General features: G+C 39.8%; 3 protein-coding genes and 1 pseudogene across 4 annotated transcripts; 2 read left to right on the forward strand and 2 right to left on the reverse strand.

Moving 5' to 3' along the window:
* Nucleotides 1-22,319: 22,319 nt before the first annotated feature.
* LOC132680219 (heterogeneous nuclear ribonucleoprotein A3 pseudogene) lies at nucleotides 22,320-23,376 on the reverse strand (annotated as a pseudogene).
* A 17,440-nt stretch (nucleotides 23,377-40,816) lies between these two features.
* Nucleotides 40,817-95,308, forward strand: NLRP3 (NLR family pyrin domain containing 3). 2 transcript variants are annotated; one of them, XM_060636538.3, is made up of 10 exons: nucleotides 40,818-41,112; nucleotides 41,491-41,819; nucleotides 46,831-46,929; nucleotides 47,651-49,412; nucleotides 52,037-52,207; nucleotides 54,177-54,347; nucleotides 59,519-59,689; nucleotides 87,846-88,016; nucleotides 88,730-88,900; nucleotides 92,364-95,308. In XM_060636538.3, the coding sequence occupies exons 2-10, from the start codon at nucleotides 41,537-41,539 to the stop codon at nucleotides 92,461-92,463; spliced, it is 3,099 nt and encodes a 1,032-aa protein (XP_060492521.1). In that variant the 5' UTR covers nucleotides 40,818-41,112; nucleotides 41,491-41,536; the 3' UTR covers nucleotides 92,464-95,308. The 2 variants fall into 2 exon arrangements, with proteins under 2 accessions (XP_060492523.1, XP_060492521.1); XM_060636540.3 differs by lacking the exon at nucleotides 59,519-59,689 and having other exon boundaries at nucleotides 40,817-41,112.
* A 10,872-nt stretch (nucleotides 95,309-106,180) lies between these two features.
* LOC132680220 (olfactory receptor 2H2-like) lies at nucleotides 106,181-107,089 on the reverse strand. The gene has a single exon (XM_060634010.2). The coding sequence runs from the start codon at nucleotides 107,051-107,053 to the stop codon at nucleotides 106,181-106,183; it is 873 nt and encodes a 290-aa protein (XP_060489993.2). The 5' UTR covers nucleotides 107,054-107,089.
* Nucleotides 107,090-138,245: 31,156 nt separating this feature from the next.
* Nucleotides 138,246-139,213, forward strand: LOC132680477 (olfactory receptor 2B11). Its single transcript, XM_060634158.3, is given in 2 exon segments — nucleotides 138,246-138,690; nucleotides 138,693-139,213. Coding segments are annotated over 2 exon segments (966 nt in total).
* The last annotated feature ends 4,966 nt before the right edge of the window (nucleotides 139,214-144,179 follow it).

Consider the following 144,179-nt stretch of genomic DNA (forward strand, 5'->3'; position numbering starts at 1 on the left):
GAACAAGGCTCCAGGCTCCGAGCTGTCAGCACAGAACCCGATGCGCGGCTCAAACTCGAACTTGTGAACCTTGAGCTCATGACCTGAGCTGAAGTCGGACGCTCAACCGACTGAGCCACCCAGACACCCCTGTTTTTAATCTTTTGAAGAACTTCCCTATCTGTTTTCATAGTAGCAGTACTGATTTACAATTCCACCAACACTGCACAGGGTTAAGCAATTTCTTAACACTGGAAAATCTCCACAGCCCTGGAATCAACTGAGTACCCTTCCCCTGCCTTTTTTTTTTTTCTTTTGATGTGCTAGACCCAGGGGTTTGTGGGTGCCTAGCGATTTTGCATTTGTATTCCTCATATCTGGATTAAAATTGGAAGAAATGAGCACCTTCCTTCAGTCATGGAGCAGAGGGCTTAGGCAGGAGAACATGGAGCAAAACAGAGTTAAGTGGCCCTGAGAAGCAGGAAAATGAAGGGGTAGATGGACAGCACCCAGTTTTGCAGAGCCCACTCTTCGTTCTGTGGGTCCAGGACCCAAGCTCCCCTCCTGCAGGACTTTCTCTTTGTGGGCTTCCTAATAATGGAGCGAAGACAAAAAATCCCCAGGTCACTGGTTGGCCCCAACTGCATGACCTAACTACCATTAAATTAATGGTTTTTCACCCCTGGGGTGTATCACATAGAGTTTCCATGGGAAAAATAGTTCGGTGCCCAAAGCACAGCTCCCATCTGGAGCACCAGGCTCTGTGAATGCACGACCCACAGTCACATATGAACCCGTCTTCTGTAATTCTGGTTCAGTGTCTTTGAGGAGAGCACTGGCCATCTTTTTGAAGTGACTCATCCAACTTCTCTTTTCAGTCTCGTCATCCCTAATACAGTCTCCAGATTTCTCTATGAAGCTCTAACAAAAATTTTGATTTTGTTTGATAGGTCAGAGGTTAACATAATGATGTGCAATAATGACATAGGATGTGAAAGCAGCACGTAGAGTTTGGGAGACACTCACCCCAGATGTACAGCTATAGTTCTTAAAATGTGGTCAGGGAAACCCTGTGGGGCCCTGGCATCCTTTCAGGGCATCTGCAAGGTTAAAACTATTTTCATAATAATTTGAAGACATCAGAGGCACCTGGGTGGCTCAGTCTCTTGAGTCTGGCTCTTGATTTCCACTCAGGTCATGATCTCACAGCTCGTGAGATAAAGCTCTGTGTCAGGCTCTGTGTTGACAGTGTGGAGCCTGCTTAGGATTCTCTCTCTCACTCCCCCTCTGCTCCTACTCCACCCTCTCTCTCTCAAAATAAATAAATAAACTTAACAATAATTAAAGAAAAAACAGAGTGTTATGAAATTGTTAGTAGGCTGCATGATGTATGATATTGCAACAGACTGAATACAGGAGCCAATGTGAGAACTCAGCTATTTTTCACTAAGTTGGACATTCATGAGCTATGCAAAATGTAAGCCAATGGTACTCTTCCTACTAGCAATTTGTTTGAGGAAGCAGTTATTTTTAAGAAAAACATGTTACTTAGGTTCATGTGTTTATTATTATTTTAATTAATTTTTTAACGTTTATGAGCTACTCAGGTGCCCCTAAAATAAAGTAATAATTTAGTTAACATCTTTCCTAGTTTTAATTTACAACACCACAAATATTGACAGATATGATCCCCACACAAAAACCATCTGGAGTTCTCTTGCTTGAGAAAGTGTAGGGGACTTTAGAACAAATATTTTGAGTAGTGGTGGTCTAGACATGCAAGTTTTTTAAACCCTGAGCAAGCCAACCTTTCGGAGTCCCAGTTAAAGGGATAGTTTCTAATGTCTCTTCATTTCTAAACAATTGAAGGTGACTTTTCAGGAGCCTTCTTGTGGATGGGTTTTGATGAGGTATTTGTGGCCCTAAGTGAGGGTGGAGGGAGGGGAGGCCCCCCCTCCAAAGTAAGTGGTCTGCCGTGTGGGGCTGAGTTTCCAGAGAAGGCATTTCTGCTTACCTGGCCCAGAGTTTGGCTGCTTTCCTGTTCAGGTATGAGGAATGAACCGCACAACCAGATTAAAATATTGTGGAGGGGTGGGCATCAGTAGGGTGGGGTACTTTATCTGAATAAAGGATATAACATTACAGGCTGTCACTGGGAGGCTACAGCACATCTTTGAAAGGGTATGAAGTCACAACCTCCACCGGTGTTCCTGGATTCCTAGACAGCCAGTGGTCAGCGCTGAAAAGGGTGTAAAGAGCCTTTGATCCAGCTTCCCAGCAGAGGACGGGCTTGCCTCCCATGGCCTCTGGAAGCAGGAAGAGAATCTAGAGAGGGACCCGTGGGCTGACCAGCTGCAGCACGGAAGAGGAGTCATATCCCTTCCCTTCTGGAAGAGTGAGGCTCTCTGGGGAGAGTGTTGGGTGGAGGACGTGTGATTCAGATTTCGGGACTGATGGCTTTTGCAACCACATGACTTATTTCCCAGGAAGCATCAAAATCATCACTGTATGCACTTGTCCTGCCCCACCCCTGCACCAGCTCTATTGTTCCTCCAGAAAAACAGCATCTTCCACCAGTACTCCTCCCGTGCCACTCTTCTAGCGACGTCAACGCAACATGCACTCTGTCCTCCAGTGAGTGACTTTCTCCTTTTTCCAGCCTCTGCAAGCTCCTCTGCCCTTCCTTTTCTTCCTTTTCTCTCCACTTTGGGAGGACAGTGCAGGACTGACTAACAGCCATGACCAGTGGAGAGCAGCAGACAGCAGGAGGAGTGAAGTCAGGGGCATCCCCATCTCTCCCCAACCCCTAGTAAAAACAGGAAGCTCCTAGTCAGCTGTTAGGGTTGCAGATGCAGGACAGCCAGAGAGAGACAGAGACAGAGAGAGAGAGATAGATAGATACAGAGGGACAGACAGAGTGACAGAGAGACAGAGAGAGATACAGAGGGACAGAGAGAGACAGGGATACAGAGAGAGATACAGAGGGACAGAGAGAGAGAGAGAGAGACAGAGAGAGAGATAGATAGGGAGAGATACAGAAGGACAGAGAGAGACAGAGAGACAGAGAGAGATACAGAGGGACAGAGAGAGACAGAGAGACAGAGAGAGAGAGACAGAGGCAGAGAGAGATACAGAGGGACAGAGACAGAGAGAGATATAGTGACTGAGAGAGAGACACAGAGGGACAGAGAGAGACAGAGAGACAGAGACAGAGAGAGATACAGAGAGACAGAGAGAGAGACAGAGACACAGAGAGAGAGAGAGACAGAAACAGAGAGAGGAAGAGAGAGAGACAGAGAGATACAGAGAGACAGAGATGGAGACAGAGATACTGAGAGACAGAGAGACACAGAGAGACACAGAGAAGGAGATAGAGAGAGACAGAGAGTGATACAGAGAGACACAGAGACAGAGAGAGTGGTCAGGCCAGACTGGGGGTGTTGAGATTCCCCCAGCTTAAGATGTGGCTGCACTCAGGTTCTGGAAAGGAGAAGTGCCCAAAATGTGGGAAAAGTATTGCAACAGCAGTTTGAGGCCACTTCCATTTTTCTCCCCCCACCCCCGCCCCTGTTTTTGATTTGAGAATCCAGTAGTGCATTAAGAAAGAAGAAGGAGGAGTGACAAAGCAGGGTTACAAAACTGGCATGTTTTAAATGGTTACCTGGAAGAAACCCGTGTCTGTATTTAGTGCAATGATATCTTATTTCTATGTGTGCAAAGGAGACAGCAATGGAGCTCTCTGACCAGATGCAAAACTTTAACTTCTGTTTTGTTTCTTAGCACAATAATCTCACCTCCGGGACTCTAGATGAACTGGGGCATTTTTTACGATTAGAAGCTTGAGCAACAGTCATTGATAAAGAGAAAAAATATTCTGACACTTGCTAAAGTGGTTAAGGAAGACCTCAAGGGACAGTTGTAATGGAGGTATTGCAGTAGGGGAGAGACAGCTGGCTCAACTTTAAATACAGTAAAGATAGCTGGGCATTTACAGCCACTGAGAAGAGTGGCGGTCAGTGGCTGAAAAATTCCTAAGAGGATACATCAAGGGGAGGAGGATTCTGGTTAAACCAACCTAACAGGATTCTTGTTAAAGGCCCATTGGATTTAGACTTCAAGGGTGGGGGATGAGAAACCTGATCAGATATCCAAGGTGATCCTATAGCAAGGGTGGAAGGATGATTTAGCAGGAATCCTGCTGAAGCTAGCTAGCTTGGCAGGCAGAACACAGGGTGAGGGCCAGTTTCAGGCTTAAAGGGAGGCGCCTGGGTGAGTCAGCTAAGTGTCAGACTCAGGTCCTGATCTTGCCATTGGTGAATTTTATTGGGCTCTGTGCTGACGATGCGGAGGCTGCTTGGAATTCTCTCTCTCTCTCTCTCTCTCTCTGTCCTGACCCTGCTCGCATTGTCTCTCTCATAATAAATAAACTAAAAAAAAAAAAAAAAAAATGCCTCAAAGGAACCTGAGTGAATTTCCATCCAGGTGAGAATCTTTGTCACTGTTCAACATTACCTGAAAAGTTGATTTTTTTTAAATTTCGATTTTTATTAAAATTTTTAAAAAATGTTTATTCATTTTTGAGAGAGACAGAACACGAGTGGGGAGGGGCAGAGAGAGACTGAGACACAGAATCAGAAGCAGGCTCCAGGCTCCCGGCTGTCAACACAGCCCAATGCAGGGCTCCAAGTTACAAATCATGAGATCATGACCTGAGCTGAAGTTGAATGCTCAAAAGACTGAGCCACCCAGGTGCCCCAGGCTGATTAAAACAAAACAAAACAAAACAAAACAAAACAAAACAAAAACCCTCCTATCATACTTAAAAATATCTTGCAATAATATTGTGCTTTGAACAAAAGAGTTACAGAAATATGAAAAAAATATTAGAAGGCTGTATTACAGGCCAATAAGTCCATCTATCACATAGTTACCGTTTCTTTTACTGCTGAGAATATTCAAGATCTACCGTTTTTGCAACTTTCAAGTGTGTAAAACAGCATTGCTGGCCATAATTCTTGCGTGCTGTCATTGGAAATGAAAATTGTTTCAGCTACTTTGGAGAAGAGAATGGAGATTTCTCAAAAAACTAAAAATGGAACCACATATCCATCCCGCTATTCCACTTCCGAGTTTACATCCAAAGGAAATGAAAACAGGATGTCAGAGGGATGTCTCTATGTTCATGCGGCATTATCCACAGTAGTGAACATGAAACAACCTACATGTCTATCGAAGGAGAGTGAGTGAGCTTTGATCTAGTTTGAGGCCTCTTACATCCTGCATCAGAGAGGTGAAGATGCTGGTGTTCTGCCCTGTACATAGACAAGCATCTTTCTTTTCCTCGGGGTCTCCTCGGTGGTTATTCCCTGCACATCCTCTCCCAGCCCTGAGACCTCTCTTTCTCTCTCATCAAGGCCAACCACTGGCAACATGAACCTCCATCCACCCTGATTCTTCTTCCAAATACAAAATTCTGCCTTTCTTTTTACCAATATCTGTCCTCAGATGTGGCATGGATGGACCTGTTTATGTTATGTGAATTTGAGGCTCTGCATTTTTCACATGGGACAAAAGGATTTGTTATGTGAGAAGGCAGTTCTAGACATGAGCTGAGAAGCTTGGGGAAATGTATTGGTGGGCAGGAGGCCCTCTCTAATACCCCTGTAGTCAGAATGGGGTCAGTTGCCCAAAAGTCAGTTTAATACCAGTTTAATGCCCAATGCTCAATCACATTTGCCCCAAAATTGTACAATTCAGACTTTGCTTTCACATATTTTAGGATAGTTTCAACACGTTTTGTGATTTTGTATGTTAGATGGCATTTCCTATTTGTCTACAACTTATCATTAAAAAAAATGTTCAATACCTATGCTGCTTTATTCTTAGGTTACTAATTGAAGAAAAAAACACTTTTCTTTTTCCTTCTTCCTTTTTTTTTCTTTCTTTCTTTATTTATTTTGAGAGAGAGAGAGAGAGAGAGAGAGAGAGAGAGAGAGAAAGATACAGAACAAGTAGAGGAGGGGCAGAGAGAGTGGGGTCAGAGTATCCTAAACAGGCTCTGTCCTGACAGCTGAGAGCCCAATGGGGTGCTTGAACTCACAAACTCATGAACCATGAGATCATGACCTGAGCTGAAGTTGGATGCTCAATCGACAGAGCCACCCAGGAGCCCAAATCTGAATGCTTTTATTATTTACTTATTTATTTTATTTTATAGAGAGAGAGAGAGAGGGAGAGAGAGAGAAGGAGCAGGGAGAGGGGCAGGGGAAAGAGAGAGAGAGAGAGAAATAGAGAGACAGAGAGACAGAGAGAGAGAGAGAGAGAGAGAGAGAGAGAGAGAGAGAATCTGAAGCAGGCTCCACACTCAGCATGGAGCCAGATTCAGGGCCCAAAATCACAAACCATGAGATCATGACCTGAGCCGAAATCAAGAGTTGGATGCTCAGCCAACTGAGCCACCCAGGCTCCCCTAGCAAAAATAGGTTTATTCAGGAACAGCAGAGAATTGCAACTGGTTCAAGCAAGCTAGGACAGAACCATAGGCAAGTTTGCCAAACAAAGGAGAGAAGCATTCATTTCCAGAGGAAGAGGGAGGTTGGGGAGGCTGTTATAAACAAAAAGTCTGTTGGAATAAACTGGGATTTGGAAGCACAGTGGCTTTTCACTGGCTGGGCAGAGACGGTGTCTCACTGGCTGGGCTGCTGCTGAGGAAGAAGGAAATCTTCCTCCTGCTGTGGAAGAACAGTATCCACCCTGGTTAACCTTGTGACTCCATTTTCCCGAGGTTTCCCTCTATTGATTTTAACAGCTGAGTGCAGGAAATTGGGTAGAATGTAGCAAGGCCTGCTCATCGACTCCTCCCTATGTCCCTTTTCTCTTGAGGGATGAGAATCTCCTTTTCTCTAGAGACAAGGAGTGCACCTGTCACATGAGGGTTTTATGACTGCTTCAGGGGAAGTCAAAAAGTCCTTCTTGCACATGCCATTTCTTAATTCCTTCAGCTTGAAATACTTGGTTCTGCCAAGGTGTTGTATTTTGGGGCAGGGCATCCTGAGCTCCATTGGAGGAATCTCTAATGCTCTACCCAGAGTGTAAGGGAGGCTGTAAAGACATCCAGGGGACTTATTATCATCCTGCAGTTCCTGAATCATGATACCCCTAGGCAGTCTGCTTTCTTCTTGACAACTCCCAGAGACTTCCTACGCTTCTTTGTTGTCTTATGTCCAGTATTCTTTAGTTGTGCAAAGGGGGACTGGGGATAGAACTATTTCATCTTGGTGGAGTCACAGGTCCCCACCTCAGGTTTAAAAATAACCTGCTTATTATAGTACAAACTGCTTCATCCTTTTTAACAGCTGTGGAGCATTCCATGGTGTGGAGTTTTATTTATATGGTCCCAAGTTTTATTTAAACTGTAGAACAGCATTCGTTGAAAATAAACTCTTGTAACCCCCATTGGGATTTTCATGGCTCATTTTCCTTTAGGACCACCAATAGGTGGGCACCCATGAATATTCAAGCTGCCGCCAACCAGCTTGGGGGTAACATTATTAAAAAACTTCTGATTCATATAACTGAATTGCCTTCAAAAATTTTATTTGCCAGGTGTCTGCGTGGCTCAGTTGGTTGAGCGTCCGACTCTTGATTTCGGCTCAGGTCATGATTCCAGGGTCATGGGATCAGGCCCTGCGTCAGGCTTCATGCTGAGCATGGAGCCTGCTTGTGATTTTCTGTCTGTCTCTCTTTAAAGTTAAAAAAAAAAAACAATTATTTGCCTTATACATATATTTTTATGCAGACACTTACAATGTAATTTTTTAAAGCCAATTATTGTTTTCTATGTGTCTTCTATTCTAAACTTATATTGTCCATTTTCCTCTAGTGGTAAAATGACTAATTTTTTTCTTTTTATGTTTCTAATGTTTACTATATTTAAATATTAAAAATTCTGCTTTTATTTGTTCATGTGCATGGTCATATAATTAAAATGTTATAAATGGAGACAGTGGGAAGCAAGTCTGCTTTTCATTTAGATTTCTAGTTTCCAAATTTCTCTAGTCTTTCTTCCCAAAGTCGAATCCTGTTTGCTGAGTTTTTATAACTCTTTCCAGAAGTCTATGTGATTAAATACACCTTTCCTTGTTTTTACATAAACACACCTCAAAACATTAATCTTGTACACATACACACATGCTCACATTTTTTTCATAAATGTAAAATAACTCAATAGTTATTTCTCATTCTTTTTTAAAAAGTTTATTCAATTACCTTGAGAGAGAGAGAGAGAGAGAGAGCAAGCCAAAGTGGAGGACAGGCAGAGGAAGAGAAGGATAGAGAGAGAATACCAAGTGTCAGCAAGGAGCTGAACACTGGGCTGGAACCCATGAACCATGAGATCATGACCTGAGTTGAAGTTGGGAGTCACATGCTTAACTGACTGAGCCACCCAGGCACATCCCATCCCTGCCTTTTTTTTTTTTTTTTAAGTTTATGCTATTTCTCATTCTTTTCCAAAACCGATTTTTTTTGGTTGCACTAAAATTGACTTATACGGTCCCCTAAACCACTGTGACTGAAAAAGCCAGTCCATGAGATAAGGAGGCTCCTCCAAATGGAAAGCAGCATATTATCTTCTTCCCTGAGGCAGCCTTACCATGTGCTAAGCTATGTGGTTAAGATAAATGCTGGCACAAGTTTCTCACTGTGGCACAAAATGGAAACAAAACAGGTCCCAGGCTACACCTCACCTGTGGTAGTGCTATCTTGATATCAGGTTGTTTCTAGCCTTGACATATCACAAGCAATATTTCAACAAACGTTTCTACATACATCACATACCTTTTGTAAACATTACAAGTATAGCTGTAGGATAGTCTTAGAAATAGAAATACTGGTTCATTGGATGTGTTCATTAAAAACACTGATAGCTATTGGTCAAACTGTGAAAATAGTCATAGCAATTGACACTCCCATACATATGGTGGTGGCTATTTTCCCACATTCTTGCCAACACTGTGTTTTACCAAATATTTTAATCTTTTCTGAAATGTAGAAAGATGATTTCTTTTTTCAATTTCTAATTGTTTAAGCATATTTTAAAAATATTTTAAAAGTATTTATATATTTGTCTTTTCTGTGAACTACATGTTTAAATTCTTTATTTTCTATTGGAATGTTACTCTTTTTTAAATTTTGAAAATTTTTAAAGGTTTTTATTTTGTTTATTTATTTTGAGGGAGAGAGAGGAGAGAGAGAGAGGAGAAAGAGAGAGCGCACAAACAGGGGAGAGAGAGCGGGAGAGAGAGAACCCCAAGCAAACTCCACACTGTCAGTGCAGAGTCTGATGAGGGCTCAACCTCAGGAACCATGAGATTATGAGTGGAGTTGAAATCAAGACTTGGACACTCCCTCAGAAACCGTGAGATCATGACCTGAGTTGAAATCAACACTTGGACACTTAGCCGACTGAGCCACCCAGTGCCCCTGCAATGTTACTCTGTATTGAGTCAATCTGTAAGAACATTTTATATATTTAATTTAATTTAATTATTTTATTTTATTTTATTTATTTTTTTCAAATTAAAAAAAAATTAACATTTATTCATTTTTGAGAGACAGAGAGAGACAGAGCATGAGCGGGGAAGGGGAAGAGAGAGGGAGACACAGAACCCGAAGCAGGCTTCAGGCTCTGAGCTGTCAGCACAGAGCCTGACGCGGGGCTTGAACTCACGAGATGTGGGTTCATGACCTGAGCTGAAGTCGGACGCTCAACCTACTGAGCCACCCAGGCACCCCCATTTTATATATTTTAAAAGTGACTCTTGGGGTTCCTGGGTGTCTCAGTTGGTTAAGCGTCTGACTTCAGCTCAGGTCATGATCTCACAGTTGGTGGGTTCGAGCCCCATGTCAGTGTCTGTGCTGACAGCTCGGAGCCTGGAGGCTGCTTTGGATTCTGTCTCCCTCTGTGCTCCTCCCCTGCTCATGCTCTGTCTCTCTCTCTCTCAAAAGTATACGTAGACAAAAAGGTGACTCTTTGTTGCTAATATTATTTTCTAATTTTCTCTTTTTTTATTATCGTAAAAATGCCTAATTTTTACATGGTTACCAGTATTGTATGAAACTTGGTTTTGTATCATAATTTAAAAACCTTTGTCAATCCAAGATTATGAAAAAACTCCTCCTTTGCTTACTCCCACTATTTGTATATACTTAAAATTTCACTCTACATAACAATGTTATGGGGCAGAAGAAACTACTACCCATAGTGTGTGCAGAAGGAGATGGAATTAAGAAGAACAAGCATATATAAGAAGAAGACTTCATGAGTGTTTTGAAGTGAAAGATAAGTTGCTGTAGAATTTTATGATTCACTGGATCCAGAAAGAAGACTTTACCATCATTATTGATCGTCAGTGGTTTGACTGCTGGTATGCTTATGGTCCAGGCTGGAAGGAAACTCTATGCACAAACGTGGGTTTATGGCAGCCCAACTGGCTATTTGTAGGTTAGTATTAAAGCATAAACATGTATAAGTCTCCAGGCAGTGGAATGTGCTATGTGGTTTATTATTGGCAGACACCTGTTATATCAAGTTGTCTCCTGAATTTAATAAGAAGAGTAAATAAAGCCTTGTTGACTGAACATTGGGTAAACTAGAATTTCTTTTTTTATATTAAATATAATTTATTGTCACATTGGTTTCCATAAAACACCCAGTGCTCATCCCAACAGGTGCCCTCCTCAATGCCCATCACCCACTTTCCCCTCTCCCCCGCATCCCCACCAACCCTCAGATAAACTAGAATTTCTGACTGAAGCCAATATGCAGTTGGTCTTGGGCAAACAAACATGGTTCTACAACTTTAGAAAGAAGCTGCTGGAAAGGGAACAGCTAAATAGTTTATGCGATCCTTGGCATTTCCTGTGAACTAATGTCATCTTCAGATTATTAGGACTGTATGCTTTGTTATTGTTGTGTAACTCATACGGGTCCATTCATGAACATTAATCAGTTATTTTCAATGTCTTACAATTTGACTAGTCCAACTCTTATCAGTAAAGTATTTAGTATCTTGCAGCTATGGAATATTTAGCTTTTTGCTTAATTGCCTCAAGTGAGTGAAAGACATTATATTTAAGTATCAAGAGGGATATAAGAAAAAGGGCAAGAAATGTTCATGGGGAAGAAACTCTGACTAGCTCATGTTTTTGTTGTATTGCATCATTAGCTGAGTTTATATTTGCAAAACAATTAAAATTTCTATTATAAATTTTATGTATGTATGTCATCTCTAAATTGAACATGGGGCTAGAACTTATGATCTTGAGATCAAGAATCACATGCTATATCCACTGAGCCAGGCAGATGCCCCTATTTATTTTTTTTTTAATGTTTATTTATTCTTGAGAGAGAGAGTGGGGGGAGCATAAGTGGGAAAGGGCAGAAAGAAAGGGAGACACAGAATCTGAAGCAGGCTCCTGGCTCTGAGCTGCCAGCAGAGCCCAGTGCAGGGCTCAAACCCATGAATGGCAAGATTATGAACTGAGCCAAAGTCAGACGCTTAACTGAGTGAGCCACCTGATGCCCCCAGATGATCCTATTAATATATATTTATAACAGTCCTAAAGTCAGAACCTTTTCTAATTAGATCAACATAAATGTAAATTCTGCAATTACTTTGAATATCTTGGATATACTCTAAGTTTAAATTTTAAGAAGAAATACCATTGGAATTTTGTTGATTGTAGCTGATTTTAAGATGTCACAATGAACTAAGATCATTTTGAACATCATCTTTCTTATGACTATACTTATATTCTCACAAAAGTTCTATAAAATATATTTGTCAATTTAAAATTTTTGTACCAAAATGTTTGGAAAATTAGATGCTTCTTTTTAATGTGTGTTGGTATGACTTGAATTATTATTTTCTAAAATTAAAAGCCTTGTATCTATGTGTAAATCGTTTCACATAATATCATTTAATCCTTTGTGTTATTATTGTTGATTTAAAGCTTAGTTATTATTTACCTTTTCTTTATAAGGATTCCATCAACATGCATGCTTTTATGTTTTCCAGAAAAAGATGCGTTTGGATGAAAGTATAAGAAAAAATAAAATCTTTCACTGTCAAAAAAAAAAAAAAAGAAAAAAAAAAAGAAAAAACTACTACTCATAGTGTGTGCAGAACAATGACATGGGATTAGAAGTCAACCTTACTTGGGGCGCCTGAGTGGCTCAGTTGGTTAGGCATCTGACTTTGGCTCAGGTCATGATCTCGTGGTTTGTGAGTTCAAGCCCCACATCAGGCTCTGTGCTGACAGCTCAGAGCCTGGAGCCTACTTCAGACTCTGTGTGTCTTTCTCTCTCTGCCCCTCCCCTGCTCATGCTCTGTCTCTTTCTGTCTCTCAATAATAAATAAATATTCAAAAAAATAATAAAAAAAAAGAAGTCAACCTTACTTTCTTATGGGACATTAGGAGCCAAGGCCACCTGCTACACCAGATCAGTGGTACCTCCTTGGAGAAAGGGGATACATCAGAGGAAATAACTTGTCCTTAAATTTGGAGTATCATCAACAAAACAGATAGTTTCATACCCAGCTGTATAAGAGAAGCTCCTCACTCCCAGTTGATAAGACTCACCCATGCCCTAAGAGCCTTACTGTATTATTTTAGTGCCTCACTGCTAAATATAGCAGATAATCAAGGATCTAGAGACATTTAAGGAAAATCTGCAAGATGAAAGAAAAAAAAATGTGAGAAAACATAATGCAGACAAAAAAAATCACACTAAGAGAAAAAAGTGTACAAATATACTTGTAGAGATAGATAAACAAGAACAGGATGTTATAAAGTAAGAATAATCTGATAACTAGAACTTTTAGAAGTTGAGATGCTTAGAGTCAAAATTAATAAGAAAATGGAAGGGATAGGGTGCCTGGGGGGCTCAGTCAGTTGAGTGTCTGACTTCAGCTCAGGTCACGATCTCATGGTTCATGAGTTCAAGCCCTGCATCAGGATCTCTGCTGTCAGTACAGAGCCCATTTCAGATCCTCTGTCTCCCTCTCTCTCTCTGCCCCTCTTTCACTTGCATGCTCTCTTTAGAAAATAAATTAAAAAAAAATAAAGAAAATGGAAGGGATGGAAGCTACTGTAAATAGAATCTATTAGAAGATAAATGTAAATGATAAACAGGTGAAAGACCCTGGTAGATCAAACCACAAAGGTTTAAAAAGCCAATTATTGGGGCACCTGTGTGGCTTAGTCAATTAAGTGGTTGGCTCAGGTAGTATCTCCTGGTTTGTGAGTTCAAGCCCTGCATTGGGCTTGCCGCTATGAGCCTGTCAGCATTGTGCCTGCTTCAGATCATATCTCTCTCTCTCTGTCTGTCCCCCATTCACACACTCTCTCTCTCAAAAACTAAATAAAACATTATAAAATTTAAAAAGTCAATTATTAAGAGATTGAGAAAAATAAAACAGAGGAAATGGGTGAGGGGGGCAAAAATCAAAGAAATCATATTAAGAGGTTTTTCCAGTACTGGTTAGCATTCTTTTTCAAATTAAAATGGATCCTTGAGGGGCGCCTGGGTGGCTCGGTTGGGTGTCCAACTTCAGCTCAGGTCATGATCTCACGGTTCTTGAATTCAAGCCTCATGTCGGGCTCTGTGCTGACAGCTCAGGGCCTGGAGCCTGCTTTCAATTCTGTGTCTCCCTCTCTCTCTGACCCTTCCCCGTTCATGCTCTGTCTCCCTCCATCTCTCAAAAGTGAATAAACATTAACAAAAATTTTAAAAAATGGCTCCTTGAGTATCCATGCATAAAATAATCATATTGTTTTGAAATTTTAGGGCCAGGGAAGAAGTGATCTTATAAGCATCCAGAGAAGAGGAGAAAATTAGCAAAGAGAAAGAAATCACATAGAAAGGAACAAGAATATGGATGTCCTTGTGTTTCTCAAAAGCCACATTTGATACTAGAAGGATCACTGACATAAATTTTTCAACCTAGATAAACTATTAATCAAGTGTGAGAACAATTATAAACACTGTCCAGCATGAAAGGCTCAGGAAATTTATCAGATGATGCTTTTCTCAGGGAGCTACTGGAAGAGGTACTTCTGCAAGTCAAGGAAGTAAATCAAGACAGAGAAAAGATATGGGATCCTAGAAATGAGGGCACTGACACAGGTCACTCAAGGAAAAGTTCTGGATAGATGACCTTGTAGACCTAGTGAGAAACCTGTCCAACTTATGTCAGGAGAATTGACAACCTGGAGGACAGTTTTCAGAAGAGACAGAGATAGAGAGAGACAGAGAGAGAGAGAGAGAGAGGCAACTGATGGCTCAGTCGGTTAAGCGTTCAACTTTGGCTCAGGTCATGATCTCACGGTTTGTGAGTTTGAGCTCCACGTCAGGATCTGTGCTGACTGTGTGGGGCCTGCTTGGGATTCTCTTTCTCTCCCTCTATCTTAGCCCCTCCTCCACTTGCATGTACGTATGCGAGTATGTACATGCACATGCACACACTCTCTTTCTCTCAAAATAAAGTTTTTAAAAAAGAGAGAGACTCATAGGATTGATGGTTTGATAGCATATGTAATGGAGTGTTCAGATACACCAAACAATAAACAAACAAAAAATATGAAAAAACATAGGCAATTTTTAAATCATGAAAAGAAAAAGAAACAACATATAAGAAGATAATCTTGGAACAGTCCCTGACTTTGCAGTGAAGAGCGCGAGCAAAGCCATAAATCTGTAAATTGAACGGTTTACATTAAAGTGTGATGAACTATGTTGATAGAAAGGAGGGACAGGAAGTGGAGAAAAGATGTAACATAACTAGATCTGCAACTGTCATAAAAGAAAATGGACAAAGTCTAAAACTGAAAAATCAAGAAATTGCAGTATAAGCAGGTTTAAAGAGATGCAGGAAAGACTGTCCAAATCACTGAAAGTAGGTGCTTCTGAGAGAGGGACGGGATGGAGACAGCAGTTGTTTAGGATTGTTGCTTGGATGCACTGGACAAAAGCCCAAATTGCAGTGACTTAAACAAGAGTCTGCTGTGTGTTTTCTATTCAGAGGAAGGTGACAAGGTCATGGTGTCGCTGAGGCCCCAGATTCTTTCAATTTTTTATATGCAGTCTTCCTTGGCACACAGTTTTTGTTTTCATAGATTCAAGATGGCTTTCTTTTTCCTTATTTTTTAAAAAAATGTTTCTCTATTTATTTGGAGAGAGAGCACAAGTGGGGAAGGAATAGAAAGACAGGGAGACGGACAGAGTCCAGGGCAGGCTCCATGCTGTCAGTGCAGGGCCCCATGCAGAGCTGGGACTCACAAATTCTGACATCATGACCTGAGCTGAAATCAAGAGTCTGATGCTCAACTGACTGAGCCAGCCAGGTGCCCCAAGACATCTTTTGTACCCTCAGGTTCTTGCAGTTGCATTCCTGGCAGGTAGAAGAGAAAGAACAAATTCTAAAAGGCACATGTCAATGATCTTCCTTTTTTAAAAATAAGAGCCTAAAAAAATAATAGTTTTATTGATACAGTGTTAGTCACAGCCTTTACAGTTCAGCTATTTAAAGTATCTCATTCAGTAAAAAAAATATAGTATGCATGCAGTTCAAAAAATTTTAATATATTCGTGGAGTTGTGCAACCATTGCCACAATTAATTTTAGAACATTTTCATGACCACAAACGTTCTAGTGGGGAACATTCTGTGCCCACTAGAAATCACTGTCCGTTTCCTCCCAAATCCTTGGTACTACGTGACCAAGTACATACTTTCTGTCTGCGTAGCTTCTTTCTCTTGACATATGTTTAATAATCATTCCTATAGGGGCACCTGGGTGGCTCAGTCGGTTGAGCATCTGACTTCAGTTCAGGTCATAACTTCGTGGTTTGTGAGTTCTAGCCCTGCATCCAGCTCTTTGCTGACAGCTCAGAGCCTGGAGCCTGTCTGGGATTCTATGTCTCAATCTCTCTCTGCCCCTCCCCCACTCGTGCTCTCTCTCTATTTCAATAAATGAATAAACATTATTTTTTTAAATTGTCCATGTAATTATATATGTCAGTGATTGGTTATGTTTTATTATTGAATAACATTTCATTAGGTTGACATACCACAATTTGTGTATACACTCAGCAGCTGGTGATTTTTGGTTTGCTTCCACTTTTTGGCTCTTATGAACAATGCTGCTGAGAACGTCCATGTAGAAGTTGCAGGCATGGAAGCCTACCTACCCTGAATGAGTGGGGTTACATGCCCTCAGCTTACCATGCCACAGGTAGAGACAGGAATTTGTCCTCTGCAGCTTGGAATTGAGGGGGTGATGAGGAATACTGGCTTCTTGTCCCTTCCCTTTCTTGGGACATACTATATGCCTGGATTGAGAGATGAGGGTAGAGGGGGCCATATTTTCTTGACTTCATTCACCCAGACTGGAGCTTTCCTCCTGCCGGGGAGGAGACAGGGCGGATAGGATGGGTAAGAAGGAAGTGCTTCTGGCTTGAGGGTCACAGATTCTCACTGTTCCTATGAAGATTTAGTGGACTGGGCACCTGGGTGGCTCAGTCAGGTAAGCCTCTGACTTTGACTCAGGTTATGATCTCAGGGCTCATGAGTTTGAATCCTGAATCAGGCAAGCCTGAGCCCCACTTCAGGTGAGCACTGCTTCTCTCCCTCTCTCCCTTTCTCTCTCTCTCTGGTATTCATGGGATTCTCTCTCTCTCTCTCTCTCTCTCCATCTGTCTCAAAAGTAAATAAATAAATAAATAAATAAATAAAGATTTACCGGATTTTCTTGAGTAAACCCTTCTTTGTTTGCTATCTACCTTTAGGACAATTTTCAGAAACTTTTATTTTTGTAATATATTTTTAAAGTGTATTTATTTATTTATTTATTTAATTCATCTCTGCACTCTGGAGAGGGGCAGAGAGAGAAGGAGACACAGAATCTAAAGCAGGCTCCAGGCTCTGAGCTGTCAGCACAGAACACAACATGGGGCTTGAACCCACAAACTGTGAGATCACGACTTGAGCAGAAGTCGAAAGCTTAACCGCCTGAGCCACCCAAGGAAGTGCCCCAAGTGATTGTTGTTTTTACAATTTTTACCAGTTGTGGTTGTTTGTCTTGAGAATGGGTCTTTGGGGCTCCTCGCAGTACCATTCTAGAAGTGAAACACTGTAAATTTTTTTTCCCCTTATAATACTCATGGTATTTATTAGACCATTTAATTTTTAATCATAATCTTGAAACTCCTTGCATGGAAAAGCAAAATCTCAGTGTAAAGCAAAACTTCTGCTTCTGGCTATGATGAATAGCAAATGTCAGACAAAATCTTGCACCAAGAGGGACTCTAAAAGCTTGATTTATAAACACATGGCTGTTTGATGGTCAGCGAACAAGGCAGGCAGGACTTGAAGGGCTGAGATCCTGACCAGAAGGAATCACCAGGAGATGAGCCTAGCATTGTTAGCCACTTTCCTCCTCAGAGACATTTGCTGATTTGCAGATGGTGCAGCTTAGAGCATATCCAGTGTCCTCATGGTCTGGTTCTTTTGCAGCCTCTCAGCTCATAGGGGTGCAAACCGCAGTGCTCTGTCCAGTCCCAACCTTCCATCATCTATCAGTTGGTTTCTTATAAAGGATACAGACGGACAGCCAGATGAGGAGGTCCACAGGGTGAAGTCCAGCAGGTCCCAGTGCAGGAACTTCTCTGCATGTGGAACATACATAAGAGCTTTCTAAAAAGGAACTCAAGAACTTCGGCTACAATGTCCTGGGCCAAGATTGTGACAGACAGATGGCAGCTCCTGTCTGTGAAGGAGGCTGGGAATGAGCACCTTAACCTGATATATAAACACCCCACATAGAGATGGTAGAAAGTGGGTTTAACTAGTATTGTTCCCACATAAGGGTTAGACTACTGCGTGCTTCTTAAAATCATGTGTATAAATGATTACAGTGGAATTTAATTTCAAAAGTATGAAAACAAATTCAGTTGCTGTGTCATTTTACAATATTTTCTCTTTTGTTACAGGTTGGCTCTAAGTTTTTACTTTAACAAGGTTGTGTGTGTGTTGGGGGGGGGGTTTCCCCTCCTTTTCCAAAAAAAAAACAGGCATTGGGATGGTATTTTTAAGGTTCTTATGTATTTAAAAATGTTTTTCTTGACTACTGTTTGCTTAAATGAATTGACTGAATATATACAAGTCTTCTTCATTTTTTTTTTTTTTTTTAAGTAGGCTTTATTCCCAGCACAGAGCCCAGCGCGGGGCTCGAACTCACGACCCTGAGACCAAGACGTGAACTGAGACCAAGACTCAGCCACCTGACTGAGCCACCCAGGTGCCCCTGCATATACAATTCTTAAGCCAAACTTTGCTGTAAGATTTCGGTTAAATGATGCTGAGATTTTGATCAAGTGTGTGGGCAACTTGATTGTTATCCTTTATAAATGCCTTTAGCTGTTTGCTTTTGCCTATTGGATTATTTCTCAGTCTTTGAAAGATATGACCAAATACTGTACATCCTGAATCATTTTTCCATGAGACATATTGTGCCTTTTCAATTGGTAGATTTAAGCATGACTTTATTTTAGGAAAGTTGTCTTTAAGTCTTTGATTTGTTTTGAAGTTTTTTTCTATTGCATTTGCTCTTGTCTTCAGGGACAAAATTTATGTATATATTGGATCTCTTTTTTCTCCACATCCTCTCCAACACTTGTTGTTTCTTGTCCTGTTAATTTTAGCCAATCTTGGGGCGCCTGGGTGGCTCAGTCGGTTGAGTGTCTGACTTCAGCTTAGGTCATGATGTCACAGTTTGTGGGTCTGCGCCCGCATCAGGCTCTGTGCTGACCACTTGCTCACAAAGAGTAATGCAAACTCACAACTTTATTTTCCAAAACTCATTTGTCTTCATGCAGCACCCCCCCACCCCTCCCTGCCACATCACGTTTCTGCCAGGTGTTTTGCTTCAGTCACTTGCAGTTTACAGTGTAGTTTTTCCAGGAAAGCCTAGCAACCTTGGCACTCTGTGACTCCTGTCTCTTCCCTTCTCCCTCATAGAGGGAAGGTGTGCAGCTCCTGGTCTTCCCTCCATCTCAGCTACTGGTCTTCTTCCCAGTTACGTTGGGCACCATGTCCTCATTCCTCTCTGGCCCCTTGGGACTTCTGGTTGTCCTAGAATGTATGCTCTCTCCTTGGGCCTGGCCCACGAAGGGTTTGTGAATATGTCATGGTCTGCCCACCTGGCATCTCCCACACCATTTCCTAGTTTCTGAAAGGGGATTTCTCTGAGGGTTGTGTGCTCTCTCTGGCCTACATTTGGGATAGCGAGGCATGCTTTCTTCTACTTTCAGATCCCTCCACCTACTAGTATCTTCTGTTAATTCCTCATCATGGGAAACAGAGTCAATAAGATATGTGTATATATATATATATATATATATATATATATATGTAAATACATGTGTATATATAAATACTATATACATATATCAATGCTATAAACTGAATGTTTGTGTTCCCCCAAAATACATATGTTGAAACCTGATCCCCAGTGAGATGGTATTTGGAGATGAGGCCTTTGGGAAGTGCTCAGTTGATTAGAATGTATTTAGAGCTCTGGTATAAGATCTCAGAGAGATCCCTCCTTCCTCTTGCCATGTGAGGACAGAGTAAAAAGATGGTTTTCAATAAACCAGAAATAGGTCCTTATCAGACACTGAATCTGCTGACTGCATCTTCGACTATACAGCCTCCAGAACTGTGAAAAATAAATGTTTATTTTTTTCAACCACCCCTTGTATGGTATGATATTTTGTTATATCAATCTATATGTATTTATTTACCTCTCTCTCTCTCTCTCTCTTGATTTTAAGGAATTGGCTCATGCAATTGTAGAATCTGTTAAGTCCAAAATCTGCAAGGCAGGATAGAGACCCAGGGAAGAAGTGATGTTGCAGTTTTCAGTCTGAAGTCAGCTTACAGGAAGAATTCCTTCTTCCTTGCTTTTCTCTTAAGACCTTCAACTTATTACATGTGGCCCACCCACATTATGGAAGTAATCTGCTTTCCTCAAAGTACTGATTTAAATGTTAATTTTGTCTAAAAGATACATTCACAGCAACATCCAGACGGTGCTTCACCAAATATCTGGGTACCATGGCCTTGCCAAGTTGTCACATTAAATTAACCTTTATGGGATTCTCCATTTCTCCATTTCAGTTTCACATTAAAATATTCATGTTCTTTAAAATTGTTCTTACATTACCTCACTGTCTTCCCTGTGTTATAGTATATGGGGCAAAATTTATTTTCTGAATTCATGAATGCTCATGCTTTTGGGAGCTCAACAAAGCTTTTCTCTTTCAGAAAAACCTATTTTCTGTCATAAAAGATCCTTTGTTTAAGGGCCATCATTCTAACTTGAAATTCAGAGTTGGCTGGTAACTCCTTATTTTGTGGCCATGTTGCCACAGGGAAACCTATGAGGATTAAATAGTAAAGGCATGGTAGTGGCTGATAGCAGGAGTGTTATATATAAATAAATATAACATAAATAAATAAATAAATAAATAAATACAAAAATAAATACATATTTATTTATTTTATTTATTTTAGAGAGAGAGTCCGAGTGGAGGAGGGGGAAGAGGGAGAAAGAGAGAGGATCTTAAGCAGGCTCCACACTCAGCACGGAGCCCAATATGGGGTCTGATCCCATGATCCTAGGATCATGACCTAAGCTGAAATCAAGAGTGGGATGCTCACCTGACTGCACTACCCAGCAGGAGTGTTTTTGAGAAATATTTAGCAATCCTTGGGCACATACATCCACCCATTATCACAGCCACAACCTGTCAGCAATGTTGCACCTGTACTAGTGACTCTTAGTTCAGTGTCAACTCCAGGGAAATGGAAACTCACAGAGAAGACTGGTCATGTCTGAAAGATGGCATCTATTATGCCTGTGGCCTTTGGATCTCAGGAACAGAAAAAACATATCAAATTGGCTTAAATATTGAGGCATTTTATTGTTGGGCTGGTTGCTCCAGTGCACACGCTCTTTCCATTTCTGGCTCTGCCATCCTTACTGTTTCATGCTCTCTCATAGCCACAAAATGACCTCGATAGTTCCAGGCATCATACCCCAATGTAAGCTCCTCTACTGGTACAGGACCACACATTACCAAAATTATTTTTTAGGAGCTCAGACTTTGTTTTCTTTTTCCTGTGATCTTGGTCTTCACAGGACCTATTCACTAGCCCACTCCTTAAAAAAATCATACTTAGGAGAACAGGGTCTGATGATTGGAATATATAAACTGGAATACACCCTTGGAGTTGCAGGACAGAGCTAACTTTTCCTGAGTCTTGTGGGGAAAAGGTGGATACTTGTGCAAAACTGGGGTCCTGTTACTAAGGGAGAAGGCAACCAACAGATGCTGGTCTAACCATCTCAAGGATTGCTCCAGTCCTGTGAGTTCTACCCTCATTATAGGGTAGAATACATACTTAGCCTTTTATAGTTCATGCCTCGACATGGATTAAAAAGTGTGGGAGAAAGAATTAGCACCTACTGGGGAAAGAGAAAAAAGGCCATTATTAGATATGGGACTGGAATACTGATGGAGGCTGGAAAAGTGGGGAAGCCCTGCTACCTCTATCATCTTATTGAGGCCACCAAAGTTGCACTAACTTGATACATGGGTTAGGTAACACACTCTATATTGTATTGTATTGTATTATTTAAAAATTTTTACTTTTTAAGTAATCTCTACACCCAACACAGGGCTTGAACTTATAACCCTGAGATCAATTTCACATGCTTCAGTGACTGAGCCAGCCAGGTGCCCTTTTTCTTTTCTTTTCCTTTCTTTTCTTTTCTTTTCTTTTCTTTTCTTTTCTTTTCTTTTCTTTTTTCTTTTCTTTCTTGTTCTTTCTTTCTTTCTTTCTTTCTTGAAAAATTAAAAATTCCTTAACTTTTTTTATTCCTGGTACCACTACAACAAAGCACATGGCAATATACCTGATGTAATGAAAAGAAAAAGAAGACAACATTACAACAGACAAAAGACCTCGAGAATGTACATCTAATTGACACTACATTGCGTTAATCAATACATTGCACTTCTTGCAAACAAAAAGGGTTTCCTGTTTAAGCTGCAGTAACCTTTCTGACTATGGATCATTGCTCCTTGTGTGACAGATTTCTATAGTTCCTCTAATGCATCTGAGATGACTGTCTCAAAGTAACCTGAAGCTTTCCTGACAACTCCCAGCTCCCTTTCCTGATAAGAACTATAGCCCTTCTCTTCTGAAAAATTTTAAAACCTTCTGCTACCATATCCATCACTTCCACCACCAGATCCATAACCACTGCCACAGGGACTGCCCAAGCTTCTTCCACCAAAACTAACCCTCTTCATGGCTCCATGATTGTTGTTGTACACTATAGTTTCCAAAAGCATTATAGTTCCCACCACCACTATGGTTACCATCTCCAAAATTTCCTCCTTCATTGTAACCATCATATCCTTCAACATCACCACCATAACCACCTCTTTGGTTTCCATATCCTGGTCTACCACCACCATAGCCTCCTCTACTACTATAACCCTCCATAGTTGCCACCATTACCTCCAAATACATTATATCCACCATCACCTCCTCCATAACTACCTCTGCTGTCATCACCTCCACCACCATAGACTCTTCTTCCACCAAAGTTTCCTCTATGACCCATAAAGTTGCCAGATCCACCTCCACAACCTCTTTGTGATCCAGCAGACTGCATTTCCTGTTTAGAAAGGGCCTTTTTCACTTCACAATTAGGCCCATTAGTTGTGTGGTATTTCTGAACAATTTTATCAACTGTCTCATGATCATTAAATCCTCTCTTTTTTCCACTCTGCCTGTCCTCCATAACTTTTATGGTTTCAGTCTTGCCATACTTTTCAAAGTAGACTCTCAAGTTATTTTCTTCTATATCTTCTTTAATACCACCAATGAAAAATTTCTTCACAGTTAGATGGGCACCAGGCTTTGCAGAATCCTCTCTAAATCAGCTATCTTTGGTTCTACTACACATCCATCAACCTTGTGCGTTTGAACACACATTGCTGCATTCACTTCTTCCACACAAGAGTAAGTCATAAAACCAAAACCCCTAGAAAGTTTTGTTTGGGGGCCTGTCATCACCACACAGTTTGTAAGTGTATTCCATTTTTCAAAATGTTGTTTTAAACTATCACCTATAATTTCAAAGCTCAAACCACTAATAAACAGTTTTCTCAACTGCTCTGGTTCCTTTGGATCATGGTCCTCCTCCCTCTGAGGGCTGGAGTTGAGCTGGGTCCCACTGGGTGGTGATTTTACTTCCATTCTGAGACCAGACTCACCTTTTACAACTCAAGTTCAATATGGGCTCTTTTTTTCTTTTTAAATTACAAAGTTATATATGCTTGTTGGGAAAAAAAAAACCAATTAATAAAGAAATGTACAAAATAACAGCATTCTCAATTAACATGCAAAATAAATATCCTCTGTATTATTTTACTTCATGTTTGTAGTTTCAAATACAGTTCTTCCCGATTTGTCTACACATGTACTAGTAAGTGCATGTTTATATTAAAAAAAAAATAAGTAGTACCAAATATACTTTCAGCTATTTGCCTAGTGTCTGATAGAATAATAATTCCATCTGTCATGGATCATTGTTCCTTCTGTTGCAGATTTCTACAGTTCTTCTAATGCATCTAATTTTTTAAAAGTTTTTAAAAATTTTATTTATTTTGAGAGAGAGACAAAGTGCAAGTTGGGGAGGGGCAGAAACAGAAAGAGATAGAATCCAAAGCAGACTCCACACTATTAGCACAGAGACTGATGTGGGACTTAAATTCATGAAACATGAGATCATGACCTGAGCCGATGCACCCCTGGATCTAATTTTTTAATGTTCTCAACCAAGAGAAGTTCCAGGCAGCCCTTCCAAGTAATCAGACCAGGGCTAACAAATAAAACTGTGTGGTTGATGCACATGTCCTATTTTGTGCTCTCCTGACATGTGGTTATTGAGTCCTCAAAATGCCACTAGTGCAGCTAGAACTGACGTGATAATTTTAATTAATTTAAAGTTGAATCAACCAATACCACAGGAATACAATTATGAGAGAATATTATGAAAACCTATATGTAACAAATTGCACCACCTAGAAAAAATAAATGAATTCCCAGAACATATAGACTATAAAAACTGAAATAAGAAGAAATAGAAAATTTTGTACAGACCCATAACCAGCAAAGAAATTGAATCAGTAGTCAAAACACTCCCAAGAGGTACCTGGGTGGCTCAGTTGCTTAAGCATCTGACTCTTGACTTTGGCCCAGGTCTTGATCTCATGGTTTGTGAGATCCAGCCATGTGCTGGGCTCTGTGCTGACAGCATGGAGCCTGTGTGGGATTCTCCCTCTTCCCCTCTCTCTATGACACTCCCCTGCTCATGCTCTCTCTCAAAAATAAAGAGTTCCTGAAGATGGTGGCATAGGAGGATGCTGGGCTCACCGCATCCTGCTGATCACTTAGATTCCATCCACATCTGCCTAATTTATCCCGATAATGACCAGAAGACTAACAAAACAGACTGTCCAGAGCCAAGTGTAGACGAGAGTCCCACAGAAGAGGGTAGGAAGGGCAGAGAGGTGGTGCACGCTACACGGACTGGCGGGAGGGAGCCAGAGCAGTTGGAGGGGCAGCCAGCCCACCCAGCAAGGCAGAGCCCCGAGTCTGGCTTGCAAAAATGGAGATGCCAGACAGAGTGTGTTCTGACAGCCAGCGGGACTTAACATCTGGAATGTTGTAAGTCAACAGTCTGCTCAGAGAGTGGGAGGGAGAGTTGTTGAGCCCTGGAGGACAGAGGTCAGCTTGGCGGGAAAAAAAGATGCTGGGAAGCGTCTACTCCCTCGCCCATCCCTTAGCCAAAATCCCAAAGGGAACCAGTTCCAGTCACAGAACTTGCTTGCACAGTGCTAACACCTAATGCTGTGCTTCTGAGGATCCATCCCTCTGATGGGTCTGCCTCCCACCTGGTGCTGCAGGTCCCCTCCCAAAGCAGACACCCAAGGCAAAGAGAGCTGAGCCTACCCCTCCCCCACCCCTGTGCACCTTGTGGATCCACCCCAGCTAATATGCCAGATCCCATTGAAGCAGTACCACAAGACTGACAGTGTGCAAGTAGCCCAGACAGAGGCCACACCAGTCCACAGTGAGTTCTGCCCCTGGGAGAGGGGAAGATAAGGTACACACCAGTGGACTGTGGCCCCAGGGGTGGGCTGGGGGCAGACATCAGGTCTGACTGCAGCCCCGCCCACCAATGTAAGTTACTCAAGACAGCACAGAGGAAGACCCCTGCAATACCCCGCCACTCCAGGGACTATCCAAAATGACAAAACGGAGGAATTCTCTTCAAAAGAAACTCCAGGAAGTAGTGAGCTAACGAACTGATCAAAAATGATTTAAGCAACATAGCAGAAAACGAATTTAAAATAATAGTCATAAAATTAATCTCTGGGCTTGAAAAAAGTATAGAGGACAGCAGAGAATCTATTACTACAGAGATCAAGGGACTAAGAAACAGTAAGGAGGAGCTAAAAAAGGTATAAATGAGCTGCGAAATAAAATGGAGACGACCACAGCTCGGATTGAAGAGGCAGAGGAGAGAATAGGTGAATTAGAAGATAAAACTATGGAAAAAGAAGAAGCTAAGAAAAAGAGAGATAAAAAAATCCAGGAGTATGAGGGGAGACATAGAGAAATAAGTGACATAATTAAACAAAATAATATATGCATAATTGGGATTCCAGAGGAGGAAGAGACAGGGAAAGGTGCTGAAGGTGTACTTGAAGAAATAATAGCTGAGAACTTCCCTGAACTGGGGAAGGAAAAAGGCATTGAAATCCAAGAGGCACAGAGAACTCCCTTCAGACATAACTTGAATTGATCAGCATGACATATCATAGTGAAACTGGCAAAATACAAGGATAAAGAGAGAATTCTGAAAGCAGCTAGGGATAAACATGCTCTAACATATAAAGGGAGACTGATAACACTCGTGACGGATCTGTCTACTGAAACGTGGCAGGCCAGAAAGGAATGGCAGGAAATGTTCAATGTGATGAACAGAAAAATATATGCAGCCAAGAATCCTTTATCCAGCAAGGCTGTCATTCAGAATAGAAGGACAGATAAAGGTCTTCCCAAACAAACAAAAACTGAAGGAATTCATCCCACTAAACCATCCCTACAAGAGATCCTAAGGGGAATCCTGTGAGACAAAGTGCCAGAGACATCACTGCAAGCATGAAACCTGCAGACATCACAATGACTCTAAACCCATATCTTTCAATAATAACACTGAATGTAACTGGACTAAATGTGCCAACCAAAAGACATAGGGTATCAGGATGGATAAAAAAACAAGACCCATCTATTTGCTGTTTACAAGAGACTCATTTTAGACCTGAGGGCACCTTCAGATTCAAAGTGAGGGGATGGAGAACTATCTATCATGCTACTGGAAGTCAAAAGAAAGCTGGAGTGGCCATACTTATATCAGACAAACTAGACTTTAAATTAAAGGTTGTAACAAGAGATGAAGAAGGGCATTATAGAATAATTACAGGGTCTATCCAACAGGAAGAGCGAACAATTATAAATGTCTATGTGCCGAACACGGGAGCCCCCAAATATATCAAAAAATCACAAACATAAGCAACCTTATTGATAAGAATGTGGTAATTGCAGGCAACTTTTTATTTTTTATTTATTTTTTATTTATTTTTAATTTTTTTTTAACGTTTATTTATTTTTGAGACAGAGAGAGACAAAGTATGAACGGGGGAGGGTCAGAGAGAGAGGGAGACACAGAATCTGAAACAGGCTCCAGGCTCTGAGGTGTCAGCACAGAGCCCGACGTGGGGCTTGAACTCCCGGACCGTGAGATCATGACCTGAGCTGAAGTCGGATGCTTAACCGACTGAGCCACCCAGGCGCCCCTGCAGGCAACTTTAATACTCCACTTACAACATTGTATAGATCATCTAGAAACAGGATCAATAAAGAAACAAGGACCTTGAAAGATACATTGGATCAGATGGACATGACAGATATATTTAGAACTCTGCATTCCAAAGCAACAGAGTATATTTTCTTCTCGAGTGCACATGGAACATTCTCCAGGATAGATCACATACTGGGTCACAAAACAGCCTTTCATAAGTATACAAGATTTGAGATCATACCATGCATACTTTCAGACCACAATGTGATGAAGCTTGAAATCAACCACAGGAAAAAGTCTGGAAAACCTCCAAAAGCATGGAGGTTAAAAAACATCCTACTAAAGAATGAATGCATCAACCAGGCAATTAGAGAAGAAATTAAGAAATATATAGAAACAAATAAAAATGAAAATACAACAATTTAAATGCTTTGGGATGCAGCGAAGGCAGTCCTGAGAGGAAATACATTGCAATGCAGGCCTATCTCAAGAAAGAAGAAAAATCCCAAATACAAAATCTAACAGCACACCTAAAAGAAATAGAAGCAGAACAACAAAGACACCGCAAATCCAGGAGAAGAAGAGAAATAATAAAGATCAGACCAGAAACAAACAATATAGAATCTTAAAAAACTGTAGAGCAGATCAACGAAACCAAGAATTGTTTTTTTGAATAAACAAAATTGATAAACTTCTAGCCAGGCTTCTCAGAAAGAAAAGGGAGATGACTGAAATAGATAAAATCATGAATGAAAAGGAAATTATTACAACCAATCCCTCAGAAATACAAGCAATTATCAGGGAATACTATGAAAAATTATATGCCAACAAACTGGACAACCTAGAAGAAATGGACAAATTCCTAAACACCCACACACTTCCAAAACTCAAACAGGAAGAAATAGAAAGCTTGAACAGACACATAACCAGCGAAGAAATTGAATCAGTTGTCAAAAATGTGCCAACAAATAAGAGTCCAGACCCGAAGGCTTCCCAGGGAAATTCTACCAGACATTTAAAGCAGAGATAATACCTATCCTTCTCAAGCTATTCCAAAAAATGGAAAGGGAAGGAAAACTTCCAGACTCATTCTATGAAGCCAGTATTACTTTGATTCCTAAACCAGACAGAGACCCACTAAAAAAAGAGAACTACAGGCCAATATCCCTGATGAATATGGATGCAAAAATTCTCCATAAGATACTAGCAAATCGAATTCAACAGCATATAAAAAGAATTATTCACCATGATCAAGTGGGATTCATTCCTGGGATGCAGGGCTGGTTCAACATTTGCAAATCAATCAATGTGATACATCACATTAATAAAAGAAAAGATGAGAACCATATGATCCTGTCAATCGATGCAGAAAAGGCCTTTGACAAAATTCAACAACATTTCTTAATAAAAACCCTCGAGAAATTCAGGATAGAAGGAACATACTTAAACATCATAAAAGCCATTTATGCAAAGCCCGCAGCTAACATCATCCTCCATGGGGAAAAACTGAGAGCTTTCTCCCTGAGATCAGGAACACGACAGGGATGTCTACTCTCACTGCTGTTGTTTAACATAGTGTTGGAAGTTCTAGCATCAGCAATCAGACAACAAAAGGAAATCAAAGGCATCAAACTTGGCAAAGATGAAGTTAAGCTTTCACTTTTTGCAGATAACAGGATATACATGGAAAATCTGATAGACTCCACCAAAAGTCTGCTAGAACTGATACATGAATTCAGCAAAGTTGCAGGATACAAAATCAATGAACAGAAATCAGTTGCATTGTTATACACTAATAATGAAGCAACAGAAAGACAAATAAAGACACTTATCCCATTCACATTTGCACCAAGAAGCATAAAATACCTAGGAATAAGCTTAACCAAAGATGTTAAAGATCTGTATGCTGAAAAGTATAGAAAGCTTATGAAGGAAATTGAAGAAGATATAAAAGAAATGGAAAAACATTCCGTGTTCATGCATTGGAAGAATAAATATTGTCAAAATGTCAATACTACCCAAAGCTATCTACACATTCAATGCAATCCCAATCAAAATTGCACCAGCATTCTTCTCGAAACTAGAACAAGCAATCCTAAAATTCATATGGAACCACAAAAGGCCCCAAATAGCCAAAGTAATTTTGAAGAAGACCAAAGCAGGAGGCATCACAATCCCAGACTTTAGCCTCTAATACAAAGCTGTCATCATCAAGACAGCATGGTATTGGCACAAAAACATAGACCAATGGAATAGAATAGAAACCCCAGAACTAGACCCACAGAAGGATGGCCAACTAATCTTTGACAAAGCAGGAAAGAACATCCAATGGAAAAAAAGACATTCTCTTTAACAAATGGGGCTGGGAGAACTGGACAGCAACATGTAGAAGGATGAAACTAGACCACTTTCTTACACCATTCACATAAACAAACTCAAAATGGATGAAGGACCTGAATGTGAGACAGGAAACCATCAAAACCCTAGAGGAGAAAGCATGAAAAAACTTCTCTGACCTCAGCCGCAGCAATTTCTTACTTGACACACCCCCAAAGGCAAGGGAATTAAAAGCAAAAGTGAACTATTGGGACCTCATGAAGATAAAAACCTTCTGCATTGCAAAGGAAACAATCAACAAAACTAAAAGGCAACCAATGGAATGGGAAAAGATATTCACAAATGACATATGGGACAAAGGGCTGGTATCCAAAATCTATAAAGAGCTCACCAAACTCCACACCAGAAAAACAAATAATCCAGTGAAGAAATGGGCAGAAGACATGAATAGACACTTCTCTGAAGAAGACACCCAGATGGCCAATAGGCACATGAAAAGATGCTCAATGTCGCTCCTTATCAGGGAACTACAAACCAAAACCACACTCACATACCACCTCATGCCAGTCAGAGTGGTTAAAATGAACAAAACAGGAGATTATAGATGCTGGTGAGGATGTGGAGAATTGGGAACCCTCTTGCACTGTTGGTAGGAATGCAAACTGGTGCAGCTGCTCTGGAAAACAGTGTGGAGGTTCCTCAAAAAATTAAAAATAAACCTACCCTATGACCCAGCAATAGCACTGCTAGGAATTTACCCAAGGGATACAGGAGTACTACTGCATAGGGACACTTGTACTCCAATGTTTATAGCAGCACTCTCAACAATAGCTGAATTATGGAAAGAGCCTAAATGTCCATCAACTGATGAATGGATAAAGAAATTGTGGTTTATATACACAATGGAATACTACGTGGCAATGAGAAAGAATGGAATATGGACTTTTGTAGCAACGTGGATGGAACTGGAGAGTGTGATGCTAAGTGAAATAAGTCATACAGAGAAGGACAGATTCCATATGTTTTCACTCCTATGTGGATCCTGAGAAACTTAACAGAAGACCATCAGTGAGAGGAAGGAAAAAAAAAGTTAGAGAGGCAGGGAGCCAAAACATAAGAGACTCCTAAAAACGGAGAACAAACTGAGGGTTTGTGGGGGGTGGGAGGAAGGGGTGGGTGGGTGATGGGTATTGAGGGCACCTGTTGGGATGAGCACTGGGTGTTGTATGGAAACCAATTTGACAATAAATTCATAAATAAATAAATAAATAAAAACAAAAACACTCCCAAGAAAGAAAAGTCCAGAACCACATGGCTTCACAGGGTACGCTACCAAACATTTAAAGAAGAGTTAATACCAATTCTCAAACTTTTCCAAAAAATAGAAATGGAAGGAGAACTTCCAAATTCATTCTATTATGCCAGCATTACCTTGATACCAAAACCAGACAAAAATTCCACTAAAAAAGACAATTATTGGCCAATATCCTTGATGGACATGGTATTTCTCAACAAAACACTTGCAAATCTAATCCAATAGTATATTAGAAGAATCATTAACCATGATAAAGTTAGATTTATTCTCTGTCTATAGGGCTGGTTCAGTATTTTCAAATCAATCAACTTGAAACACCATATTAATAAAGGAAAAGATATATTCCATATGATTCTTTCAATAGATGCAGAAAAAGCATTTGATGAAATACAACATCCATTCATGATAAAAATCCTCAACAAAGTAGGGTTAGTAGGAACATACCTCAATATATAAAAGCCATATATGAAAGACCCACTGCTAATATCATTCTTAATAGGGAAAAACTGAGAGCTTTCCCCATAAGTTCAAGAACAAGACAGGGATGTCCACTCTCTCCATTGTCATTTACCAGAGTATTGGAAGTCCTAGCCTCATCAATCAGACACAACAACAAATGAAAGGCATCCAAATCGGCAATGAAGAAGTTAAAGTTCCATTATTTGCAGATGCCATAGTACTCTCTGTAGAAAATCCAAGAGACTACACCCCAAAACTGCTAGAATTAATACCTGAATTCAGTAAAGTTGCAGGATACAAAATCAATGCACAGAAACCTGGTGCATTTCTATACACCAATAATGAACCAGCAGAAAGGGAAATTATGAAATCAATCTCATTTACAAAATCACACTCAAAATAATAAGATATTTAGTAATAAACAAAACCCTGAAAACTGTAAAACACTGATGAAAGAAATTAAAGACGACACAAAGGAATGGAAAGACATTCCATGCTCGTGGTTTAGAAGAAAAAAAAACATTGTTAAAATGCCTGTACTACTCAAAGCAATCTACACAATGCAATCCCTATCAAAATACCAACAGCACTTTTCACAGAGCTAAAACAAACAATTCTAAACCTTGTAGGAACCACAAAAGACCCTGAATAGTCAAAGAAATCTTGAAAAAGAAAAGCAAAGCTGGAGGCATCAAAATTCCAGACTTCAAGCTATAAATCTTCAGTATGATCAAGATAGTACGATACTGACACAAAAACAGACAAATAGATCAATGGAACAGAATAGAAATCCAGAAAGAAGCCCATAATGAGATGATCAATTAATCTTTGACAAAACAGGAAAGAATATCCAATGGGAAAAAGTCTTACCAACAAGTGTTGTTGGGAAAACTGGACAGCAATATGCAAAAGAAAGAAAGGGGATCACTTTCCTACAGCATACACAAAAATAAATTCAAAATGGATTAAAGACCTAAATGTGAGACAGGAAACCATCAAAACCCTACAGGAGAAAACAGGCAGCAACCTCTCTGACCTTGGTCACAGCAAATTCTTACTTGACATATCTTCAGAGGTAGGGGAAATAAAAGCAAACATGAACTATTGGGACCTCATCAAGATCAAAACTTCTGCATGGAGAAGTATACATCAACAAAACTAAAAGGCAACTGACGGAATGGGAAAAGATACTTGCAAATGACATATCAGATAAAGGGTTAGTATCCAAAATCTATAAAGAACTTATCAAACTCAACACCCCAAAAAACAAATAATCCAGTGAAGAAATGTGCAAAAGACTTGAATAGACACTTTTGCAAAGAAGACATCCAGATGGTGAACAGACACATGAAATGATGCTAAACATCACTCATCAGGGACATGCAAATCAACACCACAATGAGATACCACCTCACACCTGTCAGAATGTTACCAACTAAGGAAACAACAGATGTTGGTGAGGATGCAGAGAAAGGGGAACCCTCTTGCACTGCTGGTGGGAATGCAAACTGGTGCAGTCAATCTGGAAAATAGTATGGAGGTTTCTCAAAAAATTAAAAATCAAACTATCCTGTGATCCAGCAATTGCACTATTAGGCATTTATCCAAAAGATACAAAAATGCTGATTTGAAGTGGCTATTACACAGTGTTAATAGCAACTCTATCAACAATAGCCAAATTGTGGAAAGAGCCCAAATGACCATCAACTGATGAATGGATAAAGAAGATGGTGTGTGTGTGTGTGTGTGTGTGTGTGTGTGTATATATATATATATATATATATATATATATATATATATGACTACTACTCAGGGATGAAAAAGAATGAAACCTTGCCATTTGCAACAATGTGGATGGAACCCGAGGGTATTATGCTAAGCAAAATCAGTCAGAGAAAGACAGATATGTGATTGCACTCATATGAGCAATCTGAGAAACTCTACAGATGAATATAGGGGAAGGGAGGGGAAAATAAGATAAAAGCAGAGAGGCTAACGGCTAACTATAAGAGACTCTTAAATACAAAAAAGAAACTGATGGTTGCTGGAAGGGAGGTGAGTGGGGGGATAGGCTAAATGGGCAATGGCAGGAAGAAGGGCACGTGTTGGGATGAGCACTGGGTGTTATATGGAAGTCATGATTCACTGGAATCTACTACTGAAGCCAAGGCTACGCTGTACGTTAGCTAACTTGAGAATAAAAAAAGAAGAAAAGAAAAGAAAAGAAAAGAAAAGAAAAGAAAAGAAAAGAAAAGAAAAGAAAAAGTGCTCAACATCATTCATCATTAGGGAAATACAAGTCAAAACTACAATGAGATGCCACCTGACACCTGTCAGAATGGCAAAAATTAACAACAGAGGAGACAATAGGTGTTGGCGAGGGTGTGGAGAAAGGGGAACCTGTTGCACTGTTGATGGGAATGCAAACTGTTGCAGCCACTCTGGGAAACAGTATGGAGGTTCCTCAAAAAGTTAAAAATAAAACTACCCTATGACCTAGCAATAGCACTACTAGGTATTTACCCAAAGGATACAAAAATGCTGATTTGAAGGGGCATCCCGATATTTATAGTAATGCTATCAACAATAGCCAAATTATGGAAACAGCCCAAATATTTATCAACTGATGAATGGATAAAAAAGGTGGTATGTATATACAATGGAATATCATTCAGTCATAAAAAAGAATAAAATCTTGCAATTTGCAAAGACGTGGATGGAGGTAGAATATTATGCTCAGTGAAATAAGTTAGAGAAAAATACCATATGATTTCACTCCTTTGTGGAATCTAAGAATAAAACAAACTAGCAAAGGAAAAAAAAATGAGAGAGAGAGAGACCAAGAAACAGACTCTTAACTGTAGAGAACACACTGATGGTCACCAGAGGGGAGGTGGGTGGGGGATGGGGTAACTAGGTGATGGGTTAAGGAGTGCACTTGTGATGAGCACCGGATGTTGTATGTAGGTGTTGAATCACTGTATTGTACACCTGAAAGTAATAGAACACAGTACATTAACTAACTGTAAATAAAACTTAAAAAAAAAACATGCTCAGGAAAGTGGGGAAACCTTTTGAGTTTCAGTAGACACAGGTGGCTAGTGGCCACTAGAATGATCAGTGGAGAGCTGACAAATGAAAAGTAGCACAGTCGCTGCAGACTAAGACAATATCTCTTCCAGGAAAGCAAAGTGCTCTCTCATCATCCATGTAGAAGTGAAACTGGGGATGAGAATTTTTTTCAGAATGCAGAATAATGCTCAGAGCACAGTGATATTTTTCTTGTCTAGTTTTAATTTATGATTAAAGTATCTTTCCAAAATTCTGGAATGATAGTTGAACAATGTATTTTGCATTTCTCTTTCAGGTGTTGTGTTTTTGAGCCTCACAGCAAAGAGCGTGGGCCAGCTCAGAGGTACAGCGTGAACTGAGAGAGTGGTGAAGTCTGGAAATCATATCTGTTCTTCTTGAGCCTCTTGGTGACTAATGTCCTTAAATCATTGTAAGTGGTTCAACGGCATGGATTTTCAAAATACCTCTTTGTTAATTTCCTTAGTGCATTACACACCTGTTACAATGGCTTAAAGAAGTAAAATGCAACTGATTCTGGCAAGTGCTGGGAGGGAGGCAAAGGAACTGGAACCCTCATGCATTGCTAGTGGCATAACCTCTTTGGAAGACAGTTTTGAAGTTTCTCATGAGGCTGGACACAGTCTTGTCACACAATCCAGCCATTCCACTCCTAGATACTCAAAAGAAATGAAAATATACACAAAAACCTGTATGTGAATGTTTTAGTGGTTTTATTAACAATTGCCCAAACTGGAAACGACCCACATGTGCTTTGTGTGGGAAAAGAACAAACACAGGGTGGTTTGTGCACAGCATGGAATACATCCCATCAGTAAAAGGGAAAGAGGACACAGCAACAGAAGCGAATCTCACATGTGTTCCAGTGCGTGGAAGGACCTGGATACAGAAGGCTGTGTGCCCTGGGGTTCTGTTTATGTGACGCTGTTGAAAAGGCTCAGCTTTAGCTATAGAAAGCAGGCCAGGGGATGCCAGCGTCTGTGGGTGGGGACACAGTTGATTAAGAAGTGGCACAAGAAGGATGGCAGATGTTGGAAGTGTTCTCAGTGACCGCTATGGTGGTGGTGATGGGACCACACATGCCTGTCAGCCCTCATAGCCTTTTACAAGAAGAAAGCATGCGTTTTTACCGTATGTAAATTAACCTGATTCACTCACTCAATTTATGTGAATAAAACAAAGGAAAAAATCCTCAGTCAACAGATCTAAAGAATAAACTACAATTCAATATAGCCTAACCATTTGTTATGTCAGAAAAAATCTTTATATATCTATATCTTTATGTATATATCTATATCTATATCTATATCTATCTATCTATATATATATACCTACATATATACATATACAGATACATAAAACACTGATAGGAAAGCATGAAAAGTACATAATTATTCAAGGAGGGAAATATTCACAATTAGCTGTTTTCATCACCTTAAAATGAAAAATGTTTTTTTTCTTTCTGCGTTATTTTTAAATTTTATTTATTTACTTATTTAATTAATTTATTTTTAAATTTACATACAAGTTAGTTAGCATATAGTGCAATGATGATTTCAGGAGTAGAATCTAGTGATTCAAAACAAAAAAAAATGTTCTTGTCCTAGAAGTCAGAAATCTCAAGTTCAATGTCAATCCCACCTTGGCTGTATCTTTAAAAATGCCTAAATCCACCCTGTTACTATTCCTTTATCTGTAAAACTATATTTAACTTGTCTGCCTCTTTCACAGGCAGGTTCTGATAATCATTTAAATGTGAAGGTTTCCTGGGGCTTCTGGGTGGCTCAGTCCGTTAAGCATCTGACTCTTGATATTGACTCAGGTTGTGATTTCATGGTTGTGGGATTGAGCCCATAATCCAATCCCACATTGAGCCTTGGGTCAAACCCCTGCACTGGGCACAAAGCATGCTTGGGATGCTCTCTCTCCCTCTGCCCCTCTCCCCTGCTGACGCTTTCTCTCTCTCTCTCTCTCTCAAAATAAATAAGTAAATAAACATTAAAATAATAAATGTGAAGGCTTCTTTTAGATGTATTATGAAGTAGTATTTAGCTTATTTATTTCTTACTCATGAGTAATGTTTATGGCAACAAAATATAATTCAAATAGTACAGAAAGAATTAAAGGAAAAAGGAGGGGCACCTGGGTGGCTCAGTCGGTTAAGCATCTAAGACTCAGGACATGATCTCATAGTTCATGAGTTCAAGCCCCACATTGGGCTCTGTGCTGACAGCTCAAAGCCTGCAGCCTGCTTCAGATTCTGTGTCTCCTTCTGTCTCTCTGCTCCTCCCCCACTCATGCTGTCTCTCAAAAAATAAATAAATGTTAAAAAAAATTAAAAAAAAGGAAAAGCTCATTCATACACACACATACGCGCGCGCGCGCGCGCGCACACACACACACACACACACACACACACACACACACACTCCTGTACCTGGTTCAGCCTTATCTGTTTGAGCATGATTGATCTGTGTAGCCTGAGTGTCTGAAGCCCTTGATGCTCCTAATGACAGGCAGAGCTTGAGGCTCAGGTCTGCCATTCTTCCCTTGCAGGATATAGTAATAGGTACCACTCTTTCCTGTCTCAGAGCATTCTGCACACAATTACAACAATGGTAGTAACAGGTGTTAACCACTGACACCAGCTTCTCCAAATCAGGTTCTGTTCAAGAGGCCTCACATTTATTCATTTGTTCAATCCTTACAATCCTTACAAAAACCCTCTACAATCGGTGCCATTGTTTCCCTCATTTTACAGGTGAAGAAACTGAGGCACAGAGAGACAAAGTCATTGGCCAGTGGCTCTCCTCTGGATTTGGACTCTTGTCCTTCTTGCACCAGGGTCCCTGAACTTGCCTGGGGTGCTGAGCACCTCTCATTCTTTACGCTCTGTTAGACCCATGTCATTGTCACTGGTTCTGCAGCCACTGCAAGTACTGGAGAAGGTGGTCTGGGTGTTTATCCTCCAAGGTCCTCTTGGGTAAGGCAAGGTGCTTTTCAACTTTGTGTTATTGCCTGGTATGCACCAGGTGCTCCATAAGTGTTAGGAGAACAAGTGCCTAAGTGAGTCAGGGAGTAGAGTGCCTATCCAGAGGAATTGAGACCAGGATCTCGAAGAGATCACACTGCCCATGGCAGCATCACCCATGATAGTTGAGATATGGAAACACCCTAAGTGACCATAAATGGAAGAATGGATAAAGATATACTCTATCTAGGTGGGTGAGGGGTATTGAGGAGGACACCTGTTGGGATGGGCACTGGGTGTTGTATGGAAACCAATTTGATAATAAATTTCATATTAAAATAAATAAATAAATAAATAATGAGAAAAAAGATATACTCTATCTATCTATCTATCTATCTATCAATCTATCATCTATCATCTATCCATCATCATCTGTTATCTATTATCTATCATCTAGCTATCATCATTTATTATGTATTATCTAGCTATCATCATCATCTATTATCTATCATCATCTATTATCTATCATCTATTATCTTTTATTATCTGTTACCTGTCTATGTATCTATCATCTATCTATCTATCATCTATCTATCTATCTATATCACATGATGGATATTATTCAGCCACAAGAAAATAGGAAATCCTGGGGGCACCTGGGTGGCTCAGTCAGTTAAACATCTGACTCTTGATTTCGGCTCAGGTCATGATCTCACGGCTTGTGAGATTGAGCCCTGCGTCAGGCTCTGTGCTGACATTGTGGAAACTGCTTGGGATTCTCTCTTTCTCTTCCTCTCTCAAAATAAATAAACATTAAAAAAATAATGGAAATCCTGCCATTCATAACATGGATGGACCTCAAAGACATTATGCAAGGTGACATAAGTCAGACAGAGAAAGACAAATACTGTATGACATCACTCATATGTGGAATCTAGAATAGTCAAAATCATAGAAACAGAGAGTGGAATGGTAGTTGCCAGGGGCTGGGGAGAGGGAAAGTGGAGAGGTATTAGTCAAGGGTGTAAAATTTCTGTTATGCAGGATGACTAAGTCCTGGAGATCTGCTGTACAGCACAGTGCCTACAGTTAATCATTCTGTGTTGTGTTTATTAAATATTTATTAAATATTTATTTACCAATTATTATTTATTCATTTAAATATTTATTTAAAGGGTAGATTTTGTATGAAGTCTTCTTCCTATAGACACAAAATATTAACAATAAAATAACAACAACAGCAGCAGCAACAAGAACAATAATAAAGGAGTGGGAGGGAAGTTTGGGGGGTGATAAACAGGTGGATTTGATGGCAATGATAGTTTCACAGGTGTGTTTTTTTTTTTCTTTTTAAATTTTTATTCAAATTCTAGTTAGTTAATATACAGGGCAACATTGGTTTTAGTCCTTTTTTTAATGTTTATTTTTGAGGGAGAGAGAGAATGAGTGGAAGAGGGGCAGAGAAAGAAGGACAGAGGATCTGAAGTGGGCTCTGTTCTGACAGCAGAGAGCCCAATGCAAGGCTCGAACTCAGAACCATGAGATCATGAACTGAGCTGAAGTCGGACACTCAACCGACTGAGCCACCCAGGCACCCCTTCACAGATGTATTCTCACTTCAAGAAAGTGGTTAAAACAGACCAGCTGGTGATGAGCAGACCCTACTCTGCCTGCCGACTGCCTCCACGTAGTGGCTTGAGAGAGCAAGGATCTATAGTGTGATGGGCCAGTCCTGCTCCTGATTCTCCACTTGCCAGCTCCGGTGGATCCTCCATTCTACCCTCCTATTTGTCATCACAACACTCAAACAGCAGCTGTGAGAGCCGGAGGGAACATCCATTGAGCACCAGCTTAGTTTCCCCCAACTCCCCTCCCCAGTGGGACACTCAGAAGAGTGCAGACATCTCTGGCAGCAACCAGAGATAAGAACACTCGTTTGGTTTGGAAAATCCAGCAATATGAGTAAACATTAGTCTCTAACTTTGTCTGTGATGCAAGCTTGTTCACTCCATGCTAGGCCACATCCTTCCTGCCCATGCTGGGCTGTGGCCACTATAAATTCATCAAGTTTCCTCTTGGGCTGTTTCTGAGGCCTGCATCTGGGTGAGTCCAGCTCTGTGACACTGTGTGGATGCAAGGGACTGGGGAGAAATGGGGAGGGGATGTCGAGGGCCAGATTTTTCTTGGTTAATGCACTGGGGATTCTTAGGCCAGCTTGAAAGTTTGTCCTTCAACGAGGATTTGGAATGTACTCTGATGTTTCTCATTATTGGGCTTTATGTGTTTGTGCAAGTGTGTGCCTAGGGGCAGGGGTGAGGGCCAGGACAGCAGACACAGCTTAGACCCACGACTCTGGGGGATTTGCCGAGCAGTCCCCCAGAGGTTGGATGGAGAGGATGTGTATGAGGAAATGAACATCCTAGACAGCAGGGACACAGGAGATAAAGGTTGGGATAGAGTACACTAGGGTTAGGGAAAGGGGGGCACTGAGGACAGGTACAGACAGTCTGGGTGTGGATGAGAAGATTGGTGGAGGGGGACCAGGGATGGATCCATCTGGAGGCGGCCCACCACCCCTCAAATGCATAAGGAATAGACTTGGCAGGTGCGTGGAGCCAGGAGTGAGATACAGAGAGAGGTGAGCATGTCTCTGTGTCTTGCACACTAATCTGTGGTCATTCTAAATTCTAATTTAAAGTGTTCCATAGCTCCACAGGCTCTCTCCCTCCCATCAGCATCATTTATGCCTTTAGGTTGATGCTGTGATTTTCCAAATTCATTGTGAAGGGACCAATCCCAAACACAATGAGCGCGTTCATCTATCCAAAATCTGGGAAAGGTGGAAGAGAAAAAGTTGTAGCAGCTGACCTCTGCTCTTTGTGGAACCCTAAATTTACGTAGGGAAACTGAGCTCAGTGAGCTCTGTAATACACGGCTGTGTGTGGCAAATGCTGGGAAAATGTTTTATGCTTTTTAACCATCTATTTTACAGTCTTTGATCTTTTTTGTTTTGGATCTGACTGACAAACCTAGTTAAGTGATGGAAGAGATAGTTACACACCTTTCCACTCTGTGAACAGTGCAGTGTTAGGGATGTGATAAATCAGTGACCCTGATCTAAATCCTGGCTTTGAACCAATTTTTTTTTCTTTCTGTGAAACCTTGGACAAACCCCCTAGTTTCTAAGACTGAGTTCCTAAAAAAAAAAAAAAAGACTAAGTTCCTCTTCCACAAAACGGGCTTAAAAATATACTCATGTCATACAGCTTTGTGAGAGTTAGATAAGAAAAAGGATTAGTGCAGGACCTTAGCCCACAAGAGACTCTCAATAAATGTCAGTTCTAACAATTATAATTGTGAATTTTGCAAGGAGACCTTAAAGAGATGTTATGTGTTTATTCCACCCACCCCACCCCCGCGGTACCTAAGTTTCATTTCATTTGTTTCTATCAATCAGTGGATCAATAGACGTGCACTAGAAGACCATCCCCTTCTCTGCCTGCTTCTGTGTTCTTTCTCTGTCCAGCCATGTGCTGCTCTGTTACCATCATAGTTACTCATTTCCTGGGTCAAAACAAAAACGGGGAACCAGAGCCTTTCAATTAGAAGGAACTTAAGAGCCATATTTTCCACTCTGTCATTTTATAGATGAGGAAAGTGAAGGTGAGGAGTAATGAAGAGTTTATCGTAGGCCATAGCCCAGTAATTGGTGAGAACAAAATTCTCTCGGTGACATTTGGAGGTGACATCACAGAGCAGTTGGTTTGGGCATGTATAAGGCTGTTAATGCAGTTGCATTTGTGGGTTTAATTACTGTTTCTGTCCACAGGGACACCTTTCTTCCATGGCTCAGGACACACTCCTGAGTCAAGCTAACAGGAGAACATTCTGGTAGGTATTTGGTTCACTTTTTTTCCTTTTGATGTTTATTTATTTATTTTGAGAGAGAAAGAGAATGCGAATGAGCAGGGGAGGGGCAGAGACAGGGAGAGAGAGAAACCCAAGCAGGCTCCAGGCTCAGCATGGAACCCGATGTGGGGCTCAGTCCCATGACCCCTAGATCATGACCTGAGCTGAAATCCAAAATTGGGCACTTAACTGACTGAGCCACCCAGGTGCCCCTGGTTCACTTCTTAAAATTAAAGATGGCAACTCACAGTTGGGTTATAGTTTTTGTTTTGTATTCTGGATTTTTCATAGTTTCATTCTCTCTAAAGAGGGCAGAATTTAAAAATGACTCTCCTTACCTGTCTGTTTCCACTGTTCCAGCTTCCCAGTGTGGACCTATGCCCAAAGACCCTGACCAGAGCCACGGATGAACATGGCAAGTGTCCGCTGCAAGTTGGCCCGTTACCTGGAGGATTTGGGGGACACAGACTTTAAGAAATTCAAGATGCACTTAGAAGACTACCCTTCTCAAAAGGGGTTCAGCCCACTCCCTCGGAGTCAGACAGAGAAGGCAGACCACATGGATCTAGCTACTTTGATGATTGACTTCAATGGTGAGGAGAAAGCATGGGCCATGGCAGTGTGGATTTTTGCTGCAATCAACAGGAGAGACCTTTATGAAAAAGCTAAGAGGGATGAGCCACAGTGGGGTGAGTGGAAGGAAGACAACATTTTTAAAAATTGTGATAAAATACACATAACATAAAATTTACTCTCTTACCATTTCTAAACATATGGTTCAGTAGTGTTAAGCAGAGTCATGTTGTGCAATCAATCTCCAGAACTTTTTTTCATCTTACAAAACTCTGTACCCATTAAATAACAATTCTCCATTCCCTTCCCCTCAGCCTCTTGAGCCACCACTTTCTGTCTCTATGAATCTGACTACTCTTGGTACCTCTTATAAATTGAATCATAAAGTATTTGTTTGTATGTGGCTTATTTTATTTAAGATAAAGTCCTTGAGCTTCATCCATGTTGTCACACATGACATGATTTCATTCCTTTTTAAGGTGTAATAATATCCCCTGGTATATGTATACCACATTTTGTTCACCTATTCATCCATCAGTGGACATCCAGATTGCTTCTAGCTTTTGATTCTTGTGACTAATGCTGGTAGGAACATGTGGGTACAAGTTTCTTTGAGACCCTGCTTTCAGTTCCTTTAGGTGTATGTTCAGAAGTGGAATTATTGGATGATATGGTAATTCTAGGTCCAATTCTTTGAGGAACTCCCATAATGTTTTCCACAGTGGCTGCACCATTTTGCACTCACATCAACAGTGTACAAGGGTTCCAATTTTTCCTCATCCCCAAAACTTATTTTATTTTTGTTTTGATAGTAGCTATTCTAATGGCTGTGAGATGATATCTTATTGCAGTTTTGAGTTGCATTTCCTGATTGGCTACTGATACTGAATGACTTTTCATGTGGTTTTTAGCCATTTGTTTATCTTTGGAGAAATGTCTATTCAACTCCCTTTTCCCATATTTTAATTGGGGTATTTGTTGTTGCTGTTGTTGACTTGTGAGGACTCTTTTTATGTCCTGGATATTAACTATTTATCAAATATATGATTTGCAAATATTTTCTTCCATTCCATGGATTGCCTTTTCACTCTGTTGATGGTCTTTTGATGCAATAAAGTTAACCTTTGTTTTTTAATAATTCCATTTATCATCTTGGCTTTATCCTCTTTCTTCCTCTCATGATACTGCCATGAGACATTGGAAGAAAGCAGTTTGGTTTCCTTCTAGCTCCTTTAAAAATCAAACTCATGGCCCATTTACCCCCTAGGAACTGTGGACATGTTGAGGGTAGAGTTTTTCTTTCTGGCTTGATGTTTTGAACAAGGGAAGGGTACAAGAAAGGGCTCAAAGGAACCTAGAAGATCACAGGATGATGATGTTGAGCTAATAGAAAGGAGGAATAAAAATGAATCAGCAGATCAGGAGAAGTATGGCAAATGGGTCAGTGATATGGACATAATGAGGGAGAGAAACATGATAATGGGGGCATGAGGTGGGGATGCACAGCAGCAGGATGTTATAAAAAATGCATATAATAATATAATTAAAATTGTGTCCTTACTTATATACTAATTAACCAAATTAAGGTGTAATAATCATAGTGGCAGAAGTGGTTGGCTTAAGCAGTTTTTATGGATTTTGGTAATTCCTTGTAAGAACTCCATGAGGCTGGCATTTTTTTAAAATTTTATTTGTAGGCTCTACACCCAACATAGGTCTTGAACTCACAACCCCTAGATCAAGAGTTGCATGCTCTACCAACTGAGCCAGCCAGGTGCCATGAGGCTGGCACTTTCAAATGAACTTTCAGTTTCATTACTAAATAAGACACTCCAGACACAAAAAGACAAACACAGTATGATTCCATTTATAAGACCTACTACAGTGGTTAAATTTATAGAGACAGAAAGTGGTTGCTAGGAGCTGCAGGCAGTGGGGAATGGGGAATTGTTTAATGGTTATAGAGTTTCAGTTTTGCAAATAGAAGATCATTCTGGAGATTGGCCAACAACTTGAAGTGAGTCTGAAAGAGATTCTGGTTGCCTGAGACTCTGTTTCAGTCAGATCCAAGACCTGGATTCAGTGCCAGGTGTGCCTTGGGCTGGATTCTGGCTCTTAACTACTATGCTATCTTGGCTTCTGTAACTGGGCTCTGAGATGGAAGAATTATAACTAGGGTTAGAAGTCTGTTTTTGTTTTTGTTTTTGTTTTTGTTGAGGGGGAGAAGATTGTAGGGTGAGGTTTTAGATTAAGAATTAAGTCATGGTTTTGGTTTGAGTTAATGTTTAGATTTTGTTTTGTGACCGAGTTATCAATAGCATTTGCATTCAGAATAAGTAGACACCTACCTGGAATATTTAAAAAAAATTTTTTAATGGTTATTTATTTTTGAGAGAGAGAGACAGAGTGCAGCATGGGAGGGGCAGAGAGACAGGGAGACACAGAATCGGAAGCAGGCTATAGGCTCTGAGCTGTCAGCACAGAGCCCAACGTGAGGCTTGAATTCATGAACCATGAGATTATGACCTGAGCTGAAGTTGGACAGTAAACCAGCTGAGCCACCCAGATGCCCCCTTACCAGGAATCTTTTATGTTGCTCTTGGGTTCCTGCTCATCTAAAATTATCTCTCAAATATTTCCCCTGGTTGCTTAGCACTTGTTCTATTGTACTTTAATTTCTCTGGTGAAATGCTTATTTGGGATGTGTAATTTAGTGACTGTTTAGATCTATGATTCTCAACTGTAGATGCATGTTGGAGCTTTCGAAATATATTGGTGCTACAAACAGAAGAATGAAACTGGACCATTTTCTTACATCATTCACAAAAATAAACTCAAAATAAATGAAAGACCTAAGTGTGAGACAGGAAAGCATCAAAACCCTAGAGGAGAAATCAGGCAACAACCTCTTTGACCTCAACCACAGCAATTTCTTGCTCAACACATCTCCAAAAGCAAGGGAATTAAAAGCAAAAATGAGCTATTGGGACTTCATCAAGATAAAAAGCTTCTGCACTGCAAAGGAAACAATCAAGAAAACTAAAAGGCAATTGACAGAATAGGAGAAGATATTTGCAAATAACATATCAGATAAAGGGTTTTTATCCAAACTATATAAAGAACTTACCAAACTCAACACCCAAAAAACAAATAATCCAGTGAAGAAATGGGCATAAGACTTGAGTAGACACTTTTCCAAAGAAGACATTCAGATGGCAAACAAACACATGAAAAGACGCTCATCACTCATCATCAGGGAAATACAAATCAAAATCACACTGAGATATCACCCCACACTTGTCACAGTGGCTAAAATTAACAACTTAGAAAACAACAGATGCTGGTGAGGATGTGGAGAAATGGGGACCTTCTTTCACTGTTGGTGGGGAAATGCAAACTGGTGCAGCTGATCTGGAAAACAGTGTAGAGGTTCCTCAAAAAATTAAAACTAGAACTACCCTATAACCTAGCAATAGCACTACTAGGAATTTATCCAAAGGATACAGGAGTGATGATTCAAAGTGGTGCATGTACCCCAATGTTTATAGAAGCACTTTCAACAATAGCCAAATTATGGGAAAAGCCCAAATGTCCATCAACTGATGAATGGATAAAGAAGATGTGGTTTATATATACAATGGAATACTACTTGACAATGAGAAAGAATGAAATCCTGCCATTTATGACAACATGGATGGAACTGGAGGGTATTATCTTGAGTGAAATAAGTCAGAGAAAGACAGATAACATATGTTTTCACTCATATGTGGATCTTGAAAAACTTAACACAAGACCATGGGGGAAGGGAAGGGGAAAAATTAGTTTCAAACAGAGAGGGGGAAAACACATAAAAGACTCTTAAATACAGAGAACAAACTGAGAGTTGATGGGGGTGGATGGGGGAGAGGGGAAAATGGGTGATGGACACTGAGGAGGGCATTTGTTGGGATCAGCACTGGGTGTTGTGTGTAAGTGATGAATCATGGGAATCTAACCCCCAAACCAGGAGCACACTATATACAATGAATGTTAGCTAACTTGACAATAAATTATATATATATATATTATAGAGACTAAGAATGTGGGTATATATATATATATATATATATATATATGTATATATATATATATATAATCTGTTTATTTAGTTTTGAGAGAGAGCGAGAGAGCACATGAGCAGGGGAGGGACAGAGAGAGAAGGAGTCACAGAATTTGAAGCAGGCTTCAGGCTCGGAGCTGTCAAGCACAGAGCTTGAACCCATGAATTGTGAGATCATGACCTGAGCCGAAGTTGGAAGTTTAACCGACTGAGCCACCCAGGCGCCCCACTGACAATAAATTATATTAAAAAAAAGAAATATATATGTATATACACACACACACACACACACACACACACACACATATATATATATATATAACTTTTATTTTATATTTATTTATCTATTATTATACACAATGGTGCTGGACCCTACCTCAGATAAATTGAAAAATAATCACTGCGGGTGGAGTCCAAGAATCAGTATTTTAAAATATGTTCTTATTTATTTTGAGATAGAGAGAGGGAGCAATCAGGGGCAGGGTAGAGAGAGCAGGAGAGAGAGAATCCTAAGCAGCTTCCAGGAGTCAGCACAGAACCTGACATGGGACTGGAACTTCTAAACCATGAGATCATTACCTGAGTCAAAATGAAGAGTCTGACACTCAACCAACTTAGGCTACCAGGTGCACCTCAGAGTCAATATTTTTAAAGCTTCCTAAGTGAATCTCAAGTCAGCTGGGATAGTGAACCACTGAGTTAGACAAACTTGATTGGTAATTCTTACTTTGGGAGACTAAGAATGTGGGTATGACTAATTTCAGACATTTGGGGGCAGGGAAGGATAATCCTGCTGGTCCATAGCCATCTTGGGGATATTTAGACATTTAAAAGTGCATGAATGCCACGAAGTGGATGTCCAGCTGCACACCTGTCATTTGCAGCTCTGAGCTCTGTTTTTGTTTGGGAGAGATCTGGAACAGGGGACTTTGAGCTGTGCCAGCTGTTGGGTACTGGGTCTGAATTATGTCACCTTAGTCAGGAGTCCTGGCTTTTAAATTTGTATTTCTTTTTCCTTTTGTTTTCAGATAATGCACATGTGGTATACCGGGAAGAAAGCCTTGAAGAAGAGTGGATGGGTTTATTCGGGTACCTATCCAGAATCTCTATTTGTAAAAAAAAGAAGGGTAAGCAATGGGAATAGTGCTTCCCATTGGGTTTGGAAATCCTGCTTTGGAGGCTGGGAAGCTTGTTCATCCTATATGTTCCTGCTCCTTGGGGGTACAGAGGCCCATTTCAGGAAATCCACTAGAGCTGAAGAAACAGATCAGTGTTCACATGGCTCCTTGCAGTCCCAAGGGAAGTCACTAAGGGGAGGTGATTGAGTGTTTCAGGTTTTAAAAAGTATGGGATGCCGGCCTAAAGGAATAAGATAGAAGAAAAATAAATGACTTTCTGGGGGCACCTGGGTGGCTCAGTTGGTAAAGTTGATTTTGGGTTAGGTCATGATCTCATGGTTCATAAGTTCCAGCCCTGCAGCAGGCTCTGAGGTGACTGTGAAGAGCCTGCTTGGGAGTCTCTCTCTCTCTCCCTCCCTCTCTCTCTCTCTGCCCCTTCCCTGCACTCTCTCTCTTTCTCTCTCTCAAAAATAAATAAATAAACATTGTAGAAAAGGATTTTCTAGTAGGTGACAGTGCCTGTGGCACCTTGCTGTTCTTCTGCTCAGCTGTGTATAGGAAGATTTTGACATCCTAGATTTTCTGGGACCGTCTGTACCTGTGCAGTGAAGAGAACCTGCACTTTCCATTTCTTAGCTCTGGTCATCACTCCCTATGGACCAGAGACCCTTGTTGAGAGCTCTCGTGTGCTTGGGCTTCTCCCAAAGTCTACCTTTCTGTTTTGCCTCAGATTACTGTAAGAAGTACAAAAAACATGTGAGGAGCAGATTCCAGTGTATCAAAGATAGGAATGCTCGTCTGGGTGAGAGCGTGAACCTCAACAAACGCTATACCAGGCTGCGTCTTGTCAAGGAACACAAGAACCAGCAAGAGAGGGAACATGAGCTCCTGGCCATTGGCAGGACTTCAGCCAAGATGCTGGACAGCCCTGTGAGCTCCCTGAATGTGGAATTACTGTTTGAGCCTGACGACCAACACTCTGAGCCTGTTCACACGGTGGTATTCCAGGGAGCAGCAGGCATTGGGAAAACAATACTGGCAAGGAAGATCATGTTGGACTGGGCATCAGAGAAAATTTACCAGGACAGGTTTGACTATTTGTTTTATATCCACTGTCGGGAAGTGAGTCTCGGGACACGGAGGAGCCTGGGAGACCTGATTGTCAGCTGCTGCCCAGATCCAAACCCACCCATATGCAAGATTGTGAGCAAGCCTTCTCGGATTCTCTTCCTCATGGATGGCTTCGATGAACTTCAGGGTGCCTTTGATGAGCACACAGAGGCGCTCTGTACAAACTGGCAGAAGGTAGAGCGGGGAGACATTCTCCTGAGCAGCCTCATCAGAAAGAGGCTGCTTCCCGAGGCCTCTTTACTTATCACCACGAGACCTGTGGCTCTGGAGAAACTACAGCATTTGCTGGACCGGCCCCGTCATGTGGAGATCCTGGGTTTCTCAGAGGCCAAAAGAAAGGAATACTTTTTCAAGTATTTCTCAGATGAGCAGCAAGCCAGGGAGGCCTTCAGGCTGATTCAGGAGAATGAGATCCTCTTCACCATGTGCTTTATCCCCTTGGTCTGCTGGATTGTGTGCACTGGGTTGAAGCAGCAGATGGACAGTGGCAAGAGTCTTGCCCAGACATCCAAGACCACCACTGCAGTGTACATCTTCTTCCTCTCCACTTTGTTGCAATCCCGCAGAGGGAACCAGAACCACGATGTCTCTACTAACCTCCGGGGTCTCTGTTCCTTGGCCGCAGATGGAATCTGGAACCAGAAAATCCTGTTTGAGGAGTGCGACCTTAGGAATCATGGCCTTCAGAAGGCAGATGTATCTGCTTTCTTGAGGATCAACCTATTCCAGAAGGAAGTGGACTGCGAGAAATTCTACAGCTTCATCCACATGACCTTCCAGGAATTCTTTGCTGCCATGTACTACTTGCTGGAAGAGGAGGGACAGGGAGACACAGGGAGCTTGCTGTTGAGTGGTTCCAAGCTTCCCAACCGAGATGTGACAGTCCTTCTGGAAAACTATGGCAAGTTTGAAAAGGGGTATCTGATTTTCGTTGTCCGTTTCCTCTTTGGCCTTGTCAACCAGGAGAGAACCTCCTACTTGGAGAAAAAACTGAGTTGCAAGATATCTCAGCAAATCAGGCTGGAGCTGCTAAAATGGATTGAAAAGAAAGCCAAGGCCAAGAATCTGCAGATCCAGCCCAGCCAGTTGGAGTTGTTCTACTGTCTATATGAGATGCAAGAGGAGGACTTTGTGCAAAAGGCCATGGGCCATTTCCCCCAAATTGACATCAATCTCTCTACCAGAATGGACCATGTAGTTTCTTCTTTTTGTATTGAGAACTGTCAAGGTGTGGAATCACTTTCCCTGAGGTTGCTTCATAACTCTCCAAAGGAAGAGGAGGAGGAAGAGGAGGAGGAAGTGCAACACTGTGAGGTGGACCACTGTGTCCTCCTAGATCCTCATGCTGCCTATACTCACCGGTAAGACAATTTGGCTTCAGGCAGGTGGTAGAATGGTAGTGTTGCCTTCACTTTCTAGTCACCTTTCTCTGGGCACTTTCTCTCTTCCCACTTCTCAATTGTCTTTAAAATGTGGTTGCAACAGAGGCACCTGGGTGGGTCAGTCAGTTAAGCATCAGCCTCTTGATTTTAGCTCGGGTCATGATGACATAGTTCATGAGATCGAGCCCCACATCGGGCTCTGCACTGACAGCATGGATCCTGGTTGGGATTCTGTCTCTTCCTCTCTCTCTGACCCTCCCCTGCTAGTGTGCGTGCTCTCTCAAAATAAGTAAATAAGCATTTAAAAAATGTGGTTGCAACAGCTACATAATAATGCCACCACCACCCATTTCTACCAGACTCCTTCAGCGGCAGAGATTGACTAGTAGAGGAAAGGTAAGTGGACAAACGGATGAGAAAAAAGCCAACACCACCACCACCAACAACAAAATAAACGTTTGGTGGATGTGAACTCAGTGCAAGGTATTACGTGGGGAAGAGAGTTGAATGCAAGTGTTGTGAACTCAAATTGCTTGTAATCTACTTGGGGCTCTAGTGCATAGTATCCAGTCAATTCCCAAGCAGCAAAACAATCACAGTGACTGTCCCAGGAACAGAGAGGATAGAGGGCCTTCGGTGCTGGAGGGAGAAGTTTCTCAGAGGAGTGAGGTTGGAGCTTGCCATGAATGATCTGTAGGATGTGAGTGAGTGTAGGAGAAGGTAAAGGGATTTTGGCAGTGGTGTCTGTGTAACAAAGTATAAATATGGTCTGAGGAGCAGTGTATGTAGGAGACTATGGGGGACTGACATGACTTCATTGGAACAAATATAATGAGAGAAACTGAAGGAAATAGGGCTGGAAAGGAGAAGGTATTTTTAAGCTTTCACACTGTGTTTATAACAAGGAAGTCACCAAGGTCTTCCTCTTCAAGAGCACCCTCTTCAAGGTCTGTTCACCGACTTTGTAGGGGATTGGAAGCCAGTTTCTGTGTCTGTACAGCAAAGCAGTTCAGTTCCCTGACCTCTGAAATCCCTGCTTGGACAGCGCCACAGCTACGGTGGGAAGGTAGATGCTCTGCATGTGCTTGAGTTTAACCTGCAAAAACAAAACAAAACAAAACAAAAACAAACAAAAAAAACAATCCCCCCCCCAAAAAAAAACACTTGACATGAGACAAAATTAAAGAGATAGGGGGCTTGCCCTTCTACTAGGAGCAATGAATTTTCATCTCCCTCTGTCCCTCTTGGCAGCACTTCCAGGATGATATTTATTTATCATTTGGTCATCAAGGACCACCCACTGGGGCTTCAGTGTCACTGAGACCCAGGCCCTGCTCACAGTGATGTAAGGTTTGGTTGTGGGGACAGTTGGGACACAAGAATGGACTATAGGGAGGAATTAGCTATGGCAAGAACACCTGCAGGATGCACCAGAAGCCCACCGTGGGGAGCCCTTGAGCAGCTGGACTCTGAAGGATGGATCATGAGGAGCCAAGCATGGGCAAAGGCAGCTCAAACAGAGGGGATAGTGGGTTCATAAGGCAGGAGTTGGGGAAGCAGGATATGTCTCTATGGTGGGAAATAGTTCAGAATAGCTGCAGGGGGGTGGGAGGGAGGGAGAAAGAGACAGGAAGTGAGGGAAGGAGGCATACCTGCTCATTAGGGCCCTAAAAACCAGTCTGAGAAGAGACCTGACCATGCTTACACAGCCATGGAGAAGGCTTGCAGAGACTTAGACTAAAAGTCCTGATAAAAAGCCTGACACCCATCTTGCTAGATGACAGTTATGTTCTTCAGAAGGTAGGAGCTTGCTTTGTGAGTTCTGGAACCTTCTGAAGCCAGCAGCATGGGCATCCACCTCATGCTTGTTAGAAGTGCAGAATTGCAGGCCCAGTCCTAGACCCACAAAGTCAGAATCTGCTTTTCAACATGAGCTACACATTGGAAGCACTGGAAGTCTTAAAAACATAGATATGCTTGGTCCCATCTCAGAGATTCTGACTTATTCCTATGGAGAGGCCTGGCCTAGGGGTTTTTGAGAGCATCACAGATGCTGTTATGTAACCAGTGTCAGAACTAGGCTCTGAATCACTTCCAGAGTGTCCATGGCCTTGGGCAGGACAGCTGACCAATGAGAGGGGAGGAGAAGGACATCTGACAGAGGGGATAGGGGGTGCACAAAGGCAGCCAGTCACAGGCTCAAGCCATTTCCATAATAAGGTGTGTAGGACAGTCGTACCAGGGCCCCCTAGCCTTTGTTATTCCTCAGTATGCAATCTTTGTTTCTGTGAGTCATTTCTTTTTTTTTCTCTAAGTTTATTTATTTATTTTGAGAGAGAGAGAGCAGGGGAGGGGCAGAGACAGAAGGAGGGAAAGAGAATCCCAAGTAGGCTCCACACTGTCAACACAGAGCTATATTCAGGGCTCAATCCCATGAACTGTGAGATCATAACTTTAGCTGAAATCAAGAGTCAGATGCTTAACTGACTGAGCCATCCAGGCAACCTCTGTAAGTCATTTTATAATGCTTGGGAAGTCTTGGTCTGGTGCCAAGCCACTCCTGATTTTCCTTTCTCTCTTTCTTCCTTCCTTACAATTTCTAGGTTGGTGAACTGCCATCTCACTGTTAGCCTTTGGCAGGGTCTCTTCTCAGTCCTAAGCACTAGCTGGAACCTCACGGAACTGAACCTCAGTGACAATGCTCTGGGGGACCCAGGGATGATGGTGTTATGTGAGATGCTCCAGCGTCCTGGCTGTAATGTTCAGAGATTGTGGTAAGAACCTGCATGTGTGTGTGTGTGTGTGTGTGTGTGTGTGTGTGTGTGTGTGTGTGTATGAGATTTAGGGAGGACTGGAGGAAGACCTCAGGGTACAGATAAGTGGTTTATTAGTTTTCTAGGGCTGCTATAACAAAGTACCACAAACCCAGAGGCTTAAACAACAGAAATTCATTTTTTCACAGTACCAGAAGTCCAAGATGAAGATGTCAGCAGGGCTGGTTTCTTCTGAGGCTTCCCTCATTGGCTTACAGATGGTGGTCTTCTCCCTGTGTCTTCACACGGTCCCTGTATTCATGTCTGATATCCTCAAAGACACCAGTTGCATTGGATGGGGGTCAATTTAATGACCACTTTTAACTCTTTAGAGCCTGATCGCCAAATAGAGTCACAATTCTGAAATCCTAGGATTAAGACTTCAACGTATAATTTTTGGAAGGAATGGTGGACACAATTCAGCCTATAAGAGGTGGGAAGGCAGAATGAATTGGAGGCCAGTTGTTCAGGAAGTTTCAAATGGGGAAGAATGAAGGAGAAATGAAATTAAGTCATTTGTTGGTGATGTGGCAAAAAGTGCCTGACCTTCAAGGTCTTCCATTTTCTCACCGGCCATCCTCTTAGATGAGAATCAGAGAATTTCATCATGTATAACGGCTACCTAGGCTGGACCCCATCAAAACATTTTGTATACATTGAAATGTCACAGGGACTCTCCTTTAGCTTTCTTAATAAAGAGTGGTTGCTCTGAGCCCAAACTGTGAGTCAGACTTACATGCCTCAAGAGGAGCACACAGGTGTCTGAGCCATCACCCAAACTCTCTTCCATAACACATCTGCATTTTGGATGGGCTACACAGCCAGCGTTAGAGTCTACCACTCCAGGGTGTTTTCATAAATCCCTCTCTTGATCACCATACCCACCCCAACACCAAACTTACCAATTTTACCTCCTATACAAACCACTAGCCCAGGTCCAGCAACCATGATTACTTGCCTGGATTTTGTAATGGCCTCCAAGACCATCAGCTTCATGGGTCAGGATTCATGTTTATCTTTCCATTGTCCCTGAAATGTCAGGATAAGTGTCTCAGCAAACATTAGTGCTCAAAAATACATACTTAATGAATATTGACTGGTCTCCCCACATTCACTTTCACCACCTACAATTCTAGTCTCTATATAGAAGTCAGAGGGTTATTTAGAAAATTCTACTTTGATCATGCCATTCTTTTGCTTCTCTCTGCTATTTTGATAAATTACAAATCCCCTTCTTGCCTTCAAGGTCTGTTTTTGGCTCTTTACCTGTCTCTTTATATCTATCCCACGCCATTCTCCCCACCTCCCTGGTGGGTGTCCCTGTGTGATTCCAGAGAGTGAGACACAAACCAGGAGACATGGGTGATAATGATTTATTTTACCACAGTGATTTAGTCATACATTTACTTCTAGTTGGTGTGGAAATGGGGGCAGAAAGGAAGATTAGCAGGTTCTAGGATGATGAACTACTGTCCTGGAAAGGAGAATGTTATTCTTGCTCCTCTGACAGGGACACATAGTTGTTGTCGGTGGTGATGGTGATAGCGGTGTGTGTGTGTGTGTGTGTGTGTGTGTGTGTGTGTGTGGTTGTAAAACAAGTCAAGAATTAGAGCTTCCTGCTATTTCAGTGTAGGTGGAAGGCTGGGATTTAATCATCAAACAGAACAATGGGGACAAGATTAGCAAAGAGAAGTAGATGGGTAAAGCCCTAGAGTAGTGCCCACGTGAGGGATTTTCACAGTAAGTCTCAGGCTGTGTGCAGGAGTTCTGATAGGATGACACTTTACATAAGTTTGGTTAAGATTTTCCCTTTGTGACATGAGACCACAAGTGCCCCTGTTTGGTGCTGAAAACAAGCTTAGACTGGAAGGCAGTGATGAGATAAGCAGCCTGTGTTCTGATGCTTTCTGCTTCTGTACTTGGCATGAAGGTTGGGGCGGTGTTGCCTTTCCTATCAGTGCTGCTTCAACATCTCCTCGGTCCTGAGCAGCAATCAGAAGCTGGTAGAATTGGATCTGAGCCACAACAGCTTGGGAGATTTTGGAATCAGACTTCTTTGTGTGGGACTGAGGCATGTATTCTGCAATCTGAAGAAGCTCTGGTGAGTCTGAGATATTTTCCTTCGTGAGGAAAGCAGGAGCTGTGGCTTCAATGAGCCAAGATGGGCGATTTTATTTTATTTTATTTTATTTTATTTTATTTTTATTTTATTTATTTTATTTTATTTTATTATTTTTTTAAATATGAAATTTATTGTCAAATTGGTTTCCATACAACACCCAGTGCTCATCCCAACAGGTGCCCTACTCAATATCCATCACCCACCCTCCCCTCCCTCCCACCCCCATCAATCCCTCAGTTTGTTCTCAGATTTTAAAAGTCTCTTATGGTTTGGCTCCCTCCCTCTCTAACCTCTTTTTTTTTTCCTTTGCCTCCCCCATGGTCATCTGTTAAGTTTCTCAGGATCCACATAAGAGTGAAAACATTTGGTATCTATCTTTCTCTGTATGACTTATTTCACTTAGCATAACACTCTCCAGTTCCATCCACGTCGTTACAAAAGGCCATATTTCATTATTTCTCATTGCCACATAGTATTCCATTGTGTATATAAACCACAATTTCTTTATCCATTCATCAGTTGATGGACATTGAGGCTCTTTCCATAATTTGGCTATTGTTGAGAGTGCTGCTATAAACATTGGGGTACAAGTCCCCCTAGGCATCAGCACTCCTGTATCCCTTGGGTGAATTCCTAGCAGTGCTACTGCTGGGTCATAGGGTAGGTCTATTTTTAATTTTTTGAGGAACCTCCACACTGTTTTCCAGAGCAACTGCACCAGTTTGCATTCCCACCAACAGTGCAAGAAGGTTCCCATTTCTCCACATCCTCGCCAGCATCTATAGTCTCCTGTTTTGTTTATTTTAGCCACTATGACTAGCGTCAGGTGATATCTGAGTGTGGTTTTGATTTGTATTTCCCTGATGAGGAGTGACATTGAGCATCTTTTCATGTGCCTGTTGGCCATCTGGATGTCTTCTTCAGAGAAGTGTCTATTCATGTTTTCTGCCCATTTCTTCATTGGATTATTTGTTTTTTGGGTGTGGAGTTCGGTGAGCTCTTTATAGATTTTGGATGCTAGCCCTTTGTCCAATATGTCATTTGCAAATATCTTTTCCCATTCCATTGGTTGCCTTTTAGTTTTTTTGATTGTTTCCTTTGCAGTGCAGAAGGTTTTTACCTTCATGAGGTCCCAATAGTTCATTTTTGCTTTTAATTCCCTTGCCTTTGGAGATGTGTCAAGTAAGAATTGCTGCAGCTGAGGTCAGAGAGGTTTTTTTCCTGCTTACTCCTCTAAGGTTTTGATGGTTTCCTGTCTCACATTCAGGTCCTTCATCCATTTTGAGTTTATTTTTGTGTATGGTGTAAGAAAGTGGTCTAGTTTCATCCTTCTGCATGTTGCTGTCCACTTCTCCCAGCACCATTTGTTAAAGAGACTGTTTTTTTCTGTTGGATATTCTTTCCTGCTTTGTCAAAGATTAGTTGACCATACTTGTGTGGGTCCAATTCTGGGGTCTCTATTCTATTCCATTGGTCTATGTGTCTGTTTTTGTGCCAATACCATGCTGTCTTGATGATTACAGCTTTGTAGTAGAGGCTAAAGTCTGGGATTGTGATGCCTTCTGCTTTGGTCTTCTTCTTCAAAATTACTTTGGCTATTCAGGGCCTTTTGTGGTTCCATGCAAATTGTAGGATTCCTTGTTCTAGCTTCGAGAAAAATGCTGGTGCAATTTTGATTGGGATTGCATTAAATGTGTAGATAGCTTTGGGTAGTATTGACATTTTGACATTATTTATTCTTCCAATCCATGAGCACGGGATGTTTTTCCTTTTCTTTGTATCTTCTTCAATTTCCTTCCTAAGTTTTCTATAGTTTTCAGCATACAGATCTTTTACATCTTTGGTTAGGTTTATTCCTAGGTATTTTATGCTTCTTGGTGCAATTGTGAATGGGATCAGTTTCTTTATTTGTCTTTCTGTTGCTTCATTATTAGTGTATAAGAATGCAACTGATTTCTGTACATTGATTTTGTATCCTGCAACTTTGCTAAATTCATGTATCAGTTCTAGCAGATTTTTGGTGGAGTCTATCGGGTTTTCCATGTATACTATCATGTCATCTGCAAAAAGTGAAAGCTTGACTTCATCTTTGCCAATGTGGATGCCTTTGATTTCCTTTTGTTGTCTGATTGCTGATGCTAGAACTTCCAACACTGTTAAACAACAGCAGTGAGAGTGGGCATCCCTGTCGTGTTCCTGATCTCAGGGAGAAAGCTCTCAGTTTTTCCCCATGGAGGATGATATTAGCTGTGGGCTTTTCATAAATGACTTTTATGATGTTTAAGTACGTTCCTTCTATCCCGACTATCTCAAGGGTTTTGATTAAGAAAGATGCTGAATTTTGTCAAAAGCTTTTTCTGCATCGATTGACAGGATCATATGGTTCTTATCTTTTCTTTTATTAATGTGATGTATCACATTGATTGATTTGCAAATGTTGAACTAGCCCTGCATCCCAGGAATGAATCTCATTTGATCATGGTGTATAATTCTTTTTATATGCTGTTGAATTTGATTTGCTAGTACCTTATTGAGAATTTTTGCATCCATATTCATCAGGGATATTGGGCTGTAGTTGTCTTTTTTTTTCTGGGTCTCTATCTGGTTTAGGAATCAAAGTAATGCTGGCTTCATAGAATGAGTCTGGAAGTTTTCCTTCCCTTTCTATTTTTTTGGAACAGCTTGAGAAGGATAGGTATTATCTCTGCTTTAAATGTGTGGTAGAATTCCCCTGGGAAGCCATCTGGTCCTGGACTCTTATTTGTTGGGACATTTTTGATAACTGATTCCATTTCTTCGCTGGTTATGTGTCTGTTCAAGTTTCTATTTCTTCCTGTTTGAGTTTTGGAAATGTGTGTGTGCTTAGGAATTTGTTCATTTCCTCCAGGTTGTCCAGTTTGTTAGCATATAACTTTTCATAGTATTCCCTGATAATTGCTTGTATTTCTGAGGGATTGGGTGTAATAATTTCCTTTTCATTCATAATTTTATCTATTTGGGTCATATCCCTTTTCTTTCTGAGAAGCCTGGCTAGAGATTTATCAATTTTGTTTATTTTTTCAAAAAAACAACTCTTGCTTTCATTGATCTGCTCAATAGTTTTTTAAGATTCTATATTGTTTATTTCTGTTCTGATATTTATTATTTCTCTTCTTCTGCTGGATATGGGGTGTCTTTGCTGTTCTGCTTCTATTTCCTTTAGGTGTGCTGTTAGATTTTGTATTGGGGATTTTTCTTGTTTCTTGAGATAGGCCTGGATTGCAATGTATTTTCCTCTCAGGACTGCCTTCGCTGCATTCCAAAGCATTTGGATTGTTGTATTTTTATTTTCATTTGTTTCCATGTATTTTTAAATTTCTTCTCTAATTGCCTGGTTGACCCACTCATTCTTTAGTAGGGTGTTCTTCAACCTCCATGCCTTTGGAGGTTTTTGAGACTTTTTCCTGTGGTTGATTTCAAGCTTCATAGCATTGTGGTCTGAAAGTATGCATGGTATGGTCTCAATTCTTTTATACTTATGTATAAAATGTGACCCAGTATGTGATCTATCTTGGAGAAGGTTCCATGTGCACTTGAGAAGAAAGTATATTCTCCTGCTTTGGGATGCAGAATTTAGAACTCTGCAACCCTGAGATGGGAGATTTTAGCATGAGAATGACCTTCACTGCTCAGAAGATTTCCCAGTGTTTATCAATAATTCAGTCAGTTAGTGTTTCCTGTGGGAAGAGCCACATACCAAACCTTAGAAAGGAAGTTAAATAATCAAATATATCATGCTTGCCTTTAAGGTATTTATAGTCTAGCTGAGAAAATAAAACCCCCATAATGCATTGTTCCAGAAGGGTTTTGGGACTTTATGACAAGCCCTTAGTCTCCACACTAAATAGGAAAAGAGGTGCTAACACAAGAGTGGCAGACACTTGATATTTTATGCAGCTCTCACTAAATGATTCTGGGAGACTTGAATTTTGAAGAAGAGAAAACACTTCAAAATGGTAAGGCCAAGTTATACCCATTTTAATGGCAAAAAAAAAAAAAAGTAACGAGCATGAGCCTGGGTGGCTCAGTCCATTGAATGTCCACCTCTTGATTTCAGCTCCATTCAGGATTCCAGGGCCATGGGATGGAGCCCTGGGTCGGTTCCACGCTGAGTATGGAACCTGCTTAAGATTCTCTCTCTCTCTCCCTCTCTTTTCGTCTCCACTCCTGCTTTCTCTCTCTCTCTCTCTAAAATACAATTAAAAAAATAAAACAAAATGAAAAACAGGTGTTGGTGAGGATATGGGGAATTAGGAACCGTCACACATTGCTGATGGGAATGTAAACTGGTACAGCTGGTTTGGAAAACAGTATGTCAGTTCCTCAAAAAATTGGACATAGAATCACTATATGATCCAGCATTTTCACTTCTGGCTATATATAGGAAAGAGCTGAAATCAGGCACCCAAACATGTATCAGTACACATGTGTCTATAGCAGCATTATTCACAATAGCTGGAAGGTGGAAACATCTCAATACCCATGGATGAATGGATTAAAAAATGTGGTATAGGGTGGGGTTGGGGTGGCATTTGGGGTGGAGGAATGTGGTATATGCATGCATACAGCCTTAAAAGGAATTTAAATGAATCTTGAGGACATTATACTCATTAAAATGATCCAGATTAAAAAGTGCAAATATATATGATCTGGCTTATAGGAAGTACCTAAAATAGATTCATAGAGGCAGGAATACAAATAGTGGGTCCCAGGGGCTGGGGGAGGGAGGAACAGGGAATTTGTGTTTAGTGGATACCAAGTTTCAGTTTGGAAAGATGAAAAACTTCTGGAGATGGATGGTGGTCATGGTCACACAACAATGTGCATGTACTTAAATGCTACTGAACTGTGCACTTAAAGAGAGTAAATTTTATGTCGCATGTATATTTTAACACAATAAAAGTAAGTATAGGGAGCTGAAAAGATGTGGAGTTGGCATGGGCTTGGATGGTACTTTCTATTACACCAAATAAAATGAAATAAAAAGTTAGCATAGAGTTTAGCCCACTTTTCCCATGTATGGATGGGAGTAGAGGTAGCATCAGATCACGTGCATTCTTGACTCACAGAGGTAAGAGAAGGTTTATGACATTCTGCCATCTTTATGGAAGGTTGGTCAGTTGCTGTCTCACATCAGCATGTTGTGAGGACCTGGCATCCGTCTTGAGCACCAGCCAGTCCCTGACCAGACTCTACTTGGGGGAAAATGCGCTGGGAGACTCAGGAGTTGGAATTCTATGTGAAAAAGCAAAGCATCCACAATGTAAGCTGCAGAAACTGGGGTAAGTCTTCATGGGTATCTCAGCAGAAAAGCATGTTCTCTCCATGGATGTATGTTTGGAAAATGTGGATGGGGGTTGCGGTATAAAAGACTATACGATGGAGTTGAGGGTAGAGAATGGAGGAGACAGACTAGATACTACCTTCTGCTAGTAAGGTATTTATGACTACAGAATTGGAAATTCTTAGAGTTGAAAGAAACCTTAGGGATTGTGCAGCCCAATTCTCCACCGAGTGAAACACTTTTTTCTAAGACATTCACATGGATAGTAACCGGTTTTGTGTGTGAACACTTCCAAGCACACCAGTCGTTGCTGCACAATGTGGCCACTGCAGAGCAGAGAGTTCTTATTTCTATGCAGCACCTTCTTTGGTTTCTGTGCATTGTTCCCTGTTCTGCACCACCTCTCCCCCCCTCCCCCCCGCAACTCCACTGGGTTCTGCTGAGAGATGCGGATCTCAATTCCCCAGAGACAATACTCACACTCTAGGTCTTCTCATCTCTTGCCTGGATGACTCTAAATGCTCAGGTAGGATGTGGCTTCACATCTTTACCTATGTAGTCATGCTGTCCTAGGTAAGAGCTGTTCTGTTATTGTTTCTATTTGAAGTACATTGCCCAGATCCAAACCTGATACTCTTAATGATGTATGGTGGAATTTTCACCTCCCATGGCAGGGTACTGTACTGTCTCAGGGGGAACTTGTTATTTCCTTGTTTTTGGCAGTCATATCAGATCACAAGTTCACATGTGTAAATAATAATGTGAAATTCTGGTAACCAAATATCTGCAGACACCAACTGGGTGTCTTATAAGTCAATTCCATTTTGACGCCATATACTCAGAGTTAGTGCAGACCCCCACCCCTTCAGGGCTCAGTCATACATGTTCCACACACTGGCAATGCTAGATACCAATTGCAAGCAGTGGGCACAGGTTACTTGCACTTCCTTCTGACTCAGCTATGAATTGGTGGTTTCCATGATCCCCTCCTCAGGTTTGAAAATTTTCTAGAATAGTTCACAGAAGCCAGAGAAACAAAACTTACATTTACATTAATGATGAAAGATATTATGAAAAATACAAATAAACAGCCAGACGAAGAGTCACATATGGTGAGGTCCAGAAGGGTCTGGAACACAGGAACTTCTGTCCCCATGTGGTTGGGACAGTCTACCCTCCTGGTACATGGATGCATTCACCAGCCCAGAAGGCTCTAAATCTTATTTTCCAAGACATTTTATAGAGTTTAATCTCCAGCCTTCCTCCTTTCTCCTTCCTTGAGGTTGGTGGGTAGGGCTGAAAGTTCCAATTCTCTAATCACTTTGTCATTCTGGTGACCCACCCCATCCTAAGGCCACCTATGGCCTCCCTTTAGTCGTCTCATTAGTATAAACTCAGATGTGATCAAAAAGGGCTTCTCTGAGGGTCGCCTGGGTGGCTCAGTCACTTAAGCCTCCAACTCTTGATTTTGGCTAGGTCATGATCTCACAGTTTGTGAGTTCAAGCCCTGTGTTGGGTTTTGCACTGACAGTGGGAAGCCTTCTTGGGATTCTCTCTCTCCCTCTCTGTCTGCCCCTCCCCAGTCCCTGCTCTCTCTCTCTCTCAAAACAACAAATAAAAATTTTTAAAAAGGGGTTTCTTTGAATAGCAAAATAGACAGATAGGAAATTCTTTAATTTCCACTTAGGGGGATTAAAAAAAACACATTTAGGATATTTCAAGGGTTTTAGAAGCTCTGTGCCAGGAAATGGGGACAAAGACCAAACATATTTCTTATAATGGCACAAAAAATATTTACTGATAATCATGTACTTAAACATGTATCATTGCTCTTCCATGATCTTAACATAGTTTATCTCAGCGGCCTCATAAAAATTATGCCAAGTAGGTAGGTATCAGTGTCTCCAATTTAAATTAGGAGAAAGTGAGACTAAGAGCGCTTAGGACCTTTGCCTTGGGACACCCAGCTGGATGGCTGTTGAACCCACTGTCTGCTCCCTTAACTCCAGTAAACACTGTCTCATGATGTGTTGCTGCTGCACTTTCTAGAGGGCTTCTACATCCTGCTCTCTCCGACCTGTGTGGACCTCACATTTACCTCTGCTAAATTCCATCTTGTCTTTGTTTTGACTGATTGTTTAGGCATCTTTGAATTGTGATTCTGTCCATGTTACCTCTACCTACAACAAGCGAATTGTAAATGTCTTCATTCACATTACTGATGTAAATACCAATCAGATCAGCACCAAGGCAAAATAGAGCAAGAAGGTTCTTTACTGAGGAATAATCCATTAATCCATAATTAAAACCTCTATATGTTCATAACACTCTGATGTCTCCTACCTGTCACATCAGCCCAACCTCACATATCACCGTATCTCTTTCCTTGAAGAGGCCTTTATTGAATGCCTCCATATCCTCTCCTTATTAGTCTACCTCAGCAATTTGGCTTCTGCTGCTCTTGGTTTGTTCAACAGATATCTTTTGGCTACTTTGTTTCTGGTCACTTGTAGGTGCTGACAGTGGCAGTGAGTAAGAGATCAAGAGTCTGTTTTTACAGACATTCTTATGGGGGCTACAGACACTAGACTCTAGACAGGCAGACAATATACAACACACGTAAATAGTATAATAAAAACTGCAATCACGATGAGGGCTACTTTCTTGCCCACCTTCAGATCAGGTGCCATTGGATCACGTACTACATGAAGTGAAAGTGTGAGCCATGCAGAAGCCAGGGGAGAAGAAATACTCCAGGAAAAGAACAGAAGGGAAGAGGCCCAGAGCATAGACTCTCTGGTGGCCCTCTGCGGTCCTGGCTGTAACTTGTACATCTTTCCCAGTTTTTATTTTAGTTGACATCTGTTGCCTTTAATTCCACTCATCTTCTTCCTGAAACTCTTATCTCTTGTTTTTGGGGTGCTACTCAGTCTTTCCTGCTAATTTTATAGCTTCCTCTTCTTTGGGTCCTGCATTGACTTTGCTTCCTGTGGTCTGGGGATTTCACCACTGGTTTTCTTTTTTGTTTTTTTTACTGATGTTTTTACACTCACTGAGAACTTTCATATGCCCCTTAGTTTCAAAAACAACATGTATAGAGATGGATCAGAAAAACAGGTCTTAAACTTATATATTGCTTTATTGCTTATTAGCCTTTAAAAATAGATTTTTATATCTTAGAGCACTTTTAGATTCACAGCAGGGTTTGAAGGAAGGTACTGAGACTTCCCACATACCTTCTGTCCCCACCATACATAGTGTCCCCCATTATCAACATAATTAGAGTGATACATTTGTTATAACTAATGGCTGACACATCATAATCACCCAAAGTCCACAGTTTACATCAGAATTCACTCCTAGTTATGTACATTATATGAGTTTGGACAAGTGTATAATGACATGTGTCTACTACTATAGTATCACAGAAAGTGGTTTCACTGCCCCCATATCCTCTGTGTTTGCCCTATTCATCCTTCCTTTTTGCTCATCCTTAGCAACCACTGTTTTTGCTTTTTAATTGAAGTAAACATACAATGTTATATTAATTTTAGGTGTGCAACAAACAGATTTGGCAATTCTATACATTATGCTATGCTCACCAAGATAAGTGTAGTTACCCTCTGTCACCATACAACGTTATTACAATCTGATTGACTATATTCCGTATACTGTACTTTTCATCTTCATAACTAATTTATTTTATAACTGGAAGTTTGTACCTCTTAATCCCCTTTACCTATTTCACTCACTCCCCTGCCCTCTGGGAACCACCACTTTGTTCTTTTGTATTTTTGATTCTGTTTTGTTGTTGTTGTTGCTGTTGTTGTTGTTGGCTTGTTCATTTGTTTTGTTTTTTAGATTCCACATATAAATGAAATATATGGTATTTGTAAATGGGATAGTTTTCTTAGTTTTTTTTTCTTCTACTTCATTATTAGTATGTAGAAATGCAACAGATTTCTGTATATTAATTTTGTATCCTGCAACTTTACTGAATTCATTTATCAGTTCTAATAGTTTTTGTGGTGGATTCTTTAGGGTTTTCTATATATAGTACCATGTGATTGGCAAATAGTGAGTTTCCTTCTTCCTTACTACTCTGGGTTCCTTTTGTTGTTGTTGTCATCTGATTGCTGCAGCTAGGACTTCCAGTATTATGTTGAATAAAAGTGGTGAGAGTTGACATCCTGTCATGTTCCTGATCTTAGAGGAAAAGTTCTCAGTTTTTAACCATTGAATATAATGTTAGTTGTGGCTTGTCACAAATGGCCTTTATTATGTTGAGGTATGTTCCCTCTAAAGCCACTTTGTTAAGAGTTTTTATCATGAATGGATGCTGTATTTTGTCAAATAATTTTTCTGCATGTATTGAGATGGTCATATGGTTTTTATCCTTTCTCTTGTTAAAGTGATGTATCACATTGATTTACAAATTGGTTTGTGATTTACAAACCAATCAATTGGTCATTGATTTACAACTTGGTTTGTGTGATTTACACATTGGTTTACAAATATTGAGCTACTCTTGCATCCCTGGAATAAATCCTCCTTGATCATGATGAATGACTTTTTAAGTATTGTTGAATATTTTGTTGAGAATTTTTTCATCTGTGTTCATCAGGGATATTGTCCTGTAGTTTTCTTTTTGTTGTGTCTTTGACTGGTTTTGGTATCAGTGTAATGCTGGCTTCATGGAATAAATTTGGAAATTTTCCTTCCTCTTCTATTGGGAATAGTTGAGAGGGATAGGTATTACTTTTCTTTAAATGTTTGGTAGAATTTATGTGAAGCCATCTGGTCCTGGAATTTTGTTTGTCTGTAGTTTTTTGATTATCAATACAATTTCTTTAATTGGTCTCTTCAAATTTTCTATCTTTTCCTGATCCAGTTTTGGAAAATTATGTTTCTAATAATTTATCTATTTTTTTCCTAAGATGTCCAGTTTGTTGGCATATACATTTAAATAATATTCTTTTATACTCATTTGTACTTCTGTGAGGTTGGTTGTTATTTATCCTCATTCATTTCTTATTTTACTTTTCTGAGTCCTCTTTCTTTCTTGATGAGTCTGGCTAAAGGTTTATCAATTTTGTTTGTAAATTCAAAGAACCAGCTCTTGATTTCATTGATCTTTTTCATTGTTTCTTTAATCTCTATTTCATTCATCTATGCTCTAATCTTTATTATTTCCTTATTTCTACTAGCTTTTGGTTTTGTTAGTTCATCTTTTTTATTTTTCTCTTTCCCGTGTTAGGTTAGGTTGTTTATTTGAAATTTTCCTTGTTTCTTGAGGTAGACCTCTATTGCTACTAAGTTTTCTCTTAGAAAAGCTTTTGCTGCATCCCGAAAATTTTGGATTGTTGTATTTTCATTTCCATATGTCTCCATGTTTTTTTTTTTTTTAAACTTCCTCCTTGATTTCTTGGTTGAGCCATTCATCGTTTAGGAGCATGTTGTTTAACCTCCATGTATTGGTGATCTTTCCAGATTTTTTCTTGTAATTGATTTCTAATTTTATATTGTTGAGGTCAGAAAAGATGCTTGATATCACTTTAAACTTCTTAAAGTTACTGACAATTGTCTTGTGGCCTAACATGTGATCTTTCCTGGAGAACGTTTTATATGCATTTGAAAAGAATGTGTATTTTCCTATTTCTCATTGGAATGTTCTATGTATATCTGTTAGGTCATCTGGCCAATGTGTTGTTCAAAGCCACTATTTTCTTTTTGATTTTCTGTCTGGATGATCTATCCACTGATGTAATTGGGGTGTTAAAATCCCTTATTATTGTATTACTGTCATGTTCTCCCTCTGTGTCTGTTAATAACTGCTTTATGTTTTAGGTGTTCCTATGTTCGGTGCATAGATACTTATAATTGTTATACCCTCCTTTTCAATTGTTCCCTTTATCATTACATAGTGCCTTTCTTTGTCTCTTGTTACAGTCTTTGTTTTCAAGTTTGTTTTTTCAGATATAAGTATTGCAGCCCTGTTTTTTTTTTTTTTTTCTTCTTTTTCTACTTGCATGGTATATGTTCATCTTTTCACTTTCAGTCTGTGTGTGTCTTTAGGTCAGAAGTGAGTTGTTTCAGGCAGCATATAGATGGGTCTATTTTTTTTTATCCATTCAGTCAGCCTATATGTTTGATTGGAATACATAGCCTATTTATATTTAAAGTAATTATTGATAAGCATTATTTATTTCCATTTTGTTAATTGTATTCTGGTAGTTTTTGTAGTTCCTTTCTTGTCCTCTTGCTCTCTTCCTTTGTGGTTTGATGGCATTCTTTAGTGTTGTGCTTTGATTCTTTTCTTTTTGTGTATGTGTGTGTGTGTATTTATTTTGGTTTTTGATTTGTGGTTACCATGAGGTTCATATATAGCATCTTATGGATATAACAGTCTATGTTAAGTTGATGGTTGCTTGAACACATTCTAAAAGCACTACATTTTTACTCCCCTCCCATGTTGTATGTACATGATGCCATATTTTATACCTTATTTTAAATTTTGTGTATCTCTTGACTGAGGTTTGTAGATATAATTGATTTTACTACTTTTGTGTTTTAACCTTCATACTGGCTTTGTAAATGATTAATCTACTACCATTACTGAATGTTTGCTTTCACCGGTGAATTTTTTTCCTTTTATAATGTTCTTACTGCTAGTTATGTGTTTTCTTTCCACTGAAGACATCCCCTTTAACATTTCTTGTAAAGCTGGTATGGTAGTGATGAACTCCTTTAACTTTTGTTCATATGGGAAATATTGTATCTCTCTATTCTGAATGATGATCTTGCTGGATAGAATATTCTTGGTTGCAGAGTTTTTCTTTCCAGCATTTTGAATATGTCATACCAGTCCCTTCTGGCCTGCAATACTTTTGCTGAAAATTTTTAGAATTCTTTTGATCATTACTTTGTTGTCATTTAAATTATTATGTGTCCTTGTGTGAACCTCTTTAGGTTCATATTGTTAGGAACTCTCTGGGCTTCCTGGACCTGGATCTATTTCCTTCCCCAGATTAGGGAATTTTTCAACTATTATTTCTTCAAATATGTTCTGTCTCTTCTCCTTCTGGGATCCCTAGGATGTGAATGTTATGCTTGACAATGTCACTGAGTTTTCTTAACCTATTGTAATATTTTATTCTTTTTTCTTCTTGCTGTTCAGCTTGCTTGCTTTCTGTTACGTTATCTTTTAGATGGTTGATCCATTCCCCTATATCCTTAAATCTGCTGTTGATTCCCTCTAGAGTATCTTTTAGTGGATTGGATCTATTGTATTTGTATTGGATTGTATTGGATTCTTTATCCTGGCTGGTTCTTTTTTATATTTTCTATCTTTCTGTTGAGGTTCATCCACTCTTAAGTCCAGTAAGTATCTTTATGACCATTACTTTGAATTCTTTATCAGGCATATTGCTTATCTATGTTTTACTTAGCTCTTTTGTTGTAACTTTGTCTTGTTCTTTCATTTGGAACATATTCCTCTTCCTCCTCATTTTGTCTGACTCTTTGTGTTTGTTTCTATGTATTAAGGAGGTCGGCTATATCTCCTGGTCTTGAAAGCAGTGACCTTGTGTAGAAGAGATCCTGTGGTTCCCTATGATGCAATGTTCCTGGTCAACAGAACCAGGCATTCCAGGGATGTTCTCCTACGAGGGCTGCACACACCATCTTGTGGCTGCTGTGGGTGAAGTGAGCAGAGTTTGGTTCTTGCTCTGTTGAAGGGCCTTCTGAGGCTGCCATAGTCTCATAGGTAGGTGAGGTCTGCAGTCAGATTAGCTGTTTGTACTTAGCCTCTCTGCGACAAATGTACGTTTATGAAGTGGCAGGGCATTCTTCCTGTGTAGTCAGCTAAAAGGTTTAGTTGCTAAAACTGTGGTCATGCTGGTGTGTGTGGGTTATTTCCCTATCTTCCCAGGGCAGGAGTCACCTTGGAGTAGTGGGACTACTTGCTGGGGCTGCTTGCTGTTTGTGGTGGGGCAGGAGCCACTTTGGATGGACACTTACTGAGGTGGGTGATTTGGATGTGGTGAGTCTGCAGAAGAACACAGCAGGGCATGAAGTATTACCAAGATAGGTGGATACTATCCACCATAATGTTAATGCTGACTCTTGCACGTTTCCAGCTACCTAGGCTTGGGAAAAAAAAGAGAAATGGTGCCTACTAGCACTTTTGTTCTCAGAGAAATCTTCTGAAGACCCCTGCACCTCCAACACATGTTTTGAGATTAGTAAATAAATTTCTGTCACGTATTCCCAAGACACTTTTCAACTGCTGCTTTTGTGCTTGGGCAAAATTATTTATTATGCTGGCTATTTTTTTTTAATTTAAGTTTATTTTTTTTTAGTACTCTCTACACCCAATGTGGGGCTTGAACTAACAAACCTGAGATCAACAGTCACACATTCTTTCAACTGAGCCAGCCAAGCACCCCTATTATTCTGTCTATTCTAAGGTATGGATTAAATTTACCCTTGCCCTCTGGTCAACTGATTTTTAATATACCCAGAGTTAAGTCACACTGACTTTCAAAGCCAGAGTTTGTGGTGACTTGTTTTCCCAGTGTGGGTCTTCCATGCTTGGGGTGACTGGTGTGAAGTCTGCTTCTCTTCCTTTTCCATGTTTGTAGTATCCCTCTCATTTGTAGTTAGATTTTCCAGGAATTTCCTTCTTAACTAGGCCTCCATGTCTGCTATCCATTTCCATGTGGCCTCCTCTCTGTGGAATGTCTTTTCTGTCAGTTTTCAGAGTTTTGGGTGATAGATGAAGCTGTTGCTGTGTCTGTGGGACAAGATGAATTCAGGATCGTCCTACTCCATCACCTTTTTAAAACGATTTTATTTAGGGGTGCCTGGGTGGTTCTGTCAGTTAAGTGTCGGACTCTTGATTTCAGCTCAGGTCATGATCTCACAGTTTGCGAGTTCAAGCCTTGTGTTGGGCTCTGTGCTGACAGTGTGGAGCCTATTTGGGATTCCTCTATCTCCTTCTGTCTCTGTCCCTCCCTCTAAATAAATAAATAAATAAATAAATAAATAAAGGTTTTATTTCAATTCCAGTTAGTTAACATACACTATAATATTAGTGTCAGGTGTACAATATAGTGATTTGGCACTTACGTACAATACCCGGTGCTCATCACAACAAATGTACTCCATAATACCCATCACATATTTAGCCCATCCCCCTACCCACCTCCCCTCTGGTATCCATCAGTTTATTCTCTATAGTTAGGAGTCAGCTTCTTGGTTTGTTTAACTCTCTCTCTCTCTTTCTCTCTCTCTTCCTTTGCTTATTAGTTTTGTTCTTAAATTCCACATATGAGTGAAATCATGTGGTATTTGTCTTTCTCTAACTGACTTATTTCACTTAGTATAATACTCTTTAGCTCCATCCAGGTCATTGCAAATGGCAAGATTTCATTCTTTTTGACAGGTGAATGGTATTTCATTATATATATCACTTCTTTACCCATTCATCAGTTAATAGACACTTAGAGACTGTTTCCATCATTTGGTTATTGTAGATAATGCTGCTATAAACATTGGGATGCATGTATGCCTTTGAATTAGCAATATTGTATTTCTTGGGAAAATACCTAGTAGTGCAATTTCTGGATCATAGGGTGGTTCTATTTTTAACTTTTTGAGAAAACTCCATACTGTTTTTCAGAGTGGCTTCACACTTTGCATTCCCACCAGCAATGCAGGAGTGTTCCCCTTTCTCTGCATCTTCGCTAACACCCCTTGTTCCCTGAATTATTATTTTTAGCCATTCTGACAGGTGTGAGGTGGTATCTCATCGTGGTTTTATATTGCCCTGATGATGATAGATGTTGACCATCTTTTCACATGCCTGTTAGCCTTCTATATGCCTTATTTGTAAAATGTCTATTCATGTCTTCTGCCTTTTTCTTAACTGGATTCTTTGTTTATTGGGTGTTGAGTTTTATAAGTTTTTAAATGTATTTTGGATACTCATCCTTTAACACATATGTCATTTACAAATATCTTCTCCTATTCCATAGGTTGCCTTTTAATTTTGTTGGTTGTTTCCTTTGCTGTACAAAAGCTTTTTATTTTGATGAAATCCCAATAGCTTATTTTTGCTTTTGTTTACCTTGACTCAGAAGACATAACTAGAAAGAAGTTGCTACAGCCAATGTCAAAGAATTTACTGTCTATGCTCTTCTCTAGGATTTGTATGATTTCAGGTCTCATATTTAGGTCTTTAATCCATTTTGAATTTGTTTTTGTGTGTGGAGTAAGAAGTGGACCAGTGTTCTTTTGCATGTTATTGTCCAGTTTTCCCAACACTGTTTGTTGAAGAGACTTTTTCTCTTTGGATATTCTTTCCTCCTTTCTTAAAGATTAATTGACCATATAGTGGTGGGCTCATTTCTAGGTTTTCCATTCTGTTCTATTGATTTATGTATCTATCTTTTTTGTGCTAGTACCATATGGTTTTGATCACTACAACTTTGTAATGTAACTTGAAATCTGGTATTGTGATGCCTATAGCTTTCCTTTTCTTTTCAAGTTTGCTTTGGCATTTGTGTGTGTGTGTGTGTGTGTGTGTGTGTGTGTGTGTGTGTGGTTCCATACAAACTTCAGGATTGTTTTGGCTCTGTGAAAAAATCTGGTGGTATTTTGATAGGGATTGTGTTAAATGTGTCAATTGCTTTGGGTAGTACAGACATTTTAATTATATTTGCTCTTCCAATCCATGAGCATGGAATGTCTTTCCATTTCTTTCATCCTCTTCAATTTATTTCATCAGTGTTTTATAACTTTCAGAATACAGGTCTTTCACCTCTTTGATTAGGTTTATTCCTAGGTATCTTATTGTTTTATTTATTTATTTATTTATTTATTTATTTATTTATTTATTTTTGTGCTATTGTAAGTGGGCCGATTGCTTAATTTCTTTTTCTGCTGATTCATTATTGGTGTATAGAAATTCAAAAAAATTCTGTGCGTTTTTCTTGTATCATGTGACTTTTTTGAATTTATATATCAGTTATAGCAACTTTTTGGTGGAGTCTTTCAGGTTTCTTATAGAATATCATGTTATCTGCAAATAGTGACAGTTTTACTTCTTTCTTGCTGGTTTGGATACCTATTATTTCTTTGTGTTGTCTGATTGCTGAGACAATTGGCATAGTACTGGATTTCCAGTACTACGTTAAATGACAGTGGTGAGAGTGGATATCCTTGTTTTGTCACATCTGTAGAGGAAAAGTTCTCACTGTGTCCCCATAGAGAATGATATTAGCTGTGGGTTTTTCATATATAGCCTTTACTATGTTGCAGTATGTTCCTTCCAAACCTATTTTGTTAAGTAATTTTATTATGAATGGATGTTACATTTTGTTAAATGCTTTTTCTGCATATATTGAAAAGATCATATGGTTCTTAGCCTTTCTTTTATTTATTTGGTATATCACATTGATTGATTTGTGCATATTAAACCATCACTGCTGCCCAGGAATAAATCCTGTCTGATCATGATGAATAATTCTTTTAATGTACTCTTGAGTTTGATTTGCTATTATCTTGTTCAGAATTTTGGCATTCATGTCCATCAGGGATATTGGCTTTAATTTTCCTTTTTAATGGGGTCTTTGGTTTTGGAATAAGGGTAATTCTGGCTTAATAGAATGGGTTTGAAAGCTTTTCTTCCATTTCTATTTTTTGGAACATCTTGAGAGGAATAGGTAATAACTCTAAATGTCTGGTAAAATTCCCCTGGGAAACCATGTGGCCCAGGATTTTTATTTACTGGGATATTTTTGATACCTAATTCAATTTCTTTGCTGATTATGGGTCTGTTCAAATTTTCTGTTTCCTGATTGAGTTTTGTAGTGTGTGAATGTCTAGGAACTTGTACATTTCTTCCCAATTGTCCAGTTTTTTGACATATAATTTTTTATAGTATTCTCTTATAATTGTCTTTCTGTGATGTTGGTTGTGATCCCTTCTCTTTCTTTTTTTTTTTTTTTTATTTTTAAATGTTTCTTTATCTTTGAGAGATACAAAGCATGAGTGAGGGAAGGGCAGAGAGAGAGGGAGACACAGAATATGAAGCAGGCTCCAGACTCCCAGCTTTCAGCACAGAGCCTGACATGGGGCTCGAACCCACGAACTCTGAGATCATGACTTGAGCTGAAGTTGGATGCTTCACTGACTGAGCTACCTAGGCGCCCCATAATCTCTCTTCTTTCATTCGTGATTTTATCTATTTGGGTCCACTCTTTCTTTTTGAGAAGTCTGGCTAGGGGGTTATCGGTTTTGTTTATTCTTTCAAATACAAAAAACAAGTTTTAGTTCCATTGATCTAGTCTACTGTGTTTTTTTTTTTGTTTGTGTGTTTGTTTCTCTATATTGTTTATTTCTGTTCTGATCTTTATTATTTCCCTTCTTCTGCTGGCTTTGGGCTTTATTTATTGCTCCTTTTCTAGCTACTTTAGGTATAAGTTTAGGTTGTGTATTTGGGAGCTTTCTTGTTTCTTGAGATGTATCTAGATTGCAATGTATTTTCCTCTTAGGACTTGCCTTTGCTGCATCCCAAAGTGTTTGGACTGTGTTTCATTTTCACTTGCTTCCATGTATTTTTTAAATTTCTTCTTTAATTTCCTGGTTAACCCATTCATTCTTTAAGGATGTTCTTTAACCTCCTCCATGTATTTGAGGTATTTCCAACACTTTTTCTTGTGGGTTGATTTCAAGTTTCATAGCATTGTGATCTGAAAATATGCATGCTATGATCTCAATCTTTTTGTACCTGTCGAGGGCTGATTTGTGACCCAGTGTATGATGCATTCTGGAGAATGTTCCATGTTTACTCGAAAAGAATGTATATTCTGCTGCTTAGGATGAAATTTTCTGAATATATCTGTGAAGTCCATCCAGTCCAGTGTGTCATTCAAAGTCATTATTTTCTTGTTGATTTTCTGCTTAGATAATCTGTCCATTGTTGTAACTGGGGTATTATTATGTATGCGATTAATTGATTTATATATTTGTCTTTCACATTGGGGGCATAAATATTGACAAATGTTATTCTTCTTAATGGATAGACCCCTTAATTATGATATAATGTCCTTCTTCATCTCTCATTACAGTCTTTCTTTTAAAATGTAGCTTGGCTGATATTAATGTAGCTGCTCTCCCTTTCTTTTGACCTCCATTAGCATGCTAGATGGTTCTCCATTCCCTCACTTTGAATCTGCAGGTGACTATAGGTCTAAAATGAGTCTCTTGTGGGCAGCATAAGATGGATATTTTTTTAACCCATTCTGATAACCTATATCTTTTGATTGGAGAATTTAGTATATTTACATTCAGAGTGATTACTGAAAGATATGAATTTAGTGCCATTGCATTATCTGTAGTTGTGGTGTTTCTGGTGATGGTCTCTGGTCCTTTGAAGTATTTGCTGCTTTGATTTTTTTCTTTTCCTCTCTCAGAGTCCCCCTTAGGATTTCCTGCAGGGCTGGTTTAGTTGTCAGGAGCTCCTTTAGTTTTTGTCTCAGAAAGTTGCTATCTATCCTTATATTCTGAATGACAGCTTTACTGGATAAAGTATTCTTGGCAGCATAATTTCCAGTCAGCACATTGAATATTTCCTGCCACTCCCCTTTGGCCTGCAAAATTTTAGTGGACAGGTCTGCTACGAACTTTATGTGTCTGTCCTTGTAGGTTATGGACTTATTATCCTTACCTGCTTTCAGAATTCTCTCTTTATCCTTATATTTTGCAAGTTTCACTATGATATGTCATCGTGTTGGCCTGTTTTTGTTGGTTTTGAAGGAAGTTCTCTGTGCCTCTTGGACTTGGATGCCTGTTCCCTTCCCCAGATTAGGGAAGTTCTCAGCTATTATTTGTTCAAATAAACCTTCTGACCCCTTTTCTCATTCTTCTTCTGGGACTCCTATGATACAGGTATTGTTTCATTTCATAGAATCACTTAATTCTCTAATTTTCCCCTCATGATCTAATAATTTCTTTTCCCTCTTTTTTCCAGCTTCATTATTTTTTCCTAATTTTAACTTCTATTTCACTTATTGTCTCCTCTGCTTCTTCAATCCTCACTGTCACTGTATCTAGTTTATTTTGCATCTCAGCTGTAGCATTTTTAAATTCATCCTGACTAATTCTTAGACCTTCGATTTCTGTATCAAGGATTTCTCTGGTGTTTTCTATGCCCAGGTATGAATCTTATGACTGTTGTTCTTTTTTTTTTAAATTTTTATTTATTTTTGAAAGAGAGTGAAAGAGACAGAGTGTGAGCAGGGGAAAGGCAGAGAAAGAGGGAGAAACAGAATCTGAAGCAGGTTCCAGGCTCTGAGCTGTCAGCACAGAGCTTGATGTGGGCTTGAACTCATGAACTGTGAGATCATGACCTGAGCTGAAGTCAGACACCTAATCAACAGAGCCACCCAGGCTCCCCTTATGACTGTTGTTCTAAATCTTGTTCATCTATATTGCTTATATCTGTTTTGAGCAAGATACAAGCTGGATGTGATTTCTTCTTGACCTTTCTTTGGGAAGAATTCCTCTGTCTTGTCTTTTTGGCTAAATTTCTGTTTTTTGCATGTTTTAAAAGCATGTTATGTGTCCTGCTCCTGAGATTACTACTATATAAAAGTGGGTTATACACTGTCCAGGGCTTGGAACTCCAGGAATTGTTGCTGGTGTATGCTGTGTGCACTCTGCTATTGTGTTTTGGCTGGTCTATCCCACTGGCAGGTCCTCTGAAGATCTCTTCCTTGCTTGCGGTGGTGAAGTGTTAAGTCCTTTACCTAAGTGTGCTTTGATTTGTTTGTTAAAATAACCCTGGGAGTAAAAAGCAAGGGGGAAAGGTTTATTCCAAAAATAGAGAAAAGGAAAAGAAACAAAAGAAACCCAACAGAGAATCAAACAACCAAAAGACTGATTTCAAAGGAAGAGAAATGAAAAAAAAAAAGAAAAAAGCAGGAGAAAAGAAAACAGAATAAAAAAGAAAAGAATAAAAAAGTCTGATCAAAGAAAAAGAAAAAAAAAAAAAGGAAATGGGGAAAAAAGGGAACTATGAGCCTGATTCTAAAAGAAAAAGAGAACAGGGAGGAAAAAAGAACAAAGAGTTGTCTGTTGGTTCCTGGGGGGTGGGGGATAGTGGCCAGCTGTGCTGGTCTGGAGGAGAGGCTGGCCATGTTGGCTCAGAATCAGTCCTGCCCAGTAAATAAGCAGTTTCCAGGCACAGAGGGGCAGGGTTGGTGTAAGCAGGTCCTGCTTCCATTGGCGGTCCATGTGTTGCTCTCTGAAGCCCCACTATTTTGGTGTTGGGGGGAAAGTGGCACCACCCCAATCTCTTGACCTTGGAGTGGGGATCTCAACCCCCACTGTCCAGACAGCCATCATAGAAGAGCAAGGGAAGTCAGCTTGCTCTGTGCCAAAGCTCTCTTGCTTTTATTCTTGGGTATGCAGCTGGGATTCAAAACCTAAAGTCTTAAAGGACCTGACACAGCACGGATCCACTCCAGTCCTCTCCAGGTTGGAGAGTAGAGCCTCTCCATCCTGCTGATGAAAGGCCTTTGGCTGGAATCTGAAGGGTCTTTTGTCCTTGTGGAGGCAATAAACTCTTTTCCAAAAGTAGTCAAGGAAGAGGACTTTTCTCACCCAGTTCATCCCAGAGTTCTCTACACCACACTATGCACTCTGGGGCCAGCTTCTTCCACCCCAGGAGCACGAGCCTCAGCTCCATTCCAGAAAAAGTCATGGACTTCCAAAACCTCAGGATTTGAGCTCAAAATGCTATTTTCAAAAAAGAACTGGAGAACTCAATACTTTTTGATCCCCAGTCTGTGGTCCAGAGAAGTTTTCCTCTTGTGCTAACTTGATACTGCACTTTCTCCACCCCTTTCTCTTTTTCTTCTTTCATCTCTCCATGGAAGTTTCCATCCTCTCTGTGGCACTGCCATTTTTCTCTCCCCTAAATCACATCCTTGCACCTGCCATGCTGTCTCCCACCAACTGTAGAGATCCTTCTGCCCCTTTGCAGATTGATTTCCTGGGTGTTCTAAGTAATCAGACCTCAATATAGCTGTGTTTGAGGGAAGAGAATCACAGTCCCCCTACTTAACTACTCCCTGAAATGATTTTTTAAATATACTGTTATATACTGTTTGCTAGTATTTGATTGAGAAGTTTTGCATCCATGTTCATCAAGGATATTGACCTATAATTGCCTTTTTTAGTGAGTCTTTGTCTGATGTTGGTATCAGGGTAATGCTGGCCTTATAGAATGAGTTTCGTCTTCTTTTTCTATTTTTTGGAATAGTTTGTCAAGAATAGGTATCAAGTCTTTAAGTGTTTGGTAGAATTCCTCTGTGATGCCACTTGACTCAGGACTTTCGTTTGTTGGGGGATTTTTGGCAACTGATAGATTTTCTTTGCTGGTTATGGGTCTGTTCAAGTTTTCTATTTCTTCTTGTTTCAACTTTGGTAATTTATATTTTTGTAGGAATTTAAACATTCTTCCAGGTTGTCCAATTTGTTGGCATATAGTTTTTCATAATATTCTCTTATGATTGTTTCTATTCCAGTGGTGTTGCTATTTCTCCTCTTGCATTTGTGATTTTATTTATAGGGGTATTTTCTCTTTTTTTTTCTTTTTTTAGGTAGGTATGGCTATAGCTTTATCAGTTTTAATAATGTTTTCAGAGAAACAGCTCCTGGTTTCATTGATCTGTTCTATTGTTTTATTGTTGTTTGGCTTTTGTTTTGTTTTGTTTTTAGTTTCTTTTTTTTTAATTATGAAATTTACTGTCAAATTGGTTTCCATACAACACCCAGTGCTCATCCCAAAAGGTGCCCTCCTCAATACCCATCACCCACCCACCCCTCCCTCCCACTCCCCATAAACCTTCAGTTCTCAGTTTTTAAGAGTCTCTTATGTTTTGGCTCCCTTCCTCTCTAACCATTTTTTTCTTCCCCTCCCCCATGGTCTTCTGTTAAATTTCTCAGGATCCACATAGGAGTGAAAACATGGAATCTGTCCTTCTCTGTATGACTCATATCACTTAGCATAACACTCTCCAGTTCCACCCATGTTGCTACAAAAGGCCATACTTCATTCTTTCTCATTGCCATGTAGTATTCCATTGTGTATATAAATCACAATTTCTTTATCCATTCGTCAGTTGATGGACATTTAGGCTTTTTCCATAATTTAGCTATTGTTGAGAGTGCTGTTATAAACATTGGGGTACAAGTGCCCCTATGCATCAGTACTTCTGTATCGCTTGGGTAAATTCCTATCAGTGCTACTGCTGGGTCATAGGGTAGATCTATTTTTATTTTTTTGAGGAAATGCAACACTGATTTCCAGACTGGCTGCACCAGTTTGCATTCCCACCAACAGTGCAAGAGGGTTCCCCTTTTTCCACATCCTCGCCAGCATCTATAGTCTCCTGTTTTGTTCATTTTAGCCACTCTGACTTGTGTGAGGTGATATCTGAGTGTGCTTTTGATTTGTATTACCGTGATGAGGAGTGACATTGAACATCTTTTCATGTGCCTGTTGGCCATCCGAATGTCTTCTTTAGAGAAATGCCTATTCATGTCTTCTGCCCATTTCTTCACTGGATTATTTGTTTTTTGGGTGTGGAGTTTGGTGAGCTCTTTATAGATTTTGGATTCTAGCACTTTGTCTGATATGTCATTTGCAAATATCTTTTCCCATTCCACATTTTAGTTTGTTGGTTGTTTCCTTTGCAGTGCAGAAGGTTTTATCTTGATGAGGTCCCAATAGTTCATTTTTGCTTTTAATTCCCTTGCCTTTGGAGATGTGTCAAGTAAGAAATTGCTGCGGCTGAGGTCAGAGAGGTTTTTTCCTGCTTTCTCCTCTAGGGTTTTGATGGTTTCCTGTCTCACATTCAGGTCCTTCATCCATTTTGAGTTTGTTTGTGTGAATGGTGTAAGAAAGTGGTCTAGTTTCATCCTTCTGCATGTTGCTGTCCACTTCTCCCAGCACCATTTGTTAAAGAGACTGTCTTTTTTCCATTGGATATTCTTTCTTGCTTTGTCAAAGATTAGTTGGCCATACTTGTGTGGGTCTAGTTCTGGGGTTTCTATTCTATTCCATTGGTCTATGTGTCTGTTTTTGTGCCAATACCATGCTGTCTTGATGATGACAGCTTTGTAGTAGAGGCTAAAGTCTGGGATTGTGATGCCTCCTGCTTTGGTCTTCTTCTTCAAAATTACTTTGGCTATTCGGGGCTTTTTGTGGTTCCATATGAATTTTAGGATTGCTTGTTCTAGTTTCGAGAAGAATGCTGGTGCAATTTTGATTGCGATTGCATTGAATGTGTAGATAGCTTTGGGTAGTATTACATCTTGACAATATTTATTCTTCCAATCCATGAACAGGGAATGTTTTTCCATTTCTTTGTGTCTTCTTCAATTTCCTTCCTACGCTTCCTATAGTTTTCAGCATACAGATCTTTTACATCTTTGGTTAGGCTTATTCCTAGGTATTTTATGCTTCTTGGTGCAATTGTGAATGGGATCAGTTTCTTTATTTGTCTTTCTGTTGCTTCATTATTAGTGTATAAGAATGCAACTGATTTCTGTACATTGATTTTGTATCCTGCGACTTTGCTGAATTCATGTATCAGTTCTAGCAGACTTTTCATGGAGTCTATCAGGTTTTCCATGTATACTATCATGTCATCTCTAAAAAGTGAAAGCTTGACTTCATCTTTGTTGATTTTGATGCCTTTGATTTAATTCTGTTGTCTGACTACTTATGCTAGAACTTCCAACACTATGTTAAACAACAGCTGTGAGAGTAAACACCTCTGTCATGTTCCTGATCTCAGGGGGAAACCTCTCAGTTATTCCCCATGGAGGATCATATTAGCTGTGGGATTTTCATAAATGGCTTTTATGATGTTTAAGTATTTTCCTTTTATCCCAACTTTCTCGAGAGTTTTTATTAAGAAAGGATGCTGAATTTTGTCAAATGCTTTTTCTGCATTGATTGACAGGATCATATGGTTCTTATCTTTTCTGTTATTAATGTGATGTATCACAATGATTGATTTGCAAATGTTAAGGCAGCCCTGCATCCCAGGAATGAATCCCACTTGATCATGGTGAATAATTCCTTTTATATGCTGTGAATTCGATTTGCTAGTATCTTATTGAGAATTTTTGCATCCATATTCATCAGGGATATTGGCCTGTAGTTCTCTTTTGTTACTGGGTGTCTGTCTGGTTTAGGAATCAAAGTAATGCTGGCTTCATAGAATGAGTCTGGAAGGTTTCCTTCCTTTTCTATTTTTTTGGAATAGCTTGAGAAGGATAGGTATTATCTCTGCTATAAATGTCTGGTATAATTCCCCTGGGAAGCCATCTGGTCCCAGACTCTTATTTGTTGGGACATTTTTGATAACTGATTCCATTTCTTTGCTGGTTATGGGTCTGTTCAAGTTTCTATTTCTTCCTGTTTGAGTTTTGGAAGTGTGTGGGTGTTTAGGAATTTGTCCATTTCTTACAGGTTGTCCAGTTTGTTGGTATATAACTTTTCATAGTATTCCCTGATAATTGCTTGTATTTCTGAGGGATTGGTTGTAATAATTCCATTTTCATTCATGATTTTATCTATTTGGGTCATCTCCCTTTTCTTTCTGAGAAGTCTGGCTAGAAGTTTATCAAATTTGTTTATTTTTTCAAAAAACCAACTCTTGGTTTCATTGATCTGCTCTACAGTTTTTTTTTTTTAATTCTACATTGTTTCTGGTCTAATCTTTATTATTTCTCTTCTTCTGCTGGGTTTGGGGTGTCTTTGTTGTTCTGTTTCTATTTCCTGTAGGTATGCTGTTAGATTTTGTATTTGGGATTTTTCTTGTTTCTGGAGATAGGCTTGGATTGCAATGTAGTTTCCTCTCAGGACTGCCTTCACTGCATCCCAAAGTATTTGGATTGTTGTATTTTCATTTTCATTTGTTTGCATATATTTCTTAATTTCTTCTCTAATTGCCTGGTTGACCCACTCATTCTTTTGTAGGGTGTTCTTTAACCTCCATGCTTTTGGAGGTTTTCCAGACTTTTTCCTGTGGTTGATTTCAAGCTTCATAGCATTGTGGTCTGAAAGTATGCATGGTATGATCTCAATTCTTGTATGCTTATGAAGGGCTGTTTTGTGACCCAGTATGTGATCTATCCTGGAGAATGTTCCATGTGCACTCGAGAAGAAAGTATATTCTGTTGCTTTGGGATGCAGAGCTCTAAATATATCTAACATGTCCTTCTGATCCAATGTATCATTCAGGGCCCTTGTTTCTTAATTGAGCCTCTGTCTAGATGGTCTATTCAATGTTGTAATTGGAGTAGCAAAATCGCCTGCAATGACCACATTCTTATCAATAAGGCTGCTTATGTTTATGAGCAATTGTTTTATATATTTGGGGGCTCCTGTATTTGGCGCATAGACATTTATAATTGTTCGCTCTTCCTGATGGATAGACCCTGTGATTATTCTATAATGCCCTTCTTCATCTCTTGTTACAGCCTTTAAAGTCTAGTTTGTCTGATATAAGTATGGCCACTCCAGCTTTCTTTTGACTTTTAGTAGCATGATAGATAGTTCTCCATCCCCACACTTTGAATCTGAAGGTGTCCTCAGGTCTAAAATCAGTCTCTTGTAGAACAGCAAATAGATGGGTCTTGTTTTTTTATCCATTCTGATACCCTATGTCTTTTGGTTGGCGCATTTAGTCCATTTACATTCAGTGTTATTATTGAAAGATGTGGGTTTAGAGTCATTGTGATGTCTGCAGGTTTCATGCTTGCAGTGATGTCTCTGGTACTTTGTCTCACAGGATCCCCCTTAGGATCTCTTGTAAGGCTGGTTTAGTGGTGATGAATTCCTTCAGTTTTTGTTTGTTTGGGAAGACCTTTATCTGTCCTTCTATTCTGAATGACAGACTTGCTGGATAAAGGATTCTTGGCTGCATATTTTTTTCTGTTCATCACATTGAAGATTTCCTGCCATTCTTTTCTGGCCTGCCACATTTCAGTAGACAGATCCGTCACGAGTGTTATCAGTCTCCCTTTATATGTTAGAGCATGTTTATCCCTAGCTGCTTTCAGAATTCTCTCTTTATGCTTGTATTTTGCCAGTTTCACTATCATATGTCATGCAGAAGCTCAGTTCAAGTTACGTCTGAAGGGAGTTTTCTGTGCCTCTTGGATTTCAATGCCTTTTTCCTTCCCCAGATCAGGGAAGTTCTCAGCTATGATTTCTTCAAGTACACCATCAACACCTTTCCCTCTCTTTTCCTCCGCTGGAATCTCAATTATGCATATATTATTTCGTTTAATTATGTCACTTAGTTCTCTAATTTTCCCCTCATACTCCTGGATTTTTTTATCTCTTTTTTCTCAGCTTCTTCTTTTTCCATAGTTTTATCTTCTAATTCACCTATTCTCTCCTCTGCCTCTTCAATCCGAGCTGTGGTCACCTCCGTTTTATTTTGCAGCTCATTTATAGCATTTTTTAGCTCTTCCTGACTGTTTCTTAGTCTCTTGATCTCTGTAGTAATAGATTCTCTGCTGTTCTCTATACTTTTTTCAAGCCCAGCGATTAATTTTATGACTATTATTTTAAACTCATTTTCTGTTATATTGCTTAAATCGTTTTTGATCAGTTCGTTAGCTGTCACTAGTTCCTGGAATTTCTTTTGAGGAGTAGTCTTCCATTTCGTCTTTTTGGATAGTCCCTGGAGTGGCACGAACTGCAGGGCTCTTCCCCCATGCTGTCTGGAGTAACTTGTGTTGGTTGGTGGGTGGGGCCATAGTCAGACCTGATGTCTGCCCCCAGCTCACCGCTAGGGTCACCGTCAGACTGGTGTGTACCTTATCTTCCACTCTCCCAGGGGCAGGACTCACTGTGGGGTGGTGTGGCCTCTGTCTGGGCTACTTGCACACTGCCAGTCTTGTGGTGCTGCTTAGCTGGGATCTGGCGTATTAGCTGGGGTGGATCTGCAAGGGGCACAGTGGTGGGAGGGGCAGCCTCAGCTCGCTTTGCCTTTGGTGGTCTGCTTCTGGAGGAGCCCCTCTTCCATGGGCCTCCCATCTAAGCTTGGCTCCATAGAGTCTGTTCTGCTAGTCTTTTGGTGATTTTCTGGGTAAATTCGGCAGATGTGGGTGGAATCTCAGTGATCAGCAGGACGTGGTGAGCCCAGCATCCTCCTACATCACCATCTTCCCGGGCCTCTGGGTTATTTTTTCTGTATGTAAATTTTCTACCCTGCAACTTTGATTAGGTCTAATTTTTTTTTTTTTTGGTTGAATCTTTTGTTTTATATATATATAAAATCACATCATATGTAACTAGAGTAAAATCTACCTTTTCCTTTCTAATTCTGATGCCTTCTATTTATTTTTGTTGCCTGCTTGTTCTGACTAGGATTTTGAGTATTAGGTTGAATAAGAATGCAAAGAGTGGGCACTCTTTTCTTGTCCCTGATCACAGTGGAAAGGGTTTCAATTTTTCACCATTGACTATATTGTTAGCTATGGGCTTGTTATATATAGCCTTTATTATGTTGTGATACATTTCTTATATGCCTAATTTGGCAAAAGTTTTTTTAATCTTGAATGGATGTTGAATTTTGTTAAATGTTTTTTCTTCTATTGAGAAAATCAAATTGTCTCTCATTTTATTGCTCTAATTTATCACATTTATTGATTTACATATGTGAAACCATCCTGTCATCCCAGGGATAAATTCCACTTGACATGGTGAATAATCCTTTAAATGTGCTGCTGAATTCAGTTTACTCTTATTTTGTTGAGAATTTTTGCATCTAAATTCATGAAGAATATTGGCTTGTGGTTTTCTTGTAGTATCCTATGTAGTTTGGTATCAGGGTAATACTAGCGTCAAAAATGAGTTTCTCTGATTGGGAAAGTTTGAGAAGGATTGCTGCTAATTCTTTAAATGATGATAAAATTCATCAATGCTGCTATCTGGTCCTAAGCCTTTTTTTTGTTGGGAGTTTTTTTATTACTATTTCAATCTCCTTAGTAGTAGCTGATCTGTTCAGATTTTCTATTTCTTCTTGGTTCAGTTTTGGTAAGTTGGATGTTTCAAGAATTTTTCCATTTCTTCTAAGTTGTCCAGTTTATTGGGTGTAGTTTTTTATAGTAGCCTCTAATGCTCCTTTATATTTCTGTGGTGTCAGTTGTAATGTCTCTTCTTTCAATTATAATGCTGTTGATTTGGGTTCTCTCATTTTTTCTTGGTTTGTCTAACTAAAGGTTTATCAATTTTGTTTATCTTTTCAAAGGACCAACTCTTGTTCATCTTTTTTTATTGTTTTCCTGTTTTCTATTTTTTTTTTTATTTCTCTCTAATCTTTTTATTTTATACCTCTTGGTAACTTTGAAGTTTAATTTTTTTTTAATTTTTTTTAACATTTATTTATTATTGAGACACAGAGCATGAGCAGAGGAGGGGTAGAGAGAGGGGAAGACACACAGAATCTGAAGCAGGCTCCAGACTCTGAGCTGTCAGCACAGAGCCCAACACGGGGCTTGAACTCACAAACTGTGAGATCATGACCTGAGCCGAAGTCTATCGCCTAACCAACTGAGCCACCCAGGTGCCCCACCTCTTTGTAACTTTGGGTTCAGTTTGTTCTTATTCTAGTTCCTTGATATGTGAAGTTAGATTTTTTTAGGATCACTCAATTTTCTTGATATATTCATTTATAGCTAAAAACTTTTGAAATAGAACAGATTTTGCCATATTTTATAAGTTTTGGTATGTTGTGTTTCCATTTTTGTTTTTCTTTCTTTTTTGTTTTTTTTTAATTTCTCCAGCAAATTTTTTAAACCTGTTGGCTGTTCAGGAGAGTGTTATTTGATTTCCATGTATTCTTGGATTTTCAGTTGTTCTCCTGTTATTGATTTGTACTTTCATACCATTGTGGTCAGAAAAGATACTTGGCATTATTTCAGTCTTTTTGAATTTGTTAAGACTTGTTTTGTGGCCTAACATATGATCTATTTTAGAAAATGCTCTGTGTACATGTGAAAAGAATGTGTATTCTGCTGTAGTTGGTGTGAATGATCCAACCACAATCTATTGTCTTCCAGCAGTGTAGGCTACTAGTCCAAGATCCCAATGTTGGCAGAGTTTGTTCCTCCTAGGGCTGTGATGAAGAATCAGTTTCATACATCTCTTTCAGTTTCTGCTGGTTTGCTGGCAATGTTCCACATCCTGGGCTTACAAATGCATCACCTCTTAGCTTTCATCTCTACATGGTATTGTCTCTGTGTTGGTGTGTGTCTTTGTATCCAAATTTCCCTGTTATAGATATAGAAGGTACCAGTCAGGTTGAAATAGGGCTCACTTTCTTGACTTCTTCTTAACCAATTGCATCTTCAATGACCTTACTTTAAAATAAGGTCACATTCTGAGGTACTGGGGGTTCAGACTCCAGCATATGAGGTTTTGGGGAACATAATTCAACCCATAATACTATCTGTCAAAACCAGAATCATAATATGAATGCTTTCTTATTATTTCTTCTTAAATTTATCAGGGATTTATTGCCATGCTGGTATATACAGATCTATAAATTTGGGCATAATATTACATAATATTCATTATAGTGATTTATTTAAGTTCTTATTGAATAGTGAACCTTTGGATGAATTTGTCCCTTTTTACTATTACAAGTAACTATGAAAAACATATTTGTTTTTTAAAATTTTTAAAAATATGTTTTCAATTTATTTTTGAGAGAGAGAGAGAGACAGAGCATGAGCATGGGAGGGGCAGAGAGAGAGGGAGACACATAATCTTAAGCAGGCTCCAAGCTCTGAGCTGTCAGCATAGAGGCCCCCACGGGGCCCAAACACACAAACACACAAACTGTGAGACATGACCTGAGCCAAAGTCGGACGCTTCACTGACTTAGCTACCCAGAAAAAAATACTTGTTTATATAACTTCATGTATGTGTAGATATTTCTTTTGCGATGGATACCTATAAGTGTAATTAATGAGGGAACACTTGTAGGCATTTTATATTTTGTTAGGCATAGCCAAATATCTTGAACTTTAGAACTTTATCTCTTGTTGCATTTTGCACCCCCTACCCCCAATATTACACAACTGCCACAAGGTAAGCATTTGCAAAATTCTTTAATTTTTATAACTTACTCCCCACCCTCATCCCTTTGTTGCCTGCCTGTCCTTTCTTTACTGCCTTGTTGAACAGTGGCACTTTCCAGAGGCTGATCAGCCAATAAACACAGGAAAATCCTCGATTTTCTTTACTTTCAGTTCCTTCTACCTTCTTTTTTCTTTTTACAAACACTGGAGGAGTTTTCTAAAATACAGATTTGATAATATTGAGTCATTTATTTAAAACAAAAACAAAAACAAAAACCTCCAAAGTTTGTGTTTCTTTGCATGGTACGTGAAACTATCTGTGACCAGCTCTAGATCACTGTTTCTGCCCTTTCACCTAACACACCCTTCACTCCATTTTGAGTCATATTGAATTCGCTTTTAGTTTTAGGAACCTGGCCTCTTTCACCCTTCCTCCTCTTGCTTACTGCCTTCCTTTTGCCTGTATGCAAAATACCCTCCCACCCTCACAGTCCATCTAAGAAGCTTCTTCTTATTCTTCAAGTAATTTCCCTGTTACTCAGCTTTTCCATTTAAAAATAAGGATAAAAACAATACCTGCATCTTGGTTTTGTAGTAATTCAATGTGATAATCCTATTTAAAGTCATTGTCTTGGCAAAACATATAGTAAACCCTCAATAAATGTTAAATTTACTTCAATATTTTTTGGAACACATATTTATAACCTAAGGCATATCATTAGTAAATTAAAAAAAAAAAAAAGACAGGAGCACCTGGGTGGCTCAGTTGGTTGAGTGTCAGACTTCGGCTCAGGTCATGATCTCATAGTTTGTGGGTTTGAGCCCTGAATCAGGCTCTGTGCTGACAGCTCAGAGCCTGGAGCTTACTTCGGATTCTGTGTCTCCATCTCTGCACTTCTCCCACTTACACTTTGTCTCTCCCTCTTTCTGTGAAAAATAAATAAATGTTTTTTAAAAAATTAAAAAAAACCCCAATAATTTAACAATATAGTACATGGCAAAATATCTGTGCTCAGTGAATGTAGAACTTAGTTGAATGGATTGCTTGATACCAAGATGTACAATGTTGGTTACATCTGTTGAATCAAGTGGATTGGTTGGTAGAATTGGGTGTTCAACTGACTAAACATTTTATTATGCACTCCACGTACCCATCACTCAGTCTCAATGTTATCAATATTATCAATGTTTTGACAATTCATATGTGACTCATTCTCAACAAAATCATCCTGTGCTTGTAACTGTTGTCACTTCATGGTGCACTGCTCCTCAAACATCTGTTTCATAATCTTTTCTAATCCTTTTCTGGAGAAGATGGCAAAGCTTGCCATTTTGTAACTTTCAAATGGTCTTTCCTTTCTTTTTGGATGACTATCTTCAGTCTTCTGGAATGTTGTTCATCTTTTCCAGTGTCTTAGTCTGTTCAGGCTACTGTAACAAAAATACCATTTTCTGGGTGACTCAAACAACAAACATTTATGTTCAAAGTTCTGGATGCTGGAAGCCCAAGATCAAGGTGCTTGTAGATCATCTGATTTCTGGTAAGAGCTATCTTCCTGGCTTTCAGACAGCCACCTTCCTGGTGTGTCCTCACATGGCAGTAGAGGCATGGGAACTCTCTGGGGTCTGTTTTACAAAGGTGCTAATCCCATCATGAAGACTATACCCTCAAGACCTATTTACCCCTTAAAGGCCATACTTTCTAATACTATCACATTGAGGATTAAGATTTCAACATATGATTCTGAGAGGACACAAACATTCAGTTCAGAACAGCCAATAATCCTGCAAATCCCTTGTACATGTTAAATAGAGTCCATCTGATAAAATTATTCTTAACTGGCCATTCTTAACTCACTAGAAGCCCCTCAGAACTTGCCTTTTGTTTGTTTGTTTGTTTGTTTTGTTTTGTTTTGTTTTTACTCCTCCATTTTGGGCTTCATTCCCTTCTTTGTCTTGCTTATTCTATTTTTTAAATTATGATTCTTCCTTGACTGGGAAAACAAGTACTTCTGTTTTCTTTTGATCACCTGCTCATGCTACTTTTATATGTTTCTATTTTTCCTGATTCTAAGATATCTTGTAGCTTAAAGGCATGTCATTGTTAAGGATTGTGGAAGGAGAGAATATGATTGCATGAGATGTTCTTAAGTCAAGGTTTTGTTGAGGCCCTAGCATATGTGGCTTTCTGTATACTGTATACCACCCTCTGAGCTTCTATGCTGGAGTGATGTAGCTCTCTACTTCAAAGCCCTCATGCTTCTGTTGGTGATAGAATATGTTCAACTTGACCCAAGTGTAGTACACCAAAAATCTTAATCCCACAAAGTGTAATGCAAATTTAGAGCTTTATTCTCTGAGAGACTCCTTCCAAGGCAGAAGCAAGAAGAATATGGATAGAAGGGGCAACAGAGGTGAGATTGCACTAGAAGGCTTAAGTCCAGGTCCCCCATCCACTGAACGCTTGCTCTTTGACCTTAAGAGAAACATATGCTTTGATAAACCTAAGATTTCTGATCTGTAACAGATACATAATAGTTATTGCGGCACTGCTAACTTGCTCAGTTAATGTGAGAGTCAAATAAAGCAAGTCTGTGCAATGTGGTAGGAATTATCAGTGACATACAACCTGGGATGCATTTCTTGAAGATGTGGTGGTAGGGAGCATGCATGGCAGAGGGAATATGCATAAGAAGGAAGAAGGATGTGGAAGGAATCTGGATTAATTTGCTTTTGCTCTGTCTCTTCTACTGATCCCAGCCAAGCATCTGCTGAGACTATTATTTGTCTCTTTTATGTGGCCAGAGACAAGGAGTCATGTGCTCCTCAGATTGTATCCAAGATGCTGGCTCCTCATCTTGAAGTTGAAGGATGTAGCTTTTTAGATAAGAAGAGATTCCTCTGGTGAGAGAGCTGTGCAATGTTCAAGGAAGTCTGAACACTGATGACTCTTTTTCTTGTTCCTTCTCCAGGTTGATGAATTCTGGACTTACATCAGGTTGCTGTCCAGCTCTGTCTTCAGTGCTCAGCACTAACCAGAAACTCACACACCTTTACCTAAGGGGCAATGCTCTTGGAGACACGGGGGTGAAGCTACTCTGTGAGGGCCTCTTGCACCCCAGCTGCAAGCTTCAGATATTGGAGTAAGTCCCTTAGCTTTTTTTTTTTCATTTTTGCTTATTTATTTTTGAGTGAGAGAAAAGCAGAAAGAGAGGGAGAGAAAGGATCACAAGCAGGCTTTGCACTGCCAGTGCAGCTTGAACTCCCCACGTGGGACTTGAGCTCACACACTGTGAGATCATGACCTGAGCTGAAACAAAGAGCGGCTTAAACAACTGAGCCACCCAGGTGCCCCAGTCCCTTAGCTTATTACAATGATGTGGATGCATGGTGGCTAAGGTGTGTATGTGTGTGTGGGGGTAATGATAGAATGATTTGTACCTGAGAAGTAATGATGTTCTCCTAAGGTTTGGCTTGTTACAGGATCATGCACCTGGGAAGAACTCTACTTCTCAGTGCTGTAAAGGTAAATACTGGATTTGGATTTGTGGATTTCACCACAAAAGAATAGAAAGATATGACACTTGTGTTTTAGGGAAATTTAGGAAGAGGCATAGAATTGGGGAAAAATCAATTCACAAACTACTATTCCTAATTTGATCTGCACAATCCAGTAGACTGGAAAAAAAATACTATCATCTGAAAAGGAAAGAAGAATAACCACAGGCACAGAGGATTATTCTAAGTTTGTTAATCCTGTGTTTTTTGTGCATTTGAAACATTTCAGGCTGAGATCTGGGGCACCTGCTGGGATGGCTAAGGGGACATTTTCTTTAAATCACCCTGTTTCTTGCAGATTGGACAACTGTAGTCTCACCTCACACTGTTGCTGGGACCTTTCCACACTTCTGACCTCCAACCAGAGCCTGCGGGACCTGAGCCTAGGCAACAATGACCTTGGTGATCTGGGGGTCATGCTACTCTGTGAGGTGCTGAGGCAGCAGGGCTGCCTCCTGAAACGCCTGAAGTAAGTGTGCTCTTCAGAATTCACGTGGTGAGGTTCAGAGTACAAAGGACAGGTTGACCAGTTATCAAAACCTGGGAGGGCTTCATTTGTACTCAGACTGAGGTTTTTTTTTTATTTTTTATAAGTCATGTGAGTCATGAACCACATATTTAACTTCATCCAGACTTTATGCAGACATTAACTTTGAAAATCAAGTTTCAGTTCAGTGTGAAAAGAGTTTCCATTCATTTTCCTGAAAGAAACCCAAGCCCCAATGAAAGTTGCCAAATAGAATTACATGGCTATGCAAGGGACTGGACTTTGCAGAACTGGAGGAGTCCATGGTTCACTGTAATTGCCAAGGTCTTTGCACAGTGAGGTGTTGTAGGTCTTGTTTCTGAGGACTTCCAAATGGAAAGAGAGTTTCAGAATCAGCAAGATTAGAAATGCCACAGACATCAGTTCATCTGCATTGTGTTGGGTTTCCTTATTAGTAATATCACTCATTACCTCTTGAGTAAGAACTCCCTAGTGAGTCTCCTACCTTGGTCAGTCAGGACAATCACAGTCTCCACTGAAGACATTTCCCTCACTTTGCTTTAGAGGCAACACCCTGGACTTTCTTCTACTTCATGAGCTGTTTCTGCTCAGTCTCCTTTGTGGATTCTCTTTATCAACCTGACCTGCACATGCTGCATCCCCAGGATGCAATCATTGAGCTAATTTTTCTTCTCTAAACTCTATCTTGTGTTTGCATCATCTAGTCTTCTGGCTTTATCATATATGTCCTGTGTCACCCAATTTATACCTGTATGAATTCCATGTCCAAATGCTAGTCTGACTTTCCATTTGTCTAATAAACCTAAACTTTACATGTCCAAATTCAAACCTGCATTATACCCCCCACCCCATCTAACACCTGCTTCTTCCCCATCTCCACCAATGCTTACTCATTGTGAATTGCTCAGGCCAAAAAAGAAATCCTGTGTCACCTTTGACACCTTTTTCTTATGCACATGTCCAACGTGTTGGCATGTCCTAATAGCTCTTCTTTCATAACATACCTGCTTGTTGATCTCTTCTTGCCAACTTCATGACTTGTACCCTGGTTCAAGCCATTGTCTCCTCTTATCTGGATTGTTCTGGTGGCATTCTGCCAGGCTCCTCTGCATGTAGTATTCTTACCATGGCAGATGGAAGGTGCAACTAAAACATGAGTCAGGGGCACCTGGGTGGCTCAGTCAGTTAAGCATCTGACTCTTGATTTTGGCCCAGGTCATGATCTCATGGTTTGTGGGATCAAGCCCCACCTCAGGCTCTGTGCTGACAGTGTGGAACCTGCTTGGGATTCTCTCCCCCTCCCTCTCTCTGCACCTCCCCTGCTTGCTTGCTCTCTTTCTCTGTCTCTAAACAAACAAACATTAAAAAAATGAATCAGTGATCATATTATTCCTACCAACATGCTCTAGTGACTTCCTATCACATTTCAAGATCCACAAACTCATAGTATTGTGTAAGGCCTCATGTGATCTGGCTCCTGTTGCTTCTGCAAATTCACCTTCTCCTAATACTTGTTCTTTGTGCTCCACTGATATCTTTGCAGTTTTGCAAAAATACTGTCACCTTTTCATGTGCTGTTTCTTCTGCCTAGAACTCTCTCCCCTTTGATATCCACATGTCTTGTTTCCATGTATCCTTAAATTCTCTGCCTAAAGGTCTTCTACGTGTCTGTCTCTGACCATCCTAATGAAAAGAACAGATCAGCATATCCTTCTTGTTTTTGCCTTTTTTTCTTATTTTCCTCTGTAGTATTAATCAGCAGCATACATACACGCTATATCATTTCAGCAGAATACTTACATGCTATATCATTTTCTTTTTCATTTATTATCTATATCTTACCAAGTAATATAAATTATATTATAACAAGGACTTCTGTTCTTGTTCATGACCTCAAGGCTAAGAACCAACTGGAATGTAAGTTTGAATAAACAGAAGTTTGGATCAGCATTGCATCCTTATGCAGACATAGTGGAGCATGTTTACTGCAGGAAAGCCAACATTCTCAGAGCTAAGATAAATAGAGGGACAAAGTGTAGGATATGTCAGGATGAAGCCAGGGACATTACTGTATGTGGAGTCCTGACCCACCCCAGAAGGACACTCTGGAGGTAAGGGACAAGCTTCAAATAGGCTGAAAAGCCCATGGATCCAATCAACCTATCTCATTAGCTCAGGCTGCCTTAAACAAACAGGCATTTATTTCTCATAGTTTTAGAATACAGAAAATCTAAGATCACAGTGCCAAGTAATTCCACTTCTAGTGAGAGCTTTCTTCCAGGCTTACAGAGGGCTGCCTTCTTCCTGTGTCCCTATATGGCAGAAAGAGAGCAAGACAGGAACAGGGAAACAGAGTGTGGGCATCTCTTATCATAAAGGCAGTGATACCATCATGAGGGCCCACCCCCATGACCTCATCTAACCCTAATTATATCCCATTGGCCCTATTTCCAAATACCATCACATTGAGAATTAGGGCTTCCATGTATGAATTTTGGAGAATACTAACATTCAGTTCATAACACAACCAAATCAAGGTTGTTAGAAATGATGCAGGACAAATGGTATGATTTCTTAGCTAAGTTGCAAGGGAAACTTACAAAAATAAAAAGGGGGAAGAATGTATCAAAGAACACTTTAGAGGCTGCAATGTGTGAGCTTCATATGGTTCCTGATTCAATAAACATAATATAAAAGTGTATCAGTCAGTTGAGGAAATTTAAACACTGATTGGACATATGTTGGTAATAAGAAATTATTGTTAATGTAAAAAATTTTTTTTTAAGTTTATTTATTTTGAGAGAGAAAGAGAGAGCTTGAGCAGGGGAGGGGCAGAGAGAGGGAGAGAATCCCAAGCAGGCTCCACACTGTCAACACAGAGCCTGACACGGGGCTCAAACTCATGAACTGTGAGATCCTGACCTGAGCCAAAATCAAGAGTTGGGTGCTTAACCCACTGAGACACCCAATTGTTAACTTTTTACAGTGTGAAAATGGCATTGTGGTTGTGTTTTAAAAAGGCTTCATTTAGTGTCACATAGTTAAATATTTATAGATGTATGAAATGCTGTGTTTGTAATATCCATTGATGTGAGGAGTAGGGAGGCAATAGATAAAACAAGATTGGCCATGAGTTATTAATTGTCAAATCTGGGTAATAAGCATATGGGGATCCCTTATACTATTTTCTCTAAATTTACATATGTTGAAACATTTCCAAACTTGAAGGTTAAAAATATAACAGAAACAACATTTGGCATGAGGTGTAGCATCAGAGACCTTAGAAGTGTGTTAGGTTAAGGGCAGTAAGGAGATGAGATTTATTAGGCAAAAACAAACAAACAAACAAAAAAACCCAAAACAAAACAACTCTGAGAGTGTTCTTTGAAGAGTAGAACCCAAGGCTCTTTTTTGCTTTTTACAGGTTGTGTGGAATGTATTTCAATTATGATACAAAATGTGCATTAGAAATACTTCAAGAAGAAAAGCCTGAGTTGACCATTGTCTTTGAGCCTTCTTGGTAGCAGTTGAAGCTGGCCGCCAGTTGCCAGCGTTTTGGCTCCCTGCTGTCCCCGTGTAGACAAGTGGGAGGGAGCACTCCTCCATCCAGGGTTAAGACCATCACTCCACGATTCTTCTGGTCCAGTGTGGGACAGCGAAACCTTGCTGATGGTGCCTTTGTGTCGAGAATATGAGCATCTCCTGTACCCCTGGCTTGATGACACCAAGACAATGAAATCATCCAAATGATGTGGTTCTTATTGTAGAAACTCAGTCGAAGAAGATGTTCCTCTTGGTGACCTCATATGACTAACTCATTTAAGAAAGCACTTTTTCTCTTTTTACTCTCTCTAAATCTCCTTTCCCTCATATCTTTTTTCACTCCTCTTTGCTCTGTTTACTTTTACCCATATCATCACTCTTACATTATTTCTCTTTACTGAGGGTAACAGAAAAAGTAAACTATGTATTATGTTGCAATTTTGTGGCAGCAACTTATTTATTTAAAATTTTTGTAACAGGTATATTTTCTAATAAAATAATTCATGTTTATTTTACCTGGTGAAATTTCAAAAAATATAAAACCTTTTGTATTTATTGATTTAAACGCTCTCTTTTCCTTAATTAAAGGTACCTAGAAATCTCTCTACTTTAAAGATAAGTTAAATTGCTTTATGGATTTAAAAAATCTCTTTACCAAATGGTTCAGTTGTAATGCATGGGGAAAAAAAATCACCTTGTTCTCATTCTGATGGTTGAAATTTCAGCTCTGGTAGGACAGGAAGTTGAAAATCATATACAGGACAGTATTAGAGTAGATGGGGCCTGTACTCCTAAATAGAAGTATTGTGTAGAAAATACATTTTGCCTTCAATTATAAGAGCTTATCTTGGATTTATCTCAGGAGCAGTTCATCTGTCACTCTTTGCATAGCATTAAATCATTAATAAATATTGACTAATTGCTTCTCTACACATGGGGTAACTCTTGAACCACACGGAATTGTTCAGGATGGAAACATTGCTTCATCTGTCAAATGAACTATCCAGACTTTGCTACTCAAACTATGGCCTATGGACTGTTGATATAAGGAGCTTACGCAAGAATGTAAATCAATCCCATTCCTAAGTATGCTTTTTAGATAAGGTGACTTTTTTTTCTTGGTAAGACTGTCTCAATAAAGAAAGAAGTATATGATTTATATTCTGTTAGAAACTTTTTTTTCTTTTCTTTTTTATTTTTTCTTTCTTTTTTTTTTTTTTTTTTTTGCCTAGGACCAGCCCTTTTTAGTAACTTTGGTCTAGATTTTTGTTTTTTGCATCTGGGTGAAGTGAACTATTACAGACTGTCTCCCTGCTAGAGACGTCTTGACACACAGGGTAAAATGTAATTAAAGCACAGTTAAGCTTGAAAGAGGAAAAAAAAATGGGCACGAGGAACTTAAAACTGAGTTAGGAATTTACCCCTCACTGACCCAGAGGAAGATCTGAATTAATACACATTCCACAATACGACTATTAATTTGGAAATATCCATGAGGCTTTCCACACCAGCAGAACTAAAAAATAAGTAAAGTTGCTGGATAGAAGATCAATCTATAAACATCAACAGCTTGCGATTGGAAAAAAAAAAAAAATCATTCTCAACCATCATAGTAAAGATTGGATCAGGTATGAAGCAGCAATGCATACTAAAATCTAAAGAGAAGTTTAAATCAGAGCAGGATATTTCTGTAGTCTGTGAGTTATCTCTCCTCAGTTGGCTAATCAATTGCGAAAGAAGAATAGTAACTTTATAAAGAACAGGAACTAGATAGTACCCTGACCACCTAAAAAAAAGATCGATGGGTGCAAATGGATGTCTGCTTTTGGGTGAGATAACTTGAGAAGGAAATATTGTCACTTGTGTGTAATTCTGGCTGAGAATGCATACCCAGAATCTAATTATCAGGAAACACCAGATCAACTCCAAATGAGGAAGTTCTATTAAAAAAGGAGAGTTCTATCATTATTATTATTATTATTTATTGTTATTATTTTTAAGGCAGTGAGTGGGGGAGGAGAGGCAGAGGGAGAGAGAGAGAATCTCAAATAGGCTCCACGCTGACCATGGAGCTCAATGTGGGTCTTCACCCCATGACCCTGGGATCATGACCTGACCTGAAATCACTCAGCTGACTGAATAACCCAGTCTTCCCTTCACTGTGGTTTAGATTTGCATTTCCCCGATGATGAGTGATGTTGAGTGTCTCTTCACGTGTCTGTTAGCCATCTGGATGTCTTCACTGGAAAAATGTCTATTCATGTCTTGGTGCTCATTTCTTAACTAGATTATTTGTTTTAGTTTTAGTTTTAGGTTCTGTTTTTTTTTGGGGGGGGGTGTTGAGTTTAGTATGTTTTTTAATAGATTTTGGGTACTAACCCTTTATCTGATATGTTATTTGCAAATATCTCCTCCCATTCTGTAGGCTGACTTTAGTTTTGTTGGTTGTTTCCTTCACTGTGCAGATTTTTTTTTTTTTTTTAATCTTGATGAGGTCTCAATGATTCATTTTGCTTTTATTTCCTTTTCCTGCAGAGACATGTCAAGTAAGAAGTTGCTGCGGCCTCAAAGAGGTTGTTGCCGGTTTTCTCCTCTAGGATTTTAATGGTTTCCTGTAAAGATACATTTTAAAAGTAGAGCTAAATGTACAGTAATGTGACTATAGTTAACAATACCATATCGTATTCTTGAAATTTGCTAAGAAGGTGGATCTTAAGTGTTCTCATCACACATGAACATACACAACAATGTAAAAGGGTGACTATGTGAAATGATGGACATGTTAAGTAGCTTGATTGTGGTAATTATTTCACAATGTATACTCATTTCAAAACATCACATTATACACTATATATTATATATATGTAAATAAATAAATTTGGATAAAAAAACAACAAATTGCATTGCATGACACACAAGCATATAGACACAGATCAACAAACTAACAGAATGAAATTATAATAAAAGCATATTGTTTCCTTTGGGGAGAAAAATAAGTGTATAAACCAGTTAGAAGAAAATAGAGCAAAATATGTAAGATATAAGCTTAATATGTTTCTTGAAATAGACTTAAAATGACAAAGGTTGGTAAGTTAAATTATTTTAAAAAGTAAAATTTTTGAGTATTGTTGCAAAGTTAGAATTTTAGCCCTATCTTAAGCCCTCCTGTGCCGGGCTGGGGTCCACGTTTTACTCCAGCCATCATTGTGCTCACCAGCTGCACATGGATACAATGTGACAGACAGCATATCCCATCAGTGGACTGCTTTATCTCTCTGCCTTTCATCCTGGCAGCTTCTGTGACAGTGCATAGGGCACTTGCAGACGTGTCCCAGGCTCAATCTGCCAGGACAACAAAGCTAATGACCTGTGGAGCTGACTTTGATCATCTGGGTGGGGGCCATGATGAAGACCCCTACTTCCTTTCTGAGATAACATTCTACAAGCCCTTCTGAAGACCTTGGTGGGTTTGAGTCCCTGGATTTAGTTGTAGGGGCCAATTTATTAGGCTTCCCTGGCATTCGCTTTCCTTTTGCTATGGGTCCTACTGTGTTGCCTCACCCCACCCAGGCCATTCCAATTCACATGTTAAAATCCTAACCCCCAGTACCTCAGAGTGTGACCTTATTTGGAAATAGGGCCATTGCAGATGTAATTAGTAAAGGTAGAAATATAGTGGAGTAGGATGAGTCCTAATTTATAACTAATGTGACCTGATATAAAGGAGTGGAATTTGGACACAGATATGCATATGGGGAAAACACCATGTGAAGGCAGAGATCTACAAGCTGTGTGATGCCAAGGATTTCCAGGGGACAACCAGAAGCTAGGAGACAGGCATGGAATGGATTTTTCCTCATTGCCCTTTGAAGGAACCACCTCTGCTGGCATATTTCTAACCTCCGCAACTGTGAGGTGATACATTTGTATCATTTAAACCACACAGTCTGTGGCAGCTCTAGTAAATGAATATAGCCTATAACAGCAAAATGTATAGTCAGGTTAAAATAGCACCATTCACTCTCAGAATTGAGGCTATCACTGGCATTCAGTGGACCCTTCCCAGTGACCAGACTTTGAAGAAATGCTTGTGGAAATGAAGGAGGTCGACCCTATGTATGTCCTCATCTTATTTAATTACAACTGCAATTATGCTTTTTCGAATAAGGTCATATTCTGAGGTGCGAGGCATTAGAGTTTCAATATATGAATTCTGGGAAACACAATTCAACTCATAAATCTACCCTCTCCCCAAATTCATGTTCTTTTCACGTGTAAAATATATTCACTGTCTCTCAATGTTCCCTAGAGTCCTAACTCATTCCAGCATCTAATTTCAGGTAAATATCATCTAAATCAGATTTGGGTGAGATTTGAGGGAAGATACATCCTTTCCAGCCTTGAATGTGTAAAATCAGACATCATACCATGTGCTTCCCAAATACAGTGGTGGGGCAGATGTAGGATAGATGTCCCCATTCCAAGGGAGAAGAATCAGGAGGGAAATAGGAGTCATTGGTCCCAAGCAAGTATGTGACCTGACAGGACACATTTCATTAGATTTCAAGGCTTGAGAATAATCCTCTGTGGTTATGCTCTGCCCTCCTTGTCTGGCCCCTGGAACTGAGGAAGACACAATCCTACCCCTGGGCCTGTACCTTCTGGGCCTGATGGCCATGGCAGCCTTGTCCAACTCTGAACCAGCTTTGGGATTATTCTTTCCTTTTCTTGAAGGTTAATGTATATTTCCAGATACATAGCTTTGTTGGCCCTTTTCCTGCCTGTAGGATCTTACATGACAGCGTTCCCTCATTTCATTCTGTATCTGTCGCCTTAAGCTTCCAAGCTGTCGTGTTTCTGTGGATAAAACATTCACAAAAATGTTGTTGGTCTGTGCAATTCACAGGGATCCAAACCATCAGAGAAGTAGGTCTTTCATAGATCTTTCCATATACCATACCTCTATTCCTGGCTTCAGCTAAGAAGGTTGATTTGGTAATGTCATTGCTGGAATGTGAAAATTATATGTATAGCTATTTATAAATATAAATAAACTGCTATTTAAGCAAGGTATGGTTTAAATATTTACTGTTTATCTAGTGCCAAACAATTGGATTAAGAGGTCTTAATGTTTCAGTACTTTGCCTAGTGGCTCCACCTAGTGGATCTGCTTATTTTCTATATAAGGTAACCCCTTCTAATAACAGTTCTGAATCTTTCTCATTCTTTTACAACTTATTTTTCTCCTTAGTTTGTTCATTACATAGTTTTTGCTACTGGGAGTGGTTGTGAATTCTCTGTCATGCTCCAAGGTTTAATGGGAATCAATCTAAGATTCATAATTCTTGGCTTCTTTTACAGTAAAATTCTTGGCTTCTTTTACAAATTCTTGGCTTCTTAGCATAGTGGTTACAATTGGGACTCTAGGTCCTAGACTACTACTGGGTTTATTATTATTAATAAACAAGTCAGTATTTCATAGTGACATTTACTGTTTCAAAATAAGACGAAAGTGTTCTTAACTTCTTTGGCATTATTTATTTATTTTATTATTATTAGTTAATGTAATTTAGTATCAAATTAGCTAACATAAAGTGTGTAAAGTGTGCCTCTGATTTTTGGGATAGATTCCTGTGGTTCATAGCTTATGTACAACACCAAGTGCTCATCCCAACAGGTGCCTTCTTCAATGCCCATCACTCATTTTCCCTTCTTCCCCCACTCCCCATCAACCCTCAGTTTGTTCTCTGTATTTAAGAGTCTCTTAGGGTTTGCCTCACTCCCTCCCTGTAACTTTTTTCCCCCTTCCCTTCCCCCATGGTGTTCTGTTAAGTTTCTCAAGATACTCATATGAGTGAAAACACATGATATCTGTCTTCCTCTGACTGACTTATTTCACTTAGCATAATACACTCCAGTTCCATCCACGTTGCTGCAAAAGGCCAGATTTCATTATTTCCCATTGGCAAGTAGTATTCCATTGTATATACAAACCACGTCTTCTTTATCCATTCATCAGTTGATGGACATGTAGGCTTTTTCCATAATTTGACTATTGTTGAAAGTGCTACTATAAACATTGGGGTACAAGTGCCCCTATGCATCAGCACTCCTGTATCCCTTGGGTGAATTCCTAGCAGTGCTACTGCTGGGTCATAGGGTAGGTCTATTTTTAATTTTTTGAGGAACCTCCGCACTGTTTTCCAGAGCGGCTTCCCCAGTTTGCATTCCCACCAACAGTGCAAGAGGATTCATGTTTCTCCACATCCTCGCCAACATTGCTGGTTTCCTGATTTGTTCATTTTAGCCACTCTGACTGGTGTGAGGTGTTGAGTGTGGTTTTGATTTGTATTTCCCTGATGAGGAGTGACATTGAACATCTTTTCATGTGCCTGCTGGCCATCTGGATGTCTTCAGAGAAGTGTCTATTCATGTCTTCTGCCCATTTCTTCACTGGATTGTTTTTTGGGTGTGCAGTTCGGTGAGTTCTTTATAGATTTTGGATACTAGCCCTTTGTCTGATATGTCATTTGCAAATATCTTTTGCCATTCCGTCGGTTGCCTTTTAGGTTTGTTGACTGTTTCCTTTGCAATGCAGCAGATTTTTATCTTGATGAGGTCCCAATAGTTCATTTTTGCTTTTAATTCCCTTGCCTTTGGAGATGTGTCAAGTAAGAAATTGCTGTGGCTGAGGTCAGAGAGATTTTTTCCTGCTTTCTTCTCTAGGGTTTTGGTGGTTTCCTGTCTCACATTTAGGTCTTTCATCCAGTTTTATTTTTGTGTGTGGTGGAAGAAAGTGGTCTAGTTTCATTCTTCTGCATGTTGCTGTCCAGTTCTCCCAGCACCATTTGTTAAAGAGACTGTCTTTTTTCCAGAGTAAATTGGATATTCTTTCCTGATTTGTCAAAGATTAGTTGGCCATCCTTTTGTGGGTCTGGTTCTAGGGTTTCTATTCTATTCCATTGGTCTATGTGTCTGTTTTTGTGCCAATACCATACTGTCTTGATTACAGCTTTGTAGTAGAGGCTAAAGTCTGGGATTGTGATGCCTTCCACTTTGGTTTTCTTCTTCAATATTACTTTGGCTCTTTGTGTTCCTTTGTGAACTTCCTTGGCTTTATATTTTTATTTTATTTTAGATATAAAATCTTGGTTCCTAAGCACATTGACATCATTATGTATTTACTTTATCCAGCTATCATCTCTCTCTATCATCTATCATCTATGTATCTATGTATCTTTCTATCCATTTATCATCTGTCAATTATCTATCTACCCATCTCTCTATTTATCATCTATTATCTATCATCAAATTTTTTATCTATCATCTATCTATATCATCTATGTATCTATCATCTATCTACCTATCTACATATCATGTGTCTATTATCTATCTATCTACCTATCATCCATCCTGTATATAGTTTCAAAATAATGACAAAATTCAAGGCCAGTAAATAAATGCATTATAAAATTTCTTTATGGTTCTTTTTGCCTGTGACATTTCCCTGTGGTTTGTACAGTGACAGTCTGGTTTGACGGCACTTTGAAACTCAGGTCAGTGTAGAGACCACACCCCTTTATGCTGAGATTGAAGCCTATTCTGATTCTTCTCCATTGCTTTTCTGACTGGATACCTTTAGATTCTGCTTTTTTATCTTTGAAGCTAAGTAACTTCATCAACGTTTTTCTCCAAAAACTGCATGTTCTGTTTCAGTTTTTGCCTTTTAATCCTCAGATTTAGTTTTCTTTCAATTTTCTACTGCACAGTACTCAGGCAAATAAGTAGTTTTATTTTCCTCCTGGACAGAGGGGACTGCATTAGCAGATTATGCTTTTGTTGATTTCTTTATTTATATTAACATTACTTCAAAAAATCCTGTGGAATGACACTTGTTTGAAGATGGATCTAATTTTCCAACTTAAACCCATCACACTGCATGTGGAACATGTATTAAGAAGACTTTGAAAGTAGAGAGAAGAGACCAGCGGGGGACCTCAGGACACAGGGAATGACACTGTGGTGAGGGCCCTAGGTTTGTGTCTCTTTGCTTGTTTGTTTTTAATTCCTCTATCCCAGACATGGAGCTGAAGAATCTCTTTCCAATGAGTGGTGCTGCAGCAATTGGATATCCACAAGCCAAATAAACAAACAAACCTTGGCCCAACCTTACATTTTGTGTAAAAATTAACTAAAAAACCAGTGTCTGGTTGGCTCACTTGGTGTAGCATGCAAGTCTTAATCTCAGGGTTATCAACTCGAGCCCCATGTTGGGTGTAGAGATTACTTAAAAATAATAAAAACTTTAAAAAAATGTACCATGGGTTTTATGTAAAATGAAAAACTATAAAACTTTAAAAAACAACATAGGAGAAAGTTTCTACAGCCTGGACCTACGGCATGGTGAGGTTTTAGGGATGACACAAAATGCATGACCCATAAAGGGAAGAAATTGGCAAATAAGAATTCATCAACATTTAAAATGTTTGCTCTGTGACTTTGTTAAAATTATGAGAAAAACAAGCTACAGATTTTGAGGGGGGGCAGTATTTCCAAGCTATGTGTCTGACAAAACAAACTTATGTGTAGAATATTTAGGAAATCTCACATTCAACAACAGAAAACAGCTAGAAAACAGGCAAACAAGATACATTGAGGAAGATACACTGATGAAAGATGAAAAGTGTTCATCATTGATAGCCATTAGAGAAATAAGTAAAATCATAGTGAGACATCATTAAACATCTACCAGAATGGGTAAAATTGAAAAAAAAAATAGTGACAATACCAAGTGCTTGCAAGGATGCAGAGAAACTAGAATGCTCATATGTTGTTGGGAATGGTAAACTGTATTCCTGTCCTGGAAAGCTTGTGGCAGTTTTTTACAAAATTAGACAGATATTTACTGTATAACTCAGAAATTGCACTCTTAGACATTTATCCCAGAGAAACACAATTCTAATGATCACACAAAAGCCTGTTCATAAATGTTCATAGGAGCTTTATTCTTATAGACCCAAACTGGAGACAGCTCAGAAACTTTCAGTGGGTGAAGGAGTCGATGAACCGGTACATCAATACACTGGAATAACTATTTGGCAATAAAAGGGAGAAAAAAAAAAAAAAACTATTGATACTCACAACAGCCTGGATGAATTTCCAGATTTATCCTGAATGGGAAGTGCCAATCTTGAAATGTTCCTCTCTACATAATTCCATTCATATAAACTTCTCGAATTGACCAAAATGTGGAAACACAGAATAGGTGGGTTCATGCCAAGATTTAAGAGGGTGTGATGGGGCTGTGAGAGAAGCAGGTGTGGCTGTGAAGGGCAACATGAAGGATCCTTGTGGGAATGGAAATACTTTGTATCCTGTGGGTATCAATGTGAGTATGCTTGTTGTTATATTGCAATACAGTTTTGCAAGTTTTTACCACTGGGGGAAGTGGGTAAAAGGTCTATGAGCTACCTTTATTAATTCTTACAGCTGCATATGCATCTACAATTATCTCAAAATACAATGTTTCATTTAAAATAAACCCAATGTATACAAGATATTTAAACACACTGAAAGCAGTTAAAGACTAAAAGGAAATGATTTTCCTTTAACACACTAAAAATATTACTGTATCTGAAAGGGGAAAAAAAGTTAATAGTAATCACTAGAAAGTTATTATCCTGAAATAATATAATTTGACTACAGTAAGAAGTTTACAGAATGTTAGAATGATGTAACATACCAATTAGTAGAAGCATAAGCTTTATCTTTCATGATTGCTCTGTTTCATGAAGGAACTCAGAGAAGTAAGTAATTTACTATTGTGATTAACCTGATTGAGGTAAAGTATCATCAGAAGCTTCAAACTGCTAAAATAGAAATTCTAATCTTTTAACATGAATGGATTTCCATCAGGGATCATGTTAAAACCACCAACTTCATTTCAGGAGATGTCTTATCTCACATAAAGAATGTTGCTAGATATAAAGTGTCACTGGTTTACCTCTAAATGATCCATTCCCTTCAGAAAACAGAGTGTAGTTTTAATAAAATGGGACTTGTAAGTTTTTATTACATTTATAATAAATGCTTTTCAGTTTTATAGGCTCTTTGAAGGAGCAATTTAGTTTCTTTATTAAAACATGACTTTCTTTCACAACTTTATATCTTTCAATTTTATGTTGCTACCACTCTGAATATAAGTGAAGATATTGAAGCTTTAATAAAGGTATAGAGTTATTTTAAAGTTATAGAGTTATAGGCATATATATGGGATGTAAGTTTGCAAAATCACAGGGAAAAGTACAGAATATTAAAATCTCTTTTCAATCTGATTCCTTCTCTATCCTGTCCATCATATAAAACCTCTCAAAACCAATCAATCGTTATATTAAGGTATATAACATATTTGGATATTAATAAAACAGGATTCATGATATTGCCTTTTCAGAATACAGCATAATAAAATCCTTTTACATTAACTTATTGGTGCAGTAGAGAGTATACCAATGTTTAATTTAACTTGGTGGATATTTAATCAGTCTTTTTATTATACCTAGCACATCCATATAAAATTGACAGACATACTGGCTTTATTTACATCATTTAAGTTGAATCCAAGCCCAACAGCAGAGGTTATTACAAATGAACTAAAGGCAAATATAGGCAATTATGTTTGTTTACTTTCCCAACTAAAGAACCCATTATAATAAACACAGTCCTATTTAAGAAGTTGATATTAAAGAAATAAGTAAGGCATTTTTTCTGCCCATTAAAAACTCACTATCTGCTGGGGAAAAGGGAGAAAAGATATACAAACATTCATAATCCATTGTGATGTGGCTATAACAGATATCTGTATCCAGAACAGATAATGCAGAGCAGTAATGGGACCAGTGGGGAAGAGCAGCCAACTCTGCCTGGCAGAGAGAACACTTCATGGAAGTGCCACTTAACCTGGAACTTGAAAGATGACCAGGAGTTCACCAAACAGATTAAAGACATAAAGACTTTGTAAACAATAGGAAGAACCCACACACAATGGCTACTCAACTTTAGTGTCACTGCACAAATTAATAGTTTAATTCTTCCTCACGTTATTCAATGACGATCTCAAGAAAAATACAGTGTTATGGTTAAGAAATAAGGAAATTTTCCCAATCTATTTTTAGATTAAGTCTTCCACAAAGACAAATTCAGACCTACTCATACAATTCTGATTCCTATCTTAGCTTGTCTGGGTACTTGGGAACAATTCTTATCAATTTTTCTAAGGAAGTCATATGAAAAATCTAGCATCACACACGTGTTTAGAGGGCACATAGACATCTTTTAAACACAAACTCTGCTTTAAATGGATATGCAGAACATGCCTACATCTTACAGCTATATAATGAAAATCAATGTGTTGTACCCAACTAACATTTATAATACTGAGGCAATTGCCTCAATTTCTTTTTTTAATTTTTTTAATGTTTTTATTTATTTCTGAGACAGAGACAGACAGAGCATGAGCAGGGGAGGGGCAGAGAGAGAGGGAGACACAGAATCTGAAGCAGGCTCCAGGCTCTGAGCTGCCAGCACAGAGCCTGACACGGGGCTTGAACTCACAGACTGTGAGATCATGACCTGAGCTGAAGCCAGACGCCTAATTGACTGAGCCACTCAGGTGCCCCGCAATTGTCTCAATTTCAAGAATGCAATCTTTATGCAATTTTTGGACAATTATACTCTACCAAATCCATGTGAAAAATTAGATATTAATCTCAAAGCACATTTTTCAACAAGTAGCTTCTTTACTTGACTAAACATATTTCAAATGCTGTAATAAATGTACCATTCCTAAGATAAAGAAGAATTGAGAAACAATGAAGTCAAATGAAGGATTTATTTTTTCCTTTAATATCAGGTTATTAACTTCCACGATCCCTACTCTTGGCAGAAAAAATCAGTGCAATTAGCATCCACTAAGGGAACTTTTTCTGTACGCATTCTATATTTGATTCTATTTTACATATTCCATAGCCTATTTTCATATAATTATTATTATTTAAAGTATTTGTATTTATTTTGAGAGAGAGAGAGAGAGAGAGCACCTGTGTGGGTGAGTGAGCAAGAGTGGGGAGGGGCAGAGAGAGAGGGAGAGAGTGAATCCCATGTAGGCTGCACATTCACAGTGGACCCCTGACAGGGGGTTCGAACTCACCAACCATGAGATCATGACTTGAGCCAAAATCAAGAGTTGGATGCTTAACCAATTGAGTCACCCAGGCACCACTATTTTCATATTATTTTAATTGATTGTGGCTGTACTTGTGATAGTGGTTTTAAAGTACAAAAGGAAATAGGGTGAAATGACAGGTAGGTTGTTAATTTACTCTTAGTTTTAGAATCAAATAGGTTTAGACAGAAATTCTTGGATGTTTAAATGAGAGAATTGAAGTATTTGAATTGATAAAAACATAAATAAGTAAGCCAATGTACCAGGCAGAGTGAAGATGCATTTAGTCATAAGATTGTAACAATTTTGATGTTATTGTTTTCTTTAGGGTACCTCATGAATGAGAAGTCATATACTTGCTTCTTGTCATTATTCTGGTCAGACATGGAGTCCTTACTTCACAAAAAGTGATGTGTGGGAATTATACTGACCTTAATCCATAAAATGACCACAGCTGTGCCTTCCTCTTGATTAGATTTGTATTCTGGATTCCTTTTGTAGAGTTAAGAATTGTGAGATGCCAAAGTCTTACAACTCTAACCCACACTTGAATCACTCAGCCTCATTGTGAGGCTGGTGCCAGGAGTGTGCATGTCATATGTTTGTTTCGCTTGCTCATTTCTTATTAGGCCTCATGCATATGGGGTGATACAGGCAGGTGGGCTGCAGGCCAATGTTGGGAAGGAGACTCGCTCTTTCCTCTTTGCTTCTTTGGTGTCTTTCTTGTTCGTTTAATCTGCAGTAGATTAGGTAAAAGTGGTTGAATCAGCATTCTCCACTGGGTGGTGAGCAAAACCAGCATTTCCTCAGTGACATCAGCCCAGCTAGCAATACTCCTGACTCACAAGTAGGAGGTCAGAAAATTTATGCTTCCAGGGTCTCTTCTCTAGGCCATCAGTTTAAAACATTCCTGTTCTTTCCTTGTGTTCTCCTAGTGCTAGAGGCTGCTCCTTTGTGCACTTTGTCTCCTTTAATATCTATCTAGCTAATAATTCCTTGTAGCAAATGCTCTTTTTTTATTTTTATTAAAAATTTTTAAGTTTATTTATTTTTGAGAGAGAGAGAGAGACAGAGAGGAGCAGAGAGAGAGGGAGACACAGAATCTGAAGCAGGCTCCAGGCTCTGAGCTGTCAGCACAGATCCCAACTCAGGGCTTGAATCCACGAGGTTATGACGTGAGCTGAAGTCAGATGCTTAACTGACTGAGCCACCCGGTACCCCATGCCGTCTTTTTATAATAATGAAAATGGTGTCTACTTCCTGATGGTAGCTTGACTCAGAGCAATGTTTCTCCTACATTTAAGTTTAAGAATAACATTGCCAGCTGCATCACATTTACTTTTCATTAGTTCACTGTCTGTACAAAGCACGCAATTGGCCCCTCTCTTCTTTAGAGTTGATGATTGAGAGTCCTCATGCATGCAAATCAGCAAATGAACTGGACAAAAGCTGACTTCCCCTTGAGTCTGAGCCCCTCCTCACTCTTCACTGGACATTCTGTATTTCCCTAGGAGCCTCCTGAAAGCTCGCTTCATGTCCTTGTTCCTTAAAGTATAGATGAGGGGGTTGAGAGTGGGGGTCACCACAGTGTAGAAGAGAGTTAGAAATTTCCCTCCCTTCTGGGAAAAATGACTCCGGGGTTGGATATAGACAGCGGTGACACTGCAGTAGAAGAGAAAAACAACAGCCAGGTGGGAGGAGCAGGTATGGAAGGCCTTACTCCTTCCATTCTGGGACTGGATGGCCAGCACTGCCTGGGTGATACGGCCATAGGAGACAAGGATGAGCAGGAGGGGCCCCATCAGGAAGATGGCACCAATCACTGAGATCTGAAGCTCATTGACATGTGTGTCTCCACAAGCCAGGCGGATCAGTGCAGGGACCTCACAGACAAAGTCGTCAACCTGGTGGTGATGGCAAAAGGAGAGTTTCATGGTAGTGGGAGACTGCAACAATGTCCCAAAAACCCCACTTGCCCAGACCAGGAAAGCCAACTTGTGACACAGGGGTGGGTGCATGATTACTCCATAGTGCAGGGGCCGGCACACTGCCACATAGCGGTCGAAGGCCATGACCAGCAGCAGAACACATTCTGAAGCTCCGAGTCCCAGGAAGATGTAGAGCTGGACTGCACACCCCAAATAGCTGATGGTCTTGTCCGAACTCCAGAAATTCACAAGCATCTGAGGGATGCAGCTGGTGGTAAAACAGAGGTCCAGGATGGAGAGGTGGGTGAGGAAGAAGTACATGGGGGTGTGGAGGTGGGGGTCCAGGTGAGACAGGAGTATGATGGTGGTGTTGCCCACTAGTGTGACTGTGTAAAAGACAGAAACCGCCATAAATAGGGTCATTTCTAGCCTAGGGTTATCTGAGAAGCCCAAGAGAATGAAGCCATCTGGGATGGTGCCATTAGCATGTCTATCCAGCGCCCACCTGAATCTACAAGGAACAACACATCAGTTAGAACACCACCTAAAAGAGGTAGAGAAAGGTGATATTTGATTTTAGAACGTCACCCTTTCTCTATTAATATTTTCTGTAAACTTTTACTGGCTGTTCTTTCATCTCTGTCCCTTTTTGGACATTTTCATCTGTTAATTTCTTCAAAGGTGGATAATTCTAGCAAACTCCTAGAACATGAGATTGTGGTAGGTCATTCTTTTAAACTAACCCTTGCCAGTGTGCCTGAGTGGTTCAGTTGGTTAAGTGTCTGTTGATTTTGGCTTAGGTCATGATCTCACAGTTTCAGGAGATTGAGCCCTGTGTAGGGCTCTGCACTGAGCATGGAGCCTTCTTGGTATTCTTTCTCTTTCCTTCTCCCTCTGCCTGTCCTCTGCTCATGCTCTCTCTCAAAATAAATAAATCAACGTAAAAAAATAAAACTAACCTTTGCACTATGAACAACTTATGGCAACAAACTGCACAGCCTAGATATAATGGAGAAAAATTTGAGAAACATACAAACTACCAAAACTGAATCAGGAAGACATAGAAAATCTGAATAGATCAATTACTATTATACAGACTGAATCAGTAATAAAAACATCTCCCAATAAAGAAAAGCCTAAGACCAGATGTCTTCACTGGTGAATTTTACCAAATATTTATAAAAGAAATAACACCAAAGCTCAAACTCTTCCAAAAAAATCAGAGGAAGGAACACTGCCAAACTCGTTTAAAAAGGGCAGTATTACCTTAATACAAAATCCAGATAAGGACACCAGCAGAAAAGAAAACTGCAGACCAATATCCCTGATGAATATAGGTGCAAACATTCTCAGTAAAATGCTAGCACACTGAATTCAGCAGCCCATTAAAAGCATTATGCCCCACGATCAATGTGGGACTTATCCTTGGGATGCAAGGATGGTTCAATATATGCAACTCAATCAATACATACAACATAAATACAATAAAAGAAAAAAAAAGCATATTATTATTTTAATACATGTGGAATAAATGCTTGAAAAAATTCAGTATCTGTTAATGATGAAAACTCCTTAAAAAGTCTGAGTATCATTGACATTGTTGAGTATAGTCACATTAGTATCAGGTGTACAACAGAATAATTCAACAGGTTTATACATTATGCAATGCTCAGAACAATTGTAACCACTATCTGTCTCCATACATCACTATTACAATATCATTGACTATGTTCCCTGTGCTGTGCCTTTTATGTTCATGACTTCTTCATTCCATAACTGGAAGCTTGTATTTTCCACTCTTTTCTACCCATTTTACCTATCCTCCCACCCTCTTCCCTTTTAGCATCCATCAGTTTGTTCTGTGTACGTATATATCTGATTCTGCTTTTTGTTTCTTTTTTTTCCTTTTTATATTCCATACATGAATGAAATCATTGGTATTTGTCTTTCTCATTCTGACTTATTTCACTTAGCATAACACACTCTAGGTCCATCCATGTTGTCACAAATGGCACTATCTCATCTTTTTAAGATGACTGGATGATATTCTATTGTATAAGTATAACATCTTTCTTACCCATTCACTTATCAATGGACATTTGGGTTTCTTCAATATGTTGGCTATTATAAATAATGCTGCAATACAGTAAAATAAACAATCAACAAAACTAAAAGGCAACTGACAGAATGGGAAAAGATATTTGCAAATGAAATATTAGATAACGGGTTAATATCCTTAATCTATAAAAAACTTATCAAACTCAATACCTAAAAAACAAATAATCCAGTGAAGAAAGGGACAAAAGACATGAATAGACACTTTTCCAAAGAATACATAGAGATGGCTAATAGAGACATAAAAAGATGCTCAACATCACTCATCGTCAGGGAAATAGAAATCAAAACCACAATGAGATACCATCTCACCGCTGTCAGAATGGCTCAAATTAACAACTCAGGAAACTATAAATGGTAGTGAGGGTGCAGAGAAAGGGGAAACGTTTTGCACTGTTGGTGGAATGCAGACTGGTGCAGCCACTCTGGAAAATCGTAGGGAGGTTTCCCCCCAAATTAAAAATAGAATTACCCTACGAATGTAGGATATGTCATTTCATGTTAAAGGAAATGATTGCCTTAATGACATACTGTTCAAAGTACAAGATTTAAATTTGAAAAGGAAGTTTTTTTAAATATGCGCTTTTATTTTTTAAAAAGCAGTATTAAGAGGCTCCTGGTTGGCTCAGTTGGTTGAGCGTCTGACTTTGGCTCAGGTCATGATCTCACTGTCCTTGAGTTGGAACCCCGTGTCAGGCTCTGTGCTGACAGCTCTGAGCCTGGAGCCTGTTTCAGATTCTGTGTCTCCCTCTCTCTCTGCCCCTCCTGAACTCATGCTCTGTCTCTCTCTGTCAAAAATAAATAAACATTAAGAAAATTTAAAAAAGATAAAAAACAGTATTGAAATCATTTTATTTGGAGTGGAGACCTAGAGCTGGAAATGAATTTCCTTAAAATCTAGTTCTTGAGCTTTATCGTTACACCCCCATGTAAATGAGGAAATTAGAACTCAAAATAATCTTGTGCATAATACGCACAAAAAATCTAGCGTAATTTTAGTGTTCGGATTTCTATGACACTCTCTGTTTCAGAATTAATTAAAAGCAGAATCGGGGGCGGGGGAGGGATCAGATTTGTGATTACAACAGGTTTGTGGTAGGGGGTAAGGTGAACTGCAGGAAGGTGGTCAAAAGTTACCCACTTCCAGTTATAAAATAAGTAAATAAAGGATGTAATATATAAATGATGCCTATAGATAACACTGCTCTATAATGTATATGAACTTTGCTAAGAGAGTAGACCCTAAGGGTTCTCATCAAAAGGAAAACATTTTTTTTTCTTTTCCTTTTTTTTGCTTTTAATTGTATCTATCTCAGTAAGGGACATAATGATTTCATAATATATGTAAGTCAAACCATTATGCTGTACAGTTAAAATTTATACTGTGATTTATATCAATTATATCTTTAATAAACTGGACAAAAACCCACCTATCTTTGTTATTCTTTTGACACTAGCATAGTTTGATTTTTCTACCCTTTTGTTTTTAGAATCAAGTTGAGTTTCTGCTTAAGTTGTTTTAGGTTGAAATTTATGTTTTCTCTCTGGAAAAAAACCCCAAAAGTCCACTTCTGTACTTATCCTGAGTCACATCTGCTTTTTTCTAGAGCAGAATTTGACATCTAATGTGTCATTAAGTGATATTTTCATTGATCACTGATGAAACCACCATACATTTGAGAGCTAATGATATATTTTATGACTTTGCATGCTCAGTGTTCTCCTTTTTGTGACAGAGGACGGAAACAAACAGCCACTTAGCAGCTCTCTTCCCACATCTGGAAAAGCCTAGACCAGTTGAACTTAGCATATTAATTTAGCATACATATTTGTTTCATTTGGCCCTCACTCCATAAGTTGGCTGTGGTTTTTCCTAATAATACATGTCTACACATCTCGACTTCTTGTGTGATTAAATATCAAAAGTGTCCCAGGGACATTTTCAAACTGCTTATAAAACACTGTTGACTATGTTACTTCCTTTGGTGTTCTGTGACCCTGTGTGACAATCTCTGCTCATATGAGATATTATCACTACTGGAATTTATGCTACTGATGTTGTTTGTGCAAGCTGTGTTAGAGTAGGCTACGGACACTCTCTCCATTCATTGCAAGTCCTTCCTATGCAACCAGCACTGTGTGGTCCCACAGTCTGTGCTCTGGACCTCAACTCTGCCAAAACCCCAAGGCAATGGCTCTGTGGTTCCTCCTCAGGAGACTGGTCCCTACACTTGCCTTTCCTGACCCATCTGTCTTACCTGTCCAGTCTTGATAATTCATGTAAAACACCAGTCAGAGCCTAAAGAAAGTTGTGGTTACAGATGGTGATGAACATTGGAGAATCTAGGTATACATTTGGGCAAGCCAGACAAATCTAAAACAGAGCAGAATAACAACAAAAGGAGTACCCACTGAGGAAAGAACAATGTGTCACCTGGACTTTGTGCACATTCTGGGGGACTAAGAAGTGTTTCTGTGTTGGATAGTATGGATTCATGATAAAACTAGGTCCCCCATTGCACCCTGCACAGAGATCTTTGGTTGTTCTCTAATTTCTCACAGTTCCCTGGTTTTCCTTTGCTGACCTCATTGGGCCTGTCCACATGCACTGCATTGGCTCCCACATTCCCCCCACTGCCTCCAGCAATTCTGATGATCCGAACATCATGGTGTCTGCTACCTGCGAGGTTTTACAGAAATTAGTTTTACACCAGCAACTTGGAATTTAGGAAAATATTCTTTTGGCTGCTACATAATCATTTAATACAGTTAACATTTCTCTCCCCATCTGCACCTAAATACTTGAATTGTCAACAATTTTCAGTTTGTTTCACCAATGCATTCCTGCTGAAGTTTTTTTCTGTTTTTGCTACTAATATTTATTTATTTATTTATTTATTTTTTTTTAAAAAATTTTTTTTTTCAACGTTTTTTATTTATTTTTGGGACAGAGAGAGACAGAGCATGAACGGGGGAGGGTCAGAGAGAGAGGGAGACACAGAATCGGAAACAGGCTCCAGGCTCCGAGCCATCAGCCCAGAGCCTGACGCGGGGCTCGAACTCACGGACCATGAGATCGTGACCTGGCTGAAGTCGGACGCTTAACCGACTGCGCCACCCAGGCGCCCCACTACTAATATTTAAAATCATTAATGTATTAATTAAATTAGTATATTAATTAAATTGATATTAACTATTAATAATGAAATAAATGAATCTTACTTTTTCAGTTGTATTTATCTAATTTCATGCCTAATCCCATTTTCATTCTCATGTGACAGTTATCTATATTCTCTTACAAATGGCTCAGCTAGATGTTGAGCCACTGTGGCGAGTGCCTGGCATTGGAAACTCAATGCAAATACCAAAGTACTCTACCCTTAACTGAAGATGTGGGTTTCTGAAGTTTCTGAAAATCCAGAGAACCATTGACTAGGGAGAAAACACACACACTAATCTCAGTCTCTTTTGAGTTTGTGCTTGGAATATATTCCTTTCCCTCTCAGCCTCTCAGTCATAGCCATTCCCAAAGACATCCGTGAGGTTCCCACTGCCTTTTTTCATAGGATTTTATGGTATGGTATCTCAGTCCAGGCTTGATCACAACTTGATCAGTGGGGTAAATGACTTACCTCCAGAATACCATAGTTGTTGAAAGGGGCTTAGATTTAAAGACCTGCTTTTATTAACATCTTGGTGCACAGAATCATGGAGAGATCACAGCAACCAGTGCCCTGGAAATGTCCTGCCTATCCCAGAAAGACTCAGCTTGCTAAGACTAATAAAGCCGCTGGGACTTCATCTCAGATGGAAATTAGCCTTTCATCTGAATGTCTTCTGTGGTGAGTTCTCAGTCACCTCAGCACTTACCTGCAACTGCTCTGAGCCATTAGAGATGGCGGACCCATGGGGGCACACCACGAAGGATTTCTCTCCTGTCTTTCAATCTGCCTAAATTAGACTTTTTTTGTTCATAATCTAATTCTGTCAATGGAAGGCTCAATAAATCCTATTGGTCTTTGAAGTCTTCTGCTCAGTCTGGTTCCCATTCTCATGCTTTCCTCTGATGAGCTGTTTGGATTCAGAATGCAGGGGTTTTTTTTCCTCATGGACAAAAGACAAAGATGCTCAGAAAAGACTTTGATCCAGAGGAAAGGATTTTTTTAATATGTTACCTATTCTTTTTTTTTAATGTTTATTCATGTGTTTTTGAGAAATACAGAGTGGGGGAGGGGCAGAGAGATAGAGGGAAAGAACTCCATGCAAGTTCTGCACTGTCAGTGCAGAGCCCAATGTGGGTCTCAGTCCCATGGGCCATGAGATCATGACCTGAGCCTAAACCAAGAGTCAGATGCTTAACTGACGGAGTCACTCAGGCTCCCCATAGGTTATTTATTCTAAATTTTATATGTGCTTATAGAAGAAAATTGTAATACTAAGTTGTATATGTAGTATGTCCCTGCAATAGTCACTGTCATGGTTTTATGTGTGTTCTTAAGGTCACATGAAAACTGAAATATACAGATTTTTTAAATTAATCAGTTCCTTAATTGTTTTTCCTAAAGGTGGAGAGAAAATGGAAGACTTGAAATCATTAAGGCGAGCAAATTAATCCTTGGGTTTTTACAATCTTCTCCTTATCAGCACAAAGACAAAAAAAAAAAAAAAAAAAAAAAGGATAACAACCAAAAACCACATTCTGCTAGTGGGGCAAAACTGTTTTTAAGAAGATAAAAGTATTTTATAAGTTTTATCTCAGGTCCGTTAGCAATTGAGAATATCACTTTGCCTTTTATTTATTTATTATTATTTTATTATTATTTTATTTTTTTTACCTAGTGACTCTCTGTTTTATTTACTTATTTATTTATTTATTTATTTATTTATTTATTTATTAATATATGAAATTTATTGTCAAATTGGTTTCCATACAACACCCAGTGCTCATCCCAAAAGATGCCCTCTTCAATACCCATCACCGACCCTCCCCTCCCTCCCACCCCCCATCAACCCTCAGTTTGTTCTCAGTTTTTAAGAGTCTCTTATTCTTTGGCTCTCTCCCACTCTAACCTTTTTTTTTTTTTTTCCCTTCCCCTCCCCCATGGACTTCTGTTAAGTTTCTCAGGATCCACATAAGAGTGAAACATATGGTATCTGTCTTTCTCTGTATGACTTATTTCACTTAGCATAACACTCTCCAGTTTCCTTCATGTTGCTACAAGAGGCCATATTCCATTCTTTCTCATTGCCACGTAGTATTCCATTGTGTATATAAACCACAATTTCTTTATCCATTCGTCAGTTGATGGACATTTAGGCTCTTTCCATAATTCAGCTATTGTTGAGAGTGCTGCTATAAACATTGGGGTACAAGTGCCCCTTTGCATCAGCACTCCTGTATCCCTTGGGTAAATTCCTAGCAGTGCTATTGCTGGGTCATAGGGTAGATCTATTTTTAATTTTTTGAGGAACCTCCACACTGTTTTCCAGAGCGGCTGCACCAGTTTGCATTCCCACCAACAGTGCAAGAGGGTTCCCGTTTCTCCACATCCTCTCCAGCATCTATAGTCTCCTGATTTGTTCATTTTAGCCACTCTGACTGGCGTGAGGTGACATCTGAGTGTGGTTTTGATTTGTATTTCCCTGATGAGGAGCGACATTGAGCATCTTTTCATGTGCCAAATGCTCTGGATGTCTTCTTTACAGAAGAGTCTATTCATGTATTCTGCCCATTTCTTCACTGGATTATTTGTTTTTCAGGTGTGGAGTTTGGTGAGCTCTTTATAGATTTTGGATACTAGCCCTTTGTCTGATATGTCATTTGCAAATATCTTTTCTGATTCTGTTAGTTGCCTTTCAGTTTTGTTGATTGTTTCTTTTGGAGTGCAGAAGCTTTTTATCTTTATGAGGTCCCAATAGTTCATTTTTGCTTTTAATTCCCTTGCCTTTGGAGATGTGTCATGTAAGAAATTGCTGCGGCTGAGGTCAGATAAGTTTTTTACTGCTTTCTCCTCTAGGGTTCTGATGGTTTCCTGTCTCACATTCAGGTCCTTCATCCATTTTGAGTTTGTTTTTGTGAATGGTGTAAGAAAGTGGTCTAGTTTCATCCTTCTGCATGTTGCCGTCTAGTTCTCACAGCACCATTTGTTAAAGAGACTGTCTTTTTTCCATTGGATATTCTTTCCTGCTTTGTCAAAGATTAGTTGTCCATCCTTTTGTGGGTCTAGTTCTGGGGTTTCTATTCTATTCCATTGGTCTATGTGTCTGTTTTTGTGCCAATACCATGCTGTCTTGATGATTACAGCTTTGGAGTAGAGGCTGAAGTCTGGGATTGTGATTCTTCCTGCTTTGGTCTTCTTCTTCAAAACTGCTTTGACTATTCAGGGCCTTTTGTGGTTCCATACAAATTTTAGGATTGCTTGTTCTAGCTTTTAGAAGAATGCTGGTGCAATTTTGATTGGGATTGCATTGAATGTGTAGAAAGCTTTGGGTAGTATTGACATTTTGACATTATTTATTCTTCCAATCCATGAGCATGGGATGTTTTTCCATTTCTTTGTATCTTCTTCAGTTTCCTTCCTAAGCTTTCTATAGTTTTCAGCATACAGATCTTTTGCATCTTTGGTTAGATTTATCCCTACGTATTTTATGCTTCTTGGTACAATTGTGAATGGGGTCAGTTTCTTTATTTGTCTTTCTGTTGCTTCATTATTAGTGTATAAGAATCCAACTGATTTCTGTACATTGATTTTGTATCATGCGACTTTGCTGAATTCATGTATCAGTTCTATAAGGCTTTGGTGGAGTCTATCAGGTTTTCAATGTATAATATCATGTCTTCTGCGAAAAGTGAAAGCTTGACTTCTTCTTTGTCAATTTTAATGCCATTGATTTCCTTTTCTTGTCTGATTGCTGATGCTAGTGCTTCCAACACTATGCTAAACAACAGCGGTGAGAGTGGACATCCCTGTTGTGTTCCTGATCTCAGAGGGAAAGCTCTCAGTTTTTCCCCATGGAGGATGATATTAGCTGTGGGCTTTTCATAAATGGCTTTTATTAAGTTTAAGTATGTTCCTTCTATCCCGACTTTCTCGAGGGGTTTTATTGAGAAAAGATGCTGAATTTTGTCAAATGATTTGCCTGCATCAATTGACAGGATCATATGGTTCTTATCCTTTCTTTTATTAATGTGATGTATCACATCGATTGATTTGCAAATGTTAAGGCAACCCTGCATCCCAGGAATGAATCCCATTTGATCATGGTGAATAATTCTTTTTATATGCTGTTGAATTTTATTTGCTAGTATCTTATTGAGAATTTTGCATGTATATTCATCAGGGACATTGGCCTTTAGTTCTCTTTTTTTACTGGGTCTCTGTCTGGTTTGAGAATCAAGGTGATGCTGGCTTCATAGAATGTGTCTGAAAGTATTCCTTCCCCTCTATTTTTTGGAATAGCTTGAGAAGGATAGGTATTATTTCTGCTTTAAATGTCTGGTAGAATTCCCCTGGGAAGCCGTCTGATCCTGGACTCTTATTTGTTGGGACATTTTTGATAACTGATTCAATTTCTATGCTAGTTATGGGTCTGTTCAAGCTATTTGCTCCTGATTGAGTTTTGGGAGTGTGAGGGTGTTTCGGAATGTGTCCGTTTCTTCCAGGATGTCCAATTTGTTGGCATATAATTTTTTATAGTATTCCATGATAATTGTTTGTATCTCTGAGGGATTGGTTGCAATAATTCCATTTTCATTCATGATTTTTTCTATTTGGGTCATCTCCCTTTTCTTTTTGAGAAGCCTGGCTAGAGGGTTATCCATTTTGTTTATTTTTTCAAAAAAACAACTCTTGGTTTCATTGATCTGCTCTACAGTTTTTTAGATTCTATAGTGTTTACTTCTGCTCTGATCTTTATTATTTCTCTTCTTCTGGTGGATTTGGGGTGTCTTTCTTGTTCTGCTTTTATTTCCTTTAGGTGTGCTGTTAGATTTTGTATTTGGGATTGTTCTTGTTTCTTGAGATAGGCCTGGATTGCAATGTATTTTCCTCTCAGGACTGCCTTCACTGCATCCCACAGCATTTGGATGGTTGTAGTTTCATTTTTGTTTGTTTCCATATATTTCTTAATTTCTTCTCTAATTGCCTGGTTGACCCACTCATTCTCTAGTAGGGTGTTCTTTAACCTCCATGCTTTTGGAGGTTTTCCAGACTGTTTCCTGTGGTTATTTTTCAAGCTTCATAGCATTTTGGTCTGAATGTGTGCATGGTATGATCTCAATTCTTGCATACTTATGAAGGGCTGTTTTGTGACCCAGAATGTGATCTCTCTTGGAGAAGGTTCCATATGCACTCGAGAAGAAAGTATATTCTGTCGCTTTGGGCTGTAGAGTTCTAAATATTTCTGTCAACTCCATCTGATCCAATGCATCATTCAGGGCCCTTGTGTCTTTATTGACTGTGTTTCTAGATGATCTATCCATTGTTGTAAGTGGGGTATTAAAGTCCCCTGCAATTACCACATTCTTATCAATAAGGTTACTCATGTTTGTGATTAATTGTTTTATATATTTGGGGGCTCCCATGTTCGGCACATAGACGTTTATAATTGTTAGCTCTTCCTGATGGATGGACCCTGTGATTATTCTATAATGCCCTTCTTCATCTCTTGTTACAACCTTTAATTTAAAGTCTAGTTTGTCTGATATAAGTATGGCTACTCCAGCTTTCTTTTGACTTTCAGTAGCATGATAGATAGTTCTGCATCCCCTCACTGTGAATCTGAAGGTTTCCTCAGTTCTAAAATGAGTGTCTTTAGACAGAAAATAGATGGGTCTTGTTTTTTTATCCATTTGGATACCCTATGTCTTTTGGTTGGAACATTTAACCCATTTACATTCAATGTTATTATTGAAAAATATGGGTTTAGAGTCCTTGTGATGTCTGTAGGTTTCATGCTTGCAGTGATGTCTCTTGTACTTTGTCTCACAGGATCCCCCTTAGGATCTCTTGTAGGGCTGGTTTAGTGGTGATGAATTCCTTCAGTTTTTGTTTGTTTGGGAAGACCTTTATCTGTCCTTCTATTCTGAATGACAGACTTGCTGGATAAAGGACCTTGGTTGCCTATTTTTTTTTCTGTTCATCACATTGAAGATTTCCTGCCATTCCTTTCTGGCCTGCCAAGTTTCAGTAAATAGATCTGTCACTAGTCTTATCGGTCTCCCTTTATATGTTAGAGCATGTTTATCCCTAGCGGCTCTCTGAATTTTCTCTTTATCCTTTTATTTTGCCAGTTTCACTGTGACATGTCGTGCAGAAGATTGATTCAAGTTACGTCTGAAGGGAGCTCTCTGTACTTCTTGGATTTCAATGCCTTTTTCCTTCCCCAGATCAGGGAAGTTCTCAGCTATGATTTCTTCAAGTACACCTTCAGCACCTTTCCCTCCTTCTTCCTCTTCTGGAATCCCAATTATGTGTATATTATTTCGTTTAATATTGTCACTTAGTTCTCTAATTCTCCCCTCATACTCCTGGATTTTTTTTTATCTCTCTTTTTCTCAGCTTCTTCTTTTTCCATAATTTTATCTTCTAATTCACCTATACTCTCTTCTGCCTCTTCAATCCAAGTTGTGGTTGCCTCCATTTTATTTTGCAGCTCATTTGTAGCATATTTTAGCTCCTCCTGACTGTTTCTTAGTCCTTTGATCTCTGTAGTAATAGATTCTCTGCTGTCCTCTATACTTTTTTCAAACCTAGTGATTATATTTATGACTATTATTTTAAATTCATTTTCTTTTACATTGGTTAATTCATTTCGATCAGTTCGTTAGCTGTCGCTACTTCCTGCAGTTTCTTTTGAGGAGAATTCTTCTGTTTCATTATTTTGGATAGTCCCTGGAGTGGCGGGGAACTGCAGGGCTCTTCTCCCATGCTGTCTGGAGTAACTTGTGCTGGGGAGCGGGGCCACAGTCAGACCTGATGTCTCTCCCCAGCCCACTGCTGGGGCCACCGTCAGACTGGTGTCTACCTTATCTTCCCCTCTCCCAGGGGCAGGACTCACTGTGGGGTGGTGTGGACCCTGTCTGGGCTACTTGCAGACTGCCACTCTTGTGGTGCTGCTTTGATGGGATCTGGCATGTTAGCCAGGGTGGGTCTGCAAGGTGCACAGGGTGGGAGGGGCAGGCTAAGCTCTCTGCTTTCAGTGGTCCATTGTGGGAGGTGCCCTTCGGCACTGGGAGGGAGGCAGACCCATTGGAGGGATGGATCCATAGAGGCGCAGCATTGGGTGTTGGCGTGGTGCAAGCAAGTTCCATGATGTGAACTGGTTCCCTTTTACAACTTGATGTTTTAAAATACATATACATGTGAAAGGATTCAGGTAGAGACACTTTAAATTTTTTTTAATGTTTATTTATTTTTTGAGATAGGGACAGAGTGCAAGCAGGGGAGGGGAAGAGGTAAGGGAGACACACAATCCAAAGCTGGCTCCCAGCTCTGAGCTGGCAGCAGAGAGCTTGAGGTGGGGCTCAAACTCATGAATCACAAGATCATGACCTGAGCTGAAGTTGGATGCCTAACCAACTGAACCACCCAGTCGCCCCCAAGTAGAGACACTTTTAAAGGGGAAAAACACCCAAGGAGATTTTCCATACCAGATGTTACAACTTTTATGAGGCCATACCCATTAAAAGCTAGTTATCACAAGGTGCAAACTTGCAGGTATAGATAAATCAGTTTGAGGGATGTAATATACAATATGGGGACTACGGTTAACGATACTGTATTGCATATATGAAAGTGGTTAAGAGTAGATCTTAAAAGTTCTCATCATAAGGAAAAATTATAAATATGTGTGGTGTTGCTTATTAATTATTCTTATTGTAATCATTTTGAAATATATACTTATATCAAATTGTTATGTTATATACCTTAAAGTCATACAATGAATGTTATATGTCAGTTACGTCTCAAGAAAACCAGAAAAAATACTGTGGTGATATTGGTGCAAAAATAGAAATACCCTGGTGAATGGGTGTGAATAAACCAATAAACCAAATAGAAAGTCAAGAAAGTAACCTCATTGCCTGGGCGATCAGAAGTAGAATTGTCATTAAGTGTAGGAAGAGCAGGTGAGGGTAAAAGAGACTAGGAGTTTGCATAAAGTCAGGGCTGTCCAACTAGACCTGTTCCCACAGTTATTATGCTCAGACATGCGGTGGTTTGATCCCAGAGTGAAGCTGAGCACTCCATGCATCCAGTGCCTGCACTGAGAGTGGGTCTCACTGGCCACACCCGGCCTGGCTCTCCTGCCTCTTACTCTAATAGAAGTTCACCTTCCTAGAATCTACATGTCAGCAGTGATGGTGGTAGCTTGCTCCATTTTTCTTCCAGTTCAAGTTCTTCTATAAAACACTACTTCTTCAAACTGTAAGAGACTCTTAAATGCAGAGTAAACTGAGGATTGCTGAAGGGTAGGTGGCCAGGGGATGGGCTAAATTAATGAAGGACCTTAAGGAGGGTACATGTTGGGACGAGCACTGGGTGTTATATGTAAGTGATGAATCACTAAATTCTATTCCTGCAAATAATAATACACTGTATGTTAACTAAATGGAATTTAAATAAAAATTTGAAACAAAGCAATACAGCTAATGTATTTCTGAAAATTGAAAAAGAATTCTGGGGTGCCTGCATGGCTCAGTCAGTTAAGCATCCGACTTCAGCTCAGGTCATGATCTCATGGTTCGTGAGTTCAAGCCCTGCATCGGGCTCCGTTCTGACAGCTTAGAGCCTGGAGCCTGCTTTGAATTCTGTGTCTCCCTGTCTCTCTGTCCCCTCCCCCCCCGCACATGCTCTCTCTCTCTCCTTCAAAATAAATAAAAACATTTAAAAAATTAAAAAAAATCTGACAAGTGCAAAAATAATAATAATTGAGAACAGCACAAAGTGTCAGTGTGGGAGTTGATTGTATCATTTTATTATTATTTTTTTTAAGAAAAGCTACTTTCTTATTTTCACCATTAAAAATTATAATCTAGGGGTTCCTGTCTGTTTGGTCAGGAGAGCATGCAACTCTTGATTTTGGGGACATGAGTTCAAGCCCCATGTTGGGCGTAGAGCTTACTTAAAAAATGTAATCTCAAGAGAGGAGAGGGTGGTGCCTTGCAAGTCTGGCATGAAGAGCCCAGGCAGGTGGAGCTGGGGGAGGAGGGGGGGAAATCCAGGAAGTTGGCAGCCCCAATATGTATCCTCAGCCTCCCTCTCTGCAAATTCATTCACCTTTAATTTTTTTTTTAATGTTTATTCATTTTTGAGACAGAGAGAGAGGCAGAGAGAGATGGAGACACAGAATCTGAAGCAGGCTCCATGTTCTGAACTGTCAGTCTAGAGCCTGACATGAGGGTCAAACTCACAAACCATGAGGTCATGACTTGAGCTAAAGTCAGATGCTCAGCTGACTGAGCCCCGCCCCCCCCCCAGGCGCCCCCTATTTACCTTTCTAATTGGAGCAACAGAGTGCCCACAGAGTGTAAACCTCCTGAGCATGAGGTGGGCACTTGAGACCTCAGGTCTGCCAGGACCTCTGGAGAAAGCATGGATTACAGATTTCTTGCCAGTCCGTGCCCAGTGAGAGCTGAGCATCAGGATGGAAACAACCAAGGCCCTTGAGTCTTTTGGATTGTTGGAGTCGAGCCACAGACAGCTGTGAATCCCTGCCTAAAGGGGTGAGAGATTTATTTCTTGGAGACCTTTGAGCTCCTAGGATTTACTCCAAGCCTCTCAGCTCAGGTGTTGACAGTTTCTTCAGTAAGAACATTGTGACATGCTACTCACTGGAGCCTCATGGCCTGGAAGTCCATGGATGGATGACTGTCTCTTCCTCCCCTATGTTTCTGGCACCTGTGCTAGTTTGTCCCAGGTGTAGCTCTCATGCTCTAGGCAGGTATAGGTTGGGTCCCATAGGGATGCTCTTTATTTCCCTGTGGTTGGATTTGCCCCTCATTCCTCTCATACCTTCTGGTCCTCTTTATTTCAAGACCTTGTAGTGTGTAAGAGGAGCCTTCTGTAGTCAGGGCCTGTGGTATAATAAAAATATTTAGTCTTTATCTCTAGTGTTTGGCACAGAACTTCAAAAACGTTTCAGATTTCCTGAGAGGAGTGTCTTTTGTTGTTCATTAAAAACCCCTTTCAACCATACCTGAGTTTTTGCTAATGTAACTTACTGTGGGTCCTTGTGTAGTTTTAAAGGAGGGGCTGGCCCTACCAGAAAGATAAGCATGTGATTAGACCAAACTTTCTGCCTTATCCCCTACCTCTGAAGAGGGCTGAGGGGCTGGAGGAGAGCCAGTCACAAGTCAGTGAATTAATCAATCATGCCTATGTGATCAACTCCCCATCAGACTCAGGACACTGAATCTTGGCAGAAGTCCCCACATGATGTGCTGGGAAGGTTATGCACCTGCTCCTTAGGGATGGGACATGGAGGGTCTGCATCCTCCATCCTGAAGCTGAACCTTGCTCTATGCATCTCTCCCGTTTGGCTGTTTTTGAGTTGTATCCTTTATAAGAAAATGGTACTCATAAGCATAACACTTTTCTGTGGGTTGTGTGAGTTCTTTTAGCAAATCATCAAACCTAAGGATGGGTTGTGGGAAAGCCAGAATTTACAGCTAAATCATGCAAAAATTGTGGGTGGCCTCTGAGACTCTCAGCTGGCATCTGAAGTGGGGGGACGTCCTGTGGGACTGAGACACTTACATCTACAGGCTCTGTGGTAACTCCAGAGTTAGTGTCAACATTGGGCTGGATTATTGAACACATTATTGGGGGTGAACAATTGGCCAGCAAGTATGTAGGGTCCCAAATGCTTCACTCACTGTGTTACCATGAGTAAGTCACTCAAATTTCCATTATATGTAAAAATGCAGATAATAATTATATCTGTCTCATTTTGCTACTTTGAGATTTAAAAGGGTTACTGTTACATTCAGAGCAGGACTAGGATAGAGTGAAGTCTATTTTCTTCTCTTTCTTCTTCCATCATCTTTGAGGGGTAAGTGTCAGATATAGGGTCATGTGTTAAAGGCTCAATTTCAGTTTCCATTCTACTGGATAGCATTCTCTGTGGATTAGAGGACTTACTTTGGAATGGAGTCCCTGGAACCCTACCTCCCAGGATAGAAAACTTAGTTCTGTGACCATAAATGGGCAGAAGGTACCTGTTTTCAACTTCATGATGTGTTGCTTAGCTGTATCAGGAATTACCTTAATAGACACGCAAGCCTCATTTTAGGAATTACAGTAAAACCTTGGCTTGCAAGCATAATTCGCTCTGGAAACATGCTTGTCATCCAAAGCACTTGTATATCAAAGTGAATTTCAAGAACCACTGGCTCCGTTGTGATCCTGTGACATTCGGTGTCATGTACTGTTTGTATTGCAAGACATCCCTTGTTTATCAAGTTAAAATTTATTAGCAATGTTTGCTCATCTTCTGGAACACTCACAGAACAAGTTACTTGCAATCCACAGTTTTACTGTTTTATTATTGATGCCTCAGGTCCGAGAATGTCTGTGTTACTGTGAACTCATTTTCATTAAGCATCTTTCTGCACCTGAAACTATGTTACGTATTCTAATTAAAGAGTTCAGGTAAGAGTCGTACCTTTTGATAATTCAGAGCAGTGATATCAACATATAAACAACATACAGGTATATCAGTAAGAACACAGCCATGTGACAGAAACTATACTGTTGTTTTAATGGAAGGAATTGAACATAAAAATGTTAGGGATTGGCTCTCTGAAAAGAAAAAAAAAACCAACACAAAGTTTTCATGGGGAGAGTGCAGCAAACAGGTAGTTGGCTTTATTAGAACTTGGATGTTTGGAGGAGGCCCCTGGGGAGCTGAGTCCTAGCCTCTGGGAAGGGAGCACTGTTCTGGGTGGCTGGTGCTGTCCTTAAGGGGTAGAAAAGGCTGGTTCTGCAGTTTCTGTGGAAACGGAAGTCAGTCACTGCAGCCAGGGTGAAGCAGCCTTGCTGAGGAAGCTTAGAGACACAGATGAAACAGAGAAACTAGGTGGAGAAAGTCCTCTGTCTTCCAGTCCCACAGAGTGACTGGCATACTTCCCACTGGATGTGTTTATAGGAAGTAGCTGACAGACAAAATCATTTTTGTTCTCAAAGTCTTAACTTGGCTTCTGAGCTCTCAGATGCCTTTTGGGGGAAAAAACATTGGAAAGTTGAAGCATACCTCCCTCAGTATCTCTCAAACATGGTCGTTCAGTTTCTTTGGACTACTCATGCAGCCTTTGGGAATTTTAATCATTTAACTTTAGAATGAGGCATGAGACAGGATGGAAGCTTTGTGGTCCTAATCGTAGGAACTGTGAAAACAACATTATCTGGAAGATAAACAGCTACTCGATGAGCAAATCTTCCTTGTGGTGTGTGGCGTTTGACTTCGGCTCATGTCTTGATCTCACAGTTCATGGGTTTGAGCCCTGCTGTCACCAGAGCCTGTTTTAGATCCTCTGTCTCCCTCTTTCTTTTCTCTCCCCCTGCTTGTATACTTTCTCTTTCTCTATTTCAAAAATAAACATTTAAAGAAAATAAAATAAATTTAAAAAATAAAAAAATATAGTGTTTCACAAACATAAATGAAAATCTGTCATCACAATCTGTCTGGCACAATATGTCTCTCTTAAAGAGCATTATTTGATTTTATACTAGCCTCTTACTCTCTTTTTGTCCTTTTAAAAATCTTGAGTCTTTAAACTTCTTTAGCTTATATTTCTTCATTCTCAAATCTTATGTTATAAAACTCTAATTTTTTCCCCATTTGGTTTTTCCTGTTTGGGTAACCTGAAAATGACCTTATAAATCAAATTTAATTTTTGGGACACTTTTCCCTCTGAAGGAATCCTTCATTTTTTTCTTTCATTAACAGTTAAACAGCCCAGATGGAGGGGAAGATGGCAGCATAGGAGGACGCTGGGGTCACCGCACATCCTGCTGATCACTTAGATTCCACCTACACCTGCCTAAATAACACAGAAAACCGCCAGAAGACTAGCAGAATGGATTCTCTGGAGCCAAGCACAGACAAGAGGCCCACGGAAGAGGGTAGGAAGGGTTGGAGAGGCGGTCTGCGCTTACATGGACTGGGGGGAGGGAGCCGGGGTGGAGGAACAGCCCGCCAGCCAAGCAGAGACCCCGAGTCTGGCTTGCAAAAGTGGAGGGGCCAGACGGAGTGTGTTTGGACAGCGAGCAGGACTTAACATCTGGAAGGTTATAAGTTAACAGCTTTGCTCGGAGAGCGGTAAGGCTGGAGGACAACGGGAGGGAGAGTTGTTGAGCCCTGGATGACAGAGCTCAGCTCAGTGGGGAACAAAGGCGCTCGCCAGCGCCATCTCCCTAACCCATCCCCCAGCCAAAATCCCAAAGGGAACCAGTTCCTCCCAGGGAACTTGCTTGCACCCGCAAACACCCGACGTTGTGCTTCTATGGATCTGTTCCTCTGGCGATGGGTCTGACTACTTCCCGGTAATGCAGGGACCCTCCAGAAGTGGATCACTGAAGGATAAGTGAGCTGAGCCTGCCCCTCTCACCCCTGTGCACCTTGATGATCCACCCCAGCTAATATGCCAGATCCCCAGCACCACAAGCCAGGCAGTGTGCAAGTAGCCCAGAGAGGCCACACCACCCCAGAGTGAATCCCGCCCCTAGAAGGGGAATCGATGGTACACACCAGTCTGACTGTGGTCCCAGCAGGTGGGCTAGGGGCAGACATCAGGTCTGACTGCTGCCCCACCCACCAACACAAGTTATTCAAGACAGCACAGGGGAAGCGCCCTGCAGTTCTTTCCAAAATGACAAAACAGAAGAATTCTCAAAACAATCTCCAGGAAATAACAACAGCTAACGAACTGATCAAAAACGATTTAAACAATATAACAGAAAGTGAATTTAGAATAATAGTCATAAAATTAATCACTGGGCTTGAAAACAATATAGAGGACAGCAGAGAATCTATTGCTACAGAGATACAGGGACTAAGGAACAGTCAGGAGGAGTTAAAAAATGCTATCAATGAGCTGCAAAATAAAATGGAAACGACCACTGCTCCGATTAAAGAGGCAGAGGAGAGAATAGGTGAACTAGAAGATAAAATTATGGAAAAAGAAAAGCTGAGAAAAAGAGAGATAAAAAAATCCAGGAGTATGAGGGGAGAATTAGAGAACTAAGTGATGTGATAAAATGCAATAATATACGCATAATTGGTATTCCAGAGGAGGAAGAGAGAGGGAAAGGTGCTGAAGGTGTACTTGAAGAAATCATAGCTGAGAACTTCCCTGATCTGGGGAAGGAAAAAGGCATTGAAATCCAAGAAGTACAGAGAACTCCCATTAGACGTAACTTGAATCGATCTTCTGCACGACATATGATAGTGAAACTGGCAAAATACAAGGATAAAGAGACAATTCTGAAAGCAGTGAGGGATAAACATGCTCTAACATATAAAGGAGACCTATAAGACTCCTGACCGATCTCTCTACTGAAACTTGGCAGGCCAGGAAGGAATGGCAGGAGATCTTCAATGTGATGAACAGAAAAAAATATGCAGCCGAGAACCTTTATCCAGCAAGTCTGTCATTTAGAATAGAAGGAGAGATAAAGGTCTTCCCAAACAAACAAAAACTGAAGGAATTTGTCACCACTAAACCAGTCCTACAAGAGATCCGAAGCGGGATCCTGTGAGACAAAGTACCAGAGACATCGCTACAAGCATGAAACCTACGGACATCACACTGACTCTAAACCCATATCTTTCTATAATAACACTGAATGTAAATGGACTAAATGCGCTAACCAAAAGACTTAGGGTATCAGAATGGACAAAAAAACAAGACCCATCTATTTGCTGTTCTACAAGAGACTCATTTTAGACCTGAGGAAACTTTCACATTGAGAGTGAGGGCATGGAGAACTATTTATCATGCTACTGGAAGTCAAAAGAAAGCTGGAGTAGCCATACTTATATCAGACAAACTAGACTTTAAATTAAAGGCTGTAACAAGAGATGAAGAAGGGCATTATAGAATAATCACAGGGTCTATCCATCAGGAAGAGCAAACAATTATAAATGTCTATGTGCCGAATACAGGAGCCCCCAAATATATAAAACAATTACTCACAAACACAAGCAACCTTATTGATAAGAATGTGGTAATTGCAGGGGACTTTAACACCCCACTTACAGAAATGGATAGATCATCTAGACACACGGTCAATAAAGAAACAAGGGTCCTGAATGATACATTGGATCAGATGGACTTGACAGATATATTTAGAACTCTGCATCCCAAAGCAACAGAATATACTTTCTTCTCGAGTGCACATGGAACATTCTCCAAGATAGATCACATTCTGGGTCATAAAACAGCCCTTCAGAGGTATACAAGAATTAAGATCATACCATGCATACTTTCAGACCACAATGCTATGAAGCTTGAAATCAACCACAGGAAAAAGTCTTGAAAACCTCCAAAAGCATGGAGGTTAAAGAACACCCTACTAAAGGATGAGTGGGTCAACCAGGATTATTAGAGAAGAAATTAAAAAATATATGGAAACAAATGAAAATGAAACTACAACAATCCAAACGCTTTGGGATGCAATGAAGGCAGTCCTGAGAGGAAAATACATTGCAATCCAGGCCTATCTCAAGAAACGAGAACAATCCCAAATACAAAATCTAACAGCACACCTAAAGGAAATAGAAGCAGAACAGCAAAGACAGCCTAAACCCAGCAGAAGAAGAGAAATAAAAAAGATCAGAGCAGAAGTAAACACTATAGAATCTTAAAAAACTGTAGAGCAGATCAACGAAAACAAGAGTTGTTTTTTTTGAAAAAATAAACAAAATGGATAACCCTCTAGCCAGGCTTCTCAAAAAGAAAAGGGAGATGACCCAAATAGATAAAATCATGAATGAAATTGGAGTTATTACAATCAGTCCCTCAGAAATACAAACAATTATCAGGGAATACTATGAAAAATTATATGCCAACAAACTGGACATCCTGGAAGAAATGGATAAATTCCTAAACACCCACACACTTCCAAAACTCAATCAGGAGGAAATAGAAAGCTTGAACAGACCCATAACCAGCGAAGAAATTGAATCAGTCATCAAAAATCTCCCAACAAATAAGAGTCCAGGGCCAGATGGCTTCCCAGGGGAGTTCTACCAGACGTTTAAAGCAGAGATAATACCTATCCTTCTCAAGCTATTCCAAAAAATAGAAAGGGAAGGAAAACTTCCAGACTTATTCTATGAAGCCAGTATTACTTTGATTCCTAAACCAAACAGAGACCCATAAAAAAAGAGAGCTACAGGCCAATATCCCTGATGAATATGGATGCAAAAATTCTCAATAAGATACTAGCAAATCGAATTCAACAGCATATAAAAAGAATTATTCACCATGATCAAGTTGGATTCATTCCTGGGATGCAGGGCTGGTTCAACATTCGCAAATCAATCAACGTGATACATCACATTAATAAAAGAAAAGATAAGAACCATATGATCCTGTCAATCGATACAGAAAAGGCATTTGACAAAATTCAGTACTGTTTCCTAATAAAAACCCTCTAGAAAGTCGGGATAGAAGGAACATACTTAAACATCAAAAAAGCCATTTATGAAAAGCCCACAGCTAATATCCTCAATGGGGAAAAACTGAGAGCTTTTTCCCTGAGATCAGGAACATGACAGGGATGTCCACTCTGACTGCTGTTGTTTAACATAGTGTTGGAAGTTCTAGCATCAGCAATCAGACAACAAAAGGAAATCAAAGGCATCAAAATTGGCAAAGATGAGGTCAAGCTTTCACTTTTTGCAGATGATATGATATTATACACGGAGAATCCGACAGACTCCACCAAAAGTCTGCTAGAACTGATACATGAATTTAGCAAAGTTGCAGGATACAAAATCAATGAACAGAAATCAGTTACATTCTTATACACTAATAATGAAGCAACAGAAAGACAAATAAAGAAACTGACCCCATTCACATTTGCACCAAGAAGCATAAAATACCTAGGAATAAGCCTAACCAAAGATGTAAAAGATCTGTATGCTGAAAACTATAGAAAGCTTAGGAAGGAAATTGAAGAAGATATAAAGAAATGGAAAAACATTCCGTGCTCATGGATTGGAAGAATAAATATTGTCAAAATGTCAATACTACCCAAAAGTATCTACACATTCAATGCAATCCCAATCAAAATTGCACCAGCATTCTTCTAAAAGCTAGAACAAGCAATCTTAAAATTTGTATGGAACCACAAAAGCCCCGAATAGCCAAAGTAATTTTGAGGAAGACCAAAGCAGGAGGCATTACAATCCCAGACTTGAGCCTCTACTACAAAACTGTAATCATCAAGACAGCATGGTATTGGCACAAAAACAGACACATAGACCAATGGAATAGAGTAGAAACCCCAGAACTAGACCCACAAATGTATGGCCAACTAATCTTTGACAAAGTAGGAAAGAACATCCAATGGAAAAAAGACAGTCTCTTTGACAAATGGTGCTGGGAGAACTGGACAGCAACATGCAGAAGATTGAAACTAGACCACTTTCTCACACCATTCACAAAAATAAACTCAAAATGGATGAAGGACCTGAATGTGAGACAGGAAACCATCAAAACCCTAGAGGAGAAAGCAGGAAAAAACCTCTCTGATCTCAGCCACAGCAATTTCTTACTTGACACATCTCCAAAGGCAAGGGAATTGAAAGCAAAAATGAACTATTGGGACCTCATAAAGATAAAAAGCAATGGCTGTCATTGCAAAGCCCACTTCAGATCTTCTGGCCCTCTTTTCTCTGCGCCTCCCTCACTCACTCTCTCTGAAAAATAAATACATAAACTTAAAAAAAATAAATGTATTTTTTAAAAATAAATTTTCATGTTTATTTTTTGAGAGAGAGTAAACGTGAGCAGGGGAGGGGCAAAGAGAGGGAGGGAGACACAGAATCCAAAGCAAGCTCCAGGCTCCAAGATGTCAGGACAGAGCTCAATGCATGGCTCGAGCTCAAGAACCACAAGATCATGACCTGAGCCAAAGTCAGATGTTTAACCAACTGAACCATCCAGGCACTCCCAAAAATTGAATTTCTAAAAAATTAAAAATAAAACTACCCTATGAACCAGAAATTGCACTACTTGAAATTTAGCCAAAGGGTATAAAAATGCTGTTTCAAAGGGGCACATGCACACCAGTGTTTATAGCAGCACTATCAACAGTAGCCAAAGTATGGAGAGAGCCCCAATGTCCATCATCGACTGATGAATGGATAAAGATGTGGTGTATATATATATATATATATATATATATATATATATACACATATGTATATATATATATAATGGAATACTACTTGATGATGAAAAAGAATGAAATCTTGCCATTTGCAACAATGTGGTTGGAACTAGAGTATATTCTGCTAAGCAAAATAAGTCAGTCAGAGAAAGACAAATATTATATGATATCACTCATATGTGGAATACAACAAACAAAACAGATGAACATAGGAGAAAGGGGGAAAAAGAGAGGTAGGCAAACCATAAGAGACTTCTAAATACAGAGAACAAACTGATGGCTGCTGGAGGGGAGTTGGTGGGTGGATGGGTTAAATGGGTGACGGGCATTGAAGAGGGCACTTGTGGTGATTAACACTAGGTGTCATATATAAGTGATGAATCACTAAATTCTACACAGGAAATTATTATTATACTATATGTTAACTAATTTGGATGTAAATAAAATTATTATTTAAAAAAATAACGAAATTTCAGGAAATCTTCTTGAATGATCTGTCAGGATTACTTTCAGCCTCTTAAAACATAAAACCCAAATCAGTGCTGTAAACAAGATTGAAGGTTATCACTCTCACATCAGGAAACCTGGGGGTCAACAGGTAATGCACATCCATGATGATCAGGTGCCCTGACTCCTCTCAATGCTCCATCATTCTTAGTGTAAAGCCCTCACCTTCAAGTTTGCTTCAAGGTCACCCATGACTGCTAAGCCTCCAGCCATCAAGTCTACATTGCATGTATGAAAATGAAGAAAGATGGACAAGTATCTTCTGCCAGCTTTCCCAGCATCTCATTCATCTTATTGTCTTCCCCTATCAGGGAAACTGGAAAATTCAATTCCTTCACAGGGCATCTTGCCTCCTGGAGTGACAGGGACTATGGACAATAAGCAGAAGCCAAGATATCTGAAAGGAGGTAAGGAAGGTGATGATCAACATAATGCTAAAGGGACCCTGTTTTCCTCTCAGTCACGAGAGTTTCCATCTACACGATTGTCGCACTTTATGGCATAAAACTGTCTAGTCCATCTCTTTTTCTTCCCCAAATTCACAGACATTTAAGCCTCAGCATTTCTGGAAGTTATCCCAACTGGACATCAAGACAATTCCCAAGACATTCCACATCTCACACCCTGCTCTTTCAGGTAGAGAACACAGCAGAGCAATGTTGTCAGAGAATTTTCCCACTCCATCCCCCAAGCACAATGTCCCTTGTCTTCCTTTGAGTCAGGGTTCGTCTCCCTATAATGTTAGACAAAATGCTTCCTAAAACTCCTAGAACATAAAAATGAAACCACTGCCATGATCTCATCGTATTCCCACTCCAAAATCTAGAACTACCCAAAGAGGATCAAGTCAAAATCTACAGAGGAGAAATGACTGCCCAAAGGTGTCATTATCCATGATGGGTTCTAGCACTAGCTTTTATTCACATGAATAAATTAACGTGAATTAACACGTGCACCACTTCATGCTGATCATCTACCAATGGGCTTTCTGGCCATCCCTTCCATGTGATGAATGGAATAGGTGGCTGAGCCATATGTAGTAGACAGAAAAAAATCAAAGTTATTACCCTATGCCGTTCACTATCCTGAGTGCTTAACAAAACAAAAGCAAACAAAAGACAACTCATGTTACACTTGTAACAGAGTGTGAAGGCCAGTACTATTGCTTCCTATACTTTTCTGATCTCATGAATGTTGCCCAGAGAAGATATGTAATCTGTCCAAAGACACACAGTGAGTGGCTGACCTTGGTACTGAAGTCTGTGCCGTGCCCACACTCTAATTGAATTACATGCTATACAAGTTACTCTTCCACTCTGACTTTATGGCAACACCCACCTTCCCTAAGGAGTTAAAAATCCAGAGTCCTCATTTCCTGTTATTGGTCTATTTCCTCTGGTCTTCTGGTATTCGAAGATTTACCCTTAATTGCGAGTATTTCATGCTCGCACAATACATCAATTACCAGCTAACCCCTCAGACACTAATTAAACAAAACATCAGGGATAACTTCTCAGCAGAGGAGGGCAAGGTTTTACTCTAAGTATCTTGGGAGAAAGAACAGAGTCCTTATAGAAATAAATGGAAAGAATGAGGTTAAGTTTATCCTGATGGTAATTTTGAAAAGAGCGGGGAGCAGGACACGGGGATGGCTTGTCACCTAAGAAACTTCTTCGGAAGTAACCTCTGCCACATAAACGTATAAGCTAGCTCTTCTGTGGCCAGGGGACCATGGCTAGAGCATATCTGCTGATCTCATTTGTTACTTGGATAAAGACCAGAAAGCACTGAGTTTCCCCAGTGAGCAGACTCTTCTTCTGGACTGAGAATAATCTCTCCACACTTGCTCAGAGGGTAAAACTCAAGTAAGGTCAAAGTCCCAGGAGCTTTATAAGAGAAAACACGTTTTGTCTTTCTGAAATACAAAAAGCTTTTCCAATGACTTCATCCGTAAATGTTCCTCTTCAGACAAGACCACCAGAAGCTAATAAAGCCTCATGTCCTTAACCAAGCCCTCTGTAGAAGCCAGAGAACCATGGATATGAGTGATTAGTCCTCAGCATGAATGCTGGTCTATGTTGGAGACCAAGGGGACATGAGATGGAGGACAGGTGAGTCAGTGAGTAGCGGCCACACATTAAGCAGCATATGTAAAATGGTGTACTTCAAGCTAGAAAAGACAGTCAGGAACAGAACAGGCTGCTCCTGCCTGTAGGTATACCAGTTGTCCAGTACTCATCAGAAGTGTGAATGTTGTTCACAGTGATGAGGGCCCTGAGGCTCATTTCTACTGCTGTTCAATATTTTCAACAAAGCTGAGTTATAGTCACAAAAACAATATTAAGCCAAGCATGGCCTTATACAGAGAGGAATAGAGTGAGAAAGCTAAATATTACCAGCCCCCAGAGAAAGAAAGCTTTGAGGTGAATTTTAGCAGCAAATTGAAATAGTTAAAGGACAAAAATAGGCAGTGGAATGTTGGTGGGGAAGCAGGTGTGTGCAAGAGGGGTGTTTAACAAAAAGTCACGATATGAAACAGGACTGTTGATACTTTGAAAGCAGGTATCATGCATCCAGGGTTAAGACATCTTGAGGGTCTAGAGGGAGGTAACTTCCTTCCATATAAACTAGGAACAGGGGGCTTAAATATCTTTCTACATGAAGTCATAGTGTTGTGCTGACCTGAGTGAAAAGGATGTTCCTAACCTTTGTAGATTTCTCAGTTTTCCCATCATTATTGAAGGAGGATATGAAATGGCATACATAGTTCTTGGTATACAGATTGAGAGGTGATGAGTGCTCATTCATTGCTGAGTTATCTCCCATTTGCTTTTACTTCTTGTTATGAAATACTTGTCTAATCTCTAGAACTAAAGCATTTTGAAAAGTTATACCTCAGCCCCCTCGTGTGGATATGGTTATCAATGCCCCTCAAACCCCTTTGTACATGGGAGCTTACAGAGGATGATCCAGTGAGTAATCAGTGAAGATGGTTTTGGAAAAAGGCAGAAGCTGAGTTGTACTATGTGATGTGAGACAGCATTCCTGGTAGGAGGACCCACAATAAGCAAAGGTCTAGACAGGATGAGCAAGCCTGTGGGTACACCTGGCCACTGATTATATGCAAGGGGCTGGTGGATGATAGCAGAGCAAATCTGAAGAGGGCAGGGCTGAAGTTATGCATTTAGACTCTTCCTCACTGGGCCAGTTCACTTCTTGATTTTATTCTGATTGACCTTCTATCCAAGAAATAAGCATGTCATTGGGAAAGAACCAGAAACATAGACAAACCCTGAGAAAAGTACTTTTGGTGTGTGTGATAAAAGAGCACCTGCTAGTATCAGTGAAGAGAAATGTTGTCCATCATTAAGCCTTAACCCAAGACTCAATATCTTGCAGTTTAATCCTGATTATGACCTGGACAGTTAAATAGGTCCTTCACCTGGTTATCTGGGTGGTGGAAAGTTTAGGCTGAATGTTAGATTGAAGAAAGGGATCTCTTGGACTAATTGGCAATAAAACCCCATGGTCTAGTCCTTCTTCTCCCACCTCATAAACTTATTTCCAGATTTTCTTTTCTGTTTGTTGTAGATAATATGTTCTGTTCATCTCCAAGGGGAAGTCCACAGCCAGCACTAGGCATTATGATAATATATACATGAAAACAAGATATATGTATGTATGTATGTATGTATGTATGTATATACACATACATGTATATACACAGATATAGGTATAGATATAGATACACAATGAGGATTATGTATTATATACATGCATGTATATACACAGACATAGGTATAGATGCATAATGAGGATTATATATCATACACAGAATGATACAGATCACAGGGTTTTATCAATGTGTTAAAAAATCTCCCTGGCCTACCAATAGGTATCGGGTAAGTCCTGTGACTGAAATATCCCAGGGCAGCTGCTAACAGATAGGGATGTGACAGTGATCAGAAGAAACTGCAGAGGATTGAGTGAAAGAATATAATCCCTACTCTTACCACACAACTGTTTAAGAAGACGGTTGTTTAGTTTTTAGGTAATTGAAACACTTAGAGATATATCTGCTTTTAAGACCTGTGTCTTAGAAAGATGATTCCCTTGTAAGTGGAGTAGTGGGCTGGATAAGGAAAGAATTGTCTATGGGAAGACAATTATCAGGCTCTAAGTGGGGTCCAGATGGTCATCCTGGCCAAGGATGGCAGTGGCAAGGATGAAGATAGCTTGTACTATAACCTTAGACTAGTAAAGTCAATAAGAATGCCGTGGATAAAATGTAGACAATGAGGAACATTACCAGAAATAACCTGAACACTCTGAGTCAGGGTAACTGATGCAGAGGCAATCAGGAATGAGAATGAAGGTGCTGGACTGAAGTTAGAGGAACAACTGACAGGTTAAGTTTGGGATATACCAGTTGACAATGTCAGAAAGGAGGGGCATCCGGGTGGCTCAGTCGGTTGAGCGTCTGGCTCTTGATTTTGGCCCAGGTCATGATCTCACAGTTCATGAGATTAGGCCCCGTGTCAAGCTCTGTGCTGACAGCATGGAGACTGCTTGGGATTCTCCCTCTCTCCTTCTCTCTCTGACACTCTCCTGTGTGCTCTCTCTCTATCTCTCTCTCAAAATAAATATGTCAACTTAAAAAAAAACAATGTCAAAAGGGAGATTAGATATCAGTGAAGAAGTGACAGCTAGAGACACAGATCTGGAAGGACTCTGAGCGTAATTGTGGCAGATGTGGAAATTATTGTGTTTATCCAGGGAAGCGAGGCAGTGCCTTGGAGAACACCTCTATAAGGGTGATAGGAAGATAGAAGGAGGTCAAGGGGGTCCAGAGACTGGATCCAAAGCAGAGTTCTAAGTGGAAAGGGCTGGACCACAAGCCATCAAATTCAGAGAAGGGTCAGGTTGGGCTGATGTCTAGCTTTGCGGGCCACCAGCTGTGTGTGTGCCCATGGGTGCCTGGTACACTGAACCAGAAGTTAGAGGAAGTGCCTCCTCTTCAGTCCCCTCACCACTTTCCCTTGGATGACATTACTGTCCTGTTTCTGTCATTCTCTTCATCTCAGTCATGTGCATGGATACTGTTGCTGCTTTCCAGGTCACCAGCGGCTTTTTTTAAAGCAAAGAGAATAATGATTATGAGCAAGAGCTTAGCTTTCAATCTTGGCTTTATCACTTGCTGCTATTTAGGTAATGTAAAGTAGACCAGTCATCTTCCCCAAGCCACTCTGTTCAACAGCAAAATGGCGGTAAAAACATCTCCATTACCGAACCGTTAAAGCACTAAGTAAGATAATCACATAAAGTTGTTATCACAGCACCTGGCTCATAGTGAGTGCCCAATAATTTGCATTAATTACTAACTATGACCTATACCTACCCATCCATCTTCTTTGGTTCTTCCATCCTTTTATATCTGTCCTCACCATCCTTATAACTTTTCCCATTCTTTTTTTTTTTTTATTTTTTTTATTTTTAAAAAAAAATTTTTTTTTCAACGTTTTTTATTTATTTTTGGGACAGAGAGAGACAGAGCATGAACGGGGGAGGGGCAGAGAGAGAGGGAGACACAGAATCGGAAACAGGCTCCAGGCTCCGAGCCATCAGCCCAGAGCCTGACGCGGGGCTCGAACTCACAGACCGCGAGATCGTGACCTGGCTGAAGTCGGACGCTTAACCGACTGCGCCACCCAGGCGCCCCTAACTTTTCCCATTCTTGTCCAGTGTAGACTCTGAGAAGAAACCTTGGAATGAGAAATCAAAGAAAGGGAGATGGTGTGATCACTTTTCATCTAAAAGGTGGGATAGCCTGATTTTCCCTTGCCCAGCCCACTAAATCAAAAATGGTGCCTTGAGCTCCCATTAGAGATAAAATAACTGCATTGTGTAAGATTCACCTTAGAAGTACTTTCGACAGAATAATGGGAAGAAGTGTAATAATTGGGTGTTCCACAAGAACACTTAAATCCTAGAATTTGAATTGTTTTCAAGTAATACCAGGGGTGTTTGTTTTGTTTTGTTTTGTTTTCTTTTGTTTTGTTTTTGAGAGTACAAGTAAGGAGGAGAGAGAGAGAGAGAGAGAGAGAGAGAGAGAGAGAGAGAGAGAGAAGTGGGGCTCATGCTTACCCAGTGTGGGACTCAAACTCATGAACCATGAGATCATGACCTGAGCCGAAGTCAAGTGCTTAACTGACTGAGCCACCCAGGTGCCCCAAAGTAATACCAGGGTTCTTAAGAATACAAGACTTGGAGGGGAAGGGGGGCACTTGTTTATTGCAGCACCACTGAATAGATCTCCATGAATATTATAGTCTATGCATAAAGTATCAAATAAGGGACTAAAAATGAATCTTTCATAAATTACTCTCACACAGGATTTAACTTCTTTTCGGTCTCATCCTGGACTATACCACCCTGCATCCTGGAAAGTGCACAGTCCTACAAAGAGTGTAGGAGGTTGGAGGCTGATGAAGCTCAGTGGAAAGGCCCCATGCATCAGCAGGTGGAAATCCAGTTGCTTTCTAAAAAATACAGAATCCAGACATCAAATCAGCTGTGTGCTCCAACGAGGAGAGGAAACAACTGCTTGGTAAAGAGGTTGTACAGGGAGATCCAAACGTCACTCAAACTGCCCAATAAGTGTTGGCTCTGGAGGCAATCAGAACCTTCAGTAGCCAACTCCAGGGGCTATGTTCCTGACAGGGTGCAATATCTTTCTCCCTATGCTCTGGGGTCTTATTAGGTGCCTGGACCAAGTCAACCCCTGCAGTGACTTAACTCCTTCACTCCAGGGTCTCGAAGGATCTTGGTATGTGATTTTTTTCTGTTTGTTTTTATGTTTTGTTTTGTTTTGTTGTGTTGTGTTGTGTTTTGCTTGTTTTGAGTTGGGTTTTTTTTTTTTGTTTTTTTTTTTTTTACTGCAAAGTGAGTGATAGTGCTGCCTATGTGTGGGTGACCATGGGAGAGAGACCAGCATGTGCAGAAAGCCAAAGAGCACCTGTTCATGATGAACAGAGACAGATGCAAGCCTTAGTAGGTGAGTCAAGTGTGTTCCTATCTTGCTTTATGCCACTTCTCACCTCCCTTCTACCAACACTTCCAAAAGGCAAAGGAAGAAAACCTAAGAAAGAAGTCAATTGCCTGTCAGTGAGTTTGCAGAGAGAGGTAAAACATTCTGATAGTTATGGGAGATATGACAGACTTTGACCAAATTGGAAGAAAATTGTTATTTATGGTGTACATTCACAAACATCATGTTGATCTATCATTTCCAAAACTTTGCATTTGAGGGAAGTATTTTCTCCCTGCATCGCAGATGCAGAAATCAAAGTTCAGAAAGATTAAATGGCATAGTCAAGGTCACAGAGCATAGGAGGCAGAATAAAACCCATGTGCATGTGCTGTGCCTCCTGATCCTGACTTCCCCACGTCTCAGTGTCTCTATGGAGATGACAGGATGCAACGTCTGTAGGAAAGCTCAGGCACAGGCATGAGGAAGACAGTTATCTCATGCTCTCAGGTTTTATTCACTTTGACTTTCTTGACTCATCACAGGCACAAAAACATGCCTCAACATGAGAGGTCATAACCATAGCATTCTGCAGGAACCCCTTAAAGACTTCATCCTTCTAGGTGTTTCTGACAGGCCATGGCTGGAGCTCCCTCTCTTTGCGGTCCTCCTGGTGTCCTACATTCTGGCCATGTTGGGGAACATTGCTATCATCCTGGTGTCTCGACTGGATTCTCAGCTCCACAGCCCCATGTACATCTTTCTCAGGCACCTATCCTTCCTCGACCTCTGCTATACCACCACCACAGTCCCTCAGATGCTGGTCAACATGGGGAGCTCCAGTAAGACCATCAGCTATGCTGGCTGCACGATGCAGTATGCAATTTTCCACTGGTTGGGATGCACTGAGTGCATTGTCTTGGCTGCTATGGCGCTGGACCGCTATGTGGCCATCTGTGAGCCTCTCCGGTATGCCGTTATCATGCATCGTCCTCTCTGTCAACAGCTCGTGGTGTGGCCTGGCTCAGTGGCTTTGGCAACTCTCTTGTTCAGGTAGTGCTGACGGTGCAGCTGCCTTTCTGTGGGCGGCAGGTGCTGAACAACTTCTTCTGTGAGGTACCAGCCATGATTAAGTTGTCATGTGCTGACACAGCCATGAATGATACCACACTGGCTGTGCTGGTAGCTTTCTTTGTGCTGGTTCCCCTAGCTCTCATCCTTTTCTCCTATGGTTTCATTGCCCGAGCAGTGCTCAGGATCCAATCCTCCAGGGGAAGGCACAAAGCCTTTGGGACCTGTTCCTCCCACCTGGTGGTGGTGTCCCTCTTCTACCTGCCAGCCATCTACATGTACCTGCAACCCTCTTCCAGCTACTCCCAAGAACAGGGCAAGTTTATCTCCCTCTTCTATTCCATAATCACCCCCACCCTCAATCCTTTTATCTACACTCTGAGGAACAAGGATGTAAAGGGAGCTCTGAGAAAGCTCCTGTCAAGGATCTGGAGGCTCTGCAGATTAGGCTCTGAGATGTGACAATGTCCATTGGTTACAGAAACCCGGGAAAATGTATTGTGTGATTAAGAAGTCCACAGCCAGAGTTAAGTTTTTAGAGACATTTGGGAGCCCCTCAAGTCCTCTGTCAAAGCATTTTGGCTTCTGTGTGGTCATGGTGCCTAAAATCCCACCTCTCCCAATAGTCTTTAGTTCTAAGACATCGTATACTTTTAGGAATCATTTAAACACAATTGGTGTGCAGTAAGTTTTTGTCAAATTACTTAATTTCTACTTTCCTAATTCTTGCCCCCTTTTTTTCCCTCCCACTTGTTTCTTTCTGATCTTCCCTCTTCCTTTTTCATTACTCCTAAGTGTGCATAATATGAACCTGAAATGTAATCTTATATTACTTATAATAATTTTGTTTGTCTCCATATACTTAAATCTCCATAAATTTTATGTAACTTTAAAAAAAATTCCCAAAATTAAGGGGATTGCTTTCTTCTTCCTGTGACTTTATGTGATGTGTTTGTTGTTGTTTTTTCTACAGTTCAGGTTTTCTTCTATAGAAAGTTTTCCACTCTATTGGCTGAAAGCAAGCATATTTATTTTGAACGTGTAAGACTCTATATTAGAGTCAAATAGCATAATATCTTATCTAAAAAGCCAATGCTGGACTTGAGAATACAAGATATGTATACAATCAAGGTTAGGGACAATGAAACTTTAACTAACAAGTTCAAGGTCATTGTAACAAGTAACATTTGTAGAAGCCTTCCAAGATGTAGGTACTAGATTAAGTGTATTTGTGTATGCCATCTTATTTAATATACTCCCATGATGTGAGCTCTTTTATAACTTTCCATTGTCGTATAAGAAATGGACTATTGGAGAGGTTGCAATAACTTGGTCATGGCCACTCTAGGAACTGAGACCAGCACTAAAGTCCATATTGTCTGCCTCCTTTAGCAGAACGGAGTCATGATACTAGGACTCTATATTTGCACTTTTGTCACCTTTTGTATTTATTACATTTAATGTACTCATTTTTATCTCCTTGCCATGAGCATGCCAGATACTAATATAACCTAGCAGAGACAATAAATAATAATAATAATTATTATTATTTTAATAATAATAATAATAATAATAATAATAAATGTATGACAATTAGGACAAAAGGGAAATTGAAGTCTTTCTGAGAGTAAAGGCAATAAGAAAATATAAATCACAGAGCTACAGCATTTGATTTCAGAATTGTGAAAGAACCACGACTATTCCTATTTCCAAAACCACAATTAAATTTTTCCCTGGGTTGCCATAGAGCAGCCACTGGGTAACAGCTAAAAGCCCTTTAAAACTAACTTCGTTGGGAATGCAAGCTGGTGCAGCCACTCTGGAAAACAGTATGGAGGTTCCTCAAAAAACTAAAAATAGAACTACCCTACAACCCAGCAGTTGCACTAGTAGGCATTTATCCCAGGGATACAGGTGTGCTGTTTCGAAGGGACACATGCACCCCCATGTTTATAGCAGCACTATCAACAATAGCCAAAGTATGGAAAGAGCCCACATGTCCATCGATGGATGAATGGATAAAGAAGTGGTATATATATATATATATATACAATGGAGTATTACTCGGCAATCAAAAAGAATGAAATCTTGCCATTTGCAACTACGTGGATGGGACTGGAGGGTATTATGCTAAGTGAAATTAGTCAGTCAGAGAAAGACAAAAATCATATGACTTCACTCATATGAGAACTTTAAGAGTCCAAACATCTGTTTTAAGAGACAAAACAGATGAACATAAGGGAAAGGAAACAAAAGTAATATAAAAACAGGGAGGGTGACAAAACATAAGAGACTCATAAATATGGAGAACAAACAGAGGGTTACTGGAGGGGGTGTGGGAGGGGAGATGGGCTAAATGGGGCATTACACATGTAGATTAGATTAGATTAGAGTAGATTAAGGAATCTACTCCTGAAATCATTGTTTCACTATATGCTAATTTGGATGTGAATTTTAAAAAATAAAAAATAAAAGTAAAAAAAAATAAAATAAAAAGAACTAACTTCGTGAGCATGTTTAATAATATATAAGAGCTTTCTCTTCTAACTTTGCCTAATGGAACAGGTCCAGACACAATTCAGTGAAAGCAATGTGACATGACCCTGAAGAGGGTCAGTTCATACACACAGCTATGTCACAACCCAACCTCATTTTAGAACACATTTGAGAGGACTGAGGACTGTGTTTCTCAAAACAGAGGTGCTAGATTAAAGATATCTCAAAGTATTTTCTATTTCTGGGGTGCCCAGGGGGCTCAGTCAGTTGAGTGTCCAACTTTGGCTCAGGTCATGATCTTGCTGTTCATGAGTTCAAGCTCTGCATTGGGCTCCGTGCTGATGGCTCAGAACCTGGAGCCTTCTTCAGATTCTGTGTTTCCCTCTCTTTCTGCCCCTCACCCACTAGCACACTGCCTCTCTCTCTCAAAAAGAAATAAACATTAAAAATTTTAAAAATATTTTCTCTTCCGTGCAGTGATATATGAAGACTATTAGAATGAGCAAAAGTGATATTTTAGATCTTCTAAGGCAAGATGATAAGAAATCTGGCAGCTTCCAGCTAATTAACATTCTTTCTGTGTCTGTAAGTCACCAGGTGAGAAGGCTAACTATCCTAAGAGCCACGTTAAGGAGACTGTGGATGGATGCTGTCATCTACAGCTCTACCTCTGTCAGGCTTCCAGCCAGTTCTCCACACCTAAGTGGAGCTATCTATCCTAGACCCACCTGACAGACTTTCCCACCTAGTGACCTCGGTAGACACAACATAGAGCAGAATAATCTCCTAACTGAGCTCTGCTCAAAGTCCTAACCAACAAAATAGTCAGGTATAATAAAATGGTTGTTAATATAAGCCACTAAATATGGGGATGGTATGGCAGGCAGGTAGGTCCTCTACTGAGGACCCGTAGAATTTTCAGTATCACAGTTCTGTAAAACCACAAGATGAACATGGTGAATTTCCCAAAAGCGTCAATAGTATTAGATGTTTTAGGAGAAAATACTTAAATAATTCAACTGATAATTAAATGAAAGCATGTTTCCATTATGATAAACTGGCATAATAGATAGAAAAACATAGACAAAATTTTGTAATGAAACCCAAGACTTCAATTAATTTGCATGCTTTGGTGCACTGCTGTATATTATGATAAGTTTCCCATCATTCACTTCTCTCTGCTTTTATGAGTACACTATGGGAAAGTGTGAGAAACACTCAAGAAGAAAACAGGATAGGATGTGTGCTTTTCAGGTACTCATTCAAAAGTATCACTCTGCCAGAAAAGCTTTGGAAACCTATTCGTGTGTGTTGTGCATATAGTGAGACTCTTTCTTTTGTGGGGGAGGGGGAAGGTAAAAATTAATTTTATTATATTGCATGATGAATTGCCCCCAGTGCAACATCCTATTGCTATACATTTCAAAAACATTCACATACTAAACAAAATTTTAGTTGATAAGTGGAAATGAATGATTGAAAAGTCTTTATGCACCTCACACATACAATATGCGGCTAGCTGAAATTGTCTGTCAACTAGCATTTAGATGTAAAAATCCTCATGCTAGTGTGTTAAATGCAAAAGCAATCAGACAATCATTTAGCTGCAGTGTCTACGGGAGGCTTTCAGACAATGCACAGACATGTGCTGCCCACAATGCAAGGTGGTGGAGGACTGAAACACGCAATATTTACATCTGCAGTGGATTTAGTCTTTATGGCTGGACTGAACTCCACAGCTGCTAGGTTTCAATCAATAGTGATTTAGACTTTGTGCAACAGCAGTAACAGAAATCCTTTTTTTCCCCTTTAAGAATAAACTCAATTACCTTTGGCAAATTTTATACCCATCTTACATGTTTAAAATTGTGTTTCTGGGGCGCCGGGGGGCCTCAGTCATTTAAGAATACGACTTCGGCTCAGGTCATGATCTCACGGTTCGTGAGTTCAGCCGCCCCACATTGGACTCTGCATTGACAGTGTGGAGCCTGTTTGGTATTGTCTCTCTCTCCCCTTCTCTGCCCATCCCCCACTCACTATTTCTCTCTCTCAAAATAAACTTAAAAAATAAAAAAAATATATATGTTTTCACTCTTATGTGGATCCCGAGAAACTTAACAGAAGACCATGGGGGCGGGGAAGGAAAACAAATGGTTAGAGACGGAGGGAGCCAAACCATAAGAGACTCTTAAAAACTGAGAATAAACTGAGGGAGGGGAAAGTGTGTGATGGGCATTGAGGAGGGCACCTGTTGGGATGAGCACTGGGTGCTGTATGGAAACCAATTTGACAATAAATTTCTGTTTTTTAAAAATTTTTTTTTAACGTTTATTTATTTTTGAGACAGAGAGAGACAGAGCATGAACGGGGGAGGGTCAGAGAGAGGGAGACACAGAATCTGAAACAGGCTCCAGGCTCCGAGCTGTCAGCACAGAGCCCGACACGGGGCTCGAACTCACGGACCGCAAAATCATGACCCTAGCCGAAGTCGGCCGCTTAACCGACTGAGCCACCCAGGCGCCCCAATAAATTTCATATTAAAAATAAAATAAAATAAAATAAAATAATTTTGGGATTGCTGTGTAGGCTGACTTTATTAATATTATTTTGGGGGTTTTCTAGCCTCTAAGTATGTACAGTATGAGGCAGTAATTTCCTAGAGGGCAGGCACTTCTGTAAAGATTTCACACACCCAAATAAGATATTTTCTTAAAAAAATGCATAAACATATAAACATATCAAAATGCAGATCATTGCAGATCACTTTGGTTTCTGTTGGTCACTGAGACACCAAGTGACTTGTTACACATGCCTATCTTCTCATTTCTTTCTTGCAGTGTGGTGTCACAGTATAGTCTGAGGCACTGCTCAGTTCCCACTGGTTTATTGTAAGACTTCATGTTTTACCTCCTGAAACTTCCTTTTATCCTGG

This window comes from Panthera onca, chromosome A1 (assembly GCF_046562875.1).
Source record: "Panthera onca isolate mPanOnc1 chromosome A1, mPanOnc1 haplotype 2, whole genome shotgun sequence".
Taxonomy (NCBI): Eukaryota; Metazoa; Chordata; class Mammalia; order Carnivora; family Felidae; genus Panthera; species Panthera onca.

What these genes read in the sequence shown, in the direction of transcription:
- LOC132680220 (XM_060634010.2), bottom strand. Translation starts at nt 107,053, where the DNA reads ATGACCCTATTTATGGCGGTTTCTGTCTTTTACACAGTCACACTAGTG.
- NLRP3 (XM_060636538.3), top strand. Translation starts at nt 41,537, where the DNA reads ATGAACATGGCAAGTGTCCGCTGCAAGTTGGCCCGTTACCTGGAGGAT. An exon ending in CATGCTGCCTATACTCACCG is followed by an intron (nt 49,413 to 52,036) that starts GTAAGACAATTT and finishes TACAATTTCTAG; the next exon opens with GTTGGTGAACTGCCATCTCA. An exon ending in TGCAAGCTTCAGATATTGGA is followed by an intron (nt 88,017 to 88,729) that starts GTAAGTCCCTTA and finishes TGTTTCTTGCAG; the next exon opens with ATTGGACAACTGTAGTCTCA.